Source organism: Microcaecilia unicolor, unplaced genomic scaffold, assembly GCF_901765095.1.
Source record: "Microcaecilia unicolor unplaced genomic scaffold, aMicUni1.1, whole genome shotgun sequence".
NCBI lineage: Eukaryota > Metazoa > Chordata > Amphibia > Gymnophiona > Siphonopidae > Microcaecilia > Microcaecilia unicolor.
In genome coordinates this window covers 1-131,774 of record NW_021963262.1, presented here as the reverse complement: position 1 = coordinate 131,774, position 131,774 = coordinate 1, and the positions used below count along the sequence as shown (strand labels likewise).

Genomic DNA, 131,774 nt, shown 5'->3' with positions numbered 1-131,774 from the left:
TCTCCACTCGGGCCTGGCATCTGCCCATCTCTCTCTACAACCCCCCCTCCCAGTATACCTCAGAGCTACTGCCAGCAGCATCCTGTGCCAGACCTGCAGGCTTCTCTCTATCATGTCCTGCCCTCAGTCATGTCACTTCTTGTTGTTGTTTTTTTTGTGGGAATGTGGTAGAGAGAAGCTTGCAGGGCCAGTGCAGGTTGCCTATAGGATTTGCGACGGGCAATGGCTCTGAGGTAGGACTGGAGGATGGGGTTCAAAGAGAAACGGCAGATGGTCATTAAAAAAACACTATATTGTATGTAGTACAGGGATGGGGGTGGGAAGGACCCACCCAGGTTAACTCTGGGCCCACCCAAAATAGCAGGTCTGCCTACGCCCCTAATCATTAGCACACCTCAGTAAGAGGATCCTTAAGTGATTTCTATAATTTTAGACTTTCCATGATTAATTGTATACTTTTGTTCTTTATCTCAGTCTGAAGTCCTATCGGCCTCAGAGAGCTTTTCAAATGAAATTATGAGACACTGAATGAAGAATGAATGTGCTGATCAGCAAGAAGCTGCAGGGGTGACAGCAAACAGCTGAGCTTGTGTGGCCAGTTTTCCATGAACTTACCGAGGCTCTGTTTTAGTTTTTAGTTCAAGCTGAGCTATAGATCAGACTCTTGTCTTGTGGTGATGTGACATTTCTAGTTTGACTGGGAGCTTTATGTTGGCAAGTTGTCATTTTTCTTGCTGAACTCTGCTGCTTGGCTGGTACTGTGTACAAGTGTGCAGCCGATCTGTTCTGGAAGATCCACATTAATAGCTCATCAGATGAATAGGATTGCAGATGTTATGATGATTTATACAAATATTAAACTATGATGATTTAGTGTCATAAAGCAGGTGCCTGAAGCAGGAGTTGATGCTAAGCCAGCAAGTGCTGTAACACCTGTGTTATTCCACACCCAGGAGTGAGCTATTGTACATACAAAAGGACTAGCAATTAAAAACAATAAACATATGAAGTATAAGTTTAATTAAAAGCTAACAGAGCATTCAGTTTGATTCTGAGTAATCAGATTTTCTACAACAGAACTCGTTCTCCCCAAAATTCCAAGTATAATTGATTACAAATATTTAGAATATTCATTAGAACCATTCCTTTTTAAGAACTATCATGAACCCCCCCCCCACCCATCCCAATCTCTAAGTTGCAGAATAGTCATGAGTTCTCCTCCTTTACATAGGGATAGCCTACCTCAACCATCAGCCCCCTACCCTTTGATCTTAACCAATCTCATATAGGTTCCCCCCAGCCACTGCAGCCATCCATAACTTTGGAAGGGGTCCGCCATCCTCGTGGACTGCCTGGGATGCCAGTTAACCAGCGACAGAGCTGGATGCACTTTCTTGTGGTCTACAGACTTTACAGAACAACATGACCTGGTTTCTTTATTGAGCTTGTCATTTTGACCACGTTCGTCCCTTTTTACTTTATTTGCACTGGTTGCCGATCGTATACCAGCTTAAGTTTAAGCTACTGTTATTGGTTTTAGAGCGCTGCATGACAATACAATGAGCTATTTAGTCTCTTTAACTGTTCCATAGCAGCCCTTTTGAGCGTGTGTCTCTCTATGAACATCATAGTGTTCCACTCTCCTGCCTTGGAAGGTTGGATGCATTCTTGGCACCATGACTGTGGACCAATCTCCCAGAGATCTCTGTGCTGAGGAATCCCTTGTTAGATTTAAATCCTTATTGAAAGTTCACTTTTTGATACAGCTTTTGAGCCAATGGGATAAGGTCGCAATGGGTTGTGAGTCTTTATTTCTCTTTTATTTCTCATTTTCTCTTTTGTGGTGTGAATGCTTAGTCTCTGCTTTATGAAATGTTGTAGTTCCTTTCCTATTTTTCTTGTTTATTGTAAACTGCTTTGGTCTGCAAGTCAGTGATGACGTCATCCAGATGTGAGAATAATCAGCCTGCTGTCCTCGGAGAACACCAGCTACAGGTAAGTACCTTTGCCAGGTGGGAGCCTCAGGCAGCATTCTTCAGGAGTGGCATCTCCCCTTCATGGCGTTACCTGGAAGCGGCAGCGATTCCCACACACTGCCCTGCTGCTGGCACCCGGCATCTACCCTTTGTGGCGTTACCTGGCAGTGGCTGCAATTCCCATATGCTGCCCTGCCATCAGCACCCACCTCTTCCCTTTACTGCGGCCACCGCTCTGATGTAACTTCCTGTTTTGTCAGAGGCTCACGCAGCCGCAGTAAAGGGAAGAGGCAGGTACCAGTGGCAGGGCAATGCTGCAAACAGGCTGGAGGTAGGAAGGGGGGCGGCATCCTAGCTCCGCCTCAGGCAGCATCTTGCCTTGGGCCAGCTCTCACCTTTGCTGTCTTGATATGAGATGATTTCTGTGATGTCATTTATTCCTCGGAATGCCAAGTCTCTTCAGTATGTAAGCCACACTGAATTCATGAGGCATGTGTGGGGTAAAGGTGTCCTGTAATATAATGTAATTCTTATACAGTTGTTACTCCCGTGGCCTGCTGTGGCTCTGAAGAGGCTCCAAAGGAGCCAGGCACGCCCCTTTAGGCATGTGCCTGTGGCCATGCATCACAAGCAGCTCTTTCTTTAGTAGCAGCAGCCAACACACACCAGTGATGTTGTGGCCAGCTGACTCTCCCGCTGGTCTCACATGCTGTACAGCTGCTGTACAGCCACTCAGGTGGATTCTACAGGCACACTTCTTCACTCCTAGGCTTATCATTAAGAGAAAGTTACATTCGTGGGTAGAGAACTACTTGTCCACACAGTGGCAGATCTTGAAACAAAGTTAGAGAAATTAACACTGCACTCTGTCATGAACACAGCAGAGCAGTACAAAGTTCAAATCTGAACTGAAAGCTGAGGTCCCTATGTGAGGCCCCCCCAGAATTCTGTTCGATAGGTGCAACAACTCAAACCCTGATGTTAGTAATCGTGGCAGGTAAGAGTCTTGCACCCCAGAATTCAGGGAGGTCCAGAGAAACTAACCTCGCTGTACACTCTCAAAGAGATGTACAGGGAAAAAAACTAAAGGACTATTCCTGAATTTGAGAGAACAAAATCACGACTTTCTTATCAATAAAATAACATTTATTTTCTTTCTTTAACAATCCAATAACTAATAGTCAATTCTATTTTAAATTGTACATTTAATGTTTCTGTTTCTTTAGGTCTATTCTACTCCGGAGCACCTCCCTGCATAGACATCAGATAAGTATTCCCCCCTCTAACACAAAAATTATACCCTTTAGTTCAAGTAAGTTTCAAAATGTCTCTATTAAAAAAATGATACTTTGTGTGCAATTTTTGTATTTTTCAGGTCACATGACAGCTGCACCCCAAGGTAAGTTTGATGTTGTATGTTTGTTTGTCTGTTGGTTATATTCACCACAGCCGCCGCTGCTGTGCTGGATATCTGTCTTGCGCTGGGGCCCGAAGTTCCAATTTTCTGTGCACGTCTTTTCTTCACCTAAACCTATCACTTAACAACTAAAATGGAATAAAAACCCTAACTCCTTAACAAATTCCTTATCCCCACACTAGATGACTTTAACCATATAACATTTGGACTTTAACTATATAAAAGAAAATAACCAAACAACCCTTACCTAATTTTCCTAAACTCAAACTGTATTCCCTATTCTATAGAGCTTTCACATATATACACCACCTCTGCCATCAATCATAAATGTACTTTCACTATAAATTAAACTCATTCATAAAACTACATCAAATTTTCCCAAGCACTCTCCCACAGTAATCAATCACCCAATTATACTCTCTTACACTTAACTCACTCACTTCCAATTCTCCAATCACTCTTAAAGCACCAATCTCACCAGCTCACATAAAACACCTCCTCCTCAACCACCGTCTCCAACGCTCTCCCAAACTGCCTTACTGAACATCTCCTAGGCAACCGTCCCTTGGCTTGGAATTCTAATCCCAGCCAGCCCAACATTCCAAATCCTTCTGCTGACCAGCGGAATGTTGGGCAGCACTGCTAAATCTCCATCTTTATTGGAAATCCCATTGAAGTCAATGGGAATTTCTCCAATTAAATAAAATAATCATTAAATTTTCTTCAAAAAATGTCCAATTTTCCCAATTAATAAAACTTCTAATTCCCTATCAAACTATGGTTTTAAAATTAAAAATACCAAATTTCAACCCCCGCCCCAAAATAACCTTCCCAAACTTCCCAAAAATATTTCCAAAAAATACAAAACCACTTTCAAAAATTCCAAAACCATTCCCCAGACCCGCTGCGTCGAATTAAAAAAATTAACTCTTTCCTAACCCTATTAAACCCACGCTCGTCAAAAACCCCTATTTAAAAATTAAAAATTCAAAACTGACTCACCACAAAAATTCTAAAAAATTCCCCGAGCACAAAACCGAAATCAGAATTTAAATAACTTTAACCCTTTATTTTTAAAAATAAAAGAACACATTTACACAATTTAAAATTAAACTAATTAAAATTTTTAAATAAAAACCCCCTTACCTTGAAGATGATTTTCTCCACACGTGTAGACTGCCATCCGTTTCGATCCCGCTGGTCCTAGGGCCAAAACGGAGGTAAAAAGAAAAATCCTCCGAAGCCGGCCCAAACTTTAGGCCCCGGCTTCGGCCTAAACGAAAAAAAAAACGCGTCCCCGATATGCATGAGGCGCGCCGCCTCATGCACACGCCCCCCGTTCCCATCACGCCGGCCATCTTCTTTCTTCCTCCCGGCAGGACGCACGCCTGATCCTCTCCTGCCGGGAGTCTACCAAAAGCGCTGCCTCCCCCCACGAGCGGCCCCAGGGCCCGAAGATACCGGGAATGCCCGGTTCTCGGCCACATGTCCGGGAACGTGCCCAATCGTCCCCGGACCTACACAACAGACGCGCTGCCTCCCGCAGCTCTTCCTGCCCCAACTCGGGCCGAATCCTCTTCACTCCCGGAGACATTTTGAAAACGTCTCCGGGAGCCTAAAAATCCAGCGCTCCTCTCGGCGCGCCCAATTCCCTCCTTCTCGCCCCCAGGTAAGTAAAAAAAACAACAACTTATTATTCTTATTTTTTTCTTTATTTAAACCCCTGGTTACACGTAGATCAGACAGTTAAGGATCAGGCAGGAATAACTTCTATGGGGGATGACTCTGTTAGCAAGATCTCTCCCATACAGAAATAAAAGCAGTAGAGAAAAATGCCAGCTTTAGGTCATCCTACCCCTACCTGTATGTTTTGGGATCTTGCCAGGTACTTGTGACCTGGATTGTCTACTGTTAGAAACAGGATACTGAGCTTGATGGACCTTCGGTCTGTCCCAGTATGGCAATAGTTCAGATATGTCTGGAATGTGCTTTTGCTTTCCTTTACTAATGAATTTTAAGAGACAGTGGCATTTCTGGCACAAATTCAATTTTAGATCTAAATTAAATAATTCTTATGTAATCATTATAAACTGGTTAAGTAATGCTGTCATTAATTCATCAGAGTAATGTGTCTGTGTGAGATAACTCGAGATTTTGAGCTTGATAAATACAATAATTGAGTCTAATCTCCCATTAGTGATGCAGGTCATTGCAACACTGTGTATATATGTATTTATAATGCAGTTGCTTGTTAATATTTCATTGTATAATGTTAGAATCCCATTTTGATTTAGCACATTATAGTCTCAAAACTAGATAAGAGTACCACCAGCACCATTCTGGCAGTTGTCCAAGTATACTTATTAATTTTGCTTTTGAACAAATTAAGTAGAAACTAGCAGCGGTGAAGATGCATAAATCTTTATAAGAATCAGATAGTAAGCATTAATTTCATTCCATTTAGAAGAATATATAAGCAGATTGTACTTCCTGATTACAAGTTGCTCCTAAGATTCTCAGTGAATTCAAATATCTGGATTTCTACATTAAAAATACATAATATGATCTCCATGAATTGTTTTTGTTTGTAAATGTTATTGCTTATTTTGATATCGTTACCATTCATAAATTTGCCATACATGCCGTGCTTTATTTTTCCATGACTTTCGTTCCATTTTTATATATGGATTCAGATTATTGATATTTGTGATTTTTACTCTCCTTAAAGTGGCCACTTATCATTAAGGCCCCATGCTCAAAAGCAAATGCAGGCACTAGAGGCCATTAGTGCTGTACTAGCACCTGCATTTACCTACGCAGATTGTTCAGAAGCCCAGAACGCGGGAACAAACGAGCATGCAGATGAACAACGCAAGTAGCATGCAAATGAAGTCATGCTCATGTTAATAAGGTCATTTTATATTCCTCCCTATGCTCAGAAAAGCAGCTGAAACAAAACTGCCTTACCGCTGCAAAAAATAACACCAGGATGGAGCAGGCATTAGGGAGAGGATTTCTCATGATTTTCATGCTTTTTTCTGTAAAAGCGGCCGGATTTTGATTGCTTTTGGAAGCAGAAAGAAGCCCGTCATGAGTGTAGACTGGGGGAGCGAGGGGGGGCATTGCCCCCCCCCAAACGACGACGACGACTTACCCGAAGTCGCTTCGGCGAACTGGCGGCGGGGCCATAGTAAAAGCAACAAGCCTTCCTCTGACATCATTTCCTTTAAGGCGGGCGGGACGCTGAGAGGGCAGGGAAGCGGACGGAGACAAGCGTGCCTGCTTGCTACTTTTACAACCCCCGCTCGCGCTCGCTCGCCTGCCTGTTCGCCGCTGGAGTGGAAGTGCTGGCTCCTATCTAGCCCACTGCAAGGAAGGAAGCCATTTGGTAAACCTCTGTTTCCACTCCCCCGCGCAGCTGTCGCCGTTCACTCAAAACACAGCAAACCTGTGAGCTGCTGCATCCACGTTGCCGTTCTTTATTGTTGGTCTGTCTTGGGGGACGCTGGATAGAATGGGGAAAGGGATGGAAAGGAACAGGATGGGCAGGGCAGAGAGGAGAATTGCTGGACAACAGGGATTGATGGAGGGGAAAGGGGAGAGAGGAAATTTGCTGGAGATGGATGGAGGAGAAGGCAGGGAAGAATGGAGAGTTGCTGGACATGGAGCGCAGGGCAGGGGAAGGAGGAGAATTGCTGGAGGGGAAATGGTAGAGAGGAAATTTGCTGGATATGGATGGATGGAGGAGAGGGCAGGGGAGAATGGAAAGTTGCTGGGCATGGATGGATGGAGGGGAGGGCAGGGGAGAGGAGGAATTGCTGAACATGGATGGATGAATGGAGGGGGCAGGGGATAGAGGACATTTGCTGGATATGGGTGGATGGAGGAGAGGACAGGGGAGAATGGAGAGTTGCTGGACATGGATGGGGGGAGAAGTCAGGAAGGAGATGCACATGGATAGGGTAGGGAAGAGAGGAGAAATGCTGGACATGGATGGAGTGGAGGGCAGGGAAGAGAGGAGAAAGTTGGACACGGATGGAGGAAGGAAAGACAAAGGAAGGAGATGCACATGGATGGAGAAGAGAGAGGAGAAATGCTGGACATGGATGGAGGGGAGGGAAGACAGAGAAGTAGATGCACATGGATGGAGGGGAGTGAGGAGAATGCTGGATATGGATGGAGGAGAAACTGCTGAGATTAAGGGCTGGTTTGGAACACGTTGAGGGCAGATACTGAAACTCGAGGAAGGATAGGGACAGGGCTACAGATGGTAGACAGGATGCATAAAGACACAGGAGGATGGTGGACATGGTGAGAGAAAAATATCAAATGGAAAGAAGACACTGCATAAAACAGAAGATACTGGGACCAAAGCAAATAGAAAAACTAAATGTCAGCTTTTGGAAATGTGCATCTGTGATATTTTGCATGTAAGTTTCAATTTTTCTGGTATTGTTGCATGCTGAGTCTGACTTCTTGAGTTAACTTTCCAGCTCAGTATTTTGCCTTCATATTTTTTTATTTCTAGTTCCTTGTGTCATGTCTATTGTGTCATGTGTTTTTCAAGGTGCAGTATCCTGCTAGTGTGTAGTATTTGCAGCCCTTTTTGTTTTGCTTTTTTTCACGAGGTAGTGTATTGGTGTTTTAGAGCCTAGTGTAATTACAGTTCTGCCTTTTCACACATAAGGTTGTAGCTCGTTCTGTCCTTGGAATTAGTGCTGTTATGGTTTATTAAGGATATGAGTGTGTTTTTGCACAAGTTTGTGTATAACGTTTTGCAGTGGAGAGATTGTGTGTTGGCCTTACTGAGGTGGCACCAAAACATCAGAAAGGGTATACAGCCTAAATCATGACACACTACCTCTTGAAGGATCTACATATAGAGCCTATGCATTTCTAAGGTCAACACTGATATGGTATGGGAAAGGGGTGGGGAAATACTACTAGAGAGGAAGAGGGAGTGCTGGGTAAGGAGGAAAGAAAGAAGGAAGGAAGGGAGAAAGAGCTGGCTTGATATCTCATACATATTCATTATGGTTATTCCCAAAAAAGCCAGCTCTTTTTCCCTTCCTTCCTCCATAGCATATTCATTTGCATATATATATAATATTATATATATATATATAGATATATATATATATATATATATACAAATGAATATGCTAATATGCTCTGCCCCATCCTTTGCCCCCCCCCCCCCAAATGAAACAGTCAACTACACCCATGAAGCCCGTGCAAGCCCTTAAGCATTGGTCATGAGAAATAGGAGACCCAAGTGAAAGCACACATTGGCATCTGTTTCCTGCATCTATATTTAAAGCGTCCATGCTAAAAAAAAAGTTAGAAACGCTCAAAGTGAAAACACACATTGCTATTTCCTGCATCTAAATAGAAGCGTCCAAGCTTAAAAAAAAAATGTAAAATGCTTATATTTGGGCCGCAGAAAACAGACACCAACGTGTGCTTTATGCTTGGGTTTTATTAGGCACATGTGCACATGAGCCAAGCTTACCACAGAACTCTTCTGCGCATGCGCACAGCACAATCGTCCCATGCCAAAGCACAGTACTCCTGCCGAACTCCCTAATGCTCAATGCTATGAGCACACCTGTATTTGCATCTCATTAGCATTGAGCATTAGGAGTTGTTCTGCACTGTTCCAGCAGTATTTTTATGCTGCTATTTAGAACAGCACCGGAGTTTTGAGCATCGGGGCCTAAGTAAATAAGTAATTCTCCAAGGACAAGCAGGGAGGAGGGGGTGACGTGGAGAGGGAAGGGGAAGGAGGAGGGGGAGGGGCCCTGGAACCTTGCTAGCGCCCGTTTCCTTTCTGTTGGAAGCAGGCCTCTTTTGCTAGTTGAAAATATGCCTCCACGTAACTTTGTAAGTCTATGTGCTTTGAAAATGAGCACCTTTACTTCTTTTGTTTTGCCTCTTTCCAGTCTGCTAAAGATTTTTTTGTTGGCTGGGAAAAGGCACACTCCTCATGATCAGAAGGAGGAAGAAGGTATTGAATTTGAGGTTGGTAAGACAGAATGGAGGGTGAGCCTTTGGCTGCTGCCTCACAGAAATTAGGAATAGTGGCTGAGTTCTTCAGTAAAGTCTTTGAAATTATAACAAGAAATGTTAGCCTCCTGCAGAAGAAATGAGTTCCACAGCAGAGGCTTTCCTAATATATTCCTTTTCTTTTCTTTACACTCCAAGGGTGAGGATTCATATGATTCTTTAACTATCTCATTCCATTCCAATTTAGGAGGGGGGAGTTATCAACATAGGCTACCATTAAGATGGGTTATATTATCAAAAGTCATGCTATTTTATGCAATTAGATCCTGTGCTAAAATAGCACAACTGGTGGAAAAATTACCCAACTTAACAGTACCCCACGTTCATAATTTCCCCCTTTAGAAATGGTTGCTCTGTGTTTTGTTGGTGTGAAGATGACTAACAAAAACAAAAAATAAAAATAAATATATATTAAAAACGTCAAAATTTGAATTTAATCATAAAATATGTATTTAAAATAATAAATCCATCAAAATCAAAATTACATAAAAAAGACGACACTTTGGATGTAAAAATGAAGAATCAACTTTATTAGCCAAGCGAAAGGGACTCGACACAGCTGTGTTTCGGCCGTACTGGCCTGCGTCAGGAGTCTTCTCTGCCGTATGTTGATTATTAGTTCTATCCAAATGTGAAAGAATATATGTGTGTCTTACCAATAATTGAAGCTATAGCGCTCAATTACACTCGAACAGAGTTGAGCAGAAAATTGGAGCAGCATCTCTGATCTGTGCTATCAAACCGAACTACTAGTTCGGTTTGATAGCACAGATTTGGATAGAACTAATAATCAACTTATGGCAGAGAGACTCCTGATGCAGGCCAGTACGGCCGAACACAGCTGTGTCGAGTCCCTTTCTCCCTGCTACCGCTTGGCTAATAAGTTTGATTCTTCATTTTTACATTCAAAGTGTCGTCTTTTTTATGTAATTTTGATTTTGATGGATTTATTTTTTTAAATACGTATTTTTAAATACATATTTTATGATTAATTTCAAATTTTGATGTTTTTAATATATATTTATTTTTGTTGTTTTTTGTTTTTGTTAGTCATCTTCGCTGTTTGTTTCTTGTTGATTTCCTTGCGAAGACTGGTTTCTGTTTTTTGTACTATTTTGTTAGTGTTAATCATTTTTATATGTAATTCCCAAACAGACAGAAAAAGGAAAAATCAACACAAGTTACAAGTACTTGCAAAAAACATCTAATATAATAATTTGTACCTCCAACGTTCTGAAGCTGACTCCGTGGCAGTGAAGCCGTGTAGTGTTCGTAGGGTTCGTAATCACCCAGGGAAAGAAACGTGACGTCAGAAAGAAACCAACCACATGCCTCGTTTCTCGCTGTCAGTGCCCCGCCCTAGAGGGAAGGGAAGACTGCATATAATATTCACCCACCGGAAGTTCATTCCCTCCCTCCTCCTTCCAATTAATTCAACCTCGATCATCCTGACTTACCTCACGCGGTAAAAAGCATGCAGGCTCAGCACTTACTTCAGTTTTCCCTTCTCTGTCTCTCAGCTCTGGTCCCACCCTTGCGGAAACAGGAAATGAGAGTGGGACCAGAGCTGAGAGACAGAGAAGGGAAAACTGAAGTAAGTGCCGAGCCTGCACGCTTTTTACCGCTGCTGCCGGCCGCCATAACCCCGACGAGGTAAGTCAGAATTACTTTTAAAATTCGGAGGGAGGGGGCCTGGAACTGGAAGGGAGGGAGGGACGACCCTGGAACTCGGAGGAGGGACGACCTTGGAACTCGGAGGGAGGGACGACGACCCTGGAACTGGGAAGAAGGGAGGGGGGACCCTGGAACTGTGAGGGAGGGAGGGGGAAGCTGGAACTTCCCTTAAAAACATTAATGGCAGAAGGTGATTACCTTGCTAGCACCCGTTTCATTTCAATGAGAACGGGCTTTTTTTTACTAGTCTTCAATATTAGTTTTAGGCACCAGTATGTGCCACGGCCCTCCCTAATTCAGCCACTCGGGGGAATATAAGTGATTCAAGATCATACTCCTCGGAACAGGGGATATAGACTGTAAGTATGGATCCCATACAGAAAGCTATTTAGTTACTCATTTTGCCAATGCTGTCTCATCCCTCGATTCCCACAGTGCCAGTGTGTGGATGTGGGATCTCCAGGGCCAGAAGGATGTTGGCTCCGGTGTCGCCCAGGAACACATTATGCATTTCTTCCCCACCGCTATAAACTTTCTAAGTAAAGTCATCTTGTCCCTGCTCACCCCGTCTAGGCCTCTCATCTGGTCAGTGCTTTTTTTTGTAGGAAAAAAGGTACCTACTCATTATGGGTGGGGGTCACCATCTATGGCTCTGCCCCCTGTGGTAGCCACACCCACAGTAGCCACACCCCTTATATCAGCCGTGGCGCATATAAGCAGTATCATTAAAAATACTATACCAGGGAAGGGGGGCGAGGCCAAGATGGCAATGCATCCGGTTACATGGTAGGACGCTCTGAGGAACCTGGGATCCTTTCCGTGGCTGACTGGTAATAGTCATCTCCTTTGCTGTTTCCTTAACTATAATGCCGCACATGAAAAGGAAAGGCTCGATAAGGATGGGAATTCCGCCTACCTCATCCTCGACGCCGCACCAGGCGACCTTGGAGCGTTTCCTGACCAGCACGTCCCAACTAGGAGAAAGAGGGACAGGACCCGCAGTAGAGATGCCGAGAGAAAGGACTGTCTATGGGCAAATGAGATATCTTTATCCCCACCCTCGGCTTTGAATATACCTCCATCTCCTGCGGTAGCTGCCCTGAGGAAAGGTGAAGCAAACGCCGCTGGAAGTGCGTCGTGGGAGCTCCCTGGTCAGGAATCCGAACGGCAGCAGAAAGCATTGGAAATTGAGCTCCCAGATTCTGGGACCTCAGGAACATCGACGGAGCTGAATCTGGAATGAATATGGCTGTGCTGAAGAAAATGGACTCCTCCATTCAAGACTCTCGTGGAGGAGTAAGTGCTTTGATTTCCAAATTCGTAGAATTGCAGGGGTCAGTGGAAAGAATGAAAGATGAGCTTTCAACTAGAGTCAAAACCCTACAACAAGAAGTAGACAAATTTTCGGAATTCAAAGCGTCTGCTGTTAAAGATAAGAATTTTCTACATAATAAAATTGAACAGATTGAAAATTACAACAGACGCTTAAATTTAAGAATCTTGAATTTAGAAAGGATAGGAGGGAAAACGGTTAATCAGCAGCCTACGAGTATTCTGTTGGGTTGCCACGCTCCAGTGGAGGGGGGTACGAGATACCAGAATGTAATGGCCCATAAGGCTTTTTTGGTAGGCATGAAGTGCATACTTGTTACTGGACACAAGATTGAACCCCTCTTTTTGGCAATGGAGGAATTGCTTACATGACTTACTTATGATGGAGCTCCAGGACTCTCTGCTTAACCTTCAGACACAAAGCAATTTTTTCCTTACCTGGGAAGGATATATTAACACCTTGTCCCACAGGGCAAGGAGTCATATTATTAATAAACTTGGAGCATTGTCCAAGCTTCCCTCGGCAACTAATGGAAACTAAATGGGAATAGAGTCCTTTTCCTACCACCTTTTAGGAATTGGAAAGAACAGTAGAGCAGACCAAGGCGGGGGGGGGGGAGGGGAAGGAGGGTTTAGGAGGGGGGGTAGTAGGGGGGTAGTCTATTTGGAGTTATATTAGCCCTTCCCAGTCTGGTATAGACATCTTCCGGGGAGGGGTAGGAGGGCCATCAGACCACAGGCCCCCTGGCTCTCTTGCAGGGGGGAATAAATTCACACATTATGGTTTGATCTTAATTCAAGGCTTTGTGAATGTAAAGCTGACACCTGAAGGTGGTTATATTTTGGGGGTCAAAGCATTTGAACATATGGTGGCAATTGGTAGAAGGGAAAGATGGGGGGAAAGGGTTGTTGGGAAATTGCTGTTAATAGATCTTGTTGAATAAATGTTAGCTAATAGTACAAAGAAGGGGGGGGATAAAGTTAAAAGATTAATGGAGATGAGTAATATCATACAATTTCCGTACTTGGTGTTGTTGTTTGATTGTAGTGATATTTACATTATGTAAACACCATTTTTGTGCTTCATTAATAAAAACTGTTGAAACCTAAATTTAAGAATCTTGAATTTTCCTAAGTCTCCCGGAATCCTACCTTTAGATATGTTGAAAAGGTGTACAACTGAGATACTAAAAATGCCTCCTGAAGGATTTCCTCCAATGAATAAGATTTACTATCTGCCTCAGAAGAAAGGAAAGGAGAAGGGAGAAATATTAGAGGATAAAAGTTTGGATCTTGAAAATCTGTCTGCTATATTAGAGCAATCTTTGGAGACTATACAAGAAAGAGCGACATTACTAATCTTGTTCGTTTTTGAACAAGATTTAAATGCTATGTTAAGATTATACTTTAGAAATGCTTCAACCCCTTTTGCTGGGGCTAAAATATGGATGTTTCAAGATAATAAGTTAACCCAACAAAGAAAAAAATGTTTCTTGAAATGAAACAAAAGACTCTAGAAGTGGGTGGAACTTTCTTTCTGGCTTACCCCTGCAAGTGTATAGTTCACTTTGGTTTAATTAAATAGTTTTCTTTTCTCCAGACCAGCTAAAATCTTTTCTGGATTCAAAAAATTCAAAGAGTAAAGAATAATAAGTTGCATTAATTCTTGTTCTCTATGTACGTGAAAAACTTCTCTAATGCATGTGACCCCTCCTCCCTATGTCAGTAGGGTCTAAGGAAGCAGTTTACAAGAGTGAGGAATAATAGTTAATTTTTCTTTTTATAATCGCTTTTGAAAACTACGAGTAATTATTATTATCTTTTTTAATTTTACATGTTAAGAATGCTTATGCTGTGTTGCTTTGACATTGTATATTAATACTTGTCATTTATTTTGAAAACATAAAGAATAAAAGAATAAAAACAAAAGAATAAAAAAATATACTATACCAGTATAGGAGCAAAAAATAACTTGTGATTTTTTTTCATTATAAATAATTTCTATAAGCTGTTACAGTTCTAGTATACCCAGTGCAAAATTCAAATTGGGCATCTTCCAAACACTAAAATGAAAATAAAATGATTATTTTTCTACCTTTGTTGTCTGGTGACTGTTTTTCTGAGCATGTTGGTCCCAGTCTCTGATTCTGAGGCTCTTTATCTTATCCCTTAACTCTGTTTCCAGGGCTTCCTTTCCATTTATTTCTTTATTTTCCTCCTTCATTTCTTGCCCTACATCCATAGGTAAAGCTGGGTCCTCTGCAGACTTGATTGGAGGAGGTATAGAGTGGATCCAGCTTTTGCCTATCATCCATGTACAGATTTTCTCCTCTTTTCCCTTTCCTCACCTTGTCAGTATGCATCTCCTTCCTCTCCCATCACAGCATTTTTCCTCTCCCCTCCATCCATGCCCAGCATTTCTCCTCTCTCCTCCCCTCCATCCATGTTCATCTCACTTCTTCTCTCTTCCTTTCCTCTCCTCCATCCATGTCCAGCATTTCAACTCTCTCTCCCCTCCCCTCTATCCATGTCCAAAATTTCTCCTCTGTTCCCTAAATCCATGTGTATCTCCTCTTCTGTCTTCCCTTCCCTCCATCCATGTCCAGCATTTCTCCTCTCTCCCTCCACTCCATCCATGTGCATCTACTTCCTCTGTCTTCCCTCCCCTCCGTCCATGTCCAGTATTTCTCCTGTCTCCCCCTCCAACCGTGTGCATCTCTTTCCTTCCCTCCAACATTCTCCTCTCTTCCCTGCCCTCCACTCCATCCATGTCCAGCATTTCTCCTCTCTCCCCTCCATCCATGTGCATCTCCTTCCTGTCTTCCCTGCACTCCATCCATGTCCAGCATTTCTCCTGCCCTTCCCTCCATCCATCCGTCCAGAAACTCTGCTCTCTCCCCTGCCCTGTCTTCCCATCCATGTCCAGATTCTCCTCTGCCCTCCCATCTGTGTCCAGCGATTCTTCCCTGCCCTCCCCTCCCATCCATGTCCAGCGATTCTCCTCTCTCCCCTGCCCTCCTTGTCCAGCGACTCTCCACTGCCCTCCCCTCCCATCTATGTCCAGCGATTTCTCCTCTCTCCCCTGCCCTCCCCTCCATGTCCAGTGATTCTCCTTTGCCCCCTATCCTCCCCTCCATGTCCTGTAACTCGCCCCAGGCCTCCACCTTAGCTTCCCGACAGCCCCACCACCCCCCGCAATGTGTTTAAATCTTTTATTTTTTTTACGAGAAATTGCAGTGCTGGCATTAGTGAGAGGACCAGGCTCACCTCCTCCTGCCTTCCCTTCGTTCCCTCTCAGTGTCCCGCCTTCCTGTGATGTAGTTTCCTGTTTTCGCAAGGGTGGGACACTGAGAGGGAATGAAGGGAAGGCAGGAGGCGACGAGCCTGGTCCTCTCACTAATGCCAGCACTGTGATTTCACGTAAAAAAATAATAAAAGATTTAAATGCATTGCGGGGGGGGGGCTGTCAGGAAGCTAAGGGCAGGCAGGTGGGGCTGGGGTGCTGGAACACGACGGGGGCTTAAAAGGGGCATCGCGGGTGGCAGGAATGGAAAGCAGGGCTGGGGAGCTAAGGGCGGGTAGGTGAGCCTAGGAAAAAAAGGTGCTGGTACACCGTACCGGCGCATACAGGCACAATAAAAGCACTGCATCTGGTCCAAAACACCAGATTCTCAGTGAATTGGATACTTCAGTCATATAAGCCACTCAGATAGGAGGCTACCCCTGACCAGAATCGCTGGATAGATACACAGGCCCACATAGCATGATAGAAAATATGTCCTCCCTGGAGCATGGAGGCACGGAGAGGTCAGCCCACCCCCCACCCCTACACAGCTGTACCTGCTCCCAGGAACATAGCTCTCTTACCTTGTGTGCTGAGCCCCCAAAACCCACTACCCCCAACTGTACACCACTACCTTAGCTCTTACGAGTGAAGGGGGCACCTAGATGTTGGTACAGTGGGTTTGTGGTGGATTTTGGAGGGCTCGCTGTTTCCTCCACAAATGTAACAGGTAGGGGGGGTATGGGCCTGGGTCCGCCTGTCTAAAGTGCACTGTAGTACCCACAAAAACTGCTCCAGGAACCTAGTATGACATCTGAGGCTGGAATAGAGGCTGGCATGAAATGTTTTTACAGATGTTTTTTGAGGGTGGGAGGGGTTAGTGACCACTGGGGGAGTAACAGGAAGTCATCCCTGATTCTCTCTGGTGGTCATCTGGTCATTTCGGGCACCTGTTTTGTGCCGTAGTCGTAAGAAAACAGGTCCGGGTGAAAACGTCCAAGTGCTGGTCAGGGACGTCCTTGTTTTTTCGATTATAGGTCAAGGACGTCCAAGTGTTAGGCATGCCCAGTCCCGCCTTCGCTAGCCTCTGATATGCCCCCTTGAAATTGGACATCCCTGCGACGGAGTGCAGTTGGGGACGTCCAAAATCGGCTTTCGATTATACCGATTTGGACGTTTATGTGAGAAAGACGTCCATCTTCCGATTTATGTCAAAAGATGGGCGTCCTTCTCTTTCGAAAATGAGCCCAATAGTAACATGTTCAACTCCCCACCCCCCCTCTCCAAGCAGAAACCTGTTTAAATTCCATGCAAGTAAACTGAGGACCATTGCTGTATCTGAGACTACTCGATCAGGGTGGCAATAACATACAAACTTGCAACACTTGATTGTGGCTGCAGCAGACATGTCTGGGAGAAGTTGAATTTCCCAAAGTCTGAATAGTGACCCACTATCTACAGGAACTTTTTCCCAGCACAGTTAAATGGTGTATACTGACAATCTGCCAAGACTGTACTGGTATGGTCATGTAACATCATTGTTTCCATCTGCTGCCTCACATGCATTTCATGGCAGATGGAATAAACTGCTTCCAAAGCATTTGATCTCACCTTGCATGTTAGCCTAGTAAGTGGTATCACAGGCCAGCCAGTAACATGCTTCATCACAGATGTGGCTTGAATGTATATGTGTGTATGCCAGTTTATATGCTGATTTCATCCCTAATTCAGTTTTGAGTCTGGCCTTCTAGCCAGAACTGCAGACCAGTATTTGCAAGGTCTCATCTGTTGTGGTGTGCTGTATGATCTGATGCAGACACTGCTCTGTGACATTCAGAGAATCCGCCTGGTTGATTTGTGCACTGTCAGTTAGCTCTTCTTGCACAGAACAAGTTCTGAGGTGTTTGGTACCAGTGCTGGACTGCTGATGGTTGTCTGCATTGGCTCTGCCAAGTGTGTCACTAATAAACATTTCAGGGTCCGGTTTATAAACAACACTGAGATTGTAACGTTACAACAGCAGCAACAACTCTGAAGTTGCTTGGGGGCACACAATAGTGGCTTTTTGAAGATTGCTATCAGAGGCTTGTGGTCAGTTTCCACTGTATTATGTCTTGACCATAAAGATAATGATGAAAGTGTTGCCAGGCAAACACAATGCTGAGACATTCTTTTTGAGCTTGCGCATAATTTTGCTCAGCTGGGTAAATGCCCTGGATATAGAAGCCACTGGCTGACCCTGTTGTAATAAGCAGCAGTCAAGCCCAGTTTTACTAGAATCACAATGGGTTTGGTGACATCATAGTTCAACACAGGGGCATTTGTGACCAAGGACTTCTTTCCTGCACTGTCTGGTCATGCAAACCAGTGCCCACTGCATCTCTATCCATAAATCTCAAGGGATCACATATCTCAGACAGATGTGGCATTCATTTTGCTAGGTAACTTACAAATCCAATGAAGTCCTTCACAGATTTCACATCTTAGGCAATTGCATATCCTATATGGTTTATTTTCTTTAGGACTGCTTTTAGGCCCTGTTGAAGACAGGATATGTCCATTTAAATGGACTTCACCTTGAATTGTAATTTCTTCACACTGAGCGAAGCTTCATCTCTCTGCAATGATCCACTAGGGTTAAGAGCTTGTTGTCATGGTCATACTTGTGTCCTCATGAGAGTCACCACAGCCAATGGTAATGATGTCATCTGCTATTGACTCAGTGCCACTGAAACCAGCCAAGGTGCCACACAGAGTCCAAATGGTAGTTTGAGCCATCTTTTCCTGTCCCATGGAGTCCAGAATGTAGTCATAAGACTGATTTCTCATCTAATTTACACTGCAGGAATGTGCCATATGCATCCTTAAGTGTAAACAAGCACTTTAGGCAGCTTGTGTAAGACATCTTCGAGTGTTGACTATGATATAAAGAAATCACTTCATTGTAAAGGTTTAGAAACTTTGGATAAATACAATTCTGACCCTTCTCAATTTTTATTCTTATTTTTTTTTTACTCAAACCATATTGCTGATCCAATCAGTTGGTTGTTTCACAGGTGCAATATGACCATCTGCATCATGCTTTTCTAATTGGTGTTTTACTTCTGGCCTATAGCACTGGTACATTGCGTGGAGCACATTAATGTTGGTGAAATATGAGATTGAATTTAGAGGGTGACTGAAACCAGGGTTCTCAGTTTTGGCCAAAACCGAGTCTGCTGCCAAAATTGCTGCTTGGTTTCTACTAAACTGGAGCCTCCCTCCCCCCCCCCCAGCAGGTCCCCTGGACTGCCACCCCCTCTAACTATAAGCTCCATCCTCCTACCACACCATAGGCCCTCCCCAGGTCTACATTCAAAAGTCTGGTAGTCTAGTTATCTCTTTGGGACAGGAGCAATCCCCAGTCGCTCCTGCCCATGCTGGCTCTGCATCAAAATGGCTGCCGTGACCTCCATGGGCAGGAATGACTGGGGATCCCTTCTGCCCAAAGAGGCCACTAGACCAGGGCTTCTAAGGTAGGTCCTGGGAGGTATTTTGATATTGTAACTAGAATAGGAAGGAGCGATTCCCAGTCATTCCTGTCCACACCGGCTCCACAGTCCAAAATTGCTGCCATCACTTCCTGTGGGAGGTCATGGTCAACCATTTTGAGATCGGAGCCAGCATGGGCAGGAGTGATTGGGGATTGCTCCTGCCTATACCAGTTTCAATTTCAAAATTGCTTCCACGACCTCACGTGGCTGCCCTTTTGACTGTGCAGCCAGCATGGGTAGGAATGACTGGGGATCGCTCCTGCCCAAAGAGGCCACTAGACCACAAGGGTTCTAAAGGTAGGTTTTGGAAGCACCTTCAGGTGGGTGGGAGGGCAGCGCTTATGGTGGGGATGGGTGGAGGGCAGGCATAGAGTGGTTGTATTGTGGTCATGGGGTGAGACAGCTTTCACCTTCAGCCGAAAATGCACTGGCATTTTGGTCAAAACTGAAGCATTACCAAACCCAGATTTTGGACTGATTTTGGTGCTGAAGCTGAAAATTGACTTCAAAATTAACTTTTCCTGATAACACTCCACTGGGCCAAGAAAGACATTGTCAAAAGCACACTAACCAGCTGTTGCGTCACCAGTAGTCTAGTGCACCGACACTAATGTTCTATATGGTTCAGCTATGCAAAAATGCTGCATTGGATCAGTCTAAAGTGCTTATATGTTAAAGCAGACAGCAAGAGATTTGCTTCCACTGTTTCAAATTCCAGTTTATGAGCTTCTTCACTCATGATGAATTGTGTTCGGAAATGTCCAAGGATGGCATGAACTCCTCTTAATATAAGCTTCAGTTTGGTGCGGCATGGCTGCAGGGGTGCCCTTAGTGCCAACCTTATTTGTCTTTCAGACAAATGACATTACAAGGTTGTGCCATGTTTTTAAATCTAAGATTCACAAAACACTTTTTTTGAGAAAAATGTCTCAGCAGTGAGCAAATCTACAGTATCTTACTCAGATATCTCTTCCAACTTACGCAGCTTACTTGCTGTGTTTTGCTTCCTGCTGATATGTACACCATTGAAAAATGATTTGGGTCACCACATAGTCAATATTTTATTCCCATATGCTGGACAGTGTTCTTTCACTTGCTTATGTGCCTTGCCAGAGTACTTACATGCTGCAGATTTAGTTGCAGTTGTGTTACTCTGTTGTTGCTCGTTGTGGGGCCACACACACTGCACTGATGCATGTCTCCTGCATAAACCACTTTTTTCTTGTATAGGATGGTTGCCCATGGAGTGGGGACCTAGGTACACAATCAAATTTACTAGTTTCAGAACCAAGGCCAGCATCAGAATGTTCCAGGACACTGATGGGCCAATGATCAGAAGAACACGCAAGTGCTAGAGGCTGTTAGCACCATACTAGCGCCTGTGTTTGCTACTGCCCCGTGATCAGAGCCCCAAGTATGTGAAACAACATGCTTGAGGGCTCTGAACACAACTAGCATGCAAATGCATGCAAAACAAGGCTCTTAGTGCAAGTAGCCTGCAAATGCATACTAAATGTAGTCCTCCACAATGATCAGCGAGCAGCACACCAAACCCTACGCCAGCTCAGAGCTGGCGTTAGTGTTTGCAGACCACTGGGGAAGGATGGTGAGCCCTGTCCAGCATGCATTTGCATGCTAGTAGGCACACCCCCCAAAGCAGCAGCCTGCCCCCTCCACAAAGGAGCAGGAACCCGAACCTGACCCCCACCCAGCAACACAAGGAGCCCCCCTCGACACAGGTTCAGGGGGGGCTGGAGATCCAGTAGATCTCCAGCCCCCTTAACCCCCCCCCAGCACCCCCTCACATGGAGCCCTGGTGGCCTAGTGGGCCACGAGTCAATCCGCCCTGACCTGGTGGTCTAGTGGCCCTTTCCAAACCCCTACCTTCGTTGAGAAACTCCCTTATATGGTGTGAAGTCCCGCCTAGCGCATCCCAGGATGCACTGGGCAGGGCTGGGCGCCTCCATTTTCTAGGAAGCACCAATGGAAGAGGAGGGCGGCCACCAATGATGTGAGGGGGGTGAGGAAGGGCTGCTAGACCACCAGGTCGGGGGTGGAGTGACTCACAGCCCACTAGGCCACCAGGGCTCCATGTAAGGGGATGCTGGAGGGGGGGTTAAGGGGGCTGGATATCCACTGGATCTCAAGCCCCTCCTGAACCTGTGTCGAGGGGGGGGTCCTTGTGTTGCTGGGTGGGGGTCAGGTTTGGGTTCCTGCTCCTGTGTGGAGGGGGCAGGCTGCTGCTTTGGGGGGGGGGGGGGTGCCTACTAGCATGCAAATGCATGCTGGACTTGTGTCGGGGAGGTCTGAGGGGGAAAAGCAGCTACTCAGCAAGGCAGTATAAACAAGCAAAAAGCAGCGCTGGAGGGGGGCCCGGCACCAGAGTTTCTCTCGCCTGCTCCTTTCGGGACCCGATCACTCGGGGCCCGTCAGGAGCAGGAGAGACCTTGGAGACTGGGCCCGGGGAATTTCCCCCCCCCACCCCCCCCCCCCCCTCAGTGGCCTGCTCTTCAAAGAAATGTAATAGATTGGTGAGGCAAGATTTCCCTTCACTAAATCCACATTGGCTTTGTCTCATTAATCCATGCTTTTGAATATGCTTTGTAATTTTGTTCTTTATAATAGACTCTATCATTTTGCCCGGCACTGACATCAGGCTCACTGGTTTATAATTTCCCGGTTCACCTCTGGAACCTTTTTTAAGATTGGCGTTACATTGGCTACCCTCCAATCTTCTGGAACCATGCTTGATTTTAAAGATAAATTACATATTACTAACAATAAACATAGCCAGCGTCAAATCGAAACGGCCAAGGCCATACCCTTAGCTGTCACTCGGAGAATGTCATAAAGGGTGTCTGACAAATAGGACAACCCGTCTCTAGGGTAGGGAGAAAGTCTGGAGGCGAGTCTAACATGGACAATTGTTGAATCCATGATAAAGAATCCTTGGCTATAAAAGAAGAAATTGCTGCCTGAGAATTCAACGCAGCTAGTTGAAAGGCAAGCTTCAAGGAAGCCTCAAGCTTGCGGTCATGCATAATCCTTTAATGCCTTCAACGGGGATTTTGGTAAGTTTATTAACTGCCATAACTGCCATAATAACAGCATCCACCTTAGGCAGAGCAATATAATTTGGACATGGCATGAGCCACCCAGAGGTTAGAATCGGGTCTCCCATCAAGCTGCAGTAAACTCCTGCATAGTCTCAAAAATATGGAAAGATACAGGAGGTCTCTTAGTACCTGGCATAATAGATGGAGTAGGACTAGAGGACTGAGAAGCAGGGGAAGAAATGTTTAAAGCCTCTATAGATTTTGTGATCAACAGTCTGCTCTCAAAAACAGCCTAGCTACATCACCCCCTGCCTCTGAAATGTCCAAGTCAGGGCCATCAGCAGAACTAGGACAGTCAGAATACACAGATAACACCTCCTTTGAGTCCCGAGGAGGAATATTCTCTGCTCCTCAAAAGCAACGTGAGGGGACGGAGAGGCAGCTTAAACTGAGTTTAATAAAAAGGCCTGATGTAATAAATGAACAAATTAGGCAAAAACAGCAGGGCAGAGACTTCAACCCCTTCAAAACCAATATCCCAGTATACGGTAGCGGGCAAGGAACCAGCTGACATAATGGCTGCTGAAGCCTTGCAGAGTGTAGGAGTCACTGGCACTGAGCCTGCCAAAACCAACATCAGAGCGGGGCCGGATTGAACTCCCAGAGATGGAGTGCTGACGGCCAAAGTAGGCAAAAGCAGCATGTCCACAGAAGTAAAGCAAAGTGTTTAGGAATCGGTAGCCAAGAGCTTACCCCAGAAGTGAACATAAGACTTAATAGGCTCAGACACTGAGAATAGTAACATAGTAACATAGTAAATGACGACAGACAAAGACCTGAACGGTCCATCCAGTCTGCCCAACAAGATAAACTTATTTTACATGGTATGTAATACTTTATATGTATACATGAGTTTGATTTGTCCCTGCCTTTCTCAGGGCACAGACCGTAAAAGTCTGCCCAGCACTGTTCCTGTACTAAAAGTTCTGAAGCTAACGGGAACAGTGCTGGGCAGCCTTTTATGGTCTGTGCCCTGAGAAAGGCAGGGGCAAATCAAACTCGGGTATACTAAATATACTTACAGAAAACAGCCAGTCTCATGACCTCTAAAGCACTGAAGCCCCACAATCTTCCCACATCACAAGTGCTCTCAAAAGAACCGCAGCGGCTGCTTTTCGAGAATTTTTTTTTTAGATAGAGGCAGGAGAAAAAGAGAAGGAAGACTGAGATAAAGAGGTAGAAAGTGGCAACTGGGGAGCAGGGAAGGACCTAGACCACTAGGTTTACACCTGAGGCACAGGATATTCTCAACCCCAAACTCAACTGAACCTGCAAGCAGGACAGGAGGCCATACAGAAGTCACCACAGTGCACAGGAGCTGTTATCCTGCCTGCTGGAGATAGAGAATACTGGCTTGGTTGCTAAGCGCAGGCATAACGCATTCGAGTTCTCTATCTCCACCTGCTGGTGGATGGTCACAACCCATTTGTCTGAACTGATCCTTTGGACATAATGGAAATCCCAATCTGAGTAAATATGATTTTTCATGCCAACTAATTCTAATGCAGATTTGAGTCAAGCAGCCACAGATCTGGAGCATGAGAAGGGTAGCTCATCCATCTGTGTGTTGTTGAAGCATTAACCTCAGTGTGAAGTGTAAGAACATATTAGCAGAACTTGACTATAGGCACATTAAATAGTGCATTAATAACATATGGTCATATTGACACTATCACTTCACCATTCAAAAAGCAAACCTGAGAAATACTCGAACTTTGCATGTATAGTTTAAAGTATATTTTTCCTAATTGCTTTCCTTAGCCTATCCCAAACATTTTATGAACCCTGCATTGTATTTTATGACAAGCACAATGAACTGCAGGTATTCTAAAAATATGAAATAAATGTCTACTGTTTCTGAATAATATTTTACAAGATAAATGAGACCATCTGTATAGAATCTGGTCTTTTGTCCATTAACCTCACATGCCATTGTATAACATCCACACAGCACAAACGTGGGGGGGGAAAATTCATGTATCCAATATGAAAAACACTTGAATCCAAGTGAAAGCATCTTGACTTGGATTGTTCAGTGCAGGTAAATGAAGCTGCTGTATGCCAGGTATAGAAAGCCATCTGTTTCCAGTTGTTAACCACTAATGCTAGTGAAGCTTCATCCATTATCAGCTGGAAGCTCTCAAGTGCCACTTAAGCAAGCAGTGTCATGAGTGAAAGGTCATTTTGAATGAAATATTATTATAAGTGGCATGGCTCAGGTGGAGAATTCCCTGTCTCCTTTTCTATGGATCATTGGCTTACTATCTAGAGTAATATAATAACATAAAATCTGTTGTGCTTATCTTCTTTATTTTCACTGCAATAAAAAATATATAAGTTGATACAATAGAACATATTTCAGGAGAACAATTAAAGCATGTCAATATTGTATACAGAAGGGGAGGGGGTTCCTCTATAAATTAAGGTGCTGTATAGGGCCAATGCAAGGGTGTTATACAGCCTAAGAGAACCATTAGTCTTAAACACTTTCCTTCAAATGTATCTATCAGAAGCAGCTCTGAGAAAGTATCAAACACCCTCATCCTCTGTTGAGCCCCGCATTTTCTTCCCTATACCCTCTATCCACAGTACACAAAATCATCTCTCTCCCCCTTTCTTTTTCCTTCACCTCCTGATCAGCATAACGGCATCATCCCAGACTTCTTTCCACTCCCTACACTTACATGGCATCATTTTTCCTCAAGACCCTCTTCCCCCCGCCCCCATGGCAGATGTTCTGGGCCATCTCTTTTTTCAGCTGCTGGCAGGATGAAGGCCAGCAAAAGCCTTGGGCCACCTTCATCTTCATTGGCTGGCAGGATGAGGTCTGCCAATCACCTACCTCTGTGACTAACATGAGATCTGCCAGTGGGCTTATTCCAGCACTGGAAGCATTTTTATGTTTCAACGGTTTTTTATTGATGACAAAATGAAAATAAAACAAGAACACTTCAACTCAGCGAGTATAATGCCATGCTATAACAGGTCTGTGTGCTACTTAACAAGTATACTTCGCTGTTTACAGTCATCAAACTTTTAACAACTTTTCTTCCCCCCCCCCCCTTTTCCCCCACCCCATCTTCGGTGGGATAACTTGCAATACATTAGGTCAAACATAGGGTAGTACATCTACCTCCAAATTATAACAGTAACCAGATCTTGAGTAATACACCCTTACAGCAAATTTACCCCTTATTTTGGCAGCTGTCCCCCCCTTCCCCAAATTAACCCCCTAGGTACCCGATTCCTATTCTTCCCTTATCCCGTCCCTCCCCTTTCCTTCCCTGAGGACCCATATCCAATCTTAACCCTTGTAAGATGGTGTTCTCCTCGCCTCCCTTCCCTCCCCTAGATCCACCCTTCGGCCTTGTGTTCCCTCACTGGAAGCATTTTTAAAACTCACAGGCTGGCACATTTGACAACCAAATTGCTGAACTCACAGTGCACAACATCAGACCTCATTAAGTGCCAACTTATAAGTTTCAGGCCCAACAGATCCTGCATAGATCAAATTTTTCACACTGTGCAGAGTATTAGAAAAGGTTAACCCAGTACTTAAGTGCATAAGTATTGCCATATTGGGACAGACCAAAGGTCCATCAGGTCCAGCATCCTGTTTCCAACAGTGGCTAATCCAGGTCACAAATACCTGGCAAGCTCCCCAAAAAATACAAAACATTTTATGCTGCTTACCCCAGAAATAAGCAATGGATTTTCCCCAAGTCCATTTTAATAATGGTCTATGCACTTCTTCTTTAGGAAGCCATCCAAACTTTTTAAACCCCGCTAAGCTAACCGTCTTTACCAAATTCTCTGGCAACGAAATCCAGAGGTTCATTACACGTTGAGTGAAGAAATATTTTCTCCGATTCGTTTTAAATGTACTACTTTGTAGCTTCATTGCATGCCCCCTAGTCCTAGTATTTTTGGAAAGAGTAAACATACACTTCACGTCTACCCATTCCACTCCACTCATTATTTTATAGACCTCTATCGTATCTCCCCTCAGCCGTTATAAATGTTGTGGATTAAGAAAAAGCATTTGACAGCATTGGAAAAATAGCTTATGAAATATTATGAAGTCATACCAAATTCATCAACATTATTGAAAACCTGTATGAAAACAGTGAATGCTGAGTCAGAGTGGAAAATGGTAGCAAAAGAAGAGGCAATCTACAGACACCAGGAAGGTCAAAAAACACAACAGAAACCAACCAATATGGCAAGGTTGCTTATTGATAAAACTAGACCCAATAATGTGACCACATTTCGGCAACTTCCAGCAACGAGGGAAACATCTAACAACCTGGAGATGATGATAAACACAGTGGTTGAACAACTGTTTGAAAGAAATCTTCATGATAATCTTCAGACAATTCAAGCATAAGGAAATGGCTAAAGATTATCATGAAGATTTCTGGCTGACAATCAATCAATCAACCTCTGTATTTATCATCCTCTCTAGGTTGTTGGATGTTTATCCCTGATACAGGCAGTTGCCAAACATGGCCATGTTGGGTCTTGTTTTATCAATAATCAACCTTGCCGTACTGGGTGGTTTCTGTTGTGTTTTTGGCCCTCCTGATGTCTCCAGACCAGGTTATGACCTTAGAGTGGAAGATGATTGCACAAATTGGTTTAAAATAGTAACTGAAGTCAAGCAAGGTTGTATATTGTCACCATGTTAGTCAGCTTATGAACTGGTCAATGTGGAATGCAGTAGGAGTTAAAAATAGAGGAATCACATGGCTTGAAACATGCAGTAAGAGGACTTGGATTTTGCAGGTGGCCTTGTTAGTAAGTTCTCTTCAGGTAATTCAGAACAACACAGGTAGAATAATGCATTTTGGTAAATGGATGAATTAACTATTTAGGAAAAAGAAGAAATGTATGAGTATAATCATAGAAGATAACATAGCAATCAAAATGAAAAGAAGTTGAACTAGAAAAAATACCAGAATTCACCTATTTAGGAACTCTGGTAATAAAAGACAACACCTAAGAAATGAAAATTAGATTTGGTAAAGTAGCCTTAGGCGTAAACAGACTGTGTAAGATCTGGGACAGTAAGCAGTTAACAACTCGAAGAAAGATTCATGTCTATAATAGTACTGTGATACACACTCTGTTATACAGTACAGAAGTCTAGAACAGACTAGATGGTATTAACACAGCTTAAAAAGAATCCTACATGTCAAGGGCCAAGCTAAGGTTAAAACTGAAGCAATAAGAGAGACAACTGAACAGCCACTAGTTACTTAGGTACTATAGCAACAGCAACTTAAATGGCACCTACACAGAATAGATATACAGCACAGCACATACCAAAGCAAGCCATAAACTGCAAACCAGAAGGGCAAAGAGGTCCAGGAAAACCAAGACAAACGTGGTCTCAAACCATTTAAAAGGACCTCACTGAGCTGGATATCAGCTGGTTAGAAGCACTTGATGAAACACAAGACCAGCAAGTGTGCAAAATGTGTCGGTCTGCCTTATGTGCCGACTGGCTCAAGAAGACAATAATCATTTAAAACTTTTTCCATAAATTTAATGTACTTAAAACAATGAAAACGTTTCAGCTTGTGAGTTATATAAATGCATGTGGTGCTATGCATTAAAAGTGAGTCATAATTTATTTTTTCCCAACTCCATTCTGGGGTTTTTTCCTGCTACTCTCTGCCTCTGTTTACCTAAGCGCCTGACAGGAAGGGAAAGGTAGATTTGGGGGGGGGGGGGGGGGAATGAGTCACATATTTGAAGGGCAAGGCATTTTTAAATAGGAGAAGAGAGCACATTTAGAAATGCCCACGTTCTTCAGTATACCCCCCCCCCCCATGAAAAGTTTGAAGGTGGGTTGGTGGGGATGGATGTCATTAACAGTTGCAGTATCATGGCCCCGCAGAAGTGGCAGTTCAACTTCAGCTCATTTGGCTCCAAAGTGGCCCTGATTAAAAAATTAGTGAAGACTGCTACCCTATGGCATTCAAAGAATCTTGTCCACATCAGAAAACCACTGCACATAACCCTGGAGGAGTAGCCTAGTGGTTAGTGCAGTGGACCTTGATCCTGGGGAACTGAGTTCAATTCCCACTGCAGGTCTTTGTGACTCTAGGCAAGTCACTTAACTGTCCATTGTCCCTGGTACAAAATAAGTACCTGAATATATGTAAACCGCTTTGAATGTAGTTGCAAAAACCTCAGAAAGGCAGTATATCAAGTCCCATTTCCCTTTCCCCTTTACATGCTGCAGTCTATGATGGAGGTAACATGGTAAGCAGAGCAGTATTAACCTTTTGTGGGCCCTAGGCACACAATTGTATTGGGTCCCTATCATATTTTAAAACTCCCACAAACGGGGCTCCATATTGTTCTGACTGCAGAGGAAGCAGCAGGTAAGGGGCACTGTCTGCCAATTCTTCCTGCCAACTGGAAGTCAACGTACAGGGGTGGGGAGAATAGAAAGACTTCTGAAAGCAGTGGCAGCTCTGGTCTCTCTCCCTTCCCCCCTTCTTCTGCCAACAGCTGATTTACTGGGGCAGAAATCTGCTTTGGAAGTCATTGAAATATGCATTTGAGAGGCTCCTAGGCTTGTGCCTAGTTTGTCTGTGCTTTAACCTTGCCCAGTGCTAAACCAACTACCCTTCACAAAGCCGCCCACCTGAGCCCCTTTAGGACAGAGTCCCGGTCACAGTGCTTACTTGCGTGAGAACTCTGGAGATCCAAGTATCGGTAAAAATATTATTTTTAGATATGCAGCACCCACAGAACTTTGACCCACCTTACTCTTTAAGCAGTGAACCACATCTCCCTCCCCCATACCCCTGCCAGAGTAGCGTGAAGATACCACAGCCTGTCCCTATGGTTGCCTCTCCCCCTCCCCTAACCATGTGCTTCATATTTAAATGAGGAAGGACAACCAAGAAGACAGGAAGCACTGTGCTGTCAGAGGCAGATGCTCAAAAGTCCGGCACTGTTCTAAACAGCGTCGGAAAAATACCGCCACAATAGCACGCTAATGACATGCAAATTTAGGCAAGTTGTTAGCGTTGAGCATTAGGGACTTCTGCAGGAGGACTGTGCCTGGCCATGCCCAGAATGCCAGATGGAGAGTAGGAAAGAAGAAAGAAAGCAGCGACTCCCAGTCGGCGGAAAGAGGGAGGACCTGGCCGGTGCTTTGTGATGTTTACTTACACATTCTACCCTTAGAAATCAGCACAACTACTGCATGTATCACAGGGAAAGCCTGAAAATTTACACACACACCAGTAGATAATAATGTACCCTAAAGAGATGCCATTTCTGCTCAGCTGAAATTGGCAGCCGAATTCCCAGGCAAGCTTGCTGCACGTCTCTTTAGTTCCTCCCCTGATTTCCATTGTACCTTAGCTTCCTTGCAAAAGGAATCCTCTCTTTAACAACCCTAATGCCAGCTCTGAGCTGACGTTAGGTTTTCCATGTTAGGGGTGCCCTTCTTAAGTGTGCTGTTCTCTGAACATCACGGGGAATACCTAATGACCTAATTTAAATCTAATTTTAAATGCTAGTGGCAGTATCATTTGGCATGCTCATTGACCGCTACGGTAGGGGCCTCGCAGCATTCTACAGGAGCTATTCTGCTGCTAATGGCCTCTAGCGCCCCCCATTTGCTTCTGAGCGTTGGGGCCTTGGTGTCCACGTGGCTAATGTTCCGAATACAGAAAGTAGGGATGGAGTTCAGTCATATCAGATGCAGGAAGTGGGGGGGATGTTGGGAGGAGAAGAAACAGAGATGAAAACCCATAAGGGAATTATAAAGTCAATTCCCAGGTTACAATACTATACAGACTAGTGTAGAAAAGCCTGCAGTACTGTGCAACAACTTTGGGCACCTGTCATCAGAATAAATACAGACTACAATTCAGTCCTCTAATGGCACCTATTTTTGTTTACCAAGGACAAAGGAATGTCAAAAACAATTGCTTGGAGTATTGCTTCATCCGGTGCACTTATTCACTGCCTTTGCCATTACACTGTATAAGATCTCAATCCACAAGTTTTTGTACTTAGCTAACAGGACACCTGAGGGCTCAATTATGTGGATGATCTGATTGGTTTATTGGGTCTGTTCTGCTGAATAAAGACGAGCCGCACAGCTGCATATTAGTCAAGCAAGCATTTGGTTTGCGCTAGTCCTGTACAGGTTCTCTTTCCCAGGAAAATCCTGTAACAATGCAACATACCTACATAACAAGCTGTGTACTGATAGTTTATTGATGAAATTAATACACTAGACTTTTGAAATCATTTTCTCCAGCAGGTTCATCATTCTCTCCTGTAGCTGTAGGCTTTGGACCTGAATGATGTTTTGCTGGTCCAGAATCCTACGCACCTCCCGACATGTTTCTTCCATTGCCCTACTCAGCTTCTTTTGCTCTTCTAACATGGCCTCCATAAGCTTTAGTTTCTTCTTCTGGAAATTGCAGATTTGTAGCTTTCTTTTCTTCACAGGTCTTTCTTCAGCCCTGAAATATTAACAAGGTCTAAATTAGAAATTAACAGCTGTTATCATACACATATGTTTATGTTAAAAAGTAAACAAGAGGATCCTGGAAGGCCAGCTTATAGAATGAGCCAACGAGGCACTGGCTTATGGAGTCCAAGCTTCAGGGCATGGGCATAACCTAGGAAGACTCTCCCTCACTTTGGGCTCAAGCCTCATCCAAAATTATGGCACCTGATGCTTGGCTGGCAGGTACGACCAATCCCCATCAGCCAAAGAGATTCATCACTTGAGCCCCTGCCCATGCTGCCTGAGCAACAGGAAGTTGGTGGGGTGCACCAGCTGCCAACACCGGAACTTTTGCACATGCTCAGTTCATCCATTGAACAAAGCATGCACAGAATTGCCAGCATTGGCTGCTGGAGCACTCTGCAGACTTCCTTGCTGCACAGGCAGCATGGGCAGGGGCTTGGCAAAGAATCACTTTGGCTACTGGGGCTTGGGCATCCCCATCAGCAAAGGTACCCCCCCCCCCCAAAAAAAAAATGAGTTCTGGAAATGCCCCTGCTTCAGGGCACTGAAAGCCTACCTTACTGGTTCAGTCCTTCCAGGGTAGGAGCTGTTCTGTCCTCTGACAGCCTCGCACTAGTTTATAACGTGATCCTAAAATGTGTGTAATGCTTTTACTGTTATTCTCAGTTCTAAGTACTATCATTGCTGCAGTTTCTCACTGCAAAGATACATGAGCAATGCACTGTGGGTAATGTAGTTCACAGGCAGTGCAACCACACTTGCTTGGCTGTGTAAGAACTATTACCACTGGTTGTGAGGCTGCCCAAACCTCCTCTCTCTCTCTCTCTGCCAAGCTTGGCTCTTTCGTCTTCCTGCTATCATTTCCTGGTCATTCTCACTATCTCTGTCCTGGGAGGTCAGCCAGGTATGACCTTTCCCTCCAATCGAGAGCCGTCCTCTAGGACCACCCCTTGCCACCCGATGGCAGGCTCTGTCCCCATTGCTCTCTATCTGCTCCTCCCTGAACCCGTGTGAAGCCTCAACACCTCTTTGTCCCTTCAGCCATGAGGCATTTCCACCACCATCTAGCCAGAGACATGGAGCATGCATCATCTTATTTCAGACAGCTCTGTCCTGCTGAAACTCCCTGCAACTGTTATGGTATAAGCCAATCATCAGAATTAAATGTGTAGCATGATGTTGTGTTGGATCAGATACATATATATACACCAATATATTTGTGCAGCTTTTATATATTTGACACTGCAGCAGAGAGAATGGTTTCATTTCAAGCCCCTCTCTCCCTATCCCTTTTTCTGGGAACTTCTGATAGCAGGGATAGTCAATTACAAACACTTAACAAAGACAAAAGAGAGATATATAACTCTCTCTGCCCTCCCACCTAAAAAGACTGAACAAAAGCTTGACTAAGGTGGGTACCTGGACGCTCATCAGGACATCTCTGAAAACCAAAGACCCAAGAGACAGAAAGTCTGGAGAAGCCATTGAAGACAAAGAACTCAGAGGAAAAGCATAAACAGGACATTTGCTTGTCAAAGGTATACCTGCCCCTCCCATCAGCTTTCAGACATGTGCAGAAAGGAAGGACTTATAATGTGGTCATGTGAACAGACTACATTAACCATAATGCCTTGCAAAATATCCAGGACATGCACACACCATGCTTCTCTGCTAACATTATAAAAGGCCTGGAAACAGCCCAGCTCGCTCTCTTGGAACCTGCCTCCTCTTGGGACCTGCCTCCTCTTGGGACCTGCTGCTCTCTTTGGGGTCCGCTGATGCCTTGCTCCTGAACATGTGCTCATCAATCAGCTGGACCACAGCATGCTTGTAACAAGGACTTGTAAGTTAACCTACCTGCTACTTTGTTCTATTTTATGCACAAATTCTCTGTTCTAAGATCCTTTTAAAAACCTACCTCTCGTGTGCAATTGTATATTAAATCAATCTTTTTGAAGCTAAAAATACGGTCTCTTTGTGTTCTAGAGTATATGGTATCTTTTATATATACTTAATTTATTTAATTTATTGCAATTATCACCTTTGGAGATTGGAGGAGAAATTAATATCCTAAAACTTATAAATACAGCGCCTGCTCTTAAGTTATAAACAAGAGCGAGTGCTCTAGAGCTCTTTCCCCCAAGATAAATCATTTCTTGTAACACAACGAACCTGGTTTTTAACCTTGAAAATATCTCCTCCCTAATGAAATATCGCACATTCCAGTCACCCAGCCTCAAAACATTTCTACATGTTCAACTATCCTCCCCCCCCCCCCCCTGCAATATAGCTACCTCTCCTCAGATCTCCACCCCCAACAGCTCTCAGATTAAGGAGTCTCTGTGTCCTGGAGCAGCACCTCTGAACATCTGTCTGTGAGTAAATTATCTGTGATTTATTCAATAAAAGAGACTTCATAAAATAATAGAGACTTCGGGTGATTGGTGTGCCAAGGTTACATTCCAAGATATTGAGGCCTCAAGTTAACAAGCCTCAAGAGCCTTGACATGAGCTTATTGCTTCCCTCCACTGTTCTGGTCCTCCAAAGCTGCTATTAGATGCCTGACGAAGGGAAGTACTTTGTTTAGTGTTTCAAAACTGCTCTGATGCAGGCAGCTAGTAGGGGTTTGGAGGAACAGAGCAGTGGAGGAAAGCAACAAGCTCCTGCTGTTGCATTTAGCATTTTCAGGGGTCTAGGATTGGGAATGAACCAGGAGCTGGAGTGGGAGTGGATGCTGAAAGTGGGCTGATGCTGAGTTTGGATTTGTGGCTGAGGTTGGTAGGAGGCTGATGCTGATATTTCAAATGAGGTTGGAAGAGGGCAATGCTGGCAGAGTGAGAGAAAGAAACTGATGCTGGCAGATGCTGGAGGAATGAGAAAGGAGAGGATGACAAACTGTCGGAGGTGAGAAGCAAGGCAGATGCAGAGCTTAGGTGGAGAGGGAAGGGCAAAGGGGTAGATGCTAGGGTACAGAGGAGGAAAGGCAGGGTCAATTAATATTGGAAAAGGATGCTGAACAAAGGAAGAAAGAGGTATGTGGAAAAGGAAGGGGCAACAGATGCTGGGGAAAGTAAGAAAGAGGCAGGAAAACAGATAACAGGGACATACGAATATGGGAAAGAACGTGTTCGTGCAAATGCAGAGGATTCTGGAATTGGGTAGGAAATCAGAAGAAAGACTTTAGGATTGGCTAGGTTTGGGAGTGTAAGTAAGGATTTAGGGACTGGGTAGGGGGAAGAGTAGAGACTTGGGGATTAGGTGGGAAATCGTGGGGACAGAAACTGAGCAGGGGATAGGAAGACAATGGTTACTAAGTGATTGGGTGAGAGCTACGAGTAGCATTGTGAGATTTATTATAGAAAAATGGGGAGGGAAGACAATTTGAAAGGGCTAAAGTGGTTAGGAGGAAGTTGAAATATACATAGGGCTATGGAGAGGGTGAGAGGCAAAAGAAGGGAACAGGTCTTTGAAGGCGGTGAGAGATGGTAGAAATAGGGGAGATAGAAGGGGAATAACAGCCAGGATTAAGGGTAAGACATAAAAAAGGGACTAGAGGTAAGAGGCAGAGGAAGGCAGATGATGTTGAGGAGGGAATGAGAGTTAGGAGGTGGTAGATGAGGTTGTGAGGAGGAATGAGTACAGAAAGTGGAAATGGTGGGGAGGGGGGACTAGAAACTGGGTGAAAGACAGAAAAGAGTAGGAGACTGGCAAAGAAATGAGGTAGAGAAACAGGACAGCCAGGGAGAGAACAGTAAAAAATAGAAAGGTGGTAAGTAGTTAAAAGGTGAAAAAAGGGAGACTACAGAAAAGAGGGGAGAAAGAAGAATGAAATCTATCTATAGGTGGATAAATAGGCACATGAGCCATATATAGACATGAAAAGGTTATCTGTGCTTGCCTACTACTCGATTCTTGTGGTAATCTGGATAAATGAGAGAGTTTAGAACATGCTAATAGCCTTTCCTTAATATTTTACTTTTTTAATTATATGTTTATCTACTCCTACCCTAGCTGAGATAATATTTAACCATCTCTCTGACCTCATGTGCAACTTTCTTTAAATTAGTCACCTTACTTTCTAACTTGTCTTACTCTTTTACCTATCCATATGTTCTATCTTTGCTTTACCCTTCACTATCAATTAAAATGTTCTATTACATATTGTGTTGACATTGTAAGTAGTATACTATGCTGTACTTTGAATTATTATTTGAATATTTTTACTGCTGTAATTGCCTATTGCTCATGTTTGATCTATTCTTACTATACACCGCCTTGAGTGAATTCCTTCAAAAGGCAGTAAATACATCTTAATTAATAAATAAATAAATTTCTATATTTTCTTCACTCCACACCCACAGATAGTGGTCTGATAAAGAGAGAAATGGTTTCTTTTTGTGTCTTTAGTCCAAGTGTTGGATTTATGCCTTATTTTTATATGCTCTGTGTTTCTGTAAACAAGTTTATGTTTGTGAAATGTGTTTCAAAATTTAGAAATAAAGAATTTAGGATCTTTTTTATCAAGTCAAGCTAGCGGTTTCTACGCGGCATTGAAATGAAGCCCATTCAAAATGAATGGGCTTTGTCTGCATTACCGCATTGGAAGCCGCTAGCGCAGCTTGATAAAAGAGGCCCTTAATAAAAAAGACACATGAGAAAAAAGAAGAAAAAAAGATGAAACAGAGGGACCAGTCACGAGATTAATAGAAGGAAAGAAGACAAAAAGAGTGAAGCAACAGAAAATGAGATCCTATAGAAGACTTACAAGAAAAACAAGAGGAAGTACTAAAGAGAGACCAGGACCAACTAAATTAGAAAAATAAACTGATCAGATAACAAAGGTAAAAAAAAATATTTTTTAGTTTTGAAAGACAGAAAAATGTCAGCTTTAAGTCCAGAAACGAGGTAAAGCAGTGGCATTTAAGCTACAACACCAGCTTTCTTCTGATGTGGGGCCCTTCTTGCAGGTTGAAGCCCCAACATCTACTCAGTTCTCGGCATAAAACTGCCCCAAGATGGGGACACAAAAGTAAAAGTTGGCTCAGGGCACCACAACCCCTTGAGCCAGTCCCAGATCCTGGCAAATGTGATTTGACTGAAGCATTTTGAAATTTAACACAGGAAAAAATGGGTTTGGATTTCGGTCTAGAACAACCAAGGAGCAAAGGAGAAAACTAAACATAGAAACCAATAAACACTTCTTTAAAACTCTGGATAGCACTGTAAAAAGGAATAAAATCCTTTATTAAGACACTTAAATAAAAACACCTAAAAGTAGAGTAAATAATCAAAAATACATCAAACTATAAGGCCAAACTACAGTGTATCAACCCAATAGGGTCAGTGGCTGCCAGCATCATAGGGTTTTAGATATGACAGTGTTAATGCAAACAATGTTTAAAAGACAGCAAATGTTTCTAGATGTGGCAGAAAGAAAGATAACTAAAAACCACAAACCAGATTGGTGGGATTGAAGTGGGACAGTTTGGTGTCAATTTCCATGTTAAACCCTCGGTTCTTCTTGCCAAAGTGGCGTGAACCCTAGTTGTCTAGATCCAGCAGGTGGCCTTCTAAGTCAGCTGGGAGGGAATTGTGAAGATTGAGGCAGCACTTCAAAATTCACTTACTGTATATCTTCCTCTGATTTAACAAAAACAGTGGCCAAGTTAGAAGACCATGAAAGTAAGGAGCCCTTTTACTAAGATGTGTAGGCGCCTACGTGCGTCCTACACGTGTCAGTTTTGAACTACTGCCCGGCTACTGTGTGGCCTGAGCAGTAATTTCATTTTTTATGCTTATCCACTAAGCGCGCCGGAAATTTTCCGGCACGCGGCGCTAACCGGGATGTAATTGGCATTGTATGCGCGTAGACCATTACCACCCGGTTAACATGTGAGACCTTACCGCTAGATCAATGGGTTGCAGTAAGGTCTCAGGCCCAAAATGGACACATGCCAATTTTTATTTTGCCACACATCCATTTTTTGCCAAAAAAAGGCCTTTTTTGCAGGTGCACTGAAAAATGAACCTGCGTGCGTCCAATACATGCGTCTACACCAGCACTGGCCATTTTTCAGCACACCTTAGTAAAAGGACCTCTAAGTGAGAAAAATGGATTAGCAATTGGATATTTAAAGACAAAAATATCTATGGTTCAGGATTCTGGAGTAACTTTTGTTAAAGATAGTTTGGTGCAGTGGCTTAGGAAGGGGGGGGCGCTCCGCCCCGGGTGCACACCGCTGGGGGGTGTCAGTTCCGCGCTGGTGCACTGCCCTCTCTGCCCCGGAGCAGTGAACCAGCGCGGAGCCGACACACCCCAGCAACGTGCAGTCGGGGCAGATCGGCCCTCCCGCCTGTCCCTCGCCGCAGGTATGCGCTCCGGGGGGGGGGAGGTATGCGCTCCGGGGGGGGGTGCGCTCCAGCGGGAGGAGGGTGCGCCGTACTGCACCCAGGGGGGGTGCGCAGCGGCGACCCGCCCTGGGTGTCAGCTCCCCTCGCTACGGCTCTGGTTTGGTGTTACATCATACGATAGTATACCTGGAGAATATGGTTTGAGCAAAGAACTTGAACTTTCCTCAGTCCAGGTATCTGGAACCTGGTGAGTTATGTCATAGGTACCTGAAGGATGACCTGAAGATCAGTAATATAGAGAGAGAGCTAGTATCTCAAAAATGTTTTATGTGCCATCAGGGAGAGAGGGCAAGGTCACAAGAAGGACAGTCTTTTCATTCTTTGGGCATCAGAGACAAAGTGTTGGACTGGTTCACTTCACATCTCGAGAGTCGTACACTTTCAGTTTATATGCCTGATGCCTTCTGAGATCTATTGATAACCCAGAGAATAGTGCTGGCACCTATTTTATTTAACTCCTTCTTGAGTCTAGAGATTAATAAATCTTTGATTTTTAAGCATTACTTCAAATGTAAAGATAGTTTATTTTGTGGCTAGAAGGTCACCTTGTACCCAGATGAGGTTAAGACCACTCAGACTTGGAGGAAGGACTTTTTACAATTAAGGCTAAAAGTGGTGGCTATCTCCAGAGTACCAACAAAACAGAGTGTCTGTGTCTGTTAACTGTCAGTACCAGGTAACAGAGCTGTTTCTCTCCTGCTCTCCTCCATACAAACCTTAAGAGACACCAAGAATCTTATAAACTCTCCTTCTTTCTAATCTGGTCAAGCCAAGATTCAAAACTACTCAGTAAACCATTATCCATCTGTTCTACTTTTGGACCTTTCACAGCACAGTTAAATTTGATTACAATAAGTACAAGGGAGCACTTTGATAAAAATTCTAAGCTGTCAATTATCTTGTCAGCAGTTGCTGCCTGGGTTAAAAGCTTCAAGAACATTTCTAAATATACCCACTGTTTTGTAACATACTAAAGTGGAGGGGCATTTTCCAATACGGCATTCAAGTCCAAAAACATGTCTGTCTGAAAAAGGCCAGAAAAGCACTGGTATAACAAATTGTCAAGAAAAACATTTTTCAGTGTTAGAATATACCCCCCCCCCCAAACTGGCCACAATAAAGATGCACCACAGACTGACACAGACTTCATCAGACAGTCATGTCACCAGTGGAAAATAACCCTTGGAAAATGTCTACATGCGGAAGTGGTCCTGTGCTGAAAAAACATTATCTGCCAAAGTTAGGATATCCCTTCCACATGTAACATGTCTATATATGGTGCTGCACATGGAAGAACCAAACAGGAGTAGAGGTAGACACAAAAGGCAATCAGCTGTGGGGATGATATCAAATAAACTTTATTATAGCACCAGCAAAAACAAACTCGACACGGGCCGTGTTTCGATGGGCACAGCCACCTGTATCAGGGGTTACAAAATCTATAAATACATCCTATATAATAAAAAGCACCTCCAACGTTCTGAAGCTGACTGCGTGGCACTTAAACCTTGAGGTATTCGTGCTATCCATCTCATTAACTGGCGTCAGTACTTCCTGGTACGTCACAAGCAGCTGTGACCAACCACAACATAGCAGCACGAGACACACCAACGGAATCCAAGAATATGTTACGCTGCGCACCCCAGCAAGCATCAGTCTGCGCCCAATGTCGTCAGTATCAAGACTGAGATGGTAATGGCGCCACAACCACCCCCCTGAAATCAACTCGCCGCCTCCCTCACAAAACCCCTCCCAAACACAAGACCCACTCTCCCAACATCGCCGGTATCAATACTGACGGGAATGGCACCGTAACCACCCCCCCCCCCCGAAATCAACTTGCCGCCGCCCTAACAAAACCCCTCCCAAACACACAACCCACTCTCCCAACGTCGTTGGTACCAATACTAATGGTAATGGCACCGTAACCACCCCCCCCTGAAATCAACTCGCTGCCTCCCTCACAAACGCCCTCCCACACAGAACTACCCACTCTCCCAACATCGCCGGCACCACAAACAACCTCCCTCCCAGTTCCACCCCCCCTGAAATCCACTCGCCGCTTCCCTCACAAATCCCCTCCCACACACAATGACACACTCTCCAAACGTCAACGATAATGGTGCCGCAAACACACCCCCTGAAATCCACTTGCCGCCTCCCTAACAAACACCCTCCCACACACAACTACCCACTCTGCCGTCTCCAGCACCACAAATAACCTCCCTCCCAGTTCCACCCCCCCCCCTGAAATCCACTCGCCGCCTCCTTCAGAAATGCCCTCACACACACAAACTCTAAAATGGAAAATCAACATCTCTCTCACTCAGACACACACACACACACACACACACACACACTCTGCCATGGAGAGACAGTATCTCTCTCTCTCTCTCTCTCTCACTCACTCACACACACACTACCCCCCACCCCCCTTAATACACAAACTCTAACAAGGAAATTCAACATCTCTCTATCTCAATCACCCACACACACCCTCTGCCTCCCCACCCCCCACCCCCCAAAAACCACAAACACATACACTGATGTGGAACAACGCTACCCTCCCCCCACCCCCAAAATGGCATCGCTGATTGATCATGCAACTCACACACTCCCAACCAAAACAATAACCAAGAGCCCCCCCCCCCCCCACACCCCTCCTTCCGGTACAGGGCTAAGGAAAGGGAAGTACAGGGGAAGAAAGGCAATTGTCCCCCATACAAACACTCTCACACACAGACGCCGCTACCCTCTCCCCCACATCATACACAAACTCTGCCACACTCCCCCCCCCCCCCAACACCCACATCATACACAAACTCTCCAAGGGACAATCAGCATCTTTCTGTCTGACACAGACACACATTCCTCCCCCCCCCCCCCAACATCATACACACACTGTGACATGCAGAAATAGCATCTCTCTCTCTCTCTCTCTCTCTCTCACTCACACAAACACACTCCCCTCACACCCCCCTTAATACACAAACTCAAACAAGGAAAATCAACATCTCTCCCTCTCACTCAGACACATACACACTCCCCCCAACCACCCCCACAACATCATACACAAACCCTGCCAGGGTGAATCTAGATCTCTGTTTCTCACTCACACCCACACACACAACCAAACTCCCCACCCCCCACATCAACATACACACAATCTGCCATGCAACAATAACCACCCTCAAAGCCACACGCCACTTCCTGCAACTTCGCCAGCACGACACACCACAACCTCCCCCAGCAGAAACAGGAAATGAGAGCGGGACCAGAGCTGAGCGACAGAGGCGGGCCAGGCCTGTACACAGTTTACCGATGCTGCTGCTGCCACCATCCGCCGTCACCCAGACTAAGTAAGTGAGACTTCTAAAATTCAGAAGGAGGGGGGCTGGCAGTGGGAGGGATGGAGGAAGGGAGGCACGACGACCCTGGAACTGTGAGCGAGGGGGGATCCTGGAACTAGATTGTACATTTGTCCATTAGATTGTAAGCTCTTTGCGCAGGGACTGTCCTTCTATGTTAACTTGTACAGCGCTGCGTAATCCTAGTAGCGCTTTAGAAATGTTAAATAGTAGTAGTAGTAGTAGGGGGGATCCTGGAAGTGGAAGGGAGACCCTGAAAATCGGGGATCTGGGAGGGAGAGAGGGAGACCCTGACACTCGGAGGGAGGGAGACACCTCGGGGCAGTTTGGGGGGGGGGGCTGTTGGATCACCTTGTGGGGGTGGAGGGGGGGAGCGGTGGAGACCTCGGTGGTGGTGGAGGGGTGAGCGGTGGCAGCGGCAACATGGGGGGCGTGGCATTGCGGCGAGGGCAGCAGGACAGGGGGCTGGCACTGGACGGGAGGAAGGGGAGGAGGGGGAGGGGGACCCTGCCACACACGCTCATTCTCACAAACACACTCGCACCCAGTCTCAATCTCTCTCTGTCACACATACACTCGCACATTCACTCTCTCTCTCGCACACACTCACTCTCACACACACTCTCTCAAACATACACACTCCGAGGAAAGCCTTGCTAGCGCCCATTTCATTGTGTTCAGAAATGGGCCTTTTTTCTAGTAAAATATATAAAATATGTAAGTGTACATAAAAGCATCCAAAAAGTGACAAACACCATAAAGTCAAAGGTAGAGATACTCAAGAAAGTACATCATAACTAAGAATCTTGCTTAAAGCAACATGTGATAAGACAAAAGTAAAATTTAAATAATTTTAAAAGTCATTGCAATAATTAAAATACATAAAATGATGCATGGAGGAAATGTCTACAGTAAAACAGCAGCACAAAAACAACAGCATTATAACAGTGTTATTTTAAAAAGGCAATCTATTAAATAAAAAGGCATATAGAGAAACAAAATGTAAAAAGGCAGTATAACCACAGTGAACATATTTATATAAGAAGCAACTAAAAATGCAGTAAATTAATTTTCAAAGGTTAAAATGTGTATAGCATAAGAACAAATGCTTCACACATCTGGAAACCACAAGCAGAAAGAAATCTGGTGCACTGTACTAGGTACCAAATCACCTGGGCAGTACTATAAACTGATACAAAAAAAGAAAAAAACAAAGAGACAAAGAAAAAAAGAATATATACTAAAACTCAAACATGAACATGACGCACAGATCCTAAAAAAATAAAAATAAACAGTGCTGGTCAAACTTTTCTAAAAAAAAAAAAGGGGGGGTTGAGAGGATATTGGATTAAAAGCAAAAACACAAAAAAGTCAGGGTTTTAAAAAACTGTATACGTATCTAACACCTCTGGTGATAAATTGGGATCGGATGCTGATGGTATCAGTGCCTAAGAGAATGTGCAGCAAAAACAAATGTGTTGCCAAATATGAAGTGTTTTTAAAGCGCCAGGGCGAAAATGGGTCCAATGCGGGAAAAGCATAAAGTAGCATGTTGGAGAGAGAAAAAATTGAAAAAGCGTGACAATCTGCAATCTGTGTAGAAAACATATATATAGAAGCAAGAACCCTTCATGGCATGAGATAGGCAAACAGAAAAAAAAGTGCTGGAGACACGTACCATTGCCATGTTTAAATGCATAATTCAAAAAGTGAATCATGGATATGCATTAATGCATGCTGCACATGGAAGAGCATTTTCAATTCTGTTTCAACATATCCCTCAGGAGAAAGTCAAATTTTTCTGCTGAGGAGTCTCAGCTCCTTGTCCTCCTGTGCCTGAGAAATTATGAAGAGAAATCACCACCTGCCAATGCACAATGTCTTCACAAGGGCCTGGAGGCTCATTAGGAGGACCCTGTCATAGAGAGTTTTCTGCGGTGCTGTTAGGAACCCTGTATCAGCCATTTGCAAGCACCATGCCTTGCTAGGATCACATGCATTGAATTGGTGGGAAGGCCATCAGGCCCCCCTCCCCTGTTCCCACGACTCAGAAATCCTGAAAACACCAGAACGTCTCCCATGTCCAGAGCCCCCATGGCTGCAATAAGGGCCTGCATATCTCTGACACTGCCCCAGCTATGATCAAGGCTGCTGCTCCATGCCTAAATACATATATGAATGGTGGTTCCAACTGCCCTAGCTAACTGCCCATCACCACCTCCCTACCCAAGTGCAGATGTCCCCAAGAAAGTATCCCCAAACCATCCACTATGGCCCTGCCCACCTAATGCCAGGCACCTCTGGCCATGCAGGGATTGCCCACCCCCTACTAAGCCCCCAATCTGGTTCTCCTCAACTCTCACAGGATGTCTGAGGGGGCATAACAAAACATGTGCACAAAGGGCCACCACCTGAACCCTATCTCCACCAACTTGTGTTTTGCAGGTGCTTTACGCTGATCCGGTGTATGAGGGAGCGCCTCAGAGGATGACTTGAGTACCAAAAACATAGCACCACTGAGCTACTTTCCTGATAGTTACAGGGCAAATAAAGGAGCCAAGGCTTACAAGTGAAAAGTGTGATCTTATATTTCCCTTATCCCTTTTTCGGTCCGTGACTCCTAACGCGGAACCTTGCATGACATAGTTATAGTTTGGGTTCCTCTTTCCCACATGCACCACTTTGCACTTGCTCACATTAAACGTCATCTGCCATCCAGATGCCCCGTCTCCCAGTCTCGTAAGGTCCTCTTGTAATTTTTCACAATCCTCCTGCGATTTAACGACTTTGAATAACTTTGTGTCATCAGTAAATTTAATTATCTCACTAGTTACTCCCATCTCTAGGTCATTTATAAATATGTTAAAAAGCAGCAGTCCCAGCACAGACCCCTGGGGAACCTCACTAACTACCCTTCTCCATTGAGAATACTGACCATTTAACCCTACTCTCTGTTTTTTATCTGTTAACCAATTTTTAATCCACAATAGAACCCTACCTCCTATCCCATGACTCTCCAATTTCCTCTGGAGTCCTTCATGAGGTACTTTGTCAAACGCCTTCTGAAAATCCAGATACACAATATCAACCAACTCACCTTTATCCACATGTTTGTTCACCCCTTCAAAGAAATGTAGTAGACTGTTGAGGCAAGACTTCCATTCACTAAATCCATGTTGACTTTGTCCCATTAGTCTATGCTTTGAATGTGCTCTGTAATTTTGTTCTTTATAATAGTCTCTACCATTTTGCCTGGCACCGACGTCAGACTCACCAGTCTATAATTTCCCGGATCTCCTCTGGAACCTTTTTTAAATATCGGCGTTACATTGGCCACCCTCCAATCTTCCGGTACCACGCTGGATTTTAAAAATAAATTACATATCTCTAACAGTAGCTCCGCCAGCTCATTTTTTAGTTCTATCAGTACCCTTGGATGAATACCATCCCGTCCAGGAGATCTGTGCTCTAGAGAAACGGTGGGGTGTGATCACTAATAAGGCAGACAAGATAGAGGACATTCTTTCTGCTCATTTTCAGTCTCTGTACTCATATTCTGGTACAGGTGCTGATTCGATTCAGATCTACCTGTGCAGTTCCTGTATGCCTCGGTTCACATCACAGGGCCCAGATGGGTTTATAAATGAATTTTACAAACTAATGCAAGTTAAGTTCTTAGGACCCCTACACTCTTATTATTCAACTGTGGTGGAAAGTGGGGCTTTTCCTCGATATGCTAATGCAGCCTTATATCGCTGATAACTAAACCACATTGTAATAGCACCCTGCCAGACTCATATCGGCCCATCGCCTTAATTAACGTGAATATTAAAATCTTATCTCAGTTGTTGGCGGATCACCTGGCAGAACACTTGCCACAGGTGATCGGGTAGGAGCAAGTGGGTTCGTGAAGGGGCGGCAAAAAGTTATTAACGTCTGTAAGGTCTTATTGGCTATGCTGCACTGTCAGAGGCATGATGAGCCAGCATTACTTAATTAGCTTAGATGCAGAGAAGGCCTCTGACAGGGTCCGCTGGCCTTTTCTCTTTGCAGTGTTGGAACACGTTGGTGTAATGGACTGGTTTTTACGTGCAATACAGACCCTAACTACTAGGCCTTTGGCAGAGCTGCTGGTCAATGGGGTCTGTACATTCACTTTTGCAGTGGAATGGTGCACCTGACAGGGATGCCCACTGTCGCCCTTATTGTTTTTGCTCTCTTTGGAGCCTTTGTTGTGGGTGTTGAAGTCATCGGAGCGGGTGTGTGGGATGGAGATGCAGGGTGGTATGGTCAAGGTTTTGGCTTATGCGAATGATCTGAAAGTTTTCTTGATCCTCCATATATGCTCCCTCCCTTGTTAGAGCTGATTGAACAGTATGGGTTCCTCTCCTGTAGCTTCCAAAATATGATACCATCATCCTCCTGTTGTTTCCTCCACTCCAGCCACACAGCAGCATGATCAGGCAATGTGATAGAGTCACTGTAACCACATTAGCTACTTGGTCTGCCTCAACCAAGAGTAATTAAATCTTAGAATAGGAGTGGAGGAGTGGCCTAGTGGTTACAGCACTGCAATCTTTCAGTCCAGAGGTGGCCGGTTCAAATCCCACTGCTGTTCCTTGTGATCTTGGGCAAGTCACTTAACCCTCCATTGCCTCAGGTACAAATTTAGATTGTGAGCCCTCCTGGGACAGAGAAATATCCAGTGTACCTGAATGTAACTCACTTTGAGCTACTACTGAAAAAGGTGTGAGCAAAGGCACGCTGAAAAATGGATTGCAGTGCAGGTTTTGGGCGCACACCGATCCATTTTTTTAGCGCACCTGTAAAAAAGGCTTTTTTTATTTTTGCCAAAAATGGAAATGAAAATTGCTGCGCATCCATTTGGGTCTGAGACCTTACCGCCAGCCATTGACCTAGTGGTAAAGACTCACACGGTAACTGAGCAGTAATGACCTATGCGCCAAATGCCACTTGGTGCGTGTCCGTTACTCGTGCCGAAAATAAAAAATATTTTTCAGATGCGCGTATCAGATGTGTGCCAAAAATGAAATTACCACTAGAGCCACACGGTAGTCGGGTGGTAACTCCATTTTGGCACGCATTGGGCATGCGTAGACACTTACTCGGCTTAGTAAAAGGACCCCTTAATAGCTGCTCTGCATGCTGTTTTAGATTCTTTAATTTGTAATTTTTCAATTTGTATTTTGTATTTATCATCTTTCATTACTTTTTATTTTATTTTATGTTTTTTTAGGGCTGCATTTCAGTTAAAATTTGTAATTGTGATTATTTGTGTGATTAAAGGTATTTCATTTATTTTTCCACTGCAGTTTCTTGCGACTCTGGGCATTGGAGGTTAAGGGCTTCTTTTATAAAGTCGCACTAGTGATTACTGTGCAGCAAATGAAAGAAAGCCCATAGGAACTGAATGGACCTCCTCTCATTTTCTGAGCAGGAATCGCTAGCACAGCTTTGTAAAAAGAAACCTTAAGTTACTTGCCCAGAGTCACAAGGAGCTGCAGTTGGAAAAAAAATGAATAAATAACATACCTTTAATCACACAATTAATTGCAATTAAAATTTTAATCAAAATGTAGTCCTAATAGAAAAGAATGTATAACCTCTTAATCGTGTAATTAATTGTGATTAAAATTTTAATCAAAATGCAGCCCTATTAGAAAAGAATGCATAATCTCTCTGGTTGGGATGGAGGAGTCTCCAGACATCTACCACTTTTAAGAAACTGAGAATATTTTTTAATTTATCTGTAGCTTCTTTTTTCACTCGACTGCTTAACAATTTAGATTTGTCCAGGAGAAGTTGCACCACCAGATTTAAGTCTCCATCTATAAATAAGGAGCCTTCCATAAAACTGAGCAGTTGGTCAGTCATACCGGTATTATCATTTTAAAAAAACCTTGATTATCCGTTGGAGCATAAAGACTGATCAAGGCAAAGTAGATTTCAACTGAAAGCAAAACCCCAGCCAAGTGAGGCAGAATGGGCATCTGGGAAGCAAGCACTTGCCAGGCTAGGTGCAAAATAGGTGGTCTTATCTTACTTGTGGCCCTGGAAAGAATTTAAATGGATATGCATCGTGATGGAGGTACAGCAACTTCTGGTTGTACTCCCATCATTTCCCAATCTCAGAAAGCATGCTAAGATTAGATACCTTCTAATTTCAATGTGCTTAAAGTCTCCAGACTACTGAAGCCTGTGAATCAAATTATATAATTTGTGTTTGTCAAAATAATGGTTGGACTCCGAAAGCCATGCATATATCAGAGGTAGCCCAATGCTGATGCATGGTTGCAGAGCTTCCAAGGGGGGCAGTTTATTCTGTGGGAGATTTAGTGCACACCCCCAGCCCCACCCATAGCTGCACCTCACCCAACCCACAGCTCTGCCCCTGGCACACACCCAACAGTGGCCTGTGGTACCAGCAGTCGCTTCTCTTTCCAGCGGCAGCAGGCCGGTCCCATGGCAGCCAGATGATGTTTTATTAAGGCGTCTCCTGCTGCTGCTGGAAGGGGAAGCTGCTCAGTGGGAGATCCTGGCTTCCCAGCGGATGTGCTGGAGATGACCCACAAAAACGGGAGACTTGGTAGGTCTGTAGGTTGTCATAAAGGATGGAGAATCTAACCTATATTCCTTCAGATAACCTTTTAGAGCAAGCTTTGATTTTTTTTGCATAATGATGACTTAGGAGCCCTTTTACTAAACCGCGTAGGTGCCTACGCGCACCCAACGTATGTGAATTTTGAGTTACCACCCAGATACCGCTTGGCCCTTGCGGTAACTTCATTTTTGACGCACATCCGCTACGCACGCCGGAAAATAATTTTTATTTTCTGGTGTGCGGCAGAAACTGGGTGGTAATCATCATTCTACGCACGTAGACGATTACCAGTTAACACATGAGACCTTATCGCTAAGTCAATGGCTGGCGGTAAGGTCTCAGACCCAAAATGGGCACGCGCCAATTTTCATTTTGCCGCACGTCCATTTTCGGCAAAAAATTTTAAAAAGGCCTTTTTTACAGGTGCACTGAAAAATTGATCTGCATGCACACGCCTACACTAGCGCAGCCCATTTGTTGGCACACCTTAGTAAAAGGGCCCCTTAGGGACAGAGTGGCCCTTTTACTAAGGCACGCCTAAAAGTGGCCTGCGCTGGTGTAGGCGTGTGTTTTGGACGCCTGCAGGTAATTTTTTCAGCGTGCCTGGGAAAAAGGCTTTTTTTGTGTGTGGCTGAAAATGAACGTGCGGCAAAATTAAAACCAGCGCACATCCGTTTTCGGCCTGAGACTTTACCGCCTCCCAATGATTTAGCCCAGGTCATGTGGTAGCCAGGTGGTAGTTCCAATTTGGTAGGCGCCTACACGCCTTAGTAAAAGGGCCCCCGAGACTGCGCACTGGCATTAAAACTACTGAAAAATATATTTGAGAAATTACTTCTGGTCAGAATCTATTAAAAAGTAACAAGGGCTATCTGCTAATAGGAGCTCCTCAGGAATACTCATTAAAGTTTTACTTACACAGACTGAGAACTGTTACTTTTATATAACACTAGTAAAAATCTACCATGTGGTGAAATTACAGTTGCTGAAAGAGGGCTCTTCGTTGTTAAACAGTCATTTCATACAAGCAGGGGTGTAGCTGCTATGGGGCCATGGGGGCCTGGGCCCCCGTGGATTTAGCCCTGGACCCTCCTACCGACGACCCTCTCAACCCCCCCTCCCGCCGTCAACCCGCCATCGCCGTCTGCTACCTTTGCTGGCGGGGGACCTCAACCCCCGCCAGCCGGTCTTCTTCCTTCATTTGGTTTCTGAGTCTGACGTCCAGCACATACAACGTGAAGATGTCAGACTCACAGAAACAGAACGAAGCCTTCAGGGCTTCATTCTGTTTCTGTGAGTCTGGCGTCCTGCATGTTGTACGTGCTTACGTGCTGGACGTCAGACTCAGAAACCAAACGAAGGAAGAAGACTTCGGCTGGCAGGGGTCGGGGTCCCCCGCCAGCAAAGGTAGGTGACGGCGGGTCGAGAGGGTCGTCGGCAGGGGGGGGGGGTTCAAAGTTGTTGGAGGTGGTGCTGGTCGCGGCGGGGTGTGTAAGCAATGGCGGCGGGGGGGGGTGTTTGGCGGCAGCGGCGGGGGGGCTAAAATGTGCCCCTCACCTCGGCTCTGGCCCCCCCTACCACTGAAGTCTGGCTACAACCCTGCATACAAGTACAAATAAGTTTACAGTTTTCAATTATAAATTTGCTACAGGTACTTAGAAGGTAGAATGTAGGTCAGACTGGTGACTGAGTGGTGATACTGTGTGCTACCAGGCAGGTCGACTCCAGTTCAATCCTGGAGTCAGGTCTCCTGCCCCCCCTGGATTACCTGGGATTGCTTATACTGCAAAGGCAATGTTCACAGGCCCTGAAAGTAGGGAGGAGTTGTGTTCATTGTTGAAGTGTGTCACCTAGTGGCCACATTCATGGCCCAAGGGTCCAGGTCTTTGAAAACAGGCCTGGTACATGGCATCTGGCCCAGAGGACTGTCACCACTGACCAAACAAGGCACTGGGAGTTGCATATAAATCAGGAGGAAAGAATTGCCAAATAGCTGAAAATTAAGGCTTCTGGCACTATATTCAAGTCCTGGTTCCAACACAGCTGGAAGCTGAAAGCAGTAGCAGGAAACTGCTGAGTAAAAGAAAAGGGGGGAAAACAAAAGGAAAATGTGTTATATCAGCTAGATTTTCTTTAAATGATTTCCTGGATGTTGAAGTTTTTTACAATAGGATCTGGGATAGCCTGCACAAACATGGTTTTAACCAGAAAACACTTTTGTGCTTAATATAATCTAAGCTTAACAAAATAATGTTTTCCCTACAATTTAGTTATGTCTTTACTCAATTAAAACATGCACACCAGCTCCAGGTTAAGAAAAATCTTCTCAGAACTATCTGAATGCAGTAGAGAAATCAATTAGAAAAATATCCCAATCTAGCTCTCCTAAGGAGCTTTCCTCCCTTTAAAAAAAAAACAAAAAACTTTTCACAGCAAATGGAGAAAGCGAAGGAGGGGGCACAATTTGGAACAATACATTTTGGAGTATAGTAACTTCAGTCTCAGTTTTTGCAGCCACTGAATAATATCTATTTATTTTTGTTACATTTGTACCCCGCGGTTTCCCACTCATGGCAGGCTCAATGTGGCTTACATGGGGCAATGGAGGGTTAAGTGACTTGCCCAGAGTCACAAGGAGCTGCCTGTGCCTGAAGTGGGAATTGAACTCAGTTCCTCAGGACCAAAGTCCACCACCCTAACCACTAGGTCACTCCTCCTCCTCTAGGACTCCCTCAGCTCCGAAGTGCTCCCCAACACTTGCCAGACTGTAACAAAATATTCCAAACTGCTGAGCCTTTAAAGATTCAGAAAGTGTTCCTCACACATTCATCATTGCTGGTGGAAGGCAGAAACTTCTACAAGCATTTATAGAAAGCTTCATAGAAATCAGTCAGTAGCTGTTATCATTACACAGTAGGGTTTTATGAGCACCACCAACAAATCTGCTTTTTAAAATATCTGCACTGAATATTGTGGATCTCTAGTTTAAGTTCATTCCTTGATAAACATGCACATTTTTTGCTCTCAGGAGCAGGTTTGCAAATCAGTAACGGAAGGAACAGAAAAACCACCCATGGCCTGAAAATGTACACAGCCAAAGGGGGACCACCTTAGGCTGCTAATTTCCATTCTGTTCTTCCTTTACCTCCAGACACACCAGCAGAGAGAAGACCAGAGACTGATCCCAGTTTTAGCCTACTGCTGAATACTTCAGTTGATCTAGCTCCTGCCACTAGTGGTCCCACCTCCTCCCCACTGTGGAGCTCCTTTGGAAGTGACTGGGACAATCGGAGCTGTGACGGTTATTTAGGAATGGTGGGTTAGTGTGCCACACAAAATATAATATTATAGAGCAGGCTGTTTACTGATTTTTATTCGTTTTTTTTTTAAATTGTTCTTAGAATCTGATTTTATTATTGTTTTCTATTTATTATAGTAGTTATTATTATTTTTAATTAGGATGTATATATCGCCTTTATGAAGAAATTCACTCAAGGCAATATACAGCAAGAATAAGTCAAACATAGGCAATAGTCAATTACAGCAGTAAAAATATACAAACAACCGTACATAGTATGGCATAGTACTACTACTTACAATGTCAACTCAATATACAGTAAAACATTGTAATAGACAGCACAGGGTGTAAGCAAACATAAGGGGAATAATTTAAAGAAAGTTGAAAATGAAGTCAGAAAGACGCTTGAATATAGTCTTAACTAGGGGGCCCTTTTACAAAGGCGTGTAGGCGCCTACGTGTGTCCAACGCGCCTCAAATTGGCACTACCACCTAGCTACCGCATGCTCTGGACGGTAATTCCATTTTTGGCGCATGCCCAAACATGCAATAGAAAATATTTTCTATTTTCTACCGGAGGGCATTTACCCAGTGGTAATTGGCAGTTGGCAAGCGCTGCACGCTTACCACCCGGTTAGCGCGCAAGACCTTACCACTAAGTCAATGGGTGGCATTAAGGTCTCAGGCCGAAAATGGACACACGGTGGTTTTCATTTTGCTGCACGTCTATATACAGTAGATGCGGTGGTGACGGCGGTCACAAAAGCGACTGCTATTCCTGTTGATGGGGGGGGGGGCTGCTCTCAGGGATCCTCAAGATAGGAAGTTGGAATCCTTTATTAGGCGTAGTTTTGATCTGTCTGCCTTGTCGCTGCAGACCTCAGTGTGTGGAGGTTTAGTGGTCACTCTGAAGACGGTGTTTTTGGTGGCTATTGCTTCAGCTCGGCGGATTTCGGAGTTGCAGGCTTTGTCTTGTCATGCTCCTTTTTTGACTTCTTCTAAGGAAAAGGTGTCCCTGAAGCCCATTCCATCCTTTTTGCCTAAGGTGGTTTCCTCTTTTCATGTGAATCAGGACATTTCTTTGCCGGTTTTGGGCGATAGGTCGAGAGATTCGACTCAACGCCTTTCAGCTAAATTGGATGTTCGTCGAGCTTTGTGTTCTTACTTGACAAGGACTCAAGTGTTTCGGGCCTCTGATAGGTTGTTTGTGTTGTATGGGGGACCTAAGAACGGTGCTGCAGCTTCTAAAGCAACGATATCCAGATGGTTGAAAGAGGCAGTTTCTTCGGCATACTTGCTCAAGGGGCGTGAGGTGCCTTCGGTACTTAAGGTGCATTCTACTCGGGGGGTGGCTTCCTCCTGGGCTGAAAGTAGTTTGATTCCTCCTCAAGATATTTGCAGAGCGGCTGTCTGGTCCTCTCTGCATTCGTTTGTGAAGCATTATAGGATTGATGTGCAGGCTAGAGAGGATGCAAATTTTGGTGCGGCAGTTCTGACATCTGGTTTTCGGAGTTCCCGCCCTTAGACTATTTACTGCTTTGGTACTTCCCAAGCGTCTTGACCGGTCTGGAGGGTCGCTGAGGAAGGTGAAATTAGGCCTTACCTGCTAATTTTCTTTCCTCTAGACCAGTGATGGCGAACCTTTCAGAGACCGAGTGCCCAAACAGCAACCCAAAATCTAATTATTTATCGCAAAGTGCCAACAGGGCAATTTAACTCATTATGGGCGGGGTCACCACATGACTCCACCCCTATGACGGCCACACCCCTTACACCAGCCATGGCGCATATAAACAGACATCACTGAAAATATTATACTAGTATAGGAGAAAAAAACATGATTTTTTCATTATAAATCATTTCTGTAAGCTGTTACAGCTCCAGTATACCCAGTGCAAAATAAGACAGCAGATGTAAATTGGACATATTCCAAACACTAAAATAAAAATAAAATGATTTTTTCTACCTTTGTTGTCTGGTGATTTTGTTTTTCTATCCATATTGGTCCTGTTCTCTTAACTCCGTTTCCAGGCTTCCTTTCCATTTATTTCTTTACTTTCCTCCTTTCTTCTTCATTTCTTGCCCTCCATCCATGTGCAGTTTTTCTCCTCCCTGCCCTCCCCTCCATCCACCCATGTCCAGCCACCCTCCTCTCCCCCCTGCCCACCCTCCCTCTCAGCGGCAGGCCTCCCACCCAGCACCAAGCCTCCCACCCACCCAGCATCAGGCCTGCCTCCCTCCCACCCAGCAGCAGGCACCAGGCCAGTCACCCACCCAGCACCAGGCCTCCCACCCAGCACCAAGCGGCCACCCAGCACCAGGCATCCCACCCACCCAGCACTTCCACCCAGCAGCAGGCACCAGGCCGGCCTCCCTCCCTCCCTCCCACCCAGCACCAGGCAGGCCAGCCACCCACCCAGCACCAGGCAAGCCACCCACCCAGCACTCCCACCCAGCACCAGGCCGGCCTGCCTGCCTCCCTCCTACCCAGCAGCAGGCACCAGGCATTCCTCCCTCCCACCCACCCGGCACCAGCCCACCCGGCCTCCATCCCTCCCTCCGAGCACGAAATTTAAAAGTCTTCCCTTGTCGGAGTTAAGGCGGCGTCAACAGTAGCAGCGAAAAGCATGCTGCTGAAGGAGGCGCGCTGAGCCAGCAGCATGCTTTTCGCTGTTACTGCTGATGCCGCCTTAACTCCGACAAGGGAAGACTTTTAAATTTCATGCTCGGAGGGAGGGATGGAGGCCGGGCGGGCTGGTGCCAGGTGGGAGGGAGGAAGGCCTGGTGCCGGGTGGGTGGGACAATGGAGGACTGGAACTAGCTGAGGCGACGGCCGGCGCAAGTGCCAACAGAGACAGCTCTGCGTGCCCTCTCTGGCACGCGTGCCATAGGTTCGCCATCACTGCTCTAGACGCTCCAGACCAGTCAATAACCCACCCGGTATGTTTTAGTCTAGTGTGGTCTGCAGACTGGTTTTGGTTTTGTGCCTCAGGGTTGCTATGGCTGATAGGTCTTTAGTTCTGGACTTCTTGTTTTCTGAAATTCAGTGGTAGTAGCCTCTGCATTGTCAGGGGCGGACCGCAGCGCTTTGGCGTTCGGTCGACAGAAGCACATTCGTGTCTGTTTTGAGTTCTATTTTCCGTCACATAAAAAAAAATCCCCCTTTTTCCAGGCGTGCTCAGGAAATGGACCAGCGAGCATCCAAAACATACACTTACAGCAGCACAGGCAACCTTTGGGCGTGCCTTAGTAAAAGGGCCCCTAGAGTTGCAAGTTCTGCTACTGTATGTGAGGCACTGTATATGAGGCTGTTGTTAGTCCTTGTGTGGGTGAGATTAGCACATTTGTTAAAGGCTTGGGAGAAGAGCCAAGCTTTCACCTGCTTCATGAAGGAAGGCAGAGGCTGTGTTCACATCGGGCTCCTACAATTCAGGTTAAATAATATTTTCTTTATTTACTGCAGGGCCGTCGAGAGACTGGGCTGGGCCCGGGGCAAGGCTGCCGCCACTGCTGCTCCCCCCCTCCCCCCACCACTGGGCCGGGTCCCCTGCATTGAAGTCATAGCGACTCTCACCTCCTTCCCTCCTTGTGTCCCGCCCTAAAGGAAATTACATCAGATGAGGGCGGGACACAGGGAGGGAAGGAGGCCCAAAGGGAGGCGATCTGCTGCCCTGCTGCCTGCAGCGCTTTCACACGGAGGTGAGAGGCACTGTGATTTCAATGCAGGGGGCTGCTACGAAATCTCTCTCCATATATTGAAAAGATGAATTGACCACAGATAATGACCACTGTGCTTTCTCCAGTTCATCTAGTTCTACAGCCCAAGCCAGAGATTTTAATCAAACTTCTCACTGGGAGAGCTGTGAAAAATTGTCTCTTGCATCTCCTCTCTTGTCATTCTCCCTTGGTCATCCAGCATCTTTCCAGAAAAGGCATTTCCTTCTGCTCTGCAAGCCTTTTATTTACCACCTGCCATGCGGGTTGGAGGTCAGTCTGTTGATTCTAGAGGAGTGGCTGTCCAGAATATGGGCCTTCTGAATTTGACTGACACATTAGAGACCTTGCAGGACTTCCAGGTTGATCAGGCCACAAGTGTTAGAGCCCAACAGGAATTGGGCTCTTTGCTCATTCTGTTTTGGAATAAGAAAGTTTTGTTTTATGACCAAAAGTGAGAATTTATCGTGGTTTCAGTAAAGGAACTCAGGATAAATGGCAAGCTTTTTTGGCTTTATGACAAAAAGCGGTGGATTTAGGGGCCTTTTACTTTTTAATTTCCTGCAAGTGTATTATTAAGTTTGAAGAGGTGCAATATTTTTTTAAAATCCATCTCAAGTAGAGCAATTTGTGGAGCTGACAACCGCTAATCCAGAGTAATTGTGATGTGCACTGGAGAGGTAGTTAGTATTCTGGCGTTAGATATGTGCCACTATCTGCCTTTTTTGATAATTACATTGATTTATAATTACAATAGAAATAATTTCCTTTTGTTTAGTTACCCTCTCTCCCCACTCTTGAATATAAGTGGGCTTGGGTGCTTGATGTAGTATTGAGTTATTTAGAAAATGTTATTTATTATTTACTGCAGCCTGTTTTTCCTTAGATATGTAATTTTTTTTTCTATATCAATACTTTTGAAAATTTGCATACATGTAAATGTAACCCCTTGGTTGATGTGGTCTAGGTAGCTGCCTAGGCTATGCCCGGGATAGATGAACAAGAGGGGTGCACACTATTATTTACTGGTTGGGATCTGGGTGGGATTAGGATATACCTAGGAGGCCGAGAAAGCTCTGCATCAGACTTCACACTTCGCACGCCAGTTGTTTTTGCTGAAATCAGAACTTTTACTAACCTTAACTGATGATGGTACAGCTTCCAAACCCTTTTAACAGATGGCCAACTATATACAGTAGGTATACTCCTCTCCTCCAGGAATATAAAATGCAAACAGACACTCCTTATTTCTGCTTATTACACAAGGTGAGGACTTGGGATTGGCTTTCACAGTTCACTTGATGGTATAATTAAACAGATGTTAGCTGTTATCAAGATTTAATTAGCTAGTAAACACTTGGCAGCTAGGTGATAGGCACTGTGGCTCTGTAGTGATGATGTTATTAACTGTGGAGTGTGAGGAGTGTTCAGGGTGGGCAGAAGAGTTGGCTCAGGCCGGGAGCAGGAACAGGGAAGAGCCTGTTTAGTACCAAAGGCGGCAGCACAGAGAGGTGTACCTTTGGAGAGAGAAGGACAGACAGGGAGCTTATTGCAAAAGAGTTGCAAGCACAGCCTTGGATTATTCTACCCAAAAGGATGGGCAATGGACTGCAGGAGCTGTAAATACTCAAATACTCTAGGATTTATAAATGGGCTAGTAAATTACACCAAGAGTCTTGAATTGGCACTTAACCTTCTTTTGAGCAAGTTGTCAGATTGGATATAAATTGACCTGTTTAATACTGAAAGGACTGTTTGTTTCCAGAGAATTTGATGATCTGCCTGTTGCAGCATTCAAGTTGAGTTTAAATTTGTTGCATAAAATCTGGACCGCAGTATTTCTTTGAAGTGAGAGTAAACTTTATTTGCTACCGGACTAGTAAAGAAATATAAAAAAAAGTGTGGCTTAAAACCCTACTGCCTAATAAAGTAAGTCCGGCCCTGGCCTACACCCAGTTGGGTGTAGGCCGGGGCTGGACAGCCAAAGAGCTAGCTGGTGCCCGGAACTCTTAATGGTGAGACAGGGGTTATTACACAGTGTTTATTCAATGCTGTACAACCTTAAGACAGAAAGACTGCCTCAAATCAATAATTGGTTTGCACTTGAGTTAAGGAAACAGAGCATTCTGTCTCTGAGTTCTCTTTTGAAGGGACTTTACACCAGGGCCATGAAGGAAAATCCCTTCCCCCTGGGGAGAACCTGTTCCTGTAGAGAAGAGTATGTGCTGAGAGCAAAGTAGATAGAGGACCAGAAGGAAGTGTTCTGTGGGAACTCTAGGGTGCAAATTCAGCAGTGAGCCACCACGTAACCAGGACATGCCCCCTTCCACGTCAAGAAAATATTTTCTGATGCTGCATTTGATTCTACCTTCCTGCAACTTCACATCATGCCCTCTCGTTCTCTAGAGCTTCTTCTCATTTGGAAAACGCTTATTTGCTCAGTAATTCCTTGTAAGTATTCAAGGTCTGAATCATGTTCCCCCTGTCCCTAGATCCTACCATCTCATCTTCTGGTAAGTCTACTTATGCTGTAAACCTTGAGAGAAGATAAGCAGGAGAAAAAGACCCTACCTGAGTTTATAAGTCAATAAACTGGATGAGCTGTCTGAATGTTCATCCTTGAAGCACTCTTCCTCTCCTTCATAGGTAAACTGGTTGTAAGGCAGGTACAGCGGTGTAGACTTGGCAGATGGAGACTGGGAAGCTTCGGTCTGAGATGTAGAAGGCCCTGGCAACTGGCCTTCATGCAGTTTCACATCATTCAGCTCAGGTACCTTTGACAGTATTCGATCAATAGTCTTATAATAAGGCCAATCAGGTGGAGCAGACTCACCATCAGTCATGCATTTTAATTTCCTGAAAGAAAGGAGACAAAACAGCAATATGGGATCACTGAGATGAAGAGAACCATTTCCTGCTTATCAGAGTTGGAATGGTATAACATATAGCTTTAAAGATAGTATTTGATCCCTGCTATAATTGTCTTGCATAGTTAGTGGCTAGTGTAGTGTACTATTAAGGAAGCAAAACAGTAGCCAAAGCAGAAATGGCAGTAACTTACTTCATTTGTTGAATCTGTACACATTTTCCCCCTCACAGTTTGTTTAGTGATAAGCATTCGATCTTCTCTCTCTCTGTAAGCCAGCAAAGGACCAAATGTACAGTATCAGCTTCCGTAGCCTTATTATTTAAGCTTCAAAATTATGTAGGGTGAAAAACCTGCCCTGACACAGTAACAAGGTATAGCGCTGCTGTAATATAGTATGCCAAGGGAAGAATGGTCACAATGATCACCAGCTTGAGGGGAACCCCCCCCCCCCCAAAAAAAAAAAAAAAAAACCACAGGACACCAACTGAAGAAAAGAAAGTGGATGACTTCAGAAAACCAAGGAGAACAGAGGCATGACAGCATGTCCTCTAACTTCCCCACCAATTTGCACTTTTTCAGTAGAAAATATCTGAGATTGTTTTATCGCTCATGGGCTGGAGATCCCACATCCTAGCTGGCTGATACCCAACCGTCTGTTAACACCATAGGTCCATTTTCCCACCTTTAAGCAGCACAGAAATAAACCAAAAATAGATTTTCAGCTAAATTAGCAAACTGGCTGATGGAAGCATTCTATAAATAGAGCCCTGCCAAATCTGGCAACTAAGAAGCTTTTTAAACTATTTAAACAAATTTTTGCATTTTATTTTTTTGTGGTCAATGTATTTTGTTTTTACTTTGTGATATGTAAAGTTTGAAATAGGCAATTGCCTCTTCCCTATTCCTTAAATGCTCCCACCTTCTGCTGCTATCCTTCAGCATGGGTAGTTATCAGCCAGCTGCTGTAGACCACCATTTGACAAATTTGGTTAAGCTTTAATTTAAGAATTCCAGCAGAGGTTCACAATAGTTATAATGTCCTCCACAGTCAGCTACATCCTGTTGCTAATGGCCCTAGACTCAGAAGTGGAGGTGTCACAAACTCTGTTCACACCAGATTCAAAGTAAGCATCAAGTATATGGAGTGAGTGGGGAAAAAAACAAAAACAAATGAGACCCAGCAATTCGTGATGCAAGAATCTCCTCAAATTTCTGTGGGCAAAGATTCATTTTACCAAAATCTAGTGAGCTTACCTACAAAGCCAGTACATGTCTTTAAAAATTTGGTCATACAACAGTAGCAGAATCAAACTAAGGTGCCGATACACAAATGTCCCTGTAAAAAACCTGTTGCTTTTGGATCCCCAGTAAAAGTTAACAAGTTTAAAATAGCGAGCGATGCTGAAAGGAAATCTCATGCAAACGAGCTGCTCGCAGTTACAGCAAGCAGCTCAGTAGTGAAAGCGCCAGTGCATGTAGAGCATGTGTAGGACACTCACCAAGCGTCAATGCTATGCGCATACCCAGAACAGCGTGTGTTATGGGCACACCTCCACAGCATTCCACTGCTACACACAGATTGTGTACACGCATATAAGCACTAAACCTCCCGGGGCGAGAAAGTTTCTTTTTCTGGGGTTCCACACCAACTTTCAAGCCCCCAGGGGGTTTTATTGTTTGTATGTGCATGTTTGGAAGCCATGTGTTGACCACCCGTAAAAATTTTCTCATTAAAGATAGATGATCCCTTCTGTGCATGGCTTGGAATGCTCATTTAAATACTAATCAGCTTGTGGTAATATATTTGCATATGATTCTCATTGGCTGCTACTGCGAATGGTAAAAACCACGCAGGATCCCTTTGTGCATTACTTATTGAATAACGTGCACGCTAAACTGGATTGAACCAGTCAAAATTGGACATTCTTAGCACAGTAAGCTTTGTGCATTGGGGCCTCAATGCTACAATGAAGGTGATAGCCAGTAGCATTAGGTCTTTCTGTTTGCAATCATTTAAAAAAATAGACTGTATATTCTGATATTTGAGAAAAGGAAGTAACCTAGTGATTACAGAAATGGGCTGAGAACCATGGAAACTGGTATTCACATCCCACTTTTGTCACTGATATTTGTGATCTTGGGCCTCAGGTACTCCCTTAACTTATAAGCTCTTCAGAGCAGAGACATATCGTACTTCAATACTTATCATTGTACAGCACTGCATCCATCCAGCTGTGCTATTAAAATAATAGTGGAGTAAATATTCAGGCAGCAGCAGTGAGTGATTTTTTAGCTTGCAGTGACGGTTTCAGGACTATGTGTTACTATTGGGCTCATTTTTGAAAGAGAAGGGCGTCCATCTTTTGTCATAAATCGGAAGATGGACGTCCTCCCAGGGGCGTCCAAATCGGTATAATCAAAACCCGATTTAGGACATCTCCAACTGCACTCTGTCGCAAGGACGGCCAAAGTTCAAGGGGGCATGTTGGAGGCGTAGTGAAGGCGGGACTTGCGCATGCCTAACACTTGGACATCCTTGACCCATAATCGAAAAAAATAAGGATGTCCCTGACGAACACTTGGACGTTTTCACCAAGACCTGTTTTTATTACGAATAAGGCACAAAAAGGTGCCCAAAATGACCAGATGACAACTGCAGAGAATCAGGGATGACCTCCCATTACTCCCCCAGTGGTCACTAACCCCCTCCCACCCTCAAAAAACATCTTTCAAAATATGTTGTGCCAGCCTCAGATGTCTTACTCAGGTCCACGACAGCGCATGCAGGTCCCTGGAGCAGTTTTAGTGGGTACTGCAGTGCACTTCAGACAGGCAGACCCAGGCCCACCCTCCCCCTACCTGTTACATTTGTGGAGGAAACAGCGAGCCCTCCAAAACCCACCAGAAACCCACTGTACCCACATCTAGGTGCCCCCCCTTCACCCGTAAGGGCTATGGTAGTGGTGTACAGTTGTGGGTAGTGGGTTTTGGGTTTTTTTTTGGGGGGGGGCTCAGCACACAAGGTAAGGGAGCTATGTACAGTGGGGGAAATAAGTATTTGATCCCTTGCTGATTTTGTAAGTTTGCCCACTGACAAAGACATGAGCAGCCCATAATTGAAGGGTAGGTTATTGGTAACAGTGAGAGATAGCACATCACAAATTAAATCCGGAAAATCACATTGTGGAAAGTATATGAATTTATTTGCATTCTGCAGAGGGAAATAAGTATTTAATCCCTCTGGCAAACAAGACCTAATACTTGGTAGCAAAACCCTTGTTGGCAAGCACAGCGGTCAGACGTCTTCTGTAGTTGATGATGAGGTTTGCACACATGTCAGGAGGAATTTTGGTCCACTCCTCTTTGCAGATCATCTCTAAATCATTAAGAGTTCTGGGCTGTCGCTTGGCAACTCGCAGCTTCAGCTCCCTCCATAAGTTTTCAATGGGATTAAGGTCTGGTGACTGGCTAGGCCACTCCATGACCCTAATGTGCTTCTTCCTGAGCCACTCCTTTGTTGCCTTGGCTGTATGTTTTGGGTCATTGTCGTGCTGGAAGACCCAGCCACGACCCATTTTTAAGGCCCTGGCGGAGGGAAGGAGGTTGTCACTCAGAATTGTACGGTACATGGCCCCATCCATTCTCCCATTGATGCGGTGAAGTAGTCCTGTGCCCTTAGCAGAGAAACACCCCCAAAACATAACATTTCCACCTCCATGCTTGACAGTGGGGACGGTGTTCTTTGGGTCATAGGCAGCATTTCTCTTCCTCCAAACACTGCGAGTTGAGTTCATGCCAAAGAGCTCAATTTTTGTCTCATCTGACCACAGCACCTTCTCCCAATCACTCTCGGCATCATCCAGGTGTTCACTGGCAAACTTCAGATGGGCCGTCACATGTGCCTTCCGGAGCAGGGGGACCTTGCGGGCACTGCAGGATTGCAATCCGTTATGTCGTAATGTGTTACCAATGGTTTTCGTGGTGACAGTGGTCCCAGCTGCCTTGAGATCATTGACAAGTTCCCCCCTTGTAGTTGTAGGCTGATTTCTAACCTTCCTCATGATCAAGGATACCCCACGAGGTGAGATTTTGCGTGGAGCCCCAGATCTTTGTCGATTGACAGTCATTTTGTACTTCTTCCATTTTCTTACTATGGCACCAACAGTTGTCTCCTTCTCGCCCAGCGTCTTACTGATGGTTTTGTAGCCCATTCCAGCCTTGTGCAGGTGTATGATCTTGTCCCTGACATCCTTAGACAGCTCCTTGCTCTTGGCCATTTTGTAGAGGTTAGAGTCTGACTGATTCACTGAGTCTGTGGACAGGTGTCTTTCATACAGGTGACCATTGCCGACAGCTGTCTGTCATGCAGGTAACGAGTTGATTTGGAGCATCTACCTGGTCTGTAGGGGCCAGATCTCTTACTGGTTGGTGGGGGATCAAATACTTATTTCCCTCTGCAGAATGCAAATAAATTCATATACTTTCCACAATGTGATTTTCTGGATTTAATTTGTGATGTGCTATCTCTCACTGTTACCAATAACCTACCCTTCAATTATGGGCTGCTCATGTCTTTGTCAGTGGGCAAACTTACAAAATCAGCAAGGGATCAAATACTTATTTCCCCCACTGTACCTGGGAGCAATTTATGAAGTCCACTGCAATGCCCCCTAGGGTGCCCGGTTGGTGTCCTGGCATGTCAAGAGGACCAGTGCACTACAAATGCTGGCTCCTCCCATGTCCAAATGGCTTGCATTTGATCGTTTTTGACATGGACATCTTTGGTTTCGAAAATCGCAGAACGTCAGAAACGTCCATGTCTAGGGACATCCAAATCTAGGGATGTCCCAATCTAAGGACTGGGATGTCCCTGACGGTATTTTCAAAATGAAAGATGGACGTCCATCTTGTTTCAAAAATAGGGGTTCCCCGCCCCTGGATTTCGCCGTTTTGCAAGGACGTCCAAATCGCAACCTGGACGTCCCTTTCGAAAATGCCCCTCCACTTAACTTTGTAAGTCTACGTGCTTTGAAAATGAGCTCCTTGATGTCTTAATAAAATAGTAAGGTAAACTGACAGAAATCACATCTAGATTGAAGGTGTGGAATTTGACTGTTTTGGAGCTGGTATAAATGTCTGCATGTACAATATGAGTGACCATGTGTCTATTATAAAGAATGTGCTTACTTTGTGACTCCATCCACACTCCACCTCAGAACACTCCTTTGAACTCACTGTATAAAAGTACACATTTTGTCATCATGCATACTTTTACACACATACCCCAGGATTCTATATAGTGCAACTTAAGTTGCGAGCGCAAATCCGGTCATATTCTGGATTTGCGCATGCAACTTAATTAGCTTAATGCTGATAATTGCACTTAAAAGGCAATTACTGACACTAATTGGCATTAATTAGAATTTACATGTATAACTGTCTCAGCATATTCTATAAAATGATGCGAGTAAATTCTGACTTTGATCTAAAAAGGAGGAGTGGCCATGGGAGGACATGGACAGGTTTTGGGCGTTCCTTTAATTTACACGCAGGCGCCTGCATGTAATTTAGGCGCCTGCATTTACACCAGGTTTTCAATGGCATAAATGGTCGCAATTAATATAGTCACAGAAAATGGCCACTAGGCATATTCTTTAAACTACACCTAGATTTAGGTGTATTCTATAAACCGAACCTAACTTTAGGCGTATTTTATAGCAGTGTTTCCCAAGTCCAGTCCTGAAGTTCCCCTTGCCAGTCAGATTTTCAGGATATCCACAATGAATATGCATGAACTTGATTTGCATACACTGTCTCCATTATATGCAAATCTCTTTTATGTATTATCATTGTGGATATCCCAAAAACCTGACTGGCAAGGGGAACTTCAGGACTAGACTTGGGAAACACTGGTTTATAGAATATGCCTAGGCATATTATTTAGCGCTGATTCTTTAGGCGTGATATATAGAATCTAGCCCATAACCCTGAGGTAATTTTTTTAAAACTCTCATATGTCTGTAATTGTGTAAACCACCTCAACTCATGAAAGAGGCGGTATATTAAATCAATAAACAATAAATGATAAATGATACCTGTGAACACAAGTTTTTAAAATGACTCTGTTACTAGCAAAGACCCAAGCACGTATTTGAGCTGGGAGCTGAGAATTCTCTCTTCATATCTTTTTTGGTTCTGTATAATATGGCCTTATACCTCCTGCAAACATATAAATAAATTTATTTATTTAATACATTTATAACCCACCTATCCAGCCATCTAGGTGGGGTACAACATAACACTCATTAAAATAAACAGATGAAAACATGTCAAAAAAGCATACAGTCAATGCCCCAGAAATACCTGAAACTCCTCCCCTCAAACAAATGCTTTAAAAAACAACCACGTTTTCAACTGCTTGTTAAACTGTGACATAGAAGAGAGTTGGTGCATGGCCAAAGGAAGAGAATTCCACAGAGAACGGCCAACTACAGCAAAAACTCGAGTTTGAATTTCCTCCAAACGAACTTGATGAAACAAAGGGATAACCAGCAAATTCAAATCTTGAGATCGCAACACCCTGATAGGACAGTAAGTCTGCAAACACTGCACCAAAACCAACGGAGCAACACACTGACGTGTCTGAAATATCAACAACAAAATCTTAAACTCAATACGCTGCACCACAGGTAACCAGTGCAACATCTTAAAAAACAGACATTATGCTACTCTCACAAGGATGACAGCATTTCATAGTAACATAATAGATGACGGCAGAAAAAGACCTGCACGGTCCATCCAGTCTGCCCTACAAGATAAACTCACATGTGCTACTTTTTGTGTATACCTTACCTTGATTTGTACCTGTCCTTTTCAGGGCACAGACCGTATAAGTCTGCCCAGCACTATCCCCGCCTCCCAACCACCAGCCCTGCCTCCCACCACTGGCTCTGGCACAGACCATATAAGTCTGCCCAGCACCATCTCCGTCTCCCGCCACCGGCTTTGCCACCCAATCTCGTCTAAGCTCTTTAGGATCCATTCCTTCATGTTTATCCCACGCATGTTTGAATTCCGTTACCGTTTTCGTTTCCACCACCTCCCGCGGGAGGGCATTCCAAGCATCCACTACTCTCTCCGTGAAAAAATACTTCCTGACATTTTTCTTGAGTCTGCCCTCCTTCAATCTCATTTCATGTCCTCTCGTTCTACTGCCTTCGCATCTCCGGAAAAGGTTAGTTTGCAGATTAATACCTTTCAAATATTTGAACGTCTGTATCATATCACCCCTGTTTCTCCTTTCCTCCAGAGTATACATGTTCAGGTCCGCAAGTCTCTCCTCATACGTTTTGTAACGCAAATCCCATACCATTCTTGTAGCTTTTCTTTGCACCGCTTCAATTCTTTTTACATCCTTAACAAGATACGGCCTCCAGAACTGAACACAATACTCCAGGTGGGGCCTCACCAACGACTTATACAGGGGCAGCAACACCCCCTTTCTTCTGCCGGTCACACCTCTCTCTATACAGCCTAACAACCTTCTAGCTAGGGCCACCGCCTTGTCACAAATTCACCAAGCTAAAACAAATCTAATCTAAGAACAAATCTTGAATTAGGTGGAAATTTGAGCAACAATGTTACAGAAAACTAGTAGTTAATGGCATCTATAAAATGATTTGCCTATCAGGAGGGTTTGTTTTTTTTTGGTAGGTTGCTAAATGGCCACTAGGATTCAGATATGCTGGCTTTTAGTTTATTGTTGAGTTATGTTTTATATGTATTAGCTGTACCTAATACTTAGAGCAGTAGTCAAATCCCACTACCACCTCCTTGAGATCTTGGATAAGTCACTTAACCTTCCACTGCCTCAGGTACAAACAGACTTGTAAGCCCTTCAGAGGTAGGAAAATTACTACTGCACCTGAATATAATACATATTTAGCTACAACTGAAAGAGGAATGAGCTAAACCAAAATACAGTATCATACATACAAAACCCTACAAAATCACTCAGTACTATATCATAACAGTATTAACTTCCAGTGGCCACACAACAAGGGCCTTCCTCAGAAAAGGCAGCACCATCAACATCGCAATGAACACTAGAACATCAATACACCTTGGAAAACTAAGCAAGCTAGATTAGTACAGATCAATCCTGCACATTCAGTGCTATCAGAAAACCCATTTTTTTTCACACATGAACACAGGTAGACCCTCATCAGGTATAGAACAAATAAACACAAACTAAAAATAGAAACATGTAGACAAAAATTAAACTGAACCCCCTAAAACTCAGGCTCTGCATACAATAAAAGGGAGAAATAGAAACAGTGACACATGTCTCTCTGTACTGTGCAAAAAATAAAGATAGCAGAGATAAATTTTAAAAACTGACATATTCCAATTGTTATATTTAAAATTAACAAAATGAAAATGAAAAATAAGGTAATACCTTTTTATTGAGCTACTAGTAAAAAAGGCCAGTTTCTGACCCAAATGAAACGGGCGCTAGCAAGGTTTTCCTTGGAGTGTGTGTGTTTGAGAGAGTGTATGTGAGAGTGACTGTGTGAGAGAGAGAGAGTGAATGTGCAAGTGTGTGTGTGTGTGTGTGTGTGAGAGAGTGAGTGTGGGTGCGAGTGTGTCTGTGAGAGAGTGAGTGTGTATGTGAGAATGAGAGTGTGTGCAAGTGTATGTGAGACACAGTGTGAGAGAGAGTGTGTTTCACACAGATACAGTGTGTGCGAGAGAGAGTGTGTGAGACACAGACTCTCTGTGAGACTGAATGTATGAGACCAAGAGAGTGTGTGAGTGACTGTGTGACACATAGAGAGTGAATGTGATACAGTGTGAGACAGAGTGTGTGAGAGTGAGAGAGAGAAAGACATTGATTGTGAGCGAGAGAAAGTGTGTGAGAGTGAGAGAAAGACATTGATTGTGAGCGAGAGAAAGTGTGTGAGAGAGAGAGTGTATGTGTGTGTGACATACCTCCCCTCCCTCTCTGGTGTCAGCCCCCCCCCCCCCTCTCTGGTGTCTGAGCGTTACTGTGCAGGACGCTGAGCTCTAGCTGTGCTTCAAGGAACTGACCAATCCTATTTAATAAAATGCACCTCCAACATTCTGAAGCCGAGAAACCTCGTGTAGTTGGCCACTTCTGCTTGTGACGAACCCGTAAGCTCTTTGAGAAGGGACCGTCCCTCTATGTTAATTTGTACAGCGCTGTGTAACCCTAGTAGTGCTTTAGAAATGTTAAGTAGTAGTAAGTAGCAGTAGTACGTGATGTCAATTCAGGAGATGGATACAGAGAGCAGGAATGCCTCAGCCATGCAATCAGCTTCAGAATGTTGGAGGTGCGTTTTATTATATACGATAACTTATTACATTTTTGACTAGCTTTGAAGGCCTACACTTCCTTTCTTAAGTCAGGACAAGCATACTACAATAGCAGTATCCTGTCCTGACCTGAAGAAAGTGGTTTTGGCCTTCAAAATCTATTTTAAAAAGGTATCACCTTATTTTCCGGGGTTTTTTCTTTATTTATATTTATTAACTTTTAAAGTGGACTAACATGACTACCACATTACTTCATCCTTAATTAAAAATAAAACTCTTTTTTCTACCTTTGCTGTCTGGTCATTTAATTTTTTTGTGTCGGTTCCAGTTTCTGATTACTGCTTTTCTGTCTTCTTTTAACTCTCTTTCCAAGGGTCTCCTGTCCAATTGTCATTTTTTCTCCCTCTGTCTTCTTTCTTTATCATGTCACTTCCTCCACTACATCCACTGATCTGTTACTTTCAGCTTTATTCCATTTTTCTGTCTCTCCATTCAGATTTCATTCATATTATCCAGTCTGATCTCCCTCTGTATTATGTCTTCTTTCTATAGCTTTTCATCTCTTTCCCTCATCCTGACCCTCTCATTCTCCTTCCTCTTATTCCCCAATCTTTCATTAACTCTTTCACCCCTGCCATCTAGCATTTTCTCTCTGTCTCTACTACCTGTCATTCAGTATCTTCTCTGTCTCTCCCTCTCTCCACCACCATCCCACATCTCCTCTGTCTGTCTGTCTGTCTGTCTGTCTCTCTCTCTCTCTCACTGCTATCCAGAGAGTGGCCTAATGGTTAGTGCAGCAGGATTTGATCCCAGCATCCTGGGTTAAATTCCCACTGCAGCTCCTTGTGATCCTGGGCAAGTCACTTAACCCTCCATTGACTCACGTACAAAAAAAACGAAGATTGTGAGCCCTCTAGGGACAGAGAAAGTACCTGCTTACAACGTGCGATTGTCCTCTGCCTTGAACTTGATGGCTAAGCCAATTATAAATGCCAGAATTAAATTAAATCTCTCATTGGTCTCCCTCTTCCTCACTTTCTCCCACCTCTATCATCTAGAATCTCATCTCTATCCCTTGCCCCACCATCCAGCATTGCCCCATCTCTCTCCCGCACCATTCAGCACTATCTGTCTCTCTCTCCCCGTTATCTAGCATCTCCCTTCCCCATCTCCACTATCCAGTATTGCCTGTCTCTCTCCTCTTGGCACCCAGCACTGCTCCTATCTCTTTCTAGCTTCCCCCATCCACAATTGCCCCTCTATAGCTCTGACTCCCTCCCATGCAGTATTTCTCCTCTGCTGTCTCTCATTGTCTTCATCCCATCAAGCTTTGCCTCTGAATCTCTCTGCCACCTCCCATCCAGTACTGTCCCATCTCTGTCTCATTGCAGTTAGCACTGCCTCTGTTTTTTTTTCACTTTCTCTCTCCCCATTCAGTCGCCCCATTTCTCTCCTCCCCAACCATAAGCTAGCATTTCCCACCTAGCTCTCTCTGTCTTCTCTCTCTCCTAACCCCCACCACAATGCAGCACCTTTTTAGCTCCCTTCCTTCTACCTCGGCCAGGTCCATGCTAGTTAACGAGGAGTGAAGACTCACAAGACCGCAGCTCTCCTTGCCCCGCTACTACTTCCTCTATCCTGCCAGCTCTGAGAGGAATTCAAGAGTGTGAGTCTTAAATTTTTGCATGTACTCCATAAACATATGCATTGATCTCCATCCCTCACCCTAGCTCTGTCCAAACAATGTACCCAGGAACCCATATGTTTTGTCATATCAAAACATCTTGAGATACATAAGTACCCTATCTAAAAATTACACCTCCCCAAAATTTGTGTCTCATTTCCTTCCATCCCTTGGCTCTTGGTCCCAGCCCCCTTCTCACTTTCTTCTGATATTTTACAAGGTTCCCACCCTAGGCTCCATTTTAGCCAGCCTCAGTGACTTCAATTACTGGATTCCCTCCTTGCTGATAGCAGGAGATGCAATAAAGTATACATCAGCCCCCTTCTTCTCCCTTCCCCTTCCCTATTACTTGTGTAATACCGCATGGGATGGGGTATTACTAAAGTGAATGATTTTTCCAGAGCTCTGGGGGGAGGGAGGTCCCTGCTAAAAGGATGGAGTGGTAGGATGCCCCTGGGTGGGAGGAAGCCCAGCCCAAGGAGAGTAGTTTTGATATAGAATTCAGGAGAAATGAGTTGCCCTTGCCTAAAAATGACAAGGGGGGAGGAGTTACAAAGAGGATAAAGGTTGGATTTATGTCCATGAGGGGGTCTTTGGTTGCCTGATGGTCCCTTGCCAAGAGACCAGGAGGAGGAAAAGGGGAATCCTGAGTGAGAAGTGTGATCTTTGGCTGTAAAGAAGGGTTGTGGCTCCTGAAAGCACCAACCGGAAGACTGTATGTGTTATAGATGGACAGAGGAGAGACACAGCCTGGGAGTAGGGGATTGGAACAAGGAAGAACTCAGTCCCTGGACCAGGGTAGATCCCGAAGGGGGGGGTCACTGATAGAAGAGGGTCAAACCAGAGGAGGGTCTGAGCCCGCAGAGATTGAATTTGTGCTGAGAGGAGGAGGAGAAACAGTCACTGAGAATAGCGCTGCATTCCAGGATAGGCATGGACAGGTGCATATTTGGTGCCCATGAGGTATCCCAGTAAATATACCTGAGAGTAGAAGTGGTATAGGAGTTCCCCTGAGGAACACCAAAAGGACTGGATCTAAGTTTGAGTTTATATGCTGTTTGGACTGCACTTTATGTGAGGAGAGACAATATCAGAGTAGCTGAAATGCAGGGAACCTGGGGAAAGGAAGAAGCATTATGGATCACCCTGGAAAGAGAAGATGGAACCTGTATCCACATGGGGGTTATCTACAGACCTCTGGCACAAACGGAGAAGCTAGACAAAAATCTGATAGAAGTTATTCAAAAGATTGGTATGAAAGGGGAGGTGCTACTGTTGGGAGATTTCAACTTGTCTGATGTGCAGAATCAGAAAGAAGTAGGGAGATTGTGGACGCCTGTCAAAGTGCCTTGCTCAGACAAATGGCAATGGAACCCACAAGGGAAGGGTCGATGCTGGATCTAGTGCTCACGAATGGAGGAAGTGTTTCCAATATCCGGGTGGGTGCCCACCTGTATAATTGTGATCATCACATGATCTGATATAAGGGCAAAGGCGGAGTGTGGCCACACAAAACTGAAAGTACTGAATATCAGACCTACTGATTTTGATAAAATGGAAGAATACCTGAAAAAGGAGCTGTTGGCAAGGGAAGACGTAGGAGAAGTGGAAAATCAGTGGTCAAAGCTAAAGGCTGCTTTAAATATGGCAACTGATCTTCACGCAAGGAAGGTAAACAAAAACAAGAGAAACAGGAAGCCTATATGGTTCTCCAAACAAGTAACTGAAAAAATAAGAGCAAAAGAGGCTTTGTTCAAGAAATACAAAAGAATGCAATGAGAGGATCACGGAAAAGATTATCAGATTAAACTGAAAGAAGCGAAGAGGGAAATACGGCTAGCAAAAGCACAAGCGGAAGAAAAAATGGCTAAAGATGTAAAGAGAGGTAACGACCTTTTTCATATATATTGGGGAAAGGAGAAAAGATAGGAATGGAATTGCAAGACTGAAAGATAATGAGAATGGTTATGTGGAGAGTGATGAGGATAAAGCAAACGTGCTAAACAATTACTTCTCTTCAGTGTTCATGGAGGAAAATATTGGATGCCAAGGGAATATCTGGGAATGGAGTGGATATTGCACTGTTTACAGAAGAAAGAGTTTATAAACAGCTTGAGAATCTGAAGGTGGACAAAGTTATGGGGCCAGATGGGATACATCCCAGGATACTGAGGGAGCTCAGAGAGGTCCTGGCGGGACCTCTTAAAGATTTATTTAATAGATCTTTAGAGATGGGAGAGGTTCCATGGGATTGGAGACAAGCAGATGTGGTCCCTGTTTACAAAAGTGGAGACAGGGAAGAAGTGGGAAACTACAAACCGGTAAGTCTCCTGTCAGTGGTAGGAAAAATAATGGAGTTGCTGCTGAAAAAAAGGATAGTTAACTTTCTAGAAGTCAGCGGGTTACAGGATCCGAGGCAACATGGCTTTACCAAAGGAAAATCTTGCCAAACGAATTTTATTGACTTCTTTGAATGGGTGACCAAAGAATTGGATAAAGGACGCACGCTAGACGTACAGTAATCTACTTGGATTTCAGCAAAGCCTGTGATATGGTCCCCCACAGAAGACTCATGAATAAGCTGAGAGGGCTGAACTTAGGACTAAAAGTGGTGAACTGGATAGGAAACTGGTTGACCGACAGGTGGCAGAGGAGGTGGTAAATGGAATTTGCTCAGAGGAAAGGAAGGTGAGCAGTGGAGTTCCTCAGGGGTCAGTGCTGGGGTTGATTCTATTTAATATATTTGTGAGAGATATTGCTGAAGGGTTAGAAGGAAAGGTTTGCCTTTTTGCGGATGACACGAAGATAGCCAAGAGAGTGGATACCCTGGAGGGAGTAGAAACCATGAGAAGGTATCTCCAAACATTAGAAGAAAGGTCAAAGGTCTGGCAGCTAACATTTAATGCCAAGAAGTGCAGAGTGATGCACTTGGGGTGCAGAAACCCAAAAGAGATACTGGATAGGAGAGGAGAGATTAGTAAGCTCGACTCAGGAGAAAGGCCTTGGGGTGTTGGTGTCCAAGGATCCAAAGGTTAAGAAACAATGCGACAAGGCAGCAGCTGTGGCCAGAAGGATGCTAGGCTGCATAAAGAGGTGTATAAGCAGCAGAAGAAAGGAGGTTTTGATGCCCTTCTACAAGTCATTGGTGAGGCCCCACTTGGAGTAGTGTGTTCAGTTTTGGAGGCCGCATCTTGCTAAAGATGTAGAAAGACTGGAAGCGGTGCAAAGAAAAGCTACAAAAATGGTATGGGATTTGTGTTGCAAACTGTACAAGGAGAGACTTGCCAACTTGAACACGTACACCTTGAAGGAAAGGAGAAACGGGGGTGACATGATACAGACGTTCAAATATTTGAAAGGTATTAATCCGCAAACAAACCTTTTCCAGAGATGGGAAGGTGGTAGAACTAGATGACATGAATTGAGGTTGAAGGGGGGGACAGACTCAGGAGTAATGTCAGGAAGTATTTTTTCATGGAAAGGGTGGGGGATACATAACCTCCCGCGGGAGGTGGTGGAGATGAAAACAGTAATGGAATTCAAACATGCATGGGATAAACACAAAGGAATCCTGTTTAGAAGGAATGGATCCAGTCTTTTGCATTGAGTGTCACATGTATGGTTATCTCCCAGTTGGTGAGATGTCATATGTGTGTGCCCGATGCAAAGAGCTCCTAGCTCTCAGGGAACGTGTCCGTTCTCTTGAGGCTAGAGTAGCAGACTTGGTGGAGCTGAGGGAGACAGAGAGGTACATAGAGGAGACCTACAGGGATGCTGTAGAGAAGTCCCACCTCCAGCCTGGTAGCCCTTGTGCTACCCTGGAGGAGGGAGGTCTCCTAGAAGGAGAGCATAACCCTGGTGAAGTAGGAAGTACTCCTGTAGCCAGGACCTGCCCACCAGGGGATGTACTATCCTCTCGCACCGAGGATATGTCTCCAAATGCTGCCCGGAAGGGAAAGGTTAGGATAGCTGTTGTAGTTGGTGATTCGATCATTAGGCATATAGATAGCTGGGTGGCTGGTGGACGTGAGGATCATCTGGTGACTTGCCTGCCTGGTGCGAAGGTGGCGGACCTCACGTGTCACCTAGATAGGATTCTAGATAGTGCTGGGGAGGAGTCCGCTGTCTTGGTACATGTAGGTACCAATGACATAGGAAAATGTGGGCGAGAGGTTCTGGAAGCCAAATTTAGGCTCTTAGGTAGAAAGCTCAAATCCAGAACCTCTAGGGTAGCATTTTCTGAAATGCTACCTGTTCCACGCACAGGGCCAAAGAGACAGGCAGAGCTCCGGAGTCTCAATGCGTGGATGAGACAATGGTGCAGGGAGGAGGGTTTTAGATTTGTTAGGAACTGGGCAACATTCTGGGGAAGGGGGAGCCTATTCCGAAAGGATGGGCTCCACCTTAACCAGGGTGGGACCAGGCTGCTGGCATCGGCATTTAAAAAGGAGATAGAGCAGCTATTAAACTAGAAATGGGAGGAAGGCCGTCAGTCGCTCAAAAGTGCATGGTTCGGGATAAGGTATCTTGCAAAGATACCTCACAAACAGGGAAGATAGGGTTTCAGGATAGTGAGGTTAAACAACAGACCGTGGTAGGCCAGGTGCCCTTAAATACAACTAAAGATCAGACAAAAGATGGCAAATCAGTAGTGTCCAGTACTAAGCATCAGGCAAATAGGAACAACAAACATACTCTGAAATGTCTATATGTAAATGCTAGGAGTCTAAGAAATAAGATGGGAGAGTTGGAATATATTGCACTAAATGAAAAATTGGATATAATAGGCATTACTGAGACCTGGTGGAAGGAGGATAACCAATGGGACATTGTCATACCGGGGTACAAAGTATATCATAGTGATATGGTGGACCGGACTGGTGGAGGGGTAGCATTGTATATTAACGAGAGCCTTGACTCAGATAGATTACAAATTCAGCAGGACACAAATCACACCTTTGAATCATTGTGGGTTGAAATTCCATGTAGAAAAGGGAAAAGGACGGTGATAGGAGTGTACTACTGTCCGCCTCGCCAGGATGAGCAGGTAGACGCAGAAATGATAAAAGAAATCAGAGACGCAAACAAAATGAGCAATGTGATAATAATGGGTGACTTCAATTATCCAAATATAGACTGGGTAAACGTAACATCGGGACACGCTAGAGAGGTGCAATTCCTTGATGAAATCAAGGACAGCTTTATGGAGCAGCTGGTGCAGGAGCTGACGAGAGAAGGAAAAATTCTAGACTTGGTCCTTAGTGGAGCGCATGATCTGGTGAGGGACGTTATGGTATTAGGGCCGCTTGATAACAGTGATCATAATATGATCAGTTTTAATATCAACCTTGAAGTAACTATACACAGGAAGTCAAATATGATAAAATGAGAAGAACGGTGCAAAAAAAACCTTATGGGGACAACTGAGAGGGTAAAAACTGTACAACATGCATGGACGCTGTTCAAAAATACCATCCTGGAGGCCCAGGCCAAACATATTCCACTAATTAGAAAAGAAAGACGGAACTCCAAAAAAAAAAACTGGCCTGGTCATGCAAGGTTCCACGTTAGGAGTTACGGACCAATAAAGGGATCTGGGTGTCGTCGTCGATAATACGCTGAAACCTTCTGCTCAGTGTGCTGCTGCCTCTCGGAAAGCAAATAGAATGTTGGGTATTATTAGGAAAGGTATGGAAAACAGGTGTGATGATGTTATAATGCCGTTGTATCGCTCCATGGTGCGACCGCACCTTGAGTATTGTGTTCAATTCTGGTCGCCGCATCTCAAGAAAGATATAGTGGAATTGGAAAAGGTGCAGCGAAGGGTGACTAAAATGAAGAAAGACTAAGGAGGCTAGGGCTTTTCAGCTTGGAGAAGAGACGGCTGAGGGGAGACATGATAGAGGTATATAAAATAATGAGTGGAGTGGAACAGGTGGATGTGAAGCGTCTGTTCACGCTTTCCAAAAATACTAGGACTAGGGGGCATGCGATGAAACTACAGTGTAGTAAATTTAAAACAAATCGGAGAAAATTTTTCTTCACCCAACGCGTAATTAAACTCTGGAATTCGTTGCCAGAGAACGTGGTGAAGGCAGTTAGCTTGGCAGAGTTTAAAAAGGGGTTAGACGGTTTCCTAAAGGACAAGTCCATAAACCGCTACTAAATGGACTTGGGAAAAATCCACAATTCCAGGAATAACATGTATAGAATGTCTGTACTTTTGGGAAGCTTGCCAGGTGCCCTTGGCCTGGATTGGCCGCTGTCGTGGACAGGATGCTGGGCTCGATGGACCATTGGTCTTTTCCCAGTGTGGCATTACTTATGTACTTATGAATTTTACTGGCGATTGGGTGGCAACACTGGTAATTGGGAAGCAAAACCAGTGCTGAGCAGACTTCTACGGTCTGTGCTTTGATTGTGACTGACTAGATATGGATGGGCTGGAGTGTAAATTTAAAGGGGCTTCGACGTTAACTTCAGAACTTTTAGTACAAGAACAGTGCTGGGCAGACTTCTACAATCTGTGCCCTGAGAATGGCAAGGACAAATCAAACTCAGGTATACGTATAAAATATCGCATACTATGTAAAATTAGTTTATCTTGTTGGGCAGACTGGATGGACAGTACAGGTCTTTATCTGCCGTCATTTACACTGTATGTTACTATAAGTACATAAGTACATAAGTAGTGCCATACTGGGAAAGACCAAAGGTCCATCTAGCCCAGCATCCTGTCACCGACAGTGGCCAATCCAGGTCAAGGGCACCTGGCACGCTCCCCAAACGTAAAAACATTCCAGACAAGTTATACCTAAAAATGCGGAATTTTTCCAAGTCCATTTAATAGCGGTCTATGGACTTGTCCTTTAGGAATCTATCTAACCCCTTTTTAAACTCCGTCAAGCTAACCGCCCGTAAGAAAGGTTTGAAGTACTGCCTGTTGCAGAGCTGGAAGAAATAAATAGTTTGAGTTTACATAAGCTGTGACTACAGTGTATCTTTCAGCATGAGGGTATAAGTGCCTCCCAAACCCTTGGATCGTTATTCCGGACCTTAGACCCATTCCCAAGCTCAACAGCAGGTGAACTGGAATGGATGAGTGAGGTGAGAGTGGCCCTGTATGTGAAACTGAACTGATTAATCTTTGTGGCCTGGGACAGGAGCTAGTGCACGGATGAGACCCGGGGTACACTGGGATGCAGAAAAGTGAAGGATGTTGCACACATCACAACTTGCCCCCTTCTCCTTACCCTCCCCTCCATCCAGCATCTCACTCCTCCCTTTTACCTGTGTTCAGCTACTTTTTGAACAAGGATAGCCATTAATATTGGCTAATGGACAACAGAAGAGAAACCAGACTTCACCATGGTGGCGAGTGAGTGAAGCAGGGCATAGTGTGGACAGATGGTGAGTTAGCAGAGCCTGTCTTCTCTCCTTCCCAGTTTAGCTTCCTCTTGATTCCACAAAGGGTGGATCGTGGCCCTAGCACAGCACAGGCAGCGGTCAAGGCAGCAGTTCCTCTGACAGCACAGTGGTAGCCTTCCACTGCTGCTCCTCTCTCCACAGTGATAGGCAGCACAGCAGCAGCCTGGCAGTGATTTGCATTTGCAGCACATGTAATCATTATGTTCCAGTAAGCATGGTATGGGACTGCATGCTTAAACTCTAGAGGTTCTCCCACCATGCAAGTGTAACCTCAACAGCAGAGGCTCACTGTCGTAATGCCCCCTTTCCTGACACTAAGGGCAACTGCCACAGTTCCCCCCCCCCCCCCCCCCCAGTCCCATCCTAGCTGTAGCTGGGAAGCCAGAAATATCAGTACAGTGGCCAACAACTATCTATTGAGTGAGAAGATTACATTTAATTATCTCAGGCTAAAAAATTAATGTCTGCATAGTTATACATGAGTATTTAAACATAATACACAAAGGTAATATATTCAGTAACCTAGAATTGTAATTGCATTATAACAATAGATATTACTCTTTTTTATGTTCTAATGTAGCACGTGTGTATGTGTAGTTTTGGGGTTTATTTTTAATTAGAGTAATACACCGGTACACTGGTTATTTCAATAAGGCCACACTTATTCTACAGCAAAAGTTTTCAGGCCTTATATTTTTGCATTTCAACTTTCTAACATGTCTATGATTCATATTTACTTACAATCATCTTGGTTTCTTTTTTTGATCCCTTTCCTCCTCCCTTGCAGCACTTTTCCCAGGCACTCTTTCTCTCTCTCTGTATTTATGAGACTTCCCTTGCTGATGCTGGTTATAATTAGAATAGGTCTAGTAGGTGTCAGAAATGTTGCTTTATTTTTGACCTCCTGAAGTGTTTCCCCTCAGTATGCAATGTCAAAACCTGGTAACTTTATGCCAAATGACATGTGGATTTTGAACTTTTCCTTGTAAGCAGAGTGTGGTGGTTGGAATAAGGCAAGCTCCTTTAGACAGCACTGCTTCAGCTGTGCCCACTTTAATAGTCCCACAGGAAACAGAACTTAATAGATCCTGACTGCATGTTTTTTAGTTTAATCAATAAGATTTTCAGCAGGCTAAGAGCACAAGAATATTATAATAATAAAAGCAATTGCTAAAATAAGCACAATATATATTTTTTAAAGGGATACTAAAGCCTCACATCTGTAATATCCTCACAAGGCAACAAGATGCACAAAAACCATCACTGAAGAGCCCAAAACAGAAAACAAATATTCACCAAACAAAATTCAGTGCTGCTTACCTGTACTGGAATGTCATGTTTGTAATTTTGATCTTTATTTCCTCTCCATGGCGACGTTCCTCAGTCATCTCAAAGAGTTTGTTAGCCATTTTCTCATAAACTTTGGCATTCCTTTTGGTTTGTTTCAGTTCATCAAAATATTCTTCCCAGACCAGCATCAAGCCTCTCATTTCTGCATCAGTCCAATTCCTGGCCCTCCTGTGCTTCTCACTCTGAGATGAAACAACATAGCTGGGAATTTCTGCTGCAGCCATTTCTAAATGACCTGAAAGGGCTTTAAAAGAAGACACTTAAACAAAGATTTAAGTTATTTTAGTGTAAATTTCTGCAGTGCAGGGCCTTCCACACTGGAAGAAGAATTTGAATGACAACAGAGCACATGAAACCTCTTTGCAACAGCTTGGAGCTTGAGAGCATAAAATGGGGCCTACATCCGACAGGCAGGAATTTAGTTAAAAGCTTTTAAACAGAGAAACGTCATTTTGATGTCACGTTCCCATAGCAACAGAGCCACTGCATAAGCTAGAACAACAAAAGCCTTTTAACTGAAAGCCAAATAACCAGGACAAAGTTGACAGGCCATCAATATTAAAGCTTTTAAAGGCTTTAAAAAGAGGTTTAGCAGCAGCAGCAGCAACAGCAGAAACAGCAAGATTAAAACAGATCTATATAGCCTTTTGTGAAAACACTTTTAAGTTCTTCTTTCTAGCCTGTCTTCTTCAAAAAGAAAAAGGCACTAGCAAGGGTCGTGGTCCCCTGAATAAGCTTTTAAGTTGGGCATTGCAAATTCGTTAAGAGTCTGAAAGGACAGTGTCCAAGTGCACAGTGAAAGCCCCTTTAAGAGCCTTTATTATTAATAATAATACATCTCTCTCTCTTTCTTTTATATATTTTTATCAATCTATATATACAAATGGAGAGACAGAGAGAGAGATTTATATATAATATTTCTCTGTGGAATTTCTGTTCATCTTTAAGGATTTATCCACCTGTTTACCTATTTTAGCTACTCATTTCAGTGTTGACTCAAACAAATGAATTTGCTTATTAGTAGAAATATGATTCCTATATTAAATAATGTACAATGATTTCTGTGGGGGAAGGAAGACCTAAGTTCAGTTTGCTATAAAGAGAGATCACCTTCACATAGACACCATTGTAATCATGGCACCAAAACATATCCAGCAATGTCTGCTTTTAGGGACTCTTTTATTAAACTACACTAACCGTCCCCGGTGCAGCAATGTCGGCAATGCCGCACCGGTGACCGCTAGCGCTGCTTGATACAAGAGATCTTTAAGGTCCCTTTTACAAAGGCACACTAGCGTTTTTAGTGCACACTAAAAATAAGCGTGTGCTAAACGCTAGAGATGCCCATATATTCCTCAGGGTGCCTCTAGCATTTAGCATGTGCACCAAAAATGCTAGCATGCCTTTGCAAAAGACCCTCTTAGAGAGGTAATCTTTCCTTAAAAAAAAAAAAAAGCTAATAATTGTTCAACAAAGAAAATGGTTAATAAGGAAGGAAATTTCAGCCAACAAAGTACTAAATATGTCATCCTAAGGAAGAAGGTTTTGGCTTCCCAAAGTCAAAAAATGAATTGTTAGCCCAATAATAAGGCATCGCTTTATTTGTTATTTTCTTTTTTATTCTATTTTTGTTCTTTAAGCTTACATATGAGCTGAAGTGTAATTGGAAGATTTTGATATACTCTTAGAAAGAGAAAGACCTAGGAGGTAGTTTGTGAGAGGGCATAACTGATCTGAGAAACTGTATGAAGGAAATGGAAAATGAGCTACCTGAACATGATGAGATGGGTAGTTCCAAATGAAGGCTCATGGCACAAGATCCCAGCCCTGGTTTTGAATGAATTGGAAGTATAAAGAAGCACAAAGAAATGTCCATGTCAATGAAAAAAATATACTGTATGTGCAGGATTTGAACCCACCGCTGCAGAACAGTTTCTCTGATGAGATGAGGATGACATTTGGCCTTGATCAGTGTGCCAAAGTGACTTCTTGGAGGAAGACTAACCAAAATCAAAAATGTCTCCAGTGGACAGAGAACTGTAATATAAAAGAACTCAAACAGGAAGGCATATATAACTATCTGGGAGGAGATGGGCATGCAACAATCCTATATAATAAAAAGCACCTCCAACGTTCTGAAGCTGAGAAAGTGAAGCCTTGAAGCATTCATGCTCCTGCTGTATCCATCTCCTGAAATGACGTCACGTACTTCCATGTTCGCAAAGACCAATTACTGGAAGGGAACGCTGCAGAGTTGATAGGCAACGGAATGCGATGTCACACGCATGAGGGTGTCGTCGTCCCTCCCTTCCTCTGTCCCTTCCAGGTCCAGGCCCCCTACCTCCAAATTTTAAAAGTCAACTTCACTTACAAAGTCGGGTTTACGGCGGTCGACAGCAGCAGCGGTAACAGGCGTACAGGCTCAACCCTTCTCTCTCTCTCAGCTCTGGTCCCGCCCTTGCAGAAACAAGAAATGAGGGTGGGACCAGAGCTGAGAGAGAGAAGGGCCGAGCCTGCACGCCTTTTACAGCTGCTGCTGGCAGCCATATGCCCAACTCCTTAAGTGAAGATGACTTTTAAAATTTGGAGGTAGGGGGCCTAGAACTGGAAGGGAGGGAGGAAGGGAGGGACGACGACACCCTCATACGTGTGATGTCGCACTCCAAGAGGGGGGATCCTGGAACTGAGAGGGAGGGAGGGGGGAACCTGAAACTCGGAGGGAAGTAGGGAGAGGGAGAGGGGAGGGAACCTGAAATTCGGTCCCCTGGAACTCGGAGGGAGGGGGGAACCTGAAACTCAGAGGGAGGGAGGGGGGAACCTGAAACTCAGTCCCCTGGAACTTGGAGAGAGGGAGGGGACGACCCTGGAACTCGAAGGGAGGGGACGACCCTGGAACTTGAAGGGAGGGATGGGGAGGCGACCCTGGAACTCGAAGGGAGGGAGGGGGAGGACGACCCTGGAACTCGGAGGGAGGGAGGAGGGGGGACAACCTTGGAACTCAGAGGGAGGGAGGGGGGTGACCCTGGAACTCGGAGAGAGGGTTTGAGGGGACGACCCTGGAGCTCGGAGGGAGGGGGAGGACAACCCTGAAACTCAGAGGGAGGGAGGGAGGGGATGACCCTGGAACTCAGAGGGAGGGAGGGGGGGACACTGGCACACACTCTCATTCTCACACACACACACACACTCTCTCTCTCACAGACACACTCGCACCCAGTCTCACTCTCTCTCTGTCATACACACACACTCACACATTCACTCTGTCTCTCTCAAACAATCACTCTCACAAACACTCTCTCAAACATACACACTCCGAGGAAAACCTTGCTAGCGCCCGTTTCATTGGTTTCAGAAATGGGCCTTTTTTCCTAGTCTAATATAAACCATTATAAGAAAAGATCAGTTAAAATCTGCAGTGACGTGTTCTTGGTCAACTCTAACAGCCTTTGCTTGATCCTGCTGTCACCTACTGTGTTATGTTTTAGGCTTCATGACCTGATTTACATGTACAGAAGGAATTTTATAAAACTGTGTGACTGCATAAATGAATATAAAGTAGGACTATGTAGTCTGAGCCTGAAGCAATTTTGGGTGGAGTTGGAGTCAGTAAACATGTACCAACTCCAGCTTCAAGATTTAAACAAAAACTATAATATATGGTAAATGTATCATTTTATACTTTTATTTATTTATTTGTTACATTTGTATCCCACATTTTCCCACCTTTTTGCAGGCTCAATGTGGCTTACATATTACTGTTAACGGCGTTAGCCGGTATCGGTCTAAACAAATAAAGGTATGAATGAATATAAGGTGATATTATGGTAGATATTTATATACACATATCTTTGTTCTGAATCTTAAGTTATATTTCCCAGTACTTTGGATCCAGGACAAAAAAATTTAAGGCCTAATATCAGTAGGAATCGGAGTCAGAGTCAGAGCTGGAGCTGAAGTCGGACACTAGAATAGAGGAATCAGAGTTAGAATTGAAGGTTTGGTGTACCGACTTTCCACAGCCCTGGTATAAAGTACACACACAGAAACTATGTGCCTACTGTTAAGCAATCTGTGTGCAGGCTTTCTTGAGAGGGTACTTTGGAAGGAGTGGCAGCAGAATTGCAATAGGAAGAAATATTTTTTCACTCAACAAATAGTTAAGCTCTGGACCTCTTTGCCAGAGAATGTGGTAACAGCGGTTTAGTGTATCTGGGCTTTAAAAAGGTTTGGACAAATTCCTGGAGGAAAAGTCCATAGTCTGTTATTGAGACAGACATGGGAAGCAACTGCTTGCCCTGGGATTTGTAGTATGGCTTGCCACGATTTGGGTTCTGCCAGGTACTTGTGACCTGGCTTGGCCACTGGAAAACAGAATATTGGGCTAGATGAACCATTGGTTTTACCCAGTATGGCTACTCTTACGTTCTTGTGTAAAATATGCAAAAACAAACCTCACAATCCTTGGTAAAAAATATATAATATACTGCTGAAAACCAAAGAACTACACTGCTCTGTACACAACTACAAATCAGGCTAACAGCTATGTGCGGTGTGTGACAAGGCTACAGCCCAGAGGTACAAAATGAAACAACAAAATCCTGAACTACGTCTCCCAGAATGCATTGCCCATCCCAGCAAAGGGAGCCCCAGGGATAGACAAGATGGGTATATACCCACTCTGACCACAAGAGGGAGGGAGAAGGAAGAAGCCCAGTTCCCTGGCTCCCTAATCAATACATGATGCCTCCCACCTGTAGAGGGAAGGGTGGGTGAGAAGCAGGTGGAGGAGGTGGTTAAGGCTGCTGAGCAAGATGCAGAAGCAGGATGGAATGGGAGCTGGAGAGCCTTGAGGAAGGTAGCACCTAAAGGGGGAAAGCTATGTGTTTAAAAGTTTTGATTTAAAACCTGTTGTAAGGAAGAAGCCTGTTTTGATTTGAACTGTTTGCTGTGGGGGAAGGGCAGAGGACTGGAAGAGTTATAAGTCTGGTTCCCCAGCTGCTCCTGTTTGTTGTGTAAGAACTGTGGGAGCTGGAAACCCTGGTTGGACAGGAGGGAACAATTTTGCTGAAAGGCCAGCACTCTTGTGATACGTACTTTGGGCCAGCACTGCTTGTGATACGTACTGTGAAAAGGAAGTATTTCCAAATGGGACTATTGCAGCCCTCAAGAGAGGTCAGAGACTTTGGATTGCTGGGTGAGGGGCAGCACTACCCTGCCTGGGGCAGCCCCAACCCAGGGCTGGACTGCAGCTTTTGTTTGTAACTTGGAAACAAAATAAAAAGAAAAGAATATTTGAAAGTATCTGCTGGTGGCAATTTGTGGGGCTTGGATTAATCCTGGGGAGGAGACTTCCTTCCTCCCCCTACTGGCGCAGCGGTCCCGTTTACAGGTGAAAAAAACATTTGTATACTTATGCAACAACACTTATGTTATTTATTTATATATCTCTCTCTCGATATTTTTAAAGAGCGCCCTCAGAAATCTCCACCCATTTTAAGGCAATATCATTAGTTTTGCCGGGTGGCATAGCACATCTTTCATAGGGCTACTCTTATTCATAAGTGCAAGTGCTATTGCCTGATTCAAAAAGTGCTATCAAATAATATAGTGCACAATATTAAGAAAAAACGTGAACTTATCTTTGAACGTTTTTTTGAAGGTTTTTTTGTTAGAAATACTCAGCTCACTTCTCCAGCTTGCTTGCTGTATACTTCCCAGTCATGAAATGTGACTGCTCAAACGGCTTCCCCTGGAGACGCCCGACTCCGCGGGTTTCACAGATTTCCTCAGGACTTGGGTTAAAGCTATCCGACGTTTCCGTACAAGCCGGATACCGTTGACTGCACCATAATTGCCATCCTTGTATGGAAACGTCAGATGCCTTTAAGGAGCCGGCTCTGTGGGTGCTTGAGCACCCCCAATATTCCTTGACAGTTTCCAGGGAGAGGTAATTTCCATTCGGTTTAGCACCCCCAATAATTTTGAAAAGTTGGCTCCCAATCCCTACCACTTGAAGGAAAAAGAGAGATGCCAAACTCATGGAGGGGAGGGGGAAGGGATGCCAGACTCTTGGGAGGTGAAGGGAGAGGGAGAGATTCTAGATGCAGGGGGGGGGGGGGGGTGAGGGAGAGTTGCCAGATATGTTGGGGGGAGGAGGAGATCCCACACACGGGGAGGGGGAGAGTAGAGGGGGGAGAACTATTTTATGTTTGCTTCTCAATGAACTGCAATGGCTTACAATTAATCTATTGCTAAGGATTAATCACTCCCACCTGGAGTATTGTGTTCAATTTTGGAGGCCGTATCTTGCTAAGGATGTAAAAAGAATTGAAGCAGTACAAAGAAAAGCTACAAGAATGGTATGAGGAGAGACTTGCTGACCTGAACATGTATACCCTGGAGGAAAGGAGAAACAGGGATGATGATACAGACGTTCAAATATTTGAAAGGTATTAATCCGCAAACAAACCTTTTCCGTAGATGGGAAGGCGGTAGAACTAAAGGACATGAAATGAGATTGAAGGGGGGCAGACTCGAGAAAAATGTCAGGAACTATTTTTTCACGGAGAGAGTGGTGGATACTTGGAATGCCCTCCCGCGGGAGGTGATGGAGATGAAAACGGTAACGAAATTCAAACATGCGTGGGATAAACATAAAGGAATCCTGTTCAGAAGTAATGGATCCTCAGAAGCTTAGCCGAGATTGGGTGGCAGAGCCGGTGGTGGGAGGCGGGGCTAGTGCTGGGCAGACTTCTACGGTCTGTGCCCTGAAAATGGCAGATACAAATCAAGGTAAGGTATACACAAAAAGTAGCACATATGAGTTTATCTTTTGGGCAGACTGGATGGACCGTGCAGCGTTAATCAGTATTTCGCCGGGTTTACTTGGTCCTTTTATTTTTGCGACCAAGCCTCAAAAAGGTGCCCCAACTCACCAGATGACCACCGGAGGGAATGGGGGATGACCTCCCCATACTCCCCCAGTGGTCACCAACCCCCTCCCACACTAAAAAAATAAAAATCTTTTTTGCCAGCCTGTATGCCAGCCTCAAATGTCATACCCAGCTCCCTGACAGCAGTATGCAAGTCCCTGGAGCAGTTTTCAATGGGTGCAGTGCACTTCAGGCAGGCAGACCCAGGTCCATCCCCCCCCCCCCCCCCTACCTGTTACACTTGTGGTGTTGTTGAGCCCTCCAATCCCCCCAAACCCACTGTACCCACATATAGGTGCCCCCCTTCACCCATAAGGGCTATGGCAATGGTGTACAGTTGTGGGGAGTGGGTTTGGGGGGGATTTGGGGGGGGCTCAGCACCCAAGGTAAGGGAGCTATGCACCTGGGAGCTATTTGTGTATTTTAAAAAATTTTTTAGAAGTGCCACCTAGGGTGCCCGGTTGGTGTCCTGGCATGTCAGGGGGACCAGTGCACTACAAATGCTGGCTCCTCCCATGACCAAATGCCTTGGATTTCGCCGGGTTTGAGATGGCCGACATTTTTTTCCATTATCGCTGAAAAACAAAACCGGCGATCTCAAACCCGGCAAGCTCTGGCATTTGGCCGGGCTAAACTGCATTATCGAAAGAAAAGATGGCCGGCCATCTTTGTCGATAATACGGTTACGGCCAGCTGTTGCGCTGCCGCCAAAATAGATCACCAGTGATCTATTTCACCGGCGCTGTTCGATTATGCCCCTCCACGTTACTTGCTGATGAAAATCTTGTTATGCCCTGACTTGAAAATCTTCCTTCTGCTTTCGTATGTTATGATTGGGGTCAGAACCCCTCTCAAACTTACCTCTTTCCTGGGGGTCAGCTTCTTAGCTGGCTTCTGTTTCTTTTGTCTGTCCTTTCTGAGCTGGCTCTGTCTCTCTGTGCTGGCAGCTTCCAGCAGCATGGGGTTAACTGTTTTACTTTACTACAGCTGTGTGGGTGGACTGAGTTAGCTCTACCTCTCTTTGGGTGTACTGGCTTCAAGTGCTTCACGGTGTTGCATTGGTGTGGGTTGGGCCTCTCTGGGTCAGTGTGCTTTTGCCTAGGTCTAGGGAGTGTGACTTCATCAGGGAGGGCCTTGATAAGGAAGTGGTGTTGTTTCCTTCAGAGCCTTTGCAACAGTGGTGTTTGCTTTCGGTAGGGTGGTGGAGTGTGCACGTCTGACTTTGTGTCTAGTTTCCCTGCTTGCTTTTGCTAAGGGCCAGGTTAGTGTTGTTACAAGAAATTATTTATCTTGGGGGAAAAGAGCTCGAGAGCACTCGCTACTGTTTATAATTTAAGAGCAGGCGCTGTATTTATAAGTTTTAGGATATTAATTTCTCCACCAATCACCAAAGGTGATAATTGCAATAAATTAAGTATATATAAAAGATACCATATACTCAGAACACAAGGAGACCGTATATTTAGGTTCAAAAAGGTTGATTTAATATACAATTGCACACGAGAGGTAGGTTTTAAGAGATCTTTACAGATAATCTGTGCATAAAATAGAACAAAGTAGCAGGTAGGTTAACTTACAAGTCCTTGTTACAAGCATGCTGTGGTCCAGCTGATTGATGAGCACATGGTTAGGACAGGAGGGCTTCTGCAGTGAATGGATCTGAGTTGCTTGCAGCTGAAGAGAATCTGACTCTTGGGAAACAGCTTGTCCTTTTATATCTTGCAAGCTGCAGGAGGATATGCCATGTGGATCTTTGTCCTGATTTCCTGGTTTCCACACGACCCTTGGGCATTTGCAAAGCATTGTGGTATCTTGGTCTCATGTCTGCACACGACCCCTGAGTCTTGGTCTCATGTCTTATGACATCACGAGACTTACAGGGCTTCCTGCTCAGTCTCTGGAGCAGATACACATTACAAGTCCTTCCTTCCTGCACATGTCTGAAAGCTGATGGGAGGGGCAGGTATACCTTTGACAAGCAAATGTACTGTTTATGGTTTCCCCTCTGAAGTCTTTGTTTTCAATGGGGTATTCACACCTTTCCCACCTGCTTGACTCCTTGCATCCTCTGGTTAGGTCCAATCTTTGTTGTGTTGATCAGAGGAATAGAGTCAATTTAAAACTTTAAAGCAGTCTTAAGTCTTTTGTTTAAGGAATGAGAAAAGGCAAGGTGAGGTCCCTGCCACTGCAGCAGTACCTTTGTCTTGTAAATATTCCCCAAAGGGAGAGGGAAGAGGGCTTTTGGAATGAGACTATTTTCTCTGCTGCAGTGTCAAATATATATATATTTAAAAGCTGCACAAATATATTGGTGTGTATATATATGTATCTGATCCAACACAACATCATACTACACATTTAATTCTGATGATTGGCTTATACCATAACAGTGTTAGTGCAGTGTGCACTGGTGACTGTGTGTTTAGCTTTCCCCTCTTGGTTTTGGAAGCATTGCTATGTGTAGGGCTTTGGAAGCTCTGTTGCTGATAGAAGTACTTCAGGGTTTGGTGTTAGGAACACTGCAGAGTTTGCTGTTAGAAGTACTTCTGGTGTTTGTGCTATTAGGAGCATTGCAGTCTTTGCTGTTGGTGTTTGGTGATTTAGAATCACTTTTGGCTTATGTGTTAGCTTCCCTGCTTTTTCCTTGTGGCTCCCCTGTCTTCCCTTTTAGTGCTAGGAGCTCTTCTGGTTGCTTGCCAGAGTAGTGCTTAGGAAGCTCCTTGTTAGTTTTGTATCTAGCTTGCTAGAGCAGTGCTTAGGTAGCTTGTTAGTTTTGTGTTTAGCTTGTTAGTGTAGAGCTCTGCTTGTAGCTTGGTGCTTAGTAGCACCTGTGTTAGCTTTGTGTTTAGTTCCCTGCTCTGTTAGTTTAGGGCTTAGGAAGTCCCTTTCTTGAGCAGGGCTTAGGCGCTCCTGTTTAGTATAGGGCTTAGGAAGTCCTTTTGTCAGTTTACTGTTAAGAACACTCCTGCTGGTTTAGGGCTTGGGAGCACGTAGATCAGTTTAGGTTTAGGAGCACATCTGTTTCCAGTCCTGGTCCCTGTGTCATCCGGTATCCAGTAAGTCCTGCCGGCTACTCGAACCCAGGAGCTCAACTCCTGGGGGACTTAGTAGCTAAGTGCAGGTGAAGCTGTGTGGACCAGGCTGGTGTGCACCAGTCCTGTGTCCTCCAGTCCAGGGGATTCCAGTCCATGTGTTCCGGTTCGCTGGGCAGTGCCTGCAGTCCCTGCCATTGTGCTTGCCCAGTGTTGGTTGGTGGGTTTTGCCTGCTGCTGTCGCTCCTCGGCAGCAGCCCAAGGGCTCACGTTTGCTCCAGAGCCCGGCCCCGCGGGCTCTGAACCTGACATTGTAATAGGCCTAAAACCCTATAAATGAAAGATTAAGTCTTGGGGGGGGCAGGGGGTAAGAATCAAACAAACTGAAAGCTTTTAACTAGCCTATTGCTTAACTTTTTTTTTTTTTTAAACAAAGCTTTTAAGTAGCCCGTTACTTAGCTTTCTTTTAAACAAAAACAGAAAGTTTCAGTTTAATCCACCATTTTCCTGTTCCCCAAGATATAAAACACCAGTTTCCCAGCAGGCAAATATTCACATGCAGATTCCTTAGAAACTACAAGACTTCCCTAAAAGAAATATATATATAGTAAAGTTTGGCTGGAGAGCTGTGTTGAACTCAGGGGCTAGGACCTTAGTGTTGTGCCTGAATTAAGTTCTGCCTGGGAGAGCTACAGACTCAGTTGATATGGTAACAGAACAAAATCTGAGGGGGGGGGGGGGTGGCAAGTACAGCACTACTTGCAGATCACAGTGCTGTCTGTGCTTGGAAACTATTGTGTGCACATGGGCCAGCAGGGGGGTACTCGGCTGCCTCATAAGCACTGAGGCCCTGATGATCAGAAGCAAACAGCAAACGCGGGAGGTAGAGGCCCGTACTAGCCAGTGGCGTAGCCAGACTGCCAATTTTGGGTGGTCCTGAACCCAAAGTGGGTGGGCACAAATTTTTCTCTCTACCCCCCCAGCAAAATTTAGTCACACTCAGATGCATTTGTCACACAGGGTAAAGTGCTGCTTTTCAGTGCATCCGATTTCAGACAATTTATTTAATAGCCTAATCCTTTTCAGTGAGCTTTCAGAGGCCAAAACCTCCTGCCTCAGGTCAGTATAATGCTGTTACGGTATCCTCGCCTGACCTAAGGAAGGAAGTATTGGTCTCTGAAACTTCATTAACACAGGTACCATATTACTTTATCCTAAATTAAAAATAAAATTATTTTCTTTACCTTTGTTGTATGGCCATTTACTTTTTCTCATTGTGTTGCTCCCAGTCTCTAGATTCTGCTTTCCTTCGTTTTCGCTTAACTCTTTGCCAGGGTTTCCTGGCCATTTGTCATTTTTCTCTCCTTTTTCTTTGCTTTCTTCAATATTTTTCTGCCTCTCTCTGTGTCCAGATTTAATTCATTCTTATTATCCATTCTTTAATTTCCTTCATCTACTTATGGCTTTTCATCTTTTTCTCACCCTTGTTCTCCCCATGCCCCTTCCTCTTATTCTCCAATCTTTCACTACTCCCCCTTTCCATGCAGCAGCTCTCCTCTTTCTCTCCCCATCCTTCCAATAGTCTCCCCTCTTTCTTTCTGCATCCTTCCATCGTGTCACCTCTTTCTCCCTACCCTTCCATCCAGCGTCTTCCCTCTTTCTCTCCCCATCCTTCTACCCATCTACCCTCTCTCCCTCCTTCTAACCAGTGTCTATCTCTCTACCCTTTTCTGTCCAGTGTCCCTTCTCTCTCCACATCCTTCCAGTCTCTCCCCTTTTTCTCTGCATCCTTTCATCCATCTCCCCATCCTTCCATCCATTTTCCCTCTTTCTCTCCCCATCCTCCCATCTGTTTTCCCTCTCTCTGCCATCCTCCCATCTGTTTTCCCTCTTTCTCTCCCCATCCTTCCGTTTTCCCTCTTTCTCTGCCATCCTCCCATCTGTTTTCCCTCTTTCTCTCCATCCTTCCGTTTTCCTTCTTTCTCCCCATCCTGCCATCCGTTTTCCCTCTCCCGATTCAGGCCCACCAGCTCCCATTGCCGGCCATTGCTGCTTTTCCTGATGAGCAGCAGCGCCGGCAATGGGAGCTGGGGCTGGCGCGGGCCTTGAGGAAGAGTGGGTGGGCGGGCCAGAGCTGAAATTGGGTGGGCCTGGGCCCACCTGTAGCTACGCCCCTGGTACTAGCGCCTGCGTTTGCTCTCACCGGATGATCAGAGCTGGCGAGCGCGTATAACAATGTAATCGCCAGCGCTGAACACAATGAGCATGCAAACACATGCTAAAGAGGGCATTCATTACCTATTCCTCCCCAGTGCTCAGCAGGCAGCGCACCAAACATTGGCGCTGCTCCAGCAGTAAACCCAATGCTAGCTCAGAGCTGCCATTAGGGTTTGTGGAGCATTGGGAAGGAATGGGGAGCCCTGTCAGCATGCTTGCAGGCCCCCTAACCCCAGTTTTTCCTGGTGGCTGGGTGACCCAGTGACCTTCTGCCTCCCCCACCCTCCAGACGGGGGGGGGGGCTGGAGGTCTGGTGGACCCCCCCCCCCCACATGATGGCAATGGGCAGGGCAGAGTGCCGCCATTTTGAATGCAGCACTGAAAGAGGAGGGAGTGCTACTTCCTCCTCCAATGTACAGGTATGGGGGGGGGCAGGTTGGACGCTAGACCACCAGGGTAGGTCGGGGGTTATCTTGGCAGCCCACTTGGTCCACCAGGAATGGTTTGTTTTCGGTATGGGGGTTTGGGGAGCTGGAGATCCACCGGATCTTCAGCTCCCATGCCCTTGTGTCAGGGGCTGAAGGTCCACTGGACTTCCTGCCCCCGTGTCACTGTCCCGGGGGGGGGGGGGACTTGGAGGCACTAGGCCACCAGGGTCTTGCTGTTGGAGAGGGGGTCTGGGGTCCCATGGACCTCCAACCCCTGTGTTTGACAGGTCCAGACTTTTGGAGGGAGGTAGCTGAACTGAGAGTACCCATGGACTTCTGGTATGACTGAATGCTTGGTAAAAATAAGAAATAAGTTTTTTAAAGAAGTAACTATAGCAGAAGAGTGTGAGAGCTTTAGAGATAAGGGAGTGTGGCAGTTTACTTATGCTGAGTAAGAGTGAAGTCAGAAGATAAGTGCCAGGAATTTCTTTTTACATGTCAGGTCAGCTGGGTGGGGTTGCAACTAGACACCAGGGATTTTTGTTACATGTTGGAGAGGGAGGATTGGGTTGGCAGGTAAGGAATGCTGCTAGATACCAGGAACTGATGATAACATAAACAGTGCCATACTGGGACAGACCAAAGGTCCATCAAGCCCAGCCTCTGTTCCAACAGTGGTCAATCCATGTCACAAGTACCTGGAAAGATCCCAAAACAATACAATACATTTTATCCTGCTTATCCTAGAAATAAATAGTGGATTTTTCCAAGTCCATCTTAACAATTGCTTATGAACTTTTCTTGTAGGAATATATCAAACCTTTTTTAAACCGCACTAAGCTAACTGCCTTTACCACATTCTCTGGCAACAAATTCCAGAGTTTAATTACACATTGAGTGAAAAAATATTTTCTATGATTTAAAAAAATTTACTACTTTCTACATTCATTACGTGTCCCCTAGTCCTAATATTTTTGGAAAGAGTAAACAAGCGCTTCATGTCTACCAGTTCCACTCCACTCATTATTTTATAGACATCTATCATATCTCCTCTCAGGTGTCTTTTCTCCAAGCTGAAGAGCCCTAGCCGCTTTAGCCTTTCCTCATAGGGAAGTCGTCCCATCACCTTTATCATTTTCGTTGCCCTTCTCTGTACCTTTTCTAATTCCACTATGTGGTTGCCAGACTTGCACACAGTATTCGTGGTGCGGTCGTACCATAGAGTAATACAAGGGCTTTATAACGTCCTCATTTTGTTTTCCAATCCTTTCCTACTAATACCTAACATTCTATTTGCTTTCTTCACAAACTGTTGCACACTGAGCAGAGGGTTTCAACGTATCATCAACAATGACACCTAGATCCTTTTCCTGGTCGGTGACTCCTAATGTTGATCCTTGTATCACATAGCTATAGTTTGGGTTCCTCTTTCCCACATGCATCACTTTGCACTTGTTCACATTAAATGTCATCTGCCATTTGGAGGGGCATAATCGAACGGGGCACCCAAGTTTTCATGAGTGTGTCCTCGCAGGAAGGCCCCGCGAAGGGGCGGGGAAACCCGTATTATCAAAACAAGATGGGCGTCCGTCTTTCATTTCGATAATACGGTCGGGGACACCCAAATCTTAACATTTAGGTCGACCTCAGAGATGGTCGACTTAAATGTTGAGATGGTCAACCTTAGAGATGGTCGTCCCCGGTTTTCGGCCATAATGGAAACCGAGGACGCCCATCTCAAAAATGACCAAATCCAAGTCCTTTGGTTGTGGGAGGAGCCAGAATTTGTAATGCACTGGTCCCCCTGACATGCCAGGACACCAACCAGGCACCCTAGGGGGCACTGCAGTGGACTTCACAAATTGCTCTCAGGTGCATAGCTCCCTTACCTTGGGTGCTGAGCCCCTCCCCACAACTGTACACCACTACCATAGCCCTAAGGGTGAAGTGGGGCACCTAGATGTGGGTACAGTGGGTTTCGGGTGGGTTTTGGAGGTCTCACATTTACCACCACAAGTGTAACAGGTGGGGGGGGGGGGGATGGGCCTGGGTCCACCTGGCTGAAGTGCACTGCACCCACTAAAACTGCTCCAGGGACCTGTATACTGCTGTCAGGGAGCTGGGTATGAAATTTGAGGCTGGCAAAAAAATCGGCAGCATTTTAGACAACAGGCGGAGGTTCTCCTGTTGTCTAAAATACTGCCGATTTAAAGATAAGTGCTGCTATGCTTCCCTAACTAAATTGAGAAAATTGTTAAAGATTTCAAGAAAACCAAATATTAGGAATATAAAAATAAGCCAAATCAAATATTAGAAATATAAAACAAAGTTATGTGGGTTGATCAATGACGATTTGTGCCTAAACCATTTCCATTTGTGGATCCTAAAAGTTGAACATTGTGTTCATATGGTGAGAGCAGCAGGATTATCTGATGATCCCCCCAAAAAAAGAAAAGAAAAAAATGTTTAAATGTGGTTGTTATATGGTCTGAGAATTGTTTACCACAGAGAGTTATGCTATTGAAGTGGATTAACAGAAATAAGGAGAAACAAGGAGCTAATAAGGAGATAATTTGATGTTTGGGACACGGTATAGATGATTATATTTCTAGTATAAGCAGCATAAAATCTATTTTACTTTTCTGGGATATTTGCCAGGTATTTGTGACCTGGATCGGCCACTGTTGAAAACCGGATACTACTACTACTACTACTATTTAGCATTTCTATAGCGCTACAAGGCATACGCAGCGCTGCACAAACATACTGGGCTTGATGAACCTTTGGTCTATCCCAGTATGTCAATGCTCATGTTCTTATGTTATTCAGTAAATGATGCCCAAATTTGGGCACCAGGAAAAATTGGTGCTCAGCACTATTCTATAAAGGGCACTCAAATGTTTGAGAGGGAAAGACTACAATTGAGCCAGATCTGGTGCATGCCTGTTTACACACCGATCTGGCCTTTGACAATAAGTAAACCAGGGCTGAGTTGTTCTCTGTCCAGAAGAGGTGCTGTGAAAGGATTTCCAAAGAGGGAGAGAACTGATACACGAGAATCTTCTACAATGCTAAAGGCGCTTTAAGAGGCACTTATAATTGTTTTCCCAACATCTTTAAGATGTTATGACTCCTGACTCAGGTATGATTGCCAAAACACGGACCCGTGTCAAGTCTCTTTGGCAAGTCTCTTGGTGCATATTGTATGGTTTTTAACCATATTGGATTGATGACAGTAGACTTTTCTTCAAACTTTGGAAGTATTGCTCTCTTTTGTTGGAAAGACTGCATGTTCACCCCCACGCTCTGCTTTTCTTTGGCAAGGCATTTAAATGAGGGGGGTTCTCCTTCTGTTTGTTCGCTTTATAGAATCATGCATAGGCAGTTACACACACAAATTCTAATTGGTGCCAATTAATATCAACAATTGATTGTTAGCACTAATGGTTTAGGCAGAAATTTTTAACAGCGGATGCGCTCCCCATCCCCAGTCCCCTACCTTAAAATCACCTGCTCTGCTCCTGTTTTTACCTGTGCAGCAGCAGTGGTACTCATGTTGCACCAGGACTTTCTGTGTGAACCATCTTGCCCTTCACAAAACAGAAAGTTGCATCAGAAGGGGCAGGATGGTTTACAGAGAAAGCCGCAGTGCAGGCTGCAGGCAGCCTATGAGTGCCACTGCTGCTGCCCAGGCAAAGACTGTAGGGAGATGGTTTTAAGGCATGGGTGTGGGGGGGTGCTCTGACAGGGGGGTGCATCTGCCACACATGCACCTGGAATAAATATGCTACTGGTTAGTGCCCAATTGTTGCCATTAATTGGTTCGTATACCAATTAGGTTGCATGAACATCTCAGGATCATGCTCAAATTTTGGCACATAAATTCAGATGACCTTTATAGAATTTAGGAGATAATGTACATGATCCAATGCAGACAATATGAAGAATGTTGCTACATCTGTGAAAAAAGTCAAAAATTGAAGACATGTATCAGTCTTTATAGACACACTATAAATTATTACAGAAAAAAACTGAATGAAATCCTTAAAAGAAGATCACTCTTTTAACAATCTTATAATTAAGGTTCTTGAAAAGAAACTTCAGGAATAGACAAAACCTCATCATTCTGATTTCAAATGTTTTCCAAAGTCTTTGAAACTAACAAAATAAAAAGGCTTAATAGGATATTGGGCTCCCTCACCCATTATCAGATATAAGCGCCTTTGAACTGTAAAGTGTTACTGTCTCAGTAGACAGCCCATGAACTACGTTACTCTCTGTACCATTTAAATCCAGTATGACTGCTCTGGTTTTCTTTTCACTGAGAAGACAGCTCTCAAATGTATCTCAAAAATCACAGACATTAAGTTAGTCCAATAAAAAAAGTACCACCTGTAACTTGTTTGTTTCCCTTTATTGCTACATATCTGTGCAGACTGTCACTGCAACCACAATCTTCTGAAGTCACAATCGCATCCTTAAGAGATCCCACAATTCTTTGTACAGTTCAGTTCAGTTCATGCCTTCCCTTTTAAAGCAGGGCAATGGGAAATATTTGCAGGTTTAATTTCTATGCTTTTTTAACACACAGAACGCTGGAAAGAATTATACAAAAGGATTTTGGATTGATGTCCTTCCATCTACAGGGATAGAAAATCACCAATGTTGGCAGCAGGAAGAAAATCGGAATATCTCAAATGTAGTTGAAAACCAGAAATATCATGGCAATATTTTTAAGAGACATGAGCCTATAAAAACCAATAAACCACTCCTTTAACTTTCTATGGGAAGCTGTTAGAACTGTCTATTACTTCATTCCAAAAGACTTCACCTTCTAGCAGTTTGGCACAGAGCAGCACAGCCAGACAGAAACAGGGAAAAGTAACTGAAGCAGCTAGTAAAGATAACACAAAAAGGACTTTTAAAGCCACCTCCCTCACATTTCCGAAGTGAATCCCATCCCCTACACATACGACAACTCACATCCTCTTACATCCACCTATCCACACATGCTTACAAGCATAGCCACCCCTCCCTCCCCCCACATACATACACACTCATTACAGCTCCCCATATATTCCCAGTCACCTGTCATCCACATGTATACCTCTACCTATCTGTCCCCTTACTCAAGCCTACCACGAGGTGAGCAAACAGGGCACCTTATCCTGGTCACAAAGCTACCCTCTTGAGACAGTCTGTGGACAAATGAGCCCCAGAAAGGGGCATCAGAAGACCATTGCTGTGGGTACTATTTTGTTCAGTGACTGCTTTGCCTTCATTCCCCATACCTTCACACGCCTACACCTCTTCTCCATATATACACACAGTCCTCAATCCACACATTACTCTACTCCCCCACTCCTACACAACCATGCATACCAGCCAGCCACATATTTTTTATTTTTGTTACATTTGTACCCCGCGCTTTCCCACTCATGGCAGGCTCAATGTGGCTTACATGGGGCAATGGAGGGCTAAGTGACTTGCCCAGAGTCACAAGGAGCTGCCTGTGCCTGAAGTGGGACTCGAACTCAGTTCCTCAGTTCCCCAGGACCAAAGTCCACCACCCTAACCACTAGGCCACTCCTCCACTACGATTGGTCAGTCTTGCTGTGACGACGGACTGGGTTGGTTACTAAGCCGCAAGCTGATTGGCTTGGGTATACCTGGGGGTTTATGTTTATAAAGTAATTTGGATTTAAAATAAAGCTGCGGCCAAGTTGTGCCATGTTAAGAAATTACCATGTGTCTCGAGTTATTGTTATACAATGTAACGAATACCCTAGGCCCGAGGGGTCTCAGTTGCCACATATACCCTTTATACACAACTCCACCCACCTTTACACATAATACTTTCCCCAACACACCCCAGATATACCCACGTTTCCACCCCAAACCGCAGCCCCATATTCCATCTCCAAATCTATGCAGCAAAGTAGTCCTAAATCCCATACATCTATATCAGGAGTGGGCAACTACTAAGGTCCGCAACTCAACTGGGTTTTCAAGATTTCAACAATGACTATGTGTGAGAGCTATTTGCATACGATGGAAGCAGGACATGCAAATCCATATCATGCATATTCATTGTGGAAATCTTGAAAACCCGACTGGGTTGTGGTCCTCGAGGAATGTGGTAGCCCACCCCTGCTACTTTCCCTACATGTTTCGTTCTAGTATGAAGTCACCTAAAAAAAAGTCAGTTTGTAGCAACTGAGAAACAATAGAGGCTTAGATTCTGTTTCCAACTTTTCCATCGTGGTAAATGACGTTTCAGTGGAATTTAGTAGAAAAAAAAAAAACATTGAAGCAATTCAGAGTTAATTAAAGCAAGATAAATTCACAACAGGGAAATGTTGCCAGAACTCTTTACAATCCTTTAAATAGTAAAAGATGAAAACAAAAGGCACAGATGCTGGGTTGGAAAATAAAAGCAGTTCCAGCATGCCTTGCTTCTTAACATAAGCCATTATATATCAAAATAAGGTATTCAATGATCTTCACTTCAAAAAATTTGGAACCCTTTGTAACCAGTTTTTTTCTCTTATATGTTGTTCTTCAAATCGTTCCTTGCAAGAAAATATCACACATATAGTTAAAGTTTAGTATTCTAGGTACCTAGATCCATTTGATAAAATGTTACTGAAAAGAATTGGCCCTCCCTAGCTCACATGAGTGGGACACAGACCAACATCTTGATCATTTTATAAAGATACGGATTATGCATACCTTCATACCATTGCATTTATAGTATAATGAGTATAAATGAAAACATTGTGAGAATCCTTCATAAAGATTAGGCTCCGTTAAACAAAGCAGATCCCGACTACTCCTGTATTAATTGTGAAAACCTCACAATGCTTGAGCAGATGACAGCTATGAATTTGTTAAGTGCTGCAGAATGTGGGAGGAGATCAGGAACTTCTCGGCCTCCAGAGCAGCAGCTGTTTTTGTTCCGAGTTCAAAGAAATCCGTATTCCTTCATTCCTATCTCTACGTTAAAATAACATTTTTGCAGGGCAGGATTAATGCAGAGGCAAACTAGGCATGTGCCTAGGGCCAAATTGCTCAATAAATCCCAATCCAGATTTTGGCCCTGCAGCGGTCTGTTCTTTTCATTCCCTGTATATTGTCCTCCATTTGGCAGGATGAATAGTAAGCAGTGTGTCTTGCTTGCTGCTTTTTCCTCATGCAGAATCATACCTCATCCTGTCTGGTACTTTTAAAATGTATTTATATTTAAGATTGGGAGAAGGGGAGGCAATGCGCTTGTTTGCCTAGGGCCCATCAGAGGCCTTGTTCTGCACATTCATGGACCTAAAGCCAGCACTAGAGCTGATTAGCGCTGGACTAGCACCGGCAATAATCTGCATAGAATATTCAGAGGAATTCAACGCAGGAAGCAATGTGCACATCAAAGGTTAGCACGTATTTAAATGTAGTCAAATGGATGTAAATGAGGTAATTTGTTATTCCCTCCCAATGCTCAGAGAATAGCGCACAAACCCTGCCCTTACCACTGGAAACCTAACGCCAGTTCAGAGCTAGAACTGGGGTGTTTGGAGAGAATATTTCTAAATTTTTTCAGCTTAAAATTTACTGGTTTTGATTTATTTCAGCAGAAGGAAGTGCATGGAAGCCTCTGGAGTGAAAACAAAATGCGTGCGGGTCTGAGCAAATCCAAAAGTGAAAGCACATATTGGCGCCTATTTTCAGCACTTAGATGTAATTTTATTTATTGGGATTTATTAACCACCGTTATGAAGAGATTCACCCAATGCGGTGTACAGCATGTACAGGTTAACATCAAACTTACAATTTTGTTAACAGCATAACAATAGTAAAATGTACAAGTATAAAAATAATACAGTGATAGAGGAAAACATGAAAACAGCAAACTGAAACCTAATAATAGGAGTACCATGAAACAGGATTTAAAAAATATACACATTTAACAGCATTGAAATTCAAATAGAGATATAATACAATGTTAGCATAATAGTGATGGAATATCTAATAAGCACACAATTTGAACATTTAAATAACATTGCTATGATACTAATGTTACAGAACAGCTTACCATATATAGCTGAGGGCCAAATGTAGATATATAGATGGGGACACGATATTCATTTATTTGGATTTTGCTCACATCTTTTCAGTAGTAGCTCAAGGTGAGTTACATTCAGGCACACTGGCTATTTCTCTGTCCCAGGAGGGCTCACAATGTAAGTTTGTACCTGAGGCAATGGAGGGTTAGGTGACTTGCCAAAGATCACAAGGAGCAGCAGTGGGAATTGAACGACCGGTGCTCTAACCACTAGGCCACTCCTCCACCTACAAGATATGTAGTACAGAGTCAGTTAGGATATATAAATGGGTGGCTAAACTAAGGTCTTTTTACAGTTAATCAAGATATAAGGAACTGTTCTAAGTTACAGTGTGTGTAGCAAGCTAGTCCAGGTGCAGAATGGGTGTATAATCAGTCTCCATATGTACTAAAGGCTTGGCAGAAGAACCAGGCTTTTACCTGCTTCCTGAAGTTGAGGTAGTGTCGAGTTATACGTAGGCTCATTAGTGGGTATCACATCGTACAATTTCTTTTGATGATGGGATAGATAATGATGATCCTTGAGAGGATCTTAGAGGTCTCCAAGTTGTGTAGAGGGCTAACTTATTTTTTAAGTGCTCTGGCCCATTTTGTTTGAAGGCCTGTAAGCCTGTCAAGCCAAAACAAATTTAAAAAGCTTATACTTAAAGGCACAGAAAAACGGCACTGATGTGGGCTTCATTTCCTGGTTTGCCTGGGCAGGCGCTGAAGAGCTGTGTTTACCACAAAACTCTTCTGCACATGCGCCAGGCATGTTCCTCCCCCTTACTATCGCTCTCACAGCGTGTATACCATTGGCACTGAGCACTGGGGAGCTAAGTTTAGGTGCTGTTCCCTATAGTGCTGGAATTCTGAGCATCGGCCCATCAGTACTGTAAAAACAGATTAACGTAATAAATGACAGCATGAAAAGATCACTGGACCCATTTACTGAGTCCAGTTATTCCATCCATCCTCTCAAAGGTACAACCCTGCTGCCAGTCATTTAGTGTGTCCCAACTTATCCAGGACACTCAATCCCTCTTTTCAGTTCTCTCCCACATCCCACTTTTCTCTTGTCTAACCACAGAACACTCTAATATGCTCTGCGATGATGAAAATAACCAGCAGTTCTAGTAGGGTCATTATCTATAGTAAGTACTCTAGATGAAATACCCAAGAGCAGCTTTAGTATGATGTCCCCTAGCAGAATTTGCTTAGAGATCTTACAATGAGGTGAGAGAAATAAGCAGAAGACAAGAGGCTAGCTGGGGAAATGTAAAAAGAGGTGAACTAGATTTCATTGTGTTTAAGGGTGAGTTAAAAGAACTTATCAAGCAGTTCAGGGGGTTAGGAAGGGTCAGGGACCCTTCCTAACCCTGATATACCCAAAAAGGGAGAAGAGGGGGCTCCTCAGAGGTCTAGTCAGGAGGAAACTTTCACTCAGATCATCAGTCAGGTGACTGCCCCAAGAAAAGAAAAGCATGCATACATACAACATATTACCAAGCCATACAATTAAAAACATCAAAGTGAGGCAGGGGAGTGACATGAATTCCTACACTACCAGGGGAAATGGTCGGTCCAGGTTCTGCAACAGGGGGCTACATCTGGTCCTTGAAGATTGCCCATCCAATGGGCCGGAGTTTGCACGGCTCCAGATAGTTGCTGCAGTTGGAGTGCAAGCTGTAGTAGCAACTGTAAGGCTGGTGATTCTGATAAGCTCATGGCCTTCACAAGCTGTTATATTTGTGGTAGTGAGCCCTTGGACCACAGTCACAGGTCTGACTGCAGCAAACAGATCATCTCCAAGGCCCTGAGAGAGACCAAAGCAGGGAATTAACACAACCAGAACCCTGGAGCTTATGCAAGGCTGGCACTCTGGATCTTGGCAAGGAAGGAACCAGGAACAAGGCTTTGGCAAGAACCAGGAACAGGGGTTTATCAGGAACAAGAATCAGGACTTTGGAAGGAACCAGGAACAAGGCTTGGCAGGAACAAGTATCAAGGCTCGGCAGAACCAGGAACAAGGCTCAGCAGGAACAAGGCTCAGCAGGAATCAGGAACAGGGCTCTGCAGGAACCAGGAACAGGGATTTAGCAAGAACTAGGAACCAGGCTCAGCAGGAATCAGGAACAAGACTTTAGCAGGAACCAGGAACAAGGCTGACTTGGCAAGAGCAAGGCAGGCTTGGCAGGAACAAGACTAGCGGGACCAGCCTTGTTGCGAAGGCTCAATAAGCAGGGCCAAGCTTCCTTAAGAGCTCTTAGACCTGACAACGCCGAGGAGTGCCCCTTCCCTGATCAGGGCCGCCGAGAGACTGGCCCAGGCCCGGGACAAGGCCACCCCCAGGGCTCCCCTCCGCCCACCACCGGGCTGGGCCCCTGCATTGAAATCACAGCGCCTCTCACCTCCATGTGAAAGCGCTGCAGGCAGCAGCAGATCGCCTCCCTCCTTTGGGCCTCCTTCCCTCCCTGTGTCCCGCCCTCATCTGATGTAACTTCCGTGAGGGCGGGGACAGAGAGAGGGAAGAAAGCCCGAAGGGAGGCGATCTGCTGCTGCCTGCAGCTCTTTCACACGGAGGTGAGAGGCGCTGTGATTTCAATGCAGGGGGCCTGGCCTGGTGGCAGACGGTTGACGACGGTCAGGGCCGGTCTAGCAACTGCAGGGAGCTGTGGCAGACCAGTTCACTGGGGCCCACCCAGCCCCGCTCCAGTATACCCAAAATGACAGCAAACCAAACTTAGCAGACAGATTCTGCATGCAGCACAATACCAGAAAAACAGAACATTGTTATACATTGCAAAATAAGACAGCAGATGTAAATTCTCAAATTGGACATATTCCAAACAATAAAATGAAATAAAATGATTTTTTTCTACCTTTGTTGTCTTGTGACTGTTTTTCAGATCATGTTGGTCCCAGTCTCTGATTCTGCTGCTCTCTATCTGCTCCCTTAACTCCACTTCCAGGGTTTCCTTTCCATTTATTTCTTTACTTTCCTCCTTTCTTCTTCATTTATTGCCCTACATCCATGGGTAAAAGCTGGGTCCTCCGCGGACTTGACTGGAGGAGGTATAGAGTGGATTCAGCTTTTGCCTATTTTCTCCAGCCATGTGCAGTTTTTCTCCTCTTTTCCCTTTCCCTCATCTCCGTCAGGATGCACCTCCTTCCTCTCTCTTCCCTCTCCTCCATCCATCCAGCATTTATCCTCTCTCTCCTCCCCTCCATCCATGTTCATCTCATGTCCTCTCTTCCCTTCCCTCCACCCATAGCCAGCATTTCAACTCTCCCCTCTCCTCCAGCCATAGCCAGAATTTCTCCTCTCCCCTCCATCCATGTGCATCTCCTTCCTGTCTACCCTCACTTCCATCCATGTCCAGCATTTCTCCTCCCCTCCCCTCCCCTCCATCCATCGATAGCAACTCTTCTCTCTCCCCTGCCCTCCCTACCCATCCATGTCCAGCAATTCTCCTCTGCCCTCCCCTCCCATCTATGTCCAGTGATTCTCCTTTGCCCCCTGTTCTCCCCTCTCATTCACATCCAGTGATTTTCCTCTGTCCCCTGCCCTCCCTTCCAAGCAGCCTGGAGGAGGGCAAAGGACAGTCACCCTGCTCCCTAATCCATCACTTCTCTTCTGTTTCTCCTGTCCCTGGCTTTCTCCACTTCTTCCCCCACCTCCACAATTCCACTTCCTTTTTGTCTACATATTAAGTAATACACAACCCTTCACCAGTGCTTTTCAAGGCACCCAAGCCAGTTAGGTTTTCAGGATACCCACAATGAATATGTATGAGATAGTTTTGCATACCAAGGAGGCAGTGCATGCAAGTCTATCTAATGCATATTCATTGTGAGTATCCTGAAAGACTGAGCTGTGCCCCAATGACTGGATTGAGAAGCACTGCCCTGCACTATAGGGTAGGGTAAAGAGAAACAAAAGCAAAAAAAAAAAAAAAGAAGAAAAAGAAAACAGTATAAGGCTGCCTTATACTACTACTACTACTACTACTACTTAACATTTCTAGAGCGCTATTAGGGTTACGCAGCGCTGTACAATTTAACAAAGAGAGACAGTCCCTGCTCAAAGAGCTTACAATCTAATAGACAAGTGAACGGTCGGTCCGATAGGGGCAGTCAAATTGGGGCAGTCCGGATTCACTGAACGGTAAGGGTTAGGTGCCGAACGCAGCATTGAAGAGGTGGGCTTTAAAGCAAAGACTTGAAGATGGGCAGGGAGGGGGCTTGGCGTAAAGACTCAGGAAGGTTGTTCCAAGCATAGGGTGAGGCGAGGCAGAATGAGCGGAGCCTGGAGTTGGCGGTGGTGCAGAAGGGTACTGGTCTTTATAGCAAAGCTCTAAAAAGTGTTTAATGCTATTTTCACTTCTTAGGATTTTTAGTGCTGCAGTCACTTCCTGCCATTGTATGTGGGCAATGCAGTGTGTGTACTGTAGTCTCACATGTTCTGCAACCACCCCTGCTTATCTGTATAAGCTTTAGCTTTTTTTCATTTGGTTTTCTGAGCCCCCTCGGTATCACCTCGAGGAAATTTACATGTTTATTTGCGTTTCAGGCTGCTAAGTTTTGGAAGTTTTTACCGTCTAATTTGAGATTTCTATCTAGTTATGATATGTTTAAGAAGGGTCTAAAAGACTTTATTGTTTCATAAGTATGTGATTAAGAAATAATTATTTGCAGTTAGTATGATTTCAGAATTAATTTACGATTGGTTTTGTCAAATTGTTACATCCTAGCTTTTCTCCATTAAAACCAGATATTAGCAATAAATATTGCAGTTTATTTAATATAATCTCTAACTGCAAATTTAACCAGCTATAAGACTAAAGCTACTCTTATCTAGGACTGGCAATGGAAAATAAACCTTGCAGAGTTTGTCTACAGTTCAGTAGCCAAAAGTTAGGAAAATCCAGCAAGAGTTAGTAATGTGAAAGACCAGAGCCAGAGGCAGAGAGGGAGAGAAAGTTGGGGACCAACTCCATCCTGTTTATATCTTTTGGAAGGTGTGGTCTCCAGAAGTTTATGCAATATTCTAAATGAAGGCTCACCAGAGTCTTATACAGGGGCATCATCACCTCCTTTTTCCTAATTGCCATTCCTCACCCTATGCACCCAAACATCCTTCTGCATTTCACTGTTGCCATTTCTACCTGTTTGACCACCTTAAGTTCGTTACCATATGGCTCCAGAAAAAGGAGGGCACATTGATCCAGTCCGGGTTTTGCTTCCATTGAAAGCAATGGAAATAAAACCCAGACTGGCTCTATCTGTCCTCCTTTTTCTGGAGCCATATGGTAACCCTACATATGATCATACCCCAAAGCCCACACATCTTTTGTACATAAAGTTCTTCACCTCCTAACTGTACCATTCCCTCAGGTTTTTGCAGCCTAATACTTGACCCTGCATTTTATAGCATTAAATCTTTCCTGCCAAATTCCGGACCATTCTTCAAGCTTTGCCAGGTCTTCCTCACGTAGGTCCACACCATCAGGGTTGTTCCCTATTGCAGATTTTGGTATCATCCACAAAGAGGCAAACCTTACCAGATAGCCCTTCAGCAATATCGCTTACAAAAATGTTTTAAAAATCCAGCCCAAGAACCGAACCACCGCTAACATCCCTTTCATTAGTGTGAGCTCCATTTACCACTACCCTCTGTCACCTCCACTCAACCAGTTCCTATCTAGTCAGGTCACTTTAGGGGCTATACGAGGTCACTCAGTTTATTTATTAGTTTTCTATGAGGAACCATGTCAAAGCTTTGCTAAAATCTAAATACATCACATCTAGTGCTCTCCATCGATCCAACTCTCTGGACACCCAATCAAAGAAATTAATCAGATTTGTCTGACCTGCCTCTAGTAAAACCATGTTGCCTTAGGTCCTCTAATCCATTGGATTCCAGAAAGTGTTTCCATTAATTTACTACCACAGAAATCAGGACTTACCGGCCTGTAATCCCCAACCTCTTCTTAACTTTCGCTTACGTGGAAAGGGATCACATCCACCCTTCTCCAGTCCTCCAGGGACCACTCCCGACTCTAGAAAAGCATTGAAAATGTCAGCCAATGGAGCCACCAGAACTTCCTAAGTTCCTTCAGTACCCTTGGATATATGCCATCTGGCCCCATCGCTTCCTCTATCCTTTTTCTCTATTTTTTTTAAATCACTCTCTAATTGATTGTGTTTGTACCACTTGCCTCAAACAATCAACAACTTAAATTGTCAGGGAATTTAAAATGTATTCATTGCAGTCATTTTGGCTTCTAACTGTCAGATGCTTTTCTCAGAACTTTTTTTGACAAACCTAGAGAGGATCAAGTTCCTCTTGGAATCTTGCAATCCAACAAGCTTTCAATGAAGTAACCTCTTTAAAACCCTTTTCAATTCAAAAAGCAACTACTTCTCTGGTATCACTGAGGTCTTTGACAACTTCTGTGCCAGGTTCACAGAGCTTAGTGAGTCTGGTGGAAGACAATTCTTAATTGCTTAGATTGTGAGCCCACTAGGGACAGAAAAAGCACCTGCATATAATAAATGTAAACTGCTTCCTGTTTCCAACAGTGGCCAATCCATGTCACAAGTACCTGGGAAGATCCCATAAGAGTAAAGCAGATTTTATGTTGCTTATCCTAGAAATAAGCAGTGGATTTTTCCAAGTCCATCTTAGTAATGGCTTTTGGACTTTTCCTTAGGAAATTATCCAAACCTTTTTTTTTTAAATCCTGCTAAGCTAACTGCTTTACCTTATTCTCTGGCAATGAATTCCAGAGTTGAATTACACATTGAATGAAGAAATATTTTCTCCAGTTTGTTATAAATTTACTACTTAGTAGCTTTATTGCATGCCCCCTAGTCCTTGTATTTTGGAAAGAGTAAACAAGCAATTCATGTCTACCTGTTCTACTTCCACTCAGTATTTATAGACCTATATCTTATCTCCCCTCAACCATCTCTTCTCCAAGCTGAAAAGCCCTAAACACCTTCGCCTTTCCTCATAGGGAAGTCATCCCATCCCCTTTATCATTTTCTTTGCCCTTCTCTGTAGCTTTTCTAATTCCACTATATCTTTTTTGAGATTCAGTGACCAGAATTACACACAATATTCGAGGTGTGGTTGCACCATAGAGCGATACAAAGGCATTATAACATTCTCATTTTGTTTCCCATTCCTTTCCTAATAATTCATAACATTCTAATTGCTTTCTTAGCCACTGCTATACACTGAGCAGAGGGTTTCAACGATGACACCTAGATCCTTTTCCTGGGCGGTAAGATTTTGATCCCTGTGTTTAAAGCAATGTGTATTGATCAACCAGCCCATCCTTCTAATGCTCTGATCTCACATGCCCCTCTGTATCTTTTATGTTCACACAATGTTAAACTTTTAGCTATTTCATCTCCCTTCTGAACATTTTATGTTTTGGCTCCATTACCATGGATCTCTGTCCCAAAATATCTCTACCTAGGTTCAAGCCAGACCTAAAGGCATACTTCTTTTAGGACGCTTTTGGGGACTGACAGTTTTGAGTGCAGTAGGGTGTGGGGCCTCTTCAAACTTTTTAACCCAACTTGTTTTCTCTTTTACTTTTTTATTGTACTTCCTGTGATGTCAGCAGTATGGGTTGTGCCCTAAGGATAGCAGCAGGAGCAACAAAACATAAGGAATTTTCCTATGATGACATAATGAGGCATATTTTCAAAGCACTTAGACTTACAAAGTTATATAGAAATATGGCAGATAAGGACCAAGTGGGCCACCCAGTCTGCCCATCCTCAGTAACCACTAACTCTTCCTTTCCTAAGGGATCCCACATGCCTGTCTCATGTTTTCTTAAATTGTAACACAGTCCTCTTCTCCATGACCTCCACCAGGAGGCCAGTCCAAGCATCCACATCCTTTCCGTGAAAGAGTATTTTCTTAGATTCCTCCTAAACCTATTTCCTCTTAACTTCATCGTAAGCCCCTCATTCCAGAGTTTTCCTTCATTTGAAAAAGGCTCACCTCCTGTATATTAACGCCACTGAGGTATGTAAACATCTCTATCTTATCCTCTCCCTCTCTCCCGCCTCTGTTCCAGCATATACATGTTGAGGTTCCTAAGCCTGTCCCTATATGTTTTATGACTGAGACCGCTTACCAGTTTTGTAGTTGCCCTCTGGACCAACTCCATCCTGTTTATATCCTTCTGTAGGTGCGGTCTCCAGAATTGCACACAGCATTCTAAATGGGGCCTCACCAGAGACTTATATAAGGGCACTATCACCTCTTTTTTCCTGCTGATCATCCCTCGTTTATGCAGCCTAGCATCCTTCTGACTTTGACTGTCACTTTTTCTGTTTGGAGACCTTAAGGTCATCAGACAAAATCATCCCTAAGTCCCACTCTTCTCTTGTACACAGAAGCACTTCACCCCCTATTGTACTGCTCCCCTGGATTCTTGTAACCCAAGTGCATGACCCTACATTTCTTAGCATTAAATCTTAGTTACCAATTATCAGACCATTCTTCAAGCTTCGCTAGATCCTTCCTTATGCCATCCACACCCTACATGGTGTCCACCCTCTTACAGAGTTTGGTATCATCCGCAAAGAGACAAACCTTACCAGACAGCCCTTTCGCAATATCACTCACAAAGATGTTACAAACAGCCAGCCCGAGGACCGACCCCTCTGGTGCACCACTGATAACATTCCTTTCTTCAGTGCAAGCTCCATTTACCACTACCCTCTGTCTCCTTCCGTTTAACTAGTTTTTAACCTAGATGGTCACTTTAGGTCCCATACCAAGGGCACAGCAGAAGTAAGGAGGAGGTTGGAAATTACAGACCTGTCAGTCTGACTTCGGTGGTGAGCAAACTAATGAAAATACTTCTAAAGCAGAGGATTGTGAGGTTTCTTGAATCAAATGGACTGCAGGACCCAAGGCTGCAAGATTTCACTAGAGGCAGGTCGTGTCATACAAACCTGATTGATTTCTTTGACTGGGTGACCAAACAGTTGGACTTGGGAGCTGTGCTAGATGTGGTGTACTTGGATTTTAGCAAAGCCTTTGACACGGTTCCCCACAGGAGGCCGCCAGTAGAAGTCTCAGCAGCCATTTTAAAGAAGATGCTGCAACAGAAGGGTCGGCGCCGGCAGCAGACAGGAAAGACTGGGATTCTTTCCTGCCCTGAAGACTCCACTAGATCAGGGTGGCTTCAGGTAGGTGCCAGGAGGGCACCCTTTGGCTTGGGGAAGTGGGGAGGAGATCTGGAATAGGTAGGTGGGTGGAGAGGGGAGAATACTGTAAAAAAAATCAAGGTAATATCTGTTTGGAGGGGCTTGTTAAAGGGACGGGGAGGGGAGGATACTGTAAAAAAAATCAAAGTAATATCTGTGTCATGGAGGGTTAAGTGACTTGCCCAGAGTCACAAGGCATTTGTTTTCATATTGTAATATGTGTGTTCAATAATGCTGTTACTTCCTGAATGTTCTTAGAATCTGTGCTCTGGTAGGTCAGCCTCTGCATATGACCATCTCCTTCCAACCCCTGAAGTACTGGCAAGTGTTGCCTTCAGAGCCTTTAAGTGACATGTACTGTGCCCTTCTGTCATGTCCCCTACCTCAACGCAAGCGGTGTCCTCAGGCTGCGCGGGGTCCCGTCCACACGCACACTTGACTGGCACAGCCCTGAGCCATGTGTGTAGTTCTTCTCTGGCTGCAGGCTCCTTGATTGCTTTGCTTCCATGCACCTGGGTTTGCTCTCTCTCTGCCTGGCCTCCAGGGTTCTTGATTGCTTTGCTTCCACACACCTGTCTCTGCTCTCTCTCTCTGCCTAGCTTCCCTTGCTTCCTCCTATTGGTTTTCCGGTTCCTCCTTCCCTGCTCTTGTCCTATGGCTGTGCTCCTTCTCCCTGCTGGTCCCTGCTGATGTCAGACTCCAGCACTTTATCAGCTGAGCTCTTCCTGGACTCTATGCTTCGGCTTCTACTTTGGTAGGTGTTACTTGCTCAGTAGTGTTTCTTCTCTACTTTGTCCCTCGTTGCTGACTTTACCTGTGCCTGGATTACTCTTGCCTGCTGCCTGCCTACTGACTTTACCTAGATTACTCTCCTGATCTGTTGCCTGCCTACTGACTTTGCCTGTACCTGGAATACTTCTTGGCCTGCTGCCTGCCTACTGACTTTGCCTGTACCTGGATTACTCTCTTGGCCTGCTGCCTGCCTACTGACTTTGCCTGTACCTGGATTACTCTCTTGACTTGCTGCCTGCCTACTGACTTTGCCTGTACCTGGATTACTCTCTTGACCTGCTGCCTGCCTATTGACCTTACCTGTGCCTGGATTACTCTCTTGCATGTTGTTTGCCTATTGACATTGCCTGTACCTGGATTACTCCCCTGCCTGCTGCCTGCCCGATACGTTCATCACCCCGCTTCCAGCTCCGTCCCATAAGTCCTGCAGGCCACCCGCACCTAGGGGCTCAACCTATGGGGAACGGCAGTCAGCACAGGTGAAACCCGTGGTTGTCCGGCCGTCAAGCAGAACCTGGTCCGAGTACCGGGCTCAGCAGCGCTCTACTTGGTACAAGAACTCACAAGTCTGACACCTTCCCTCAGGCACTGATTCTATTGGTCACTTTCCTTGTCTTATAACCTTGTAGATATTCTTGCCCCCTCTTCCCTGCAAGGCAGATGCTCCATCTTGGTTCAGTGCATGCAGTAATGCTCTGCCCCCTCCTCCAGGAAAGTGGACTCTCTGTTTTACCACATTTTCTTTTGAGCCCAACATTCAGAAATTTCCTTTAGCCCAACCCTTTAAGCATTTCCCTTTTCAAGCTCCACCTTTGCAATAAATCAACTTATTGTAGACACTTCATACACACCTCTCTGCAATATTGTCAGCAACTATAAATACAATACAAAGATTCTCACTGGAGCAGAAAGACTTCTGGTTTCAGCTTCTGCATGTTCATGCTTATTTTGTAATAAACAATTGGAATTCAGGAAAAACAGTGTCTTTCTTGTGGATGTTGCGATGCTGGATACTAATGTTTATGTTTATTGTAATTTTGATATACTACCTTTAAGCTTCAGTAACAAGGCAGTTTACAATCTTAAACAAGTTTAAAAGAAATGATAGGAAAAGAGAAAAAAGAAAGATGAAAAGGAGCATCAAAAACCTAGAGTGGTCACATAGAGGAGACAGACAACTGTGGAGCATGCTAGGTAGTCCGATCTCTAATGACCCAAATGGCTGCAGGGGCTCTGGAGGCAGTTCGTTGGCATATTAAGTTTCTGTCATAGCAAAAGTAGTGGAAAAGAGGTGGCTTTTAAGCCCCACATGAAATTTCAAATGAGAAGATTCTGATCATAACATAAGAAGGAGATTGCAAATAGCAAGGGAAACAAAGAAAAAAACACTGTCTTTGATGGATTCCAGTTGGGCCCATGACAAAGCTGGTACTGGGAAAAGCTTGATGACACCATCACGATTAGGAAATCCCTTTCCATGGAGTTAGCAGGTGCATCATAGTGAACTCTGAAGTCACCAGGGATACAACATTTTAAAAAGAAAACAGATAAAATGGATAATGGTGAAAGAAAGGATGTCCCACCCAGTCAACAATCAGAGACAGTGGTCGGTAAAATAAGAAAAAAAAAAGTGGGTTCAGTTGCATCAAGGCATGCCTCACGTAGTTAAAATCACCAGATGTAACCTCTACTAATGGGAAAGTTCTACTATAAAAAAGAGCAATGTCTCCATCTTGTCCATAGTCTGGTGCTTGAATAAAAATCCAAACTCTGGAGGAGCAGCTTATGTTAAAAAAAAAAAAAAAAAGCACCTACCTACCATGTTTGAGCCAAGTTTCATAAATACAGAGAAAAAAAAGAGCATTGATATTCAGTAATCAAATCATTAGTGCCCATACATGCTTACCAACGATTTGTGCTACAGTCTTTTTACACCTCATGCAATCACAGTGGTGTAATTAATATAAGAATGATATAGATATAGGATTTTATGCACAATTTCCTCCAATGCTCTCAATATTCACAACTTGACTACGGCCCCGAAAACCTCTTGCCACCCCTACTCCCTAATTCCCACTAAACATTTTCCTCCCAGGTCTTAATGTAAGGCAGAGTACTCCCTGACTGGGGGTTCAGCAGCACATATGAGAGCATCCCCTTAATACTTTCTCACTGTTCCTTCCTGAAGCCAGGGTCTCTCCTCCTCTCTTCTGTCTGATCTGGTTTACTCTTTCTCACTGCCTGGTCTCTGTTCTCTCCCCTCCTTCGTGGGTCCGGCACCTGTCCTTGACTACCTCTCTCCCACACTCTAGACGGTCTTAAAAACTTGTTCGTCTTCCTGGCAACCAGACTACCTCCAAGCACTAAGGCAAGGGCCTTCCTCCTACATATCTCTCTCACATGGCAACAAAAAGTTGCAGCAGAGGGAAGACCACAGATAACCTGGACAAATCATTGCTATAAAGATAAGCAAGTTTGTAAGAGCCTCAGGTCGCTGGGAAGGAGGTGGGCAGGGAGAGATGCCAGACCTGTGAAGGGGGAAAGGAATGAAGGGTTGGGAAAGAAAAGAAAGACCAGACCAGACCAGACTGGGCAGAAGAGACAGGGAGAGATATTGACTCAGGAAGGGACAGAGTGAGATATGCTGGACCACAGGTTTGGGGGAGGTTATGGAGAAATGCTGGACCCATGGGAGGGAGGGGGGGAGGAAAGAGAGAGAGAAAGGCTCAACATTGGGAGCATGGAAGTGTTCTTCAATGCAAAGCTTGTGGCCGGTATGCAGAAAAAAAGACAGAGTTATGGTGGAGAACACCTTACAGGTCCCTGAGGGTTGCCAGTGTCCCATGGGCCTTGAAATAAAAATCACTGTTTTATATCCTCCCTTTACCTTATTCATTCAGCATACGGTGTAATTACTGAGGCAAATAAGAAAGATGCAGAGGACATCCCTGCTTCGTTCCCCTCTCAAGCCTCAATAGTCTCAAGTAAACTCTATTAACCCTTATACAAACTAGGGGATGAGTGTACAACATTCTCACCATTCAGTAAATATACTCCCCACCTCCATTCCCACCCTGCACAACACTTGAAACAAACTTCCAGCTAACTTGATAACAGGCTTTTTCTATATTAACTGATAACAACATAGATGGATTATGATCCTCCCTGCCTTCCAGAGCAGGTTGAGCAGCCTTCTTATGTTGTTGCTGACTGGTCTACCAGGTATAAAACGTGACAGATCTTCATGGGCAAGCCATAGAATAAGTACTTGTAACGTGTTGGTGAAATCTTTGCTAATAATTTGACATCCCAATTTATCAAAGAAATAGGTCTATATGAACTGCACAAACTTGCATTTTTACCTGGGTTAGATTTAACAGTAATGCCTAAAGTATTAATTGATTCTGGAAGTCCCTCACCTTAATTATCGAATTGAACATATTCACTAGCAAGCCTACCAAGACTCTTACATTTTTTTTTTGTAAATTCTAGTAGAAAATGTATTACATTCTGGTGCTTTTTCTCTTTTAAAGAAGCCACCAGAAAAGAGTAGTATTTAGACTCCAAAAAATAACAAGGCAAGAAAGAATCATAAAAATAAAATCATATAAAGACCATATAGCTTACCTAGTGTAATAGCCTATATTCTGTTATTAGGTACTGAGTAACCCCTTACCCATAGAAAAGCACCAATACTGAATCTTACATGTGCTCCACCTGGGTTTGAAGTTAGTCCCGCAGCCCACCCTACAGTTAGGGCAAAGACCTGGGACTCCTGTGTGGGAGGTAGTAGCTTATCAGGGAAGGCTACGTGGGAGATGACAGGGAGTGGGACTAACCCTTCTGGATTGGTTTGGATGATTCTCTGAGCACTGACAAGCAAGAGGCAGACATCCATAAACTAAGTACTCATTAGTATAGGATTTGAATAGGCAAGTTAGACAATGGATATTCCTTATTAATAAGGTTATAGAAGAGAGGTAAGACCCCTGTTGGGCTCAAAGTGGGGGGTATTCCCTCCCACAGGACCCTGTGGAATCTGTAGGGGGTGGATTGCTAGGTACACCCCCAACTCACCCTGACCTGAAAGGGGGATTCATTGTAAGATCCCAAAGCTGTTGAAGGTGAGAGGCCTTGTTAGTAGATGATCCAAGACTGCCAGTTGATGGATTGAAGTAGAAGAATATAAACTAATCTTTGTTTTAGATTTTTGACAAAAAATTATGGACTCACTTTGGTTTTGAATTATTATCAAAAGGATCACAGATGTATTAATTGTGCTGGATGATTCTTGAGGGATGGAGCTGAAGTGTGGAGGACAAAGAGAGATCTTCACGGATACTTGGCCCACACCTTCAGGTGTGTGGCAGTGGTGGGATCTTTGAGACCATATGAAAAATTAGACAGCCCAGAAACCCTTGCAAGGTACATAAGAACATAAGAGTAGCCATTTGGGTTTCTGCCAGGTTCTTGTGACCTGGCTTGGCCACTGTTTGGAAAACAGGATACTGGGCTAGATGGACCATTGGTCTGACCCAGTATGGCTACTCTTATGTTTTTATGTTCTTATGGGTCAGACCAATGGTCCATCTAGCCCAGTATTCTTAGCGGCAGTGGGTTTGGTAACACCATAATACAACACACAAGTGTGGCTTGGCAAAAGGTATTTTATCTAGACATCAGTTTACAGCATTTAGGTAGACCTTTATAATGTAGGGAATAAGTTACGACAAACTAAAAATAGAATATGTAGACAAAAATTAAATTGAAGCCAAGACTGCATACAGTGCAACACTGGAGAAACAATCAGTGAAAAGTGCCCCCTGTATTATGCAAAATATAAAGATAGCAGATATAATTGCAAAAACTAACACATTTCAATTTCTACATTAAAAATTAGTAAATAAAACACAAACAGAAAATAAGGTAATATAGCTTTTTATTTGACTAACTTTATACTTTTTTTGACTATCTTTTGAAGACCAAAATCTCCTTTCTTAGGCCAGGACAGAATAGCATAGGAACTGTCTCGACCTGACAGAGGTGGTTTTGGCTTCCAAAAGCTAGAAAACTAGTCAAAAACTGTATTTAGTACAATAAAGAGGTATCAATTTATATTCCGTTTATTTTTCATCAGCCTTTAAAGTGGACTTAACATAGCTGCTTCATTCAACCTTCCCCCTTTACAAAGCCACACAGCCCATTCACTTTGAATGGGTTGTGTCAGCATCACCGCACCAGCAGCCACTGGCGGGGCGGGGGGGGGGGGGATGGGGTTAAATCTTTTTTTTCTACTTTTTTGGGCCAAGGTTGATTATTGCTTTCCTGTCTTTTAACTCTTTTTAAGGATCTTCTGTCCGTTTAAAATGTTTTCTCTCCTCGACCGTCTTCAGCTGCTCCAATATATCCAGCAGCAGTTGCAATAGTGATGTGTTCCTTTCTGCCTTTTTTTAATGTTTTGTTTTCCTCTCCTAATCATTCAGATTACATTCATTATTATACAGGATTCAGTATCCTTTTTTACTACATCTTCCTAACGTTTTCTGTCTCTGTCCCTTTTCTTGGCCCTCTCATTCTCCTTCCTTTTATTCCCTAGTCTATCTCTTTCCCTCTCTCCAACCCTGCCATCCAGCATCTCCTCATCTGTCTCTTGCACCTGTCTCTCCCCCGTACCATCTACCATTGCCCGTTTCTCCCTCCTCTTCCCTACAGCATTGCCTCTATTTCTGTCATCTGTTTCTCTCTCCTAACCAGCATTGCCCCGTCCGTCTCAACTGTAAGCCCCCTCTCACTCTCTGATGCCAAGCAGCAGCAGCCGTTGAATCTTTTGCTCCCTCCCTCCTGTTATTAGCTCTGCCGGGGTGCTGATAGTAAACAAGCAAGCAGTGAAGAAGCGCAGTTCAATGGCTGTGTTCATGCCGTTGCACTGCTACTGCTACTGGTGACCCCCACTAGAGAAAGTGGGGCCTGGTTGGCAGAAGAAAAAAGCAGCAGCGAACTCCTGACCCACTGATTTTCACTGCTTGCTTGTTTGCTATTAGCACAGGCCTGGCAGAGCTGGTAATGCTAGGAAGAGAGAGACCAAAAGAGGCTGCTGCCACATAGCTTGTGACTCTGGGCAAGTCACTTAACCCTCCATTGCCCCATGTAAGCCGCATTGAGCCTGCCATGAGTGGGAAAGCGCGGGGTACAAATGTAACAAAATAAATAAATAAATAAAACCCTCCTGGGACAGAGAACTTTCCAGAGTACCTGAATGTAACTCACCTTGAGCTACTACTGAAAAAGGTGTGAGGAAAATCTAAATAAATAAAATTGTGTGTCAAAAGTTGTGTATATATTTTGCTGTGAACTCCAGAAGGGTGCTCTCTTTTGCATAATGCATTAGACATGCATCTGAGCGACTGAAATCATACTCCACAGACGCTGATAGTACATTTATACTATCATGGCATGCATGACATTAATTTACTCTGAGACATTGCCCTCCACCCTCAGGATGTGTTTAGAGGAGTTATACAATGATAAGGTAATGAAGTGCATCCCAGAATACTGAAAGAGCTCAAGGAAATGCTCACTGCATCCCTCATGGCTCTGTTTACATAGTTTTTAATAGACAAGGAAGATTTTAAGGGACTGGAGGAGAGCACATGCAACAAGTGAGATAAAGAGGAAGGTAATTACAACCTGCCAGTTTAACTTCATAGGCAAAACTATAGAAACTCTATAAAGAAAAGGACAGTGCCGTGTTTTGACTGAATCAATGGACATTTGAACTTTGAAAGAGTTTTTTTTTTTTTTAATTAAGCAACAGAAGTGGTAGATCAGGGCAGTGCAATGTGTATTATCTAGCTGATCTTTAGGGCACCTTTCAGCAGTATTTCAACAGTAGACTGGTAAACAACTAGCTATAATGTTTCAGCACCCGAGCTAAGACTGGTAGTTAATGACTTCTACTCTAATAAGACTAAAGTAAGCCAGGCAGCTACCTTTTAGCTGGCTAAATTTAGGAGAATTTTCAGCTATACCCTAGTAGACTTTAGATTCAATGTATTCCTGGTCTGGTAAAGACAAACATTGCCAGTGACTATTTTTAACTGTACAAAAAGTGATTATAATGCATTTCTGTGGTATATGTTTATTGAAGAAATGCTTTTAAAATTGTAAAGATTTATACCAAGGGTTTCATGTCTGAATGTAAGGTTAAGCCTGCAGTACAAATCCACCAGCAATTTAATTCTGGTTTCAGTGTTTAGCAGATCTTTACTTTGTAATATCGAATGTAATGACAGAGACAGAGGCCGATTGGTGGTAAGGCCAATTAGCGCAGGAATATCATACATATAGATATGCACAGAATGCTCAGAAGGCTTAAGCGTGGGAAACGATGTGCACAGCAGAAATGGCCACAAATTGTATTTAAATGTAGTCAAATGAATGTTAATGATATCATTTGCTATGCGTTCCCAATGCTCAGAAAACAGTGCTGGAAAAATAACACCAGCTTCAAGCTAGCGGTGGTTTGCAGTGAGGATCTCTTTTGATTCCTAGTTTAAAATCTGCCAGTTTTGATTTCTTTTCCAGTGGAATAAAGCACATGCAAGCCTGTAAGTGCCAGTGAGAAACAAATGTGCACAAGTCCGAGCAAACCCAAAAATGAAAGCAAGCATTGGCACTTATTTTATGTGCTTAAATATAAGCAATATAAGTAAAAAAAAAAAAGAAAAAGAAAAACTTATATTTAAAGGTGCAGAAGAGCAGCACTGATGCGTGCTTCATTGTCAGGTTTGCCTGGCGCATGTGCACAAGAGCTGCGCTTACTGCAAAACTCTTCTGCAAATGCGCCAAGCATATTTCTCTGCCTTGCTTTTGCAGTACACACAATTTGGAATATCATTTCCTTTGAACACTGGAGAGCTATTTTTCTGTGCTGATCCAGCGGTATGGGATCTGCGCTGTTGGCTTTTCTGTGGGAGTTCTGAGAAATCAGTCTGTGAGTCCTCAAGGCTCATGTGCTCTGCTCATGTTCTCTCCTTACTGCAATACTACACACTCTGCTCTTACCCTTATTTCGCCACTTTAAGTATCCATTCTGCTTCCCATTCTTTCTTGAGTTTTGAAACATTTCTTGTTAATTTTTTTGGAGCCAATTAAGGCTAACAAACACAGAATTGGAATTTATCTCCAGAAGCCACAGTGAACATTAAACATTTAAAAAAGAAAAGAAACCAAACCTCAGCAAGTTAGATCAAAGAAGCAGGAAATGATTCTGTTTTAAAGAACAAAGAGGAGGTACCTTACAGTACAATTTAATGTTTCTCTTTATTCTTATGTGAAATACGTCAATAATTTTTAAATTTAACATACATCTAAATTTTGAAACCAGCTCTAGTTGGGGCCTCAGACCTCTGTCTATCATAGCTCCAAAGAGAACACATACAGCAGTGCTTCCCAAATCTGGTCCTGGAGGCACCCCAGCCAGTCAGGTTTTCAGGATATCCACAATGGATATTCATGGTAAACATATATGGCCTTAAGAATTTCCAGTTCCTAATATCAACATGTTAAAAACAACACATGGAATGTCAAAAAGACAAAGAATTATAACCACTGAAGACTTTAGAAAAACTTACTTTTATTTCCTATAGTAAAATCAATTTTTGGGTCAACTGTAAGACAATTAAGGTATGTCCAGACTTATAAATGAACAGCATAACAACATGGATTATATGGTAAAATATTACCGGGGTTCCATTTTGGCAGGTGACATCTGCAACATTAATTTTCATAACTTAAAAGAAGCAGTTTTATTTATACAGATTTCGTCAAAAGGCCTTGCTAAATATTTGCTTTTTTTTTCTTAAATTTTCTTACAGATGGATTTTCTTAGCCAACTTAGCATGTGTTAGGCACTTTATCCATTGTACCATACACAACAGTGTACACGTGTAGGAGGTAATATAGTAGTAGAAGTGACTGAAAACTGTTCCCCTCCCCCCAAAAAGCAGTTGTAAATTCAAATAGCATTTTAATATTTTTTTCTTTTAGCAAGTTAGCAGCTCTTACCATACCACAGTGTTTTTTGCTAATCCTGGAGTACCCCCTAGCCAGTTTGGTTTTTAAGATATCCACAATGAGCACGCATGAAAGAGATTTGCATGCAGTGAAGGCAGTACATACAAATCTTCCTCTTACATATCTATTGTAAATATCCTGTAAACCGGACTGCCTAGGAACAACTCCAGGATTTACATGACAATATCAGATAGTGAACCCAAGAAAATAGGTATCTCAAAACTTAGACTTGTGGTACTCTACCTCAGAAAACCTAAGATGATGATATGAATAGACGCCATATTTGAAAAAAAAAAAAAAATACACTGACCTAGAAAGAGTGCATGATGGATTGAAATGTATCAAGCTTCCTCTATGATTTGTTTCCCAAATTTGATATTCATGTCCCACCTGAAAGCCTGAAGCAAGTTACAAGACAAAACTCCACAAAACCCATTCCACTCAACCACTTCCACTCCCCCAATCCATATCTCTCAGATCATCACAACCCCCCTTTCATCCCTACCATCAAATCCACTAAGAACCCAAGCCTTAACTCTTATAAAATGTAAGATAATGCCTCTCCCATCACAACTCACCAGGCAATGCATTCCAGAGCCATGACCCTTGTATCATGAATACTCTTTAATCAACTGTACAAACTTACAATTTACTGACATTTGAAAGAAACATAGAGGCGTATTTTCAAAGCACTTAGACTTACAAAGATCCATTGTAACCTATGGAACTTTGTAAGTCTAAGTGCTTTGAAAATGAGCCCCATAGTGTAGTAAGACTACTTATGCATGTTTGTGTATATACACACTCATAGATTGCAAATACACTATATAAATGGTCATATAGTTGCTAAGCCATAGAATGGGGTCTTTCTTAACTGGAAAAGAAGGGTTGGAATAGTGGTGGAAGAAGACTTTTGGGGTTTATCACAAGTTGCAGCAGCATCTACAATGGCAGATTCTCATTTTTCATGAGATCTTAGTAGTTTAGGCAGCCTGGGAAGTGTTTTTGTGGTGAAGCAGGTGTGTTGAGTTGAGCTCACAAGACCCACATTCTGGAAGAAGCAGCCTTTATAAACACATGGCATTTGAAATATAAATAAGAATCTTGCTTTTTCCAGATGGCCTTTACAGCAGCTTTCTTTGGGGTAATGAGGATAGAGGAATTAGTTGCAGAGTCAAAGAACTATGCAGCCCATTCTGGTTTGCCGGCAAAGTACATGTGTATTGAGGGTGATACTGTATATTACTATTGAAGATACAAAGGTTCAAAACTGACCAAAAAAGGTGTAGATACAACCTTAATATTGAAGTAAATCAGCTCCCTAATAACTTTCTCAATAAAAATGTCGACACTGTCTTGACAATTAGCCCAAATTAGACGTGCAATTGTTTGTGCACCAAGATATACCCCCATTTATATGATTCCAGTTTACCAGCATACCGAAGAGAGCTCTTAAGGTGACAGGGCTAAACCCAGATGAAATCGGTACTCATTCATCCCATACTAAGGCAGCCACAAGGACTGCAAAATTGAGGTTGCCCAGTGTCATGCTTCAGCAGTTTAGGGGTGGAAATCAGGTGTATTTGTCCAGTACATTGGGATAAATAGAAGTGAACCAGGTGCAAGTGACTATTTTGCATTTTAGAAGCAGTTTAAAGGGGTGGAAGTGTGCAGATGGTCTGGGTTCTGGGCCATTCATTTGTGTTTTGGGTCTTCCAGTAAGCAGTGGGAAGACCATAAGAATCACAAATTGACTTGATGCTGTAGCTGTGGTGTTAATTCATATCCAGCACCAGGGGTATGTGTTGGGATAGGCTGAAAACCCAGATATTTGCTCAGCTGGTAACACAAGGCTAACAGGACATTAGTGGTAATGACTTTGGTAAGCTGATGGACAGAAAATTAATCAAAGTGGCAAAGAAAGACAACATTTATGGCTTCGCTTTTGGGCATAAAGCTTGGTTAGCTAGACAATATTCTTCAATTCAAGTTGAAGGAGATGACTTTGTAGACCAAAGGAGTCAAACAGATTAATAGATAAGTAGGTAATTGGTTACAAGCTCAAGGAGTTTTTTGAATTTTTGATTGGAGAGTCATTTAAATCATTTTTTAGCCTGATGGAAATTAACAACAGGATTCAGGAGGCTATGGAGAACTATGTCATTTTTCTGAAGGGATAGCTGCACTTTATTTGTGGGGCAATGTGGTCAATTGCATCAACTGTGCTTGGGGAGGGAGGAAGGCAAGTCATTGACATCACCCCAAGAAGGACAACAGGATTCAACTTTGTTATGGAAGCCTTGTTGAGAAGATGGCAAGGATCTGGTAGTGGTGGCCTAGTTCCAATGGTGAGGTCAAATTGAGGTAAAAAGGTGCAGCTATGCATGGACATCTGTAACTTGGAACTCTGGTAAAGGACTTTGGCGGGGGGGGGGGGGGGGAGGGGATCATGCTGATCAAACAAGTTCCAGCTGGGCTCATATACAATACAGCTGTGGCTATATTAGTCCCAAGATTTGTGTCTTTGTGTTGCTAAGGAAACAAGAGGGCATGGAGGGAAATATCACCATCTAGCGCATCATGTGTATCAATGTTATTTTTGAGGTAATCTTGCTGGTCCAAGCCATTGGGGTTAATATGGCTCTGCAAGGCTGGTATGCATCAGCAGGTGGGCAAGCCCAGAGAAAGGGCAGGGTTGGTGATGCAGGAGTAGAGTGCCAAGAAGTTCATGATTCATGGATTTAAACTGCATAGCTGAACTGGGCTGTGAATGTAGCATATAGGTGAGGAGATGAGCATGATGAGCCATATGTACAGTGGCACTTGCCTTGCCATCTTTCTGCTGGCTGGTTGCTCGCTTACTCACTCTTCCGTCCAGTAAGGGGTTTGGGGTGCCATGGAGCAAAGCATATTTTAAGATGTTATTGCTTATTGGGTTGTACACATATGTTATAGGTTTCATGGGAATGGTGCCTGAGCCAGTGGGTATAAAGCGAGGCTAAGAAGAAAAAAGACCTGCTTTTTTTTTTGGTAAGGGGGGATATGGGGGGGGGGGGGGGGGAGAGAAAGCTATCTGTTCCATCCCAGAGGGTAATATCAGAGGATGGTATATCCAAAGGTGTTCAACATTGTTATGGGAGCATTGCTGGGAGGGTACTGAGGATCTGGTGGTGGAAGTAGCCTAATATTGGTGCTCAGGTCACACTGAAGTGAAAAAGGTGTCTGTGTGGCTAGTTGTAACTGAAAAGTTAAAAAAGGATCTGAAGGAAGGGGAAGTCCTCCTGATTGACTAGGCTCAGGACATTCATGTACAAATAAAGCTTCAGCCATTTTAATCCCAAGATTAAGCGAGTGTGTATGGATAGGAAATGCCACCATCAAGGACACCATGGTGCTGAAGTTGGATTTTTAGTTGCCGATCCCTCAAGTTTCCCCCCTCTCAATTTGGATGAGCAGATAGAATAAAGAGCAGGGGTATAGCTTTTATCTTGTACTAGTAAAAAAGCCCCGTTTCTGATGCAAATGAAACAGGGGGGCTATCAAGGTTTTCTTCAGAGTGTGCATGTGGGAGTGTCCCTGCCCTCTGCCCTCTCCTCTCTCCCCTTCCCCCTCGGAGTCCAGTCCTTCAGTGTTACGTTTCCTGCTGTGCTGTGTTTGTATTACCAAGAGAGTGAGGGCGTCTCTCTCCCTCCCCCCTCTGAGTCCTCCACTGTTACAGAGAGAGGGATTACGTGCTGTGCTGTTTTCCTTCACTCATGGGGAAACCGGATATCTCTGGCGCTTCACACTTCCGGCTGGAGGCTTCATAGAACGTTGGGGTGCCTTTTATATATATATAGATGTTCTATTCCCAAGGATACAAAAATATCTGTATATTTACACTAAAGTAATGGCTTGAGAATACAATGTGAGAAAGTGAAGTAAAAAAACAGGAGTGGGAAGTAGACCAATGATTCCAGAGACTGGGACAGGAGGGTCATACATTACTTATAGTGAGTCATCTCCAAATTATAGTGATTCAGACAGTCCACTTATTATTTTGTTCATTCTATTGTGGTTCTAGAGAGATAGCATTTGTTTTCATTTACCTTTTAGGTAGGTAATTTATTTTTAAACTAACAAGTGCTTTTCCCTAGACTGCCTAAGAAAGCTGCTGTGCCTTTAGCTAATAACTGGGAGAAGTTAGGAGTGATGATTTATCATGCAGAGTACACATTCCTTTCACATCACAGTCCTACTTTATTAGATGCGTTGCTTTGACTGCTTTCAGATATGCATGTTACTTCAACATAGTGGATGTGTGTCAGTTTGTGATTTTAACAACTCTACTCCTTAATGACTAGTTGAAGTGATGAGTTTCCCCCTCCCGGTCAAAGTTGTGTTTGATGATTTTTCAAAGCAGTAACTTTATTCAAGAATGTGGGATTATTTTATGGCCTAGCAGTTTCTTTCTGCTCCTTTGGTCTTTCTAGCTCAGTCACAAACAGGCTGGGTTCTGGCTCCAGGAGCCTTCATTCATAACTACCTGGACCTTGTCCTTCTTTTTTAGCCCTCTATCCTCTTGTCCATTTTAGCCATTGCAATGACTCTCCTTGGCCAGAGGCCACAGTTCATGACACTCTAGAACCTGCTGTGCATGAAGGTAAATCTTGCTTTCCGCTGCCATTCTTGTGCAAAGGCTTGGACTCTTTCTATTCCCCAGGATGGTGAGTGCTGTGACTGGAGTATTAACAGCTTCTGCAAGCCTGAGAAGCAGAATTCAGTGCTCCAGTTGTAAAGCTAGGTCTTCTGTATAACAGCACACATAATTATCACTGAGCTATCATAGGTTTGCAATTACTGATGCATAAACATTAAAACATATCTTCTTTACAATATAAACACTGCCTCTCCTTATGTCATCAGTGGCAATGATTTGCAAAGCCACCAACTCAATCACTAGCCAACAATAAGGTGGGTGCTACTGCATTCTCTGAAACTAGGTGTATGGCAAAAATATTGGTCTGGCAGAAACAAACCAAAGAAGCTGAAACAAACAGAAAGGTACAGTGTCACCATTCCAAGACTAAATACACAGTCTGTATCCCTGGTCTATTATTTCATCATTTTACAAAAGCTGTACATTACACTGGATCCCAAATTTAAGGTACTTAAATTAATAAATCATCATATGGCACAAAAGAATTACTTAAAATTCAGTTTTTAACTTAATTTCTCATGGAACCAGTAAAATCCATAGTACACTCCTGGCAGCAGATTTAAAAACTCCAGACAAATTAAGCACTTTGGAGAGAGAAAATATAAAGTTCATTTGGCCTATTCAACATTTTTCATACATTCATTTCATATTTAATTGTAGAATTAGTCAATTGTATCAAGAAATGGTAGACTGAAACAGAGTCCCTGGTTATTTTAATCTATATAAAATTCCATCACTTGATGAAGACACGGGTATGATAACCAGATATGTGTGTTTTCAAACACATGGTGCAATCTTCAAAGGTTTATTAGTATTTGTGCAACCACAGAACTTGTATAGGGTATGACATATAGCCAGAAAACCCAACTCTCTAGGACTGTCTGTATTGTTGAGCTACTACATTCTACAGTGCAGGATAATAGACTCAAGGTGTGGGTCTGTTGAGGAAGTGATATGAATGGGATCCAAGGGGACAGATGACTGCTGGTGTGCTGGTGTAAATGTGAATAGTTGCTGACACCTGAGCAATACTGAAGGGGGTCAGTCTATAAGGAAACATCCTATGTAGCCTTTAAACTACAAGGGCAAAATAAACAAAAAGGGCAAAACAAAACTACTAGGGGCACCTGCCCCTGGGAGGCAGAGCTTTGTAAATAAAATAAAAACAAAAATGCCACATTATATGAGTGTGTCTGGTATGAAGAATTCTCCTAGTAGCACACAGGGCAAAACAGGGAAAAAAAAAATCCACCTTCACTGACATGCACACAACAGCTCAAAATTTCTTCAAAATACACAACCTCCCCTCCACTAGGAGGAGATACACAGGCTTTCTGGACTCAGAAATAATGGGGGATATTCAGTGGGCTGACCTTGGATATTCAACAGCACTGTGTGATCAAGTTCTGGGGCAGTCCACTGGAGGAGTCAGGGAGGAGCTGGCTGTTATGTAGGCACTAGTCATATTCAGTACTGGTGCCCTCATTAACTAACAGGGCAGATAAGACCACACAAAAGGTAGTCACATGTTTGCCTGTTTAGGGCACTGAATATTGGCCAACACTTACATAGCTTATAGGTTGGCAGTTGACCTGGATATTCAGGGGGCAAGTTATCAAGCCTACTTTTAAGATAAGTTCTTTTACCACAAGTTGTGCTGTTTTAGCACAGGGTCTCATTATAAAATGGGACCCTGTGCAAAAATAACTTAGCCAGGAAACTTGTACATGCTAAACTTCAGATGTAAATGTGCTTGCATAAATTTCATGAGTTAATTTTCAAAGCTGAAGTACAAGCATACTTGGCTCTTGAACATTTACTGGTACCACTGAACAGGGAAGGCATACACTAGTATTTGTGTGTGTGCTAAAAATATAAGCCTACCTGCTTAATATTAAATTGTTAGTAAAGAAAGGTCTGTACTACCTCTATACTATATCATACTGAACACCATCTGATTTAACCCTAAGAATTTTGTTCATGAACAGTTCTCTCTCCTCAATCCAAATTTTGTTAATCCAATTTTTTCTGGGGTAAAGAGGCACAAGGAATTGGAGAAGCAATATTTCCCCTTTGTGAAATACAGGTTTTAGAATTGCATAAGGAAATATAATTGTGGGTGTTTTTATATTTCACAGCAAAGGGCCATGAACTTATTTAAAAGTATGATCCCACTATCTTAAATGACAAAATGGTTGTATAGTATCTTGGCAATCTAAACAGTGCTTTAAGGTTCTTGCATATTTACTATTTTGCTTTACAGAAGAAGCCTTATGTTATAATTTGACTTTGGAATGACTCATTTTTCACTCAAAAACCCTAAACATCAACATCAAAGTATTTCTGTCCGATCACCAAATACAAATTAAGAAAGTAACATAAACACAGGGTGGAACAGGCTTTGCATGGTTTGGTCCAAATGGATTTACACTGCTATATTTCTGCCCGGTATTCTATTTACACGCTGCCAGAAGGGGAACATAATCATTACATGGGCTGATTTTCACATAAAACTCTTCCTATGTCACTCCTCTTCTGATAGGGTTGTACATCACTGGAGGAAAGCAGAGAGGTCATCACACAGCATTTCAATGTAATAAAATAGAGACTTAAAAAAAATTAGAGCCACCTGGGTGCCTCGTCATTAAATTTTCTTGTAAATCTAAAATGTTAAAGTCATGCAGGAGACAGAAACACTTTAACTGTTACAGTTTTCTTCATCTTATTCTTATTATCAGATGACATCTAAAATAGAAACTTTGTTTTGGTGATTATCTCCAATATTATCAGGAAAGATGGGGGTGATCTTATTCATTGATTTTCATCCAGACTTAAGAGTTAAACTAAACAATCTATAAGAAGTGTTATTAAAAAAAATATAAGGCTCAGAGTTTGCTTTACTACCAAAAATGATTTTGTACAGGAAAAATGTTTCTGGATTTGGTTCCACCTGGATAATATATCAATATCATTAGTTTTGTGTATATGAAGCATGTACATGGCACTTTGAACTGGTAAATGTGTTACAGTCCAATAACCTACGTACTATATTCTGTACACAGAAAAAGGGAAATATTTCATATTTTTCTCAAAAGTTCACAAACTTTTGCAGAATTGGAAACTTTAGTTACTAAAACTGAACAATGTACCTTTTACCAGGTTTGTTAAATCTCAGTCCCAAGATACAATGAAGTTTTTCAGATGCTCAACATCATTTCCATTAATTCCACTAGAAAACAACAGTGCCACAGAACTACCATGTACAATCCCTGGTCTTCAGTTTCTTCTCAAAAATAATACAATGACAGGACCAAACACAGAGGAAAAACTAGTCTTCTCCTCTTCTCCTCTCAAACAGAAAGGAAAATCATAGGTGAAGTCACAGAGGAGGATGTCATTAAGAGACACAACTTACATAGAGCAGTATTTTAAGTGCTGCTAAAAGAAAACTGCAGCACATAAGCAAGCCTCTATGGGAAGATAAAACTGATAATGCAACAAACATGTTGACATCTTACGGTCTCACATTCACTCACACACATAAAGGAAACAGGACAGTGTCATTGAAGCAAGATCAGAACTGTCAGGAGACATTTTTCTCCCCATCTCCAATAACTGAACATTTCATGCTTCACAGGCTTTACAATTATATATATTATACATGATGTAGAAATATAAAATTGCAATCATTTTACCAATATTTCCATATTATAAATATAAAGGAGAGAAAAGTTAGGTTTGTATGAATCTATATGCAAACTCCTAAGCCATCATCACATGCACACACCACACAGTGGTAGAAAATTTGACAGATAGGATAGACAGATGAATGATATATTGGGAGCTGACAGCTACTGGAATCTTTGAGGTGTCTTGTAATTAACTGAAAACAGATAGTAGTAAGCAGTTTCTAAATGTGTTTTAAGCCACTGTACATCTACATACAAGCAAGAATTTGTATGACTGCCACTTGCACAGAGGAACTAAATTTTTATAATCAGATGCAACTTGATGAATTTTTACATTGAACATTCTTTAAAAAAAATAGCATCAGCTACTTTATGGCTAGTACTTGCACATTTCTTCAATAGTAAATAATTTTGGAAGCTTTAATTCCATTCTGGTTTGTGTACGTGCTTGTATGCAAATGCATTCCTTTTTCATATGGCTGGTTCAATGTAATCAGAGACGTACCATGATCTCTCTTCAAATGGTTCCCACTAGGTTACAAAGTTCTTCCTCTCTGTATAATCAAGAGCATGGGCCTAAAGTTTAAAAATGGACTAATGTACAGTCACTGTAGAAACACAATCAAGGTGAGATTAGTGCATTTACCCTTTTCCCAATCTTCATTCCAGAATCCAGTTCAAGTCTCAGTTTCTCCTCATCTGCACACAAGGTCATGAGAAATCAGAATGCTGTACTATTGTGAACGTTTTGCAAACAAGTTAATAATTGGTGATATGGACTTTCTGGGGAGGCTACAACCTCAAACACAGACTGAAAGGCCCTCCGGTCCAGTTCCTCATCTATCTGATGTCTGTAAAAATCTATAGCCACCAGGCAGAAAAGGTTAATGTCCACTTGCTCCGATTTGCCCATACGGCTGATAATGTGTGGAAGACTGTGGAAGGTGTTAAGGCCAGATACACAAGAAAAATAGAAATCAAAACAAAATCTGAAGACAATAAGTGCATCTGGACAGTTTTACCATCATTTGTATCATTTTCTGGCAGAAATTTCTGCTGTACTACCAGAGCATTGAAACCACCCAGCTGGGAATTAAAACATGCCTAATATGTGAAGGAAGATGGGTTAAAACAAACATGTAGTAAACATACTGCTTAATCTCGCCATTTGTACACATGACTATGGCGCATTTTGGGTTGCTTTTCAAGGAAAGTTAGTTCTGTATACAAATCGGTAATTTACATTTTTACATACCCTAACTTTCCTCTTGGTCTCTGCCCATTAGGAGATTTCTTATCTGATTATCTGTATTTGCAGGGGAAAAAGTATTCCTTCTGTGCTCATCTTTAGAACATTTCTGGGATGATTTGCATATTTGTAGCTAAATCCTAGATTTTACTGTTCCTGTCTCATTTAAAGAGATAATTATAAAAAACCCCAAAACAAAACAATGATACACGGAGAGTTTAAGGGCATCAGAAGCTTGCCTCACCAGATTGCCCCTTCATAGCAGTGGTTTCTTACCCTCAGGTGGTTATACTGCTTCTCTTCTTACTTTGCCATGGGCTGAGGAGAAGGTTTGAAATGTGAGACAAGGTACTACTTGTATCACACAAGAAATTGAAGTGCCTTGTTTTATGTTAAATCTTCCAGGCAGTCTGAGGAAGAGGAGCAGCACAGCGGGAAAGAACATGCTCTCACTATTGTGTCCACAATGACACTGATGGGGCAGGTAGGAGACTGATGTGGGGTTGGGTACTGGAAAAAGGGAGTTGTAGGCTGATGCTGGGGGGTGGGGGGTGGGTAAAGATTCTGTGAGGGAGGACAAGCTAGGGAAGGAAAGAAATAAGTATAGAAAAAAAAGGAAGGGCAATGGGTGACTAGAAGGGGTGGGGGAAGGAGCTGGATGACATGTGGGAGAGCAGTACTCACATTCTAGCTTTAGGTAGATAAAAAAGACAAATCAGAGACATGGAGAAAAAGATGAAAAGGGTCAATGTCAGAGACATATGTAGGGGAGGGAGGGAAGCAGTGGCATAGCCATGGGGGGGGGGGCTGAGCCCTTCCAGACCTGCCGCACCCCTTTACCTTTGCTGGTGGGGACACTGAAGTCCTGCCAGCCAAATAAATACAGTGCTTCTGCTCCCGTCTTCTCAGCTGCTTCCTGCCTGCAGATGTCATTGGCGTGCCTTTAGCTGCTGACACCATGACTTCTCAAGCATGCACTGAGCATCCCTTCCAGCAAAGGTATGGTTAGTACGCAGAGGGTAGGGAGCTGAGGAGGGGAAGAGAGGAATGTGTTGCACCCCCCCCCCCCAGTCTACCCATGAGCACTCTCTAAACTGGAAGGCTGGCTATGCCCCTGGAGGGAAGAAGACAAATAGAGTAAAGAAATAGAAAATACAAATGAGATCCTGGACAAGGACTTAGAAAAGAAACAACAAAAGAAAAGTGGTAAAGAGAGACCAACACAACTAGAAAAATAAAATGATCGGACCACACAGGTACTTTTTCTAGTTTGGAGCCTTTCTTGTGGTATGAACTCATCTGCATGGTTCATAGTAGAATTGGAAAAGGTACAGCGAAGGGCGATGAAAATGATAGTGGGGATGGGACGACTTTCCTATGAAGAGAGGCTGAGAAGGCTAGGGCTTTTCAGCTTGGAGAAGAGACGGCTGAGGGGAGATATGATAGAAGTGTATAAAATAATGAGTGGAATGGATCGGGTGGATGTAAAGCGACTGTTCACGCTATCCAAAAATACTAGGACTAGAGGGCATGAGTTGAAGCTACAGTGTGGTAAATTTAAAACGAATCGGAGAAAATTTTTCTTCACCCAACGTGTAATTAGACTCTGGAATTTGTTGCCGGAGAACATGGTACGGGCGGTTAGCTTGACGGAGTTTAAAAAGGGGTTAGATAGATTCCTAAAGGACAAGTCCATAGACCGCTATTAAATGGACTTGGAAAAATTCCGCATTTTCAGGTATAACTTGTCTGGAATGTTTTTACGTTTGGGGAGCGTGCCAGGTGCCCTTGACCTGGATTGGCCACTGTCGGTGACAGGATGCTGGGCTAGATGGACCTTTGGTCTTTCCCAGTATGGCACTACTTATGTACTTATGTACTTATACTTCAATACTGGTCCCAAGATGCACGCTTAAAAATAAAAGTTGGCTCAGTATGCTACAACCCCTTCAGTTAATCCTGAATACACGAACGAGGGCAATACATCCAGGAACCTGCATTTAAAGAATATTTTGATTGGGTTATCTATGCAATTGTGTAGAATGGCATAGATAACTCAAGTTAAAATTTCTAGTTACTGCAGCCTGGTACAGTTCAGGTATTTTTGGGGCCTCTGGAAAGGAAAAGATGACTGCTGATGTAGGGTTGCAAGTTCCATGTTCTACAGAGACAGGCTGACCCTAATGTATCTATGGATCTTTTTCTCTATGTTTTTAAAAAATGAAGGAAAATCAGATAGAAGACAGTAAAAACCAGGACTAATTTGGCTTGTCCTTCAGGTTATGGAGCTTGCTGGAAATCTTAGGGGTGGATCCCTGCTAGCCAAAGAATGGTACTGAAGGATTCAGTCTGAGGGGAAAGGGGAAACTGCACCATCAAGGCACTAATCCCGAGGATCCAAAATGAGGAAAAAGTGGAATTAAGTTTTTAAAACAATTGTTTGATGCTGGCAAAACAAATATTCTGATCCCATTGAAAATTAGATTCCCTAGTATATATTTACCAGCTTCTTGGGGTTCTTGTTGCCGCTAGTAGTACTGAGAGCTTGCAGCCATTATCTTAGTACAGAATTTCTCTACAATATCAACATTTATTACTTATGACAACTGTCTAGATTTAAGAAACTACTCTTCTAATGGCCAAAGGACCCTTCTTTTTAAGGACAAACAGGATTGCTGCATTTGGGTCCACTTAACAAGCAGTGCAGAAAGCATCATGGCACAGTTATTAACTTACTGAATTTACATGTAAATAAGGCCAACAAAGGAAAAAGATATACATCAAACTCCCTAACACTGTCATGGAATGACATTTTTATGAAAACCTATCTCTCACTCTCCAAATGCTGAATAATGCACCTTATTGAAACTTTAATTTAAATGGATAGGTAATAGAGAATTACTGGTTTACAAATTGGTAAGGATACATTGCTGAAATCCATGGACTGGTGGAAGCACTGACAAAGAAGCAAGAGAGGCTCCACATTGCCATGGCAACTGGTGTTCTCTGAGTGAAGTTTGAGAGAGAGAGCATCACCCAGTCACGAACCATGGATGACTGTCCAGTTGTATGTAGGGTTTGAAATACCTGTAAAAACAATAGGAGTCACCACACACCTTCTTACCATTCACGAACTGTGAAGAATAATATTTGAACAATAGAGGGATAGAAGTCTACTGGAAATTTTCATTTCATCTCATTTATTTGTACTTTCTAGACTACTGTATCTGACACACAGGTCTAAGCTTTTAATCTGAGATCTTAGAAACAGAAAGGAACTCCAAAATCAGGCAGGAAAGATTACATTCACACAAAAAAATGAAGTTGCTTACCAGTATCTTATAGCTTGGAAAATCTGTTTCATTTTGTTTGATTTTACTGTCTGATGTCATGCTCTATACTCTATGTTTTATTATGTATGTATGTTTGGTTGTAACCTCCTGTGACCATTAGATAAAATGGGCTATACATTTTTAATTTTAAAAACATTTATAATTCATAATTTTGGGGAAAAAGCAGTCTGACACAAAAGAACCTGGTCTAAGGGGGATGCATTTGGATTCTGATCCCTAAAGAGGTTTTGGAGGACTTCTAGCGAAACTTACTGTCATGTTGGGAGTTCTTCTCTAAACAGTGGTGGGATGTCAATGTAAGAACTTATGTCCATGTTGCAGTACTACAAATGGAGGCTGACCTCAAGTGGTCTACCGATGCCACCATAGCTCTGACATTATGAGCTGTAACAGAACCCTCAAGAGTCAAACCTGCCTGGGCATAAGTGAAAAAAATGTACTCTACTATCTAATTTGATAGAGTGTGTTTGTTGATAACAACCCCCTCTCCTTGTCAAAAGAAACAAAACGTTGGGTAGACTTTTTAAGGTCTTTAATTCCCTCCAAATAGGCAGCTTAGGCTATCTTTCAAAATCTAATGTCTGCAGTGCACTTGTGGGTATGAAGCCTGGGAAAAAATATTGGCAAGATGATCGACTGGTTAAGATGGAAATCTAACTAATCTTATAAATGAAGGTTGTCTCCTTATGTATTGTATCCAACTATCTAGAGCAATTAGGAGAACATAATAACTCAATTGACATATACATCAAAACACAATATTTATGTGTAGAGGAAAGGCCTCAAGAAACCCCTGGCTATATATTTCTATAGCTCACGGAGGCTGGGCTGTTTCATCATCGGCCAAAACCTCTGAACCGTAGTTCTTACTTTTTTATATTTTTGTATGTATTTTATTCACCAGAGCTGCACAAAAAATTCAATAAACTCTTGGATTACAATGCTACTTAGCTTCTTTTGGGTCGTGTCCTTTGTATAACAAATCTTTCTCAACGCTGAGTACGACCACGGCCAATTGAGTTATTATGTTCTCCTAATTGCTCTAGATAGTAAGATGGAAATCCGACAGAGCCCTTAGAAGGAACTTAGTTAGGGTGAGGGTGCAGAACCATCTGTTATAAAATCTACTACAAGACAGATCACTTATTAAAACCTGGAGCTCATTTTCTCTGCACGTTGAAGTTACCTCCACCCAAAACAGAACTTCCAGGTCAGGTACTTCAGTTCATAGGTGTTAAGTGGCTTGAAAGAAGCTTTCATCAGTTTGGTTAAGGCAACACTGAGGCCCTCCATGACACTGCAGGAAGCTTGATAGGAAGCTTAAAGATACAGCAAGCTCCACATAAAGTGAACAACTTTAAGGCTGTATAGAGATGGGGTTACCTTCTACATGATGAGAATCAATTACTTTAAGATGTACCCTAAGGAGTTGGCTTTGAATACCTTCTACACCTGTCTGAGAATTAGGTTTGAAATAGTTTTGTGTGGGACAACAGAAGGAATGTAGGGACTTTCCCTCACGCCAGATCACAAATCACTTCCATCTGAACCTGTACAACCTTCATGGAATCCCTCCTGGAAGCCAGAATTACTTGTAAAACATTTTTAGGTAAACCCACGGAAGCTATAGTTATCCTCTCAACATCTAAGCTGTGAGAGCAAAGGACTTGATGCTGGGATGCAAGAGAGTGCCCTGAGCTTGTGATCAGCACTGGAGAATTCCCCAATTTTATAGGCTCTCTTATTGAGGAAGTTCCAGAAGAGTAGAGAACCACGCTCGTCTTGGCCAGTAAGGGGCTATGAGAATAATGGTTCCCTATTCCATCTGTGTTTCAGAAGGATTTTTGCTATCAGGGGAATTGGAGGATATGCATATAGAAAACCCACTCCCCAATCCAGGAGAAAGACGTCCAACTGCAGACTCAGACAGCTGCAGGAGGTACTCAAGCAGTTTTTGTGTGGGGTAAGGCAAGGGATCTAAGG

At 43.7% G+C, this 131,774-nt stretch overlaps 1 protein-coding gene across 1 annotated transcript; it reads right to left on the bottom strand.

Moving 5' to 3' along the window:
* Positions 1 to 30,296: 30,296 nt before the first annotated feature.
* Positions 30,297 to 77,378, bottom strand: LOC115459121 (myb/SANT-like DNA-binding domain-containing protein 1). The gene is made up of 3 exons (XM_030188991.1): positions 76,961 to 77,378; positions 56,895 to 57,179; positions 30,297 to 30,898 (listed from the first exon to the last, which is right to left on the bottom strand). Exons 1-3 carry the CDS (start codon positions 77,212 to 77,214, stop codon positions 30,664 to 30,666), a joined length of 774 nt encoding a protein of 257 aa, XP_030044851.1. The 5' UTR covers positions 77,215 to 77,378; the 3' UTR covers positions 30,297 to 30,663.
* Between the last annotated feature and the right edge of the window lie 54,396 nt (positions 77,379 to 131,774).

Excerpts from the sequence above, each read along its gene's own strand:
- LOC115459121 (XM_030188991.1), bottom strand. The coding sequence starts at position 77,214 with ATGGCTGCAGCAGAAATTCCCAGCTATGTTGTTTCATCTCAGAGTGAG. Across the intron at positions 57,180-76,960 it reads AACATGACATTCCAGTACAG|GAAATTAAAATGCATGACTG; the intron begins GTAAGCAGCACT and ends CCTTTCTTTCAG. Across the intron at positions 30,899-56,894 it reads TTATTGACTTATAAACTCAG|GGCTGAAGAAAGACCTGTGA; the intron begins GTAGGGTCTTTT and ends TTAATATTTCAG.